The 140,490-nt window shown below is 52.2% G+C and overlaps 2 protein-coding genes across 9 annotated transcripts; one reads left to right on the top strand and one right to left on the bottom strand.

The window, feature by feature from the left end:
* The first annotated feature begins 5,216 nt into the window (after positions 1-5,216).
* On the top strand, positions 5,217-14,642 carry RCOR2 (REST corepressor 2). The gene is made up of 12 exons (XM_077821811.1): positions 5,217-5,343; positions 7,578-7,634; positions 8,412-8,492; positions 9,957-10,009; positions 10,448-10,609; positions 11,969-12,093; positions 12,314-12,383; positions 12,680-13,015; positions 13,183-13,260; positions 13,456-13,513; positions 13,725-13,951; positions 14,304-14,642. The coding sequence occupies exons 1-12, from the start codon at positions 5,217-5,219 to the stop codon at positions 14,640-14,642; spliced, it is 1,713 nt and encodes a 570-aa protein (XP_077677937.1).
* A 2,327-nt stretch (positions 14,643-16,969) lies between these two features.
* On the bottom strand, positions 16,970-121,692 carry MARK2 (microtubule affinity regulating kinase 2). 8 transcript variants are annotated; one of them, XM_077820984.1, is made up of 19 exons: positions 121,218-121,692; positions 44,821-45,000; positions 40,710-40,763; positions 34,477-34,525; positions 33,918-33,983; positions 33,737-33,807; positions 33,257-33,313; positions 32,778-33,014; positions 32,144-32,263; positions 30,971-31,070; positions 30,155-30,267; positions 29,725-29,857; positions 28,774-28,949; positions 28,423-28,520; positions 26,608-26,766; positions 25,144-25,395; positions 23,491-23,517; positions 20,468-20,512; positions 16,970-20,132 (listed from the first exon to the last, which is right to left on the bottom strand). In XM_077820984.1, exons 1-19 carry the CDS (start codon positions 121,272-121,274, stop codon positions 19,781-19,783), a joined length of 2,346 nt encoding a protein of 781 aa, XP_077677110.1. In that variant the 5' UTR covers positions 121,275-121,692; the 3' UTR covers positions 16,970-19,780. The 8 variants fall into 8 exon arrangements, with proteins under 8 accessions (XP_077677110.1, XP_077677113.1, XP_077677115.1 ...); XM_077820987.1 differs by lacking the exon at positions 121,218-121,692 and adding an exon at positions 89,244-89,436; XM_077820989.1 differs by lacking the exon at positions 121,218-121,692 and adding an exon at positions 80,937-81,015.
* Positions 121,693-140,490: the final 18,798 nt, after the last annotated feature.

Raw genomic sequence — 140,490 nt, forward strand, 5'->3', positions numbered from 1 at the left:
AGCAGGGATTTTGCAGCAGGAACTTCATTCTCCCCAGCCTATGGGTGCCTCATCCCACAACTGCAGCTGGAGGGCGGGTGGATGAAGCAAGCGCTCCTGCTGACGGTGGCAGGCAGGCCCCAGTGGCCTCATGCTCGGCAGGCGGGCGGGGGGGCCAGGCTGCCCTCATTGGTGGCTGCTAAATTTAGGAGCCTGATTATAGTTTGGGGTTTGGAAAGGAGAGAGGAAAATTCCCATCGAATAGACACAGGGCGTGAGTGCACGTGCGAGACAGAGACACATGCAGTGTGAGTGTGTGAGACACATGCACACAGTGTCACACTCAGAGTCACATACACAGGCAGTTACACAGGCAGCCGCACACACACAATCATACACAAAATCTCTGTCAGTCTCTCTCTCTTATACACAATTTCAGTCTCATATACACAGCATCTCTCTCCCACCCACACACACAGTCCCTCTCTGTCAAGGGCCAGCTGGCTCAGCAACCCTGCAGAGGGAATCCACCCCCAACTCTGGTGACCCTGCCCATCCCCCCTGTGCTCCTGCTGACTCCCTGTGACAGGTGCTGTGTGTTAAGTGGGTTGGGAGCAAGGGAACCAGACTTCCAGCGCAGGGGAGGTCCTGGGGGGGATCCCCATGGATGGTCCTCTGGGAGGGGCAGTATAGTGCTTGAGCTTCCCAAAAAAGCCCAGGGGGCACTAACTCAGGGGCTGGTGTGAGGGGGATATCTCAGCCCATCCCACCGCTGCCATGGGAACAAAGTGTGGGCCTGTATCTCACACTCAGACTCCCCAGCAGCATCTCCTTGGCACACCCCCCATTTCTCCTCTGCAAAAAGAGTGGGCGGCCAGAGCTCCCAGCTGCTGCATTCTCCATCCTGCCCTGACATTGAGCATCTGAAAATAACTCCTTCCATCTTTGGAACATCCCCCAGGGGAGAGGGGGTCTGAGCCCTGTGCTACCAGATGGGGAGGGGAAAGGGGCCCTGATTCTGGTCTCCTGGCAAGAGAAGAATTGGGCTCAATGCCAACCTGATGTCTCTGCTGAGACATTTAGCCTCCTACTCCCACTCCTGGAGCATCATTCAAAGTGTGTGTGTGTGTGTGGGGGGGAGTAGCAGCACACATCTAGCAAGGAGTCAGCGGTTACCCCACACATGGAAAGAGGACAGGGTGGCCTTTCACTCATGTTTGCTGCTGCTGTTCTGCCTATATTAGCACTGGGGTTCCCCACCACTCCTGCACAGTGCCAGTAGCACCGGCTGCGTGGGGGGAGCTCCCCCATACCCATGCTCCCCTGGAGTTCCCCACCATCCCTGTACCAGCTTCCCCCCAGCCTACTGCTCCCATTGTGTCTCTTCCCACCCCCCACCTCCTGCCACCCACCAGTGGTGTGTTTACAGACTCCCTCCCACAGCCCAGCCGTTTCTCCAGGCCTGTCTCAGTGGTGGAGAGGGAGGGCCAGGCGAGCAGGTGTCTGCTCAGACAATGGCGCCGCTTTGTTGGGCTGCAGGGGGAGGGGGTGGGGAAAGGAGAAGGAGAAAGAGAAAAAAAAAAAGGTCAGCAGAGAGCTTCCCTTACACTGGGGGATGGAGCCTGGGCTGCATCTTCCAGCTGACAACAGTGTGGAGGCTGCCAGGGGTTGTGGGGGCATGTAATGGGGGGAGTTTGTGGCACTGGGGCAGTGATTAGAATACTGCCAGGATGGGAGCATTTGAGATGTAGGGGTGTCTGTGGGGAAAGAGGGAGGAGTAGATGGATGGGACAGGGAGATGGATGGATAAAGGACGTGTATGGGGAGATGGGGGGGGGTGTATGGAGATGGAGGAATTCAGAGGCATGTGCATGGGGATGCAGAGGCAGACAGACACTTGTACATGTGGTGGTGGCCAGGGGCAGGGGGTTGCCAAAGCTGTAAGCAACTAGAAACAGGGTCTCATAGTGGGAAGTATTGGGTAAACTTCTCTACCAGCTCTGCCTGTACTACTTAGCTAGATAGATGGATGGATAGTTTAGAGGGGTATATATGGGAATGGATAGTGTTCGCTCCACTGTTGCTGTTGTCTCTAAACACAATACTAGCTGGGCGGGCCAGGGTCCCTACAACATCAGGGGGAACCAAGGACTGGGATCCCCTTCTGCTCACCCCACCCGGCCAGGGCCTGGAGATGGCTGCTACAGTGGAAGCTATGCAGTCTGCCAAATCCCTGGGCATTGTGTATGTTCCTGTTCCCATCCCCAACCCGTTCTGTGCCGCTTGAGCCAGGTGGTTTGTTGGTGGTCTGCAGAAATCAACCCCCCACTTCCTCCCTCAATCACATCCAACATCGTTAGCCCTTGAACAGACCCATCAATACAACACAAGCTAGTTGGACCTAAACATCCTATGGCCTGGTTCTCAGCCACAGCCCAGAGAGACATGCTCAGGGCACAGTGGATATGAAACACCAGCAGCACAGAATGGCAGTGCTGGGCACTTGCTTTGCACAAGATGAAGTGGGCCCACTGTATTTGTGTTTGTGTGTGCTAGTTGTGTGTGATATATGTGAGCTGATTGAACTGGTTTTGTGCACGTGTTGATTGTGTTTGCTGCTTGTGTGAGTTGGTTGTGTGCACACGAGTGTTGGTGGGTTTTGTGCACTGATTGCATGTATTCAGCATAGTCCTATTCCTGATCTGAGGTTCTGCTATGTGGTGTAAATCTGGAGTAACCAATTTACATCAAAGTAACCCAAATAAATACCTGACTCCTGCATTCCAATCCAGCTAATCAGCTGGGAAACAAGCAAATCTCCAGTCAGCTCCCAGAGGGCCTCCCCCCATACCTACCCAACCCCCAGCAATACCAGCACTGTGAAGGGACAAACAGCCTATGCTAGAGAGTAGCTCAGCACCCAACCTACTAGATGATCACAGAGTCTAGGGATAAACAGCTTCTTCTCTCACCCCCTGCTACTTTCCCTCGTACTGGAGAGGGATCTGGTCTGCTTTTTTGCACCTCAGAACTTTATGCAAAAGTGGGGGAAGGTTTAAAACCAGCTGGCAAAATCCAGCTATTAGCAAAAATGTGCCTTAAAATCTCCATTGGATTATTAACCCCTTTGATCCCTTCCTGAGGTTGGGGGTGTGAGTAGGATGTGAGTTTATTCTTAATATTGTTAGCATGGGCCAAACAATGTATTTTTCCCTAATCTCATTCTCAGGAATGGCTGAACTGTTTTTGCTGAGATTTGCCAAAAAAGTTCTTCCTGAGGCAGACACCCAGCATGGAAAATTTCAGGCTGAATGGTTAAAGTTTGGCAAAGTTATAAGCAACTGAAAACAGGCTCTAATAATGGGAAGTGTTGGGTAAGTATGAGCTCTGCGTATACTACTTAGATAGATTTGAGTTTTACTTGAGGATGTCCACTTCTCCTTTATTTAAAGTGCCATTGAACAGCTGCTAGGGTATATTTTACACCCCCCCACCCCCATGTGTTCCCTGGGGTGGCTATCCAGTGACAGGAGGGCTAGAAAGGTAAAAAGAAAAAAAAATTGAAGGAAGCATTAATTTACTTGACATAAACATAAGAAAACAATGGTAATACTGTGCTAATAAATATATTACAAGGGATTCTCCTAGAAGTGATAGGCTGAGAGAATAGATGTTATAGACCTATATCTAGCTATCCATCTGTTCCTATACACACCCCTCTATCTACCTACCTGCCATCCATCCCCATACATACACCTCTATCTATTGATCCATCTATCCATAAATATCCATCTATCACCCCACATACCTCTCCATTTATCCATCTCTGTCTCTCCCCATATATACTCCTTTATCTAATCTATCTCTCTATATACATATTTAAATCTATGTATGCATATCTATTCTATTCATCTATCCATTTATCTATATTCATTCACATATGCTAAGCACATCTGGTCCAAGAAGGTATACAGTGCAATAGGCAGAAAGGGGAGGGTGTGTACTGGGTGGGGAGAAATATACCCATTGAAAAAGCTCCTGGGGTGGGGGCTGTCTCCATAGGTGCTGGAATTAGGGGTGCTGGGGATGCTGCACCCCTTGACTTGAAGTGGCTTCCATTCTATTCAGGGTTTACAGTTTGGTTCAGTGGCTCTTAGGACCCCTACTATAGAAATGATTCCAGCACCCCTGGGTGTCTCTGTCTCTGAACAGCCCTCCATTTCTCTCATTTTCTCTCTTTCATCCCTTCTGCAGGGAGAGTGGCATTTTAAAAGACAACATAAAGACCCACCCAGCAGCTCTTCTCATTCAGTACATCCCCCTCCTTACATACACATCTGGGCTCAACTCTCTCTCCCCCTCCTTCTGCCTGCCTCTTGCCCCTGCCTGCCCCCCTCTGGCCAGATGTGCATCCAGGCGGAGGGGTTCAGCTGGGAGGTGCTGAGGCCAGGGGAGCTGGAACTACTTTTCCCCAGCAGCAGCAAGCAGCAGGAGCCGACCGAGGAAGCTCCAGTCTGACTCTCATTGTGTGTGTGTGTGTGAGGAGAGACGGAGGCAGGCACCGGAGCTCCTGTAAAACCTCCTGCCCACGCAACTTTCCCACCAGGGTTCCCCCCTCCACCACACACACTGAGTCAACCCCCCTCTTCTTGCAGCATCCCCAGCCCCTGGAATCAGGACCCCCTACCCCATTTCCACCCCTTACTCCTGGAGGTCACTTTTATTTTTGTGCACAAGTTGCTACATCTTTGGAGGAAGAAAGAAGCCATAGAAGGAAACTGGGGTCAGATCGTCCCCAGGGGAGAGTTGGGGGGAAATCCCTAATTTTTAACCCAACTCCCTCCCCGTTTTTTGCATTTGGTAGGTTATTTTTTGCGGGGGGAGAAGCATCTGGAATTTCAGGTGTTGGGAGCAAAGGGGTTTGTTGGAAAGTCGTCCCCCCCCCTCATTTCAGGGGAGTTTGGGAAACTTTTGAATGGGAGGAAAGATTTCAATCTGGGAAAAGAAACCCTGAAATCCTCCCCCCTTTGCAGGGAATTTTGGGGATCCCTCCACCCTGGGATCCGCCCCCCATGGATTTTTCTGGGGTTGTAAGTTTCGCCCCTTCGCTGTTTTAATTTTGGATTGTTTCAAGTCGCCACCGACCAGCGCGCGCGTGTCCTCCACCCTGAACCAGAGCTAAAGGGGGGGATTCCTGTGGTGGAGGGGGCCGCAAAGCAGAGGGAGCTGGGGGGGCAATGCCTTCCGTGATGGAAAAATCCGGCCCAGCCTCCGGGATCCTGTCGAGGAGCCGGGCGAAATCGGCCACCAATGGCAATCATCAGACCTCGGAGGATGAGAGCAGCGAAGAAGAGCATTCGCATGGTAAGTGCCAGACTGGGGGCACAGCTATTGTGCAAGGGGCAGGGAGCCAGCTACGGTCCACTCCACACACGGATCACGCGTGCGTGTCCCGGAACGGGAGCCGAGGATGATTCACTTGCTACACGCATGTGGACTGGGGGGTCGTGACACGCCACGAGCGTGGACTTGGTGGGGGCTCACGCCACGCGTGCGGTCGAGGGGGGGTCGTGGTGCGCCACGCGTGTGGACGGGGAGGTCACGCCACGCTTGCAGACCGCATCTTCCCGTGGAGGAGAAAAACTCCGCTGGAGTGAGAGGCCCTAAGGGTCAGGGATAGGGAGCTGGCGACAACTTCCCAGGTCTGGGGAAGTGACAGCGTGTGGCCCGGTTCCCCCAGAATCGGGAAGCGCGCGGGGAGGGAGGATGCTATCTCCCTAGTGACTTGAATTAACCCCACTTTCTAAGGCGTCTCAGGATCCCCTCCTCACCTGGCGTCCAACAGGGAGACGTGGTGACCGCCATGGCTCCTGGGGTTAGCCGGGGCGGCCCGGGACTAGAATACAGTGTAGAATACAACAATGCTGGAATATTATTTCTCCTGCAATCCTAGCTGGGGCCCGATCCCTGGGAGCGGCGGGGGGGACGACGACACACAGAACAACACTGGGGTGTTGGGGGGGCAACCCCTTCCCAAACTTAGCCCCAGGGTGCGCAAAGGGGCGCTCCCGGCTGAACAAAGAGCTGGGGCATCACTGGAAGGTTGCTTTTCCTAACAGATTCGACCCCATTGTCCCCTGGCGCCCTCGTGTGTGCCTGCTGCCTCCCAGCGTCAGTCGGCTTTGTTAGCCCCCCTCCCCCCGCCGCACACCAGCGCCAGCAAGGGATGTGCTGGGGGGCTCCGAGGAGATTAGAGCGGCCGATTCCTCCCACCGGCCATGTGGAATCCGTTCGGGGAATGTGTGTGGGGGGACAGTTACGCCCCTTTGCTGCTGGCTCTGGGGAGGCACAAGCAACCCAGGAGTACGGGGTGGGGAGTCAACAGGGTGGAGTGCTAGTCTGCTGTTTGAACACCCTCCCTTGCCAGCCCTGTTAGCCCATCACTAAGGAAAGGGGGGGGGGTGTCTCACCTCCGAGACCTCTCATGTTCTTCCTCCAAGTGTGCAGGGGGGGTGGTGTCCCACCGCCCCCAGCTGGTCAAGATACTGGGAAATTCTGCCAAAGACACCCCCCTCCTCCCCAGCGAGAGCGCCTGTCACAACTGCGCTGCAGCCAGCCACCACCCCCTGCCGGGGGTGGGGTGCATCCTGGAGGGTGGGGGTTATATAGTGTTCAGGAAGGGGGTAACTACCTGGGTGGTACCCATCAACAGCTGGGAGCCCTTCCCATTCTAGCTTGCCTGTGGGTGTGGGATCCTCCTAGGAGCAGACCTCCCCCCACCACGTCCTCTCCCCATTCCCCCCTCCCTTGCGTGTGTTTCTTGGGCCCCGTGCCGGAAAGTGAAAGCAGGGCAGCTCCTTGGCAGGCGCTGGCTAAATGCTTCCAGATCAGGCTGCAGCTGTGACAAGTCAGGCTTCCTGGGAAAGAGAGCCAGGGGTGGGGTGGGAAGTAGAGAGGGGAATGGGATAGTGTAGCCCCCCACCCCCCGTGGACCAGTGCGTCTAGGGCTAGATTGCTTGTCCAACTCTGATATGCAGCTGCGCGCGGGGGGGGGGGGGCATGGGCCGCGAGGGCTGTTTATATACAGGGATCCCTGGCCTGGTGCTGGGATGCAGCCATCTCTGGGGAGGGCTGTCTGGGCTGATTAACAGCTAAACAAAGCTACACTGTAGTTTGGGAAGTGAAGGAGAAGCTGTACTTATTTGACCGAGTATTTAGGAAGAATGGTATTACCAGAGCTAGGAATTAATACTGCATTAGGGCCAGCACTGACTGGGAGGGTAGAGACCCCTAATGAGCCCCATCTCACTTCATGCAGCACAGCGCCCCCTAGTGCTTAACTGGGGCACTGGGGTCAGCACTGACTGAAGGGGAGAGCACCCCCTACTGAGCCATCACTTCCTGCAGCATCTTGGGGGGGCCTCCCAACTAATCCATGTCACATCTCAGCCCTGTTCTATGGGCGCTTGGAACTCACAGGAAAGTCCAAGATTTCCCTCCCTTAGGGGAGGGCAGCTAGGGGTTGAGGGACTAACGCCTGGGTTCTCTCCTTCAACTGCAGCTGCTCCCTCACACCTGCCCCTCTCCTTCCCTTGTAGACAGCATGATTCGGGTGGGGGCTGATTACCAAGCTGTGATCCCTGAGTGCAAGCCAGGTAAGGGTACTGATGCTGTCTGGATTCCTGGGGAGGGGCAGAGACAGCAGGGGGCACCACTCTTTAGAAATCCTAACTCCAGTCTCCCAGGATCAATGGCTGTACCCACCCAGCCTCACTCAGTGAGGGCTTGATGGGGGGAGCAGAGAGAGGAGTGGGGGGTTGGTTTGTCTGCAGGCAGCCTTCCCCCCCCTCACATGTTGAGGGAGCCCCCTCCCCCAAGACAGTGCCTGGGTGGGGTTGAGTGGGATTGAATGGGGGTGCTGGGCTTTATTAAGGTTCAAAAGGGCGGAGGAGCAGAGGGGAAAAGTGTACTCGCTTCCTCCATGCATGGTGCCTGCCCTCCCAATGCCCCACCTCCCCCATTACCAGGAGCAGAGCAACATACTCTGGGCCTGACTGTGCCCATAGTCTCTCCTCCCCACACTTGTGCATTGGCACAGCAAGAAGCTTTTCCTGGCATAGAGCTACAGCTGCCTCCGCTGCCAGCTGGGCTGCTGGGGGGCTCAGTACAGTTGCTTTTCTCTCACTGTGGCTGTCGGTTGGGGTTGAGGGGCATCATCAGAGCTGTGCGGTGGGCGGAGCATAACGGGGCTGTGGGTCAGGATTGAGGGGCACTGGCAGAGCTGTGGGGTCTTGGTTCCTGCTGCCCTCTTCATTTTGTGGGGTGAATCCTAGAGTGGAGCAGGGGCTTGGGGGCTGTGATGTGTGGGGCCCAGGAGTGTCTGGCAGGGGGAGCTCTGTGCTGACCCTTTGTCTCCTGTCTGTCTGATGCAGAAAGCCCCGCTCGCTACAGCAACAAGGAGCTGAAGGGGATGCTGGTCTGGTCGCCCAACCACTGCGTGTCAGATGCCAAATGTGAGCAGCCCCTAGCCCCTATCATTAGCACATGGGCACCACAGCCAAGGCACCTGCTGGCTGTGGCTGTTCCCCCCTCCCGCTGCCCTGACTGGGCAAGGCACCAGCCCAGCAACCCCTCTCTCCCTCCTCTGGCACAGCAATGCCCCCTTCCCCTGCCAATCAATGCCCCAATCCAGCTCAGCACATGGCCCTCTCTTCCTCCCTGCCCAAGCGTAGCTCACTGCCTCTTTCCCCTGGCCCAGTGCACTGCCCATCTCCCACAGCCCCCTCGTTTGCCAGCCCAGCATGCTACCTCCTCCCCTCCCCAACCTCTATCCCCCCGGGCCCACCCAGCAACCTCCACAGCCCAGAGGGCTGCGCCCTCCCCCACCCAGCAATCCCCTTTGTCCCCCAAGCCCAGAATGCCTTTCCTAGCCCAGTGCACAGCTGCCCCCAGCAAACCCCTCCCCCCACGCCCAGTGTGCTGCCCCCCTTTCCCATGGGCAGCAAATCTCTCTCCCCCTTTCCTTGGCCTAGCAATCCCCTCTGCCCCACCCAGCATACTGCCCCCTTACTCCTCCCCTGGCCCCCACATGCTGCTCCTCCCCTCTGCTTTCCCCCACAGATGCTCTAGATGAGTCATTTCTAACTCTTCGGCTCTTGCTCCAGTGGGGTTTAGGACCTGGGGGAGATGGCCATGGCTTGCCCCCCTCCTTCTAGAGATATTCACTGCCCAGGGCCCTGCTTCCCCATCCTGCAGGGCAGGGCAGGGTTGGGATCAGAGAAATGGAGTGGGGAGGGTCCACTCTGGGGATCAACTTCTTGCACTGCAGGAGTACAGGGGGAGTGTGGGCTTAGACAGAATGTCCCTTGGGTGAGACGGGGCAGGGGGGCTGGATGGTTCTCACACTTGCTGATCTCAGACCCCAACACAGAGAGACAAATATCCAGCCCCACAGCATCAGACACCCCCCTTGCATGCACACCCCTCAGGTTCCAGAGACGCCACCCTGCGTGCACCCCTCGTGTATCACAGGTGCACCCCGCATGCATAACCGCACATCAGACATCCCATTCGTGCACACCCCTGTGTATCAGACACTCACCCGACATGCATGCCCCCACATCAGACACACCCACCGTGCATGCACATCCCTTCCAGGCATGTCCCCACATGCACGCACCCTCCCCCCCCGGCCCTCTCTGGCACAGCTGTGCACACATGACTGGTATCAGACCCCTCCCACACATAGACTCAGTGTTAGACACTTGCCCTCCCCGCACATACACATTCAGTATCACACCAACCCCTGCCCAATACACACTTGGCATCAGACACCCCCTGCCATGCATGTGCTGTGCTGTCTCAGGCCAATCTGCACAGTGGATGTGATACGTCTGGTGGTGGGAATTGGGAGGGAAGGGAAGGGTCCTGCAGGAAGTTGTCCTGATGACTTGTCTCATCTCTTCTCTCCTGCCCAGTGGACAAATACATTGCAATGGCCAAGGACAAGCATGGCTACAACATTGAGCAGGTAGATTGCCCCCACCCCGCACACTGCATGGGGCAGCCGTGTGGGGGTAGATCCCACAGAATTTGGGCCTTTTGATTCTTGTGTCCCCCAGGTCCCAGGGATACAACCCCATCTTACCTCACCATGCCCCGGGATGCCTGACCTGGCCTCCCCCCAACAACCCCCCCAGGATTCTACCCCATCCTTGGGATACTTAACCCTCTTGCCCCCATCTCACCCACCCTCCATTGCCCTGGGGACGCTGACCACTCCTGCCCTGTCTCATCATCTTCCCCCACCTTAGGGACACATCTCCCCTACCCTACCTCCAGGACACAGCAAACCTCACCCTAGCTCATCTCCCTCATTCCATCCTGGGGATCCCCATCATCCCCATCTCATCGTCCCCTCCCCACCCTGCGGATGCTGCTGCCCCTCTCACCCCCCATATCACCCCAGGCCCTGGGGATGCTGCTGTGGCACAAGCATGATGTGGAGAAGTCTCTGGCTGACCTGGCCAACTTCACGCCCTTTCCAGACGAGTGGACGGTGGAGGACAAGGTGCTATTCGAGCAGGCGTTCAGCTTCCATGGCAAGAGCTTCGCGCGCATCCAGCAGATGGTATGTGCCTATTACGCCCCCTCAGCCAGCAGATGGTGCTTGCAACTCACCCCTTGCAAACAAGCAGATGGTACATTCCACTGCACTCCTCTCCCCCATACAACCAGCACATGGTACCTACAATCTCCTTGCAGCTGGCACATGGTACCTGCCCCCTGTCGCACAACCAGCAGATGGCACCTGACATGACTGCTCCCCCCAGCCAACAGATGGTACCTGCCATCCCTCCTGTAGCCAACAGAATTGGCATATGCTACAATTGCCTCCCCAGCCATCACATAGTATGTTCCATGCATCCCCACCCAGCAGCCAGCAAAGATGGTACATGCCACCAACCACCACCTGGCAGCTAGCAAAGATAGCTTGTGCCACCCCCTATCCCATAGCCAGTGGATGGTATGTGCCCCGCTCCCTCCGCTGCAGCTAATAGATAGTATATGGCACCCTCTCTTTCCTCTACAGTGACCAAATGGCATTTGCCACTGTCTCTCCCCCTGCAGCCAGCAGGTGGTATGTGCTAATGACTGCACTGCCCCCCCACCCCACACCCAGCTGATGGTATATGCCACCATGTCCCCATCTCCCCCTGCAGCCAACATATGTGATATATGCCAACCACCCTACCTTGTGTGATGGTGCTACCTCACCCCAAAGGGACCTGGCATGGGGGTGGGGACTTCCTGTACCCTCCATAGCTGGGAGCCCACCTTCCTTCCCATGGGGATCCTGGCAGGCTTCTCCTTCCTCTCCCCCTCCTACTTTTTCCCCATGCATCCCATCTCTCCTTCCCCCTGCATCTCCTCCCCTGCCCCCCCCATCCCCTCTCTCCCTCCAGTCTCTTCCCCCCACCAGCATCTGCTCTCCCCCTCATACCTCTGGCATCCCATCCCTCACCCCATCACTCCCCCGCAGCATCTCTTCCCACCCCTCGCCCACGCCCACTGCATCCCATCCCTCCCTCCTCCTGCATCTCCTCCCACCCCTGCCCCCCGGCATCCCATCTCTGCCTCCAGTCTCTGCCCCTCATACCCCTGGTATCCCATCTCTTCCTCCCCATGCATCTCCCCCTTCCCCACATTCCCATCCCTCCCTCTAGTCTCCCCTGCAGCAGGCATCTCCTTCCACCCCTCCCACACCCAGCATCCCATCCCTCTCTTGAGTCTGTCCCCTCAACAAGCATCTCCTCCTGCTCTCTCCCCTTCCTTGTCATCCCATCCCTCCCTGGACCATTCAATCTCCCCAAGCACCTCACCACTCCATTCCCAGATATCGTATTCTCCCCACTCACCCCCCTGCCAAGCGCCTCAACCTCCCCACTCCCCCCAACGCATCTGATCCCCCTCCCTTATCTGTCCCCAGCTCCCCGACAAGCTGATCCCCAGCCTGGTGAAGTATTACTACTCCTGGAAGAAGACAAGGAGCCGCACGAGTGTCATGGACCGACAGGCCCGCCGGCTGCTCAGCAAGAAGGAGAGAGATGACAGGTGAGGTATGGGAGTGGGGAGGTACAGGGGTGGGCAGGGTGGGGATTCTGGGTGAGGGAAGCAGGGCAGGCTAGATGGCCATGGAGGGGGTGGAGGGCAGATGGTGGGGACAGGGGGTTTGTGGTGAGGTTGTGGAGGGTAGGGGCTGGGGAGTCTGGTTGGGGGGCAGCCTGGGGTTCTTGGTACCATCCCCTCTAACCCATGCCATGCTCCCCCCCAGTAACGACGAGATGGAGGAGGGACGGGCAGCCAGCGAGGGGGAGTTTGATGCCATGGACCCCAAGAAGGAGGTGAGGGGTTGGGGGTGGGATGGCTCACAGGCAGGTGGGTGGGGGAGGGCACATCCCCACTTGCTTGGGCTCTGTGCTTTGAGGGGTGGGAGAGGGGACCCTGGGCTGCAGTGGATCATTAGAGGGCACTGTGCTCCAGGGGTCAGCAGGAGGTCAGTAGGGGCACTGTGCCATGGGATGGTGTGGGGGGTGCTGTGCTGTAGGGGGTGTTGTGGGAGGAGCCAGTCCATGGCACTGTGCTGCAGCAGGGATCCCTAGGGGGCGCTGTACTCAGACCAGCTCCATTCCCTGCCCAGCCAAGCTACCAGAAGCTGCCGAGCAGCCGGCCGGGCCCAGGATCGGGCTCAGGGCCTGTGAGGAAGGAGGCGCAGCTGTCGCAGTATCGGCACCACCCACTGCGCTCGCGCCGTCGCCCCCCCAAGGGCATGTACCTGAGCCAGGATGACATCGCTGGTATATCGGCCAGCCCTGACGTGGGCACCCTGGCACTGCGCCACCTCGACTCACAGCTCGTCTCCCTCAAGCGCCAGGTAACCCCGACCCCCCATCACACCTGCCAACCCCCCAGCCCTGCCATGGGCACCCTGGTGCTGCGCCACCTCGACTCACAGCTCGTCTCCCTCAAGTGCCAGGTAACCCTGACCCCCACATCAGCCTATCAACCCCCCAGCCCTGATCTGGGCACCCTGGTGCTGCACCACCTCGAACTGCAGTTTGTCTTCATCAAGCACCAGGTAACCCCTGACCCCCTTTGCCCCCAGCTCTCGCTGACAGGCCCCTTCTCTCCCAATCCACCCAGGTCCAGTGCATCAAGCAGATCAACAGCAGCATGAAGCAGGCCCTGGAGGGTGGGATCGACAAGCTGCGGCCCCCCGAGGTGAGATGAGGGACACCGACCCCCATGTAGGGGGAGGTGAGGTGCTGGGCCCAGCTCCCATGGGGCACAAGGGTTGGGGAGAGGAAGTGCGAGCCCAGTACCAGCCCCATGGGAGGGTGAGGGAAGGGGTGGGACCAGCCACAAGGGGAAGGGCAGGTCTGAGTCCTAGCCTGATGCTCTCCACTCTCCCGCCAGGGGAACGGCAAGTTCAACTCACGCTGGACAACAGATGAGCAGCTGCTGGCTGTGCAGGGTGAGCTGGGGCTGGGGGAGGAGGCTCCAGGGAGGGGGCGGGGGTCGGGGTGTAGACACCCCTCCCATCACGGCTGCCCCCTGGGTATCTAAGTGACCTCAGCCTGGGGATGTAGCTGGTGCCCCCTCATGTGGGTAGCTGCCCCTGGACTCCTCCCAGCATGCTGGGGCCCTGCCTCCCCTGGGTAGCTGATCCCCTCCCCTCTCTCCAGCCATCCGCAGGTATGGTAAGGATTTCCAGGCCGTGGCTGGGGTGATCGGCAACAAGACGCTGGCCCAGGTGAAAACCTTCTTCGTCAGCTACCGGCGCCGCTTCAACCTGGAGGAGGTGCTGCAGGAGTGGGAGGCTGAGCAGGGGGGATCCCCAAGGGGCCGCTCCCCGCCCCATGACACCAAGAGCTCCAGTGTCTCACTGGCCAGCAGTGAGGACGACGATGAGGTGAGGAAGGGGTGAGACCCCTGACTTGTACCCACAGACCCCTCCAATCCCAGCCTAGCTGGTGCCCCTCAATCTAAACAGCAACCCCCTGCCATCCCAGCCATTCATTCTACCACACGCAGCCCCCACCTCTGCCATTTCCCTCAGTCTGACCAACGGCCCTCTGCCCTGCCAGCCCCGGGCACCCCACACACTCAGCTGAGCCCCGGCAGTCTGACCCACAGCCCCCTGCCCTGCCAGCCCTGGGTGCCCCACATCCAGCCAAGGCCCATCAGTCCGACCCACAGCCCCCTCCCCTGCCAGTCCCAGGCACCCTGCATGGCTCCCCACTCACTCTGCTCTCTCCTTGCAGGTGCAGATCACAGCCGTGTCCCGCTCTGCCCAGCAGCAGCCACAGCCCCCAGCGTCCAGTGCAGCAGCTCTGCCCTCTGCCTCCCCCCGGCTGCCACCCACCACGCTGTCGCAGCCTCCCCCCTTGCTGCGGCCCACGCTGCCCACAGCACCCACGCTGCACCGCCAGCCACCCCCCCTCCAGCAGGGTCGCTTCCTGCAGCCCAGACTGTCGCCCAACCAGCCACCCCCGCCACTCATCCGGCCTGCTGCCTCCCGCAACCATGGGCGGGGGCCCCAGCACTCCTCACTGGTGGGCGTGGCTCTGGAGCCCCCTCCCCCGTCCTCCAGCTCCCTCTGAGTTGGGGGGGGAGGAGGACAGCTGAAGTCCCCTGCTTCCTTAGTGCCCTGGATCCTGCTTGGTTAAGGGGTCAGGGCCTTCATCTACCCGATAGTGACACACTAGGGGTCGCTCTAGGACCCCCCCCCCAGGGGAGGGGAGAGACTGAAGAACTTGCATTGGCTGAACCCAACCCCTCTGGGGAGCAGAGGACCCCCCAGGGTGGTCCAGTTGGTCTCTAGGCAAAATCGAGGAAGGGGCATGGGTACCAATGCCAGCTGTGGGGGTAGTGGGGGGGGAGGGGGTTTTTTTTACTTGTAGAGGGATCAGTTCAATGGAGTGGCAGCCCCCTGCTGGTGAGCCGTGCCCCGTGCAGGACAGGGACCCCTCCTCACCCCCAGGAACCTCAGCAAGGGGTGGGGAGGGGCTCCCTCCCGTGGCTGAATGAGCTGGGGGATGTATCTCCTGAGGGGGGGATGGGCATGGGAATGTTCTCCTGGCACTGGGGTGGGGGGAGCTGACACTGGCCCTCGGCTGGCAGAGCAGTTGCTGGGGGGGGGTTGTGTGTTGAAGGGCAGGAGTAGCACAAAGCCCCCCCCCAAATGGGGCACAGCTCCCTCACTTTGAGGGGCAGCACGGGCTCCCAGGGGGGACCTGAGTGCCGGGTTCCAGGTAAGGGGGTAATCAGCGATAACACTGGGTGAGGCCGCTGCGGGAGAGCTGGGGGGAGCAGCATTGAAGGGGCCTTGGAAGAAGCACAGAGCTGGGGAGTGGGGATCAGGCATTCCCCCTCCCCCATCTAGAGGAGAGCAGCTCAGTAGGCACCTGCACAGCTATGGAGACCCCCCCTTGCTTGGTGCATGCTGCTCTGCTGGGGGAAGGGGGGCTTTGGGCAATGGGGCATTTGTAGGCAGGGCTAGTAGCTGCAGCCCCGGGGTGGGGTGGGGGAAGGTAGGAGCTGGGGGCAGGGAAGGCGGTTACGTTGATGTTGCATTTTGAATAAAAGTATTTTACTAGATGTGTCCCGAGTCCATCCAAGTGCTGCCCCCCCATCTCCCTCAGCCACCCTCCTGGCCCCCCCATTCCACCCCAGGCCGCCAAACATCAGCTGCCCCAATTCCTGCCCTGTGGAGGCGTCATGGACTCCCTGGAGCCTCCCACCCCCCATTGCCTGGGGCAGGAAGGGCCTGTGCTTGGCCAATGGGCACACCTGGCTCTTGGGCTAGAGGTGAGCTGAGCCCACAACTCAGCAGGGGCACTTTCCCCCAGTGCCCAGGGCCAATGTCCTGCCCAAGCCTGGCCAAGGCAGAGACTGATGTGGGAGCCCCAGCAAGGATTTAGCCCCAAGCTTAGACAAAGCTCTGGGAATAGCAGCCAGCTCCTCGGCCCTGGGCGGGCTGGGTCTGGCCCCTCCCTGCTGGATGCAGCAGGGGCCCAGACTAGCAGAGAAGGCAGGTGAGGAACCAGCTGTTACTGGACCAGCTTCTGCTGGGGGAGATACAAGCTCTGCTCTTCCCATCTGGAGCTCGGAAGGCTTGGCTGGCTCCCCCAACCCCCAGAGCTGGTCCAATACGAGCTATTGCCTCACCCACCTTGCCACTGGGCTGGGGCATGAGAGTGGCTGCCCCTTGCAGCAGCCAGGCAGGTGGGGCCAAGGGCAGGATGGGAACCCATCAGCAGTTAGGGCCAAGAAAGGTGCATTCACGGTGGTGGGGACAGTCCAAGGGGCCAACACCCCTGGAGCTGCTAGGCTAGAACCTGCTGCCGTGGATTCCTGGTGCTGGGATGGGCCTGTACAACCAGCCCCTTGAGCCTGGGTGCCCAGGACAGGGGCCCTGCCAGTGCTAGGACACAGCCCAGGGTGAGGCTTGTGGCTCTAGGATCGTCCAGCTGGGGGCCTCCGCTGGGCTGGGCTGGCCTGGCCTGCAGCACCAAGGAGCCTGTGACTCCTGCACCTCTACAGCTCACTGTCAGGGTGCCTGGAAGAGGGGCAGTGTTGAGGCCCAACCCAACGTGTTTGGCTAAGCAAACCCTGGGCCCTCCACTAGCTGCAGAGCTCGGAGCAGGGCTGATGAACCCAGAACAGCCACATGAGGGGAGCCAAGACTCCCCCTAAAACCAGTATTGCTACAGCACCTTCCAGCCCAAGCTCAGGCCAAACCTCCACCCCCAGTGCTGGGGGGCTGTTTATATAGAGGATCCCTCACCTGCTGCTGCATTGCAGTTGCCTCTGGGGTAGTGTCCAGAGAGCCCCAGTTGTGCAGCTCCTTTGGGGTTGGGGAGCGCCAGCAGGAGCTGAAGGAGGGACATGGGGGGCAGAGGAATACAAAACAGGAGGCCGCAGTGGCTCTTTCTAGAAAGTTTTAATCTAGAACCTGGAAAACTACATCGAATCACAGCTCCGCTCCAGGGCCCCAGCGGGGCCAAAGCCCTCCAGGAGGGGACAGTGGCAGGGCCCACCCCACCCCACCTGCAAGAAGGGGGCAGCATAGAGCCCATTCCCTGACCCACCAGCAGGGGGCAGCGTCGGGGCCAGAGCAGATTTTTTTTTTGTTTTTTATTTAAAAAAAAAAAAAAGGCATTTTCTGATCAGAATAAAACAAAACAAAACAAAAAAAAACCACTCACAAAACCGAGGTATCAGTACAGATATATACAGGCTGGGAGGGGGCAGAGATCAGGGGAGGGGAAGGGGGAGGAACAGCCCTCGGGGCAGGGAAGTACATTATTTAGCATCACAAGTGTGGCTATGATGGATGGAGAAGCCTGGCGGGGGGGTGGTGTTAGTGCAGCCAGTGTAAAGGGGGGTGGGCGGGGGGAAGCATGGGAAATCCTACAGCCAGTGTTGCAGAGCGGGTAATGGAGCCAGTGCTAGGCCCTGAAACACTGGCTGACGGGGCCCTGCTAAGCCAGGGCCAGCTGTGATTGGAGGGGGATGTTAGACCCTCTTCCCCCCCCTCCCCAGCACACAGCTGCTGCCTTCCCCCTGCCTATTCTTGGCTTCAAGTACCTGTGGGGGCACCCCCCGCCATATAATGCCTAACAAGAAAACAGGGGAGCAGCTCTGCGCTCAACCAGGACCGCAGCCAGGTGGGCAAGGCCTCCCCTTCCCCCACCACTACTGGGGCAGAGGGGGAGCCAGAGCCAATGGCTGGAGAGTGGGAGGAGCCCCTGTTCCCAGGCCAGGTAACAGCCCTGCCCCCCCAGGGAATCATGTGGCATTTCCAAACAGCCCCCCCCACTGACAGGATCATCCAAAGTCCAGCATGGGGGGGCCCTGCAGCTCCGTGGCTCCCACAACTCCTTGTCCCTGGCACAGGGAACAGGACAGGGGCCAGGGCCAGGCACATGGGCTGGGGGAAGGTGTCACTCTAGCTCCCCATTGCTAGATAGAACCCAGGAGTCCTGACTCTCCCCCTCCCCGGAACTTTAGGCCCCTTCCACTGCACAGGGTAGGCCCCCAGCAGTGCCCACTGCTGCTAGGGAACAAAGTGGGGGAGTCCCACCCCCATCACTCAGCCAGTCCCAGGGGGCAGAGGGCACAGCGAAAGCCCTGGTGGGCACAGAGGGGGAAGCTGAGCTGCAGCTGGCAGATCCAGAGAAGGGCCCTCGCTGAGAGCTCAGGGCTCCCTCCTGACACCTGACAGCCCCTCCAATGCCCCCCGGGGACCCAGCTGTGCCCAATGCGGGCCGGGGCACCCTGCTCCAGGGCTGGCGGGGGGAGGGGGGTGGAGCCAGCCCTAGAGCTGGGGGGAAGAACACCAAAGCTGCAGTGCAGGTTAAAAACATTCTCTTTATTGTGTCTAAGACAGGGACTCAGCTCAGGGCACAGCCCCCCGGGGGAAGAGGCCTCAGACCCCTCCAGCCTGACGCCCCCACCCCTGTCCTGGGGGACATCACCCTGGGACCAGGGAGATTCGGTATGAACTATCCCCAATTGCAAGATGCACATGGTGTGTGTGTGTGTGTGGGGGGGGAATGCATCCATCTGCACCCTCCATCCAAGCAAGGGATAGGCAGTGGGGGAGAGGAGGCTGCAGCTAAGAACCTCCCCACCCCGATCGGGTCTCTGACATGGCACAGCTGGGGTCCCATTTGAAGGCTGGGGGAGCTACTGTCAGACCGAGGGGGATGGGGTGAGCTGGCGGAGGGAGCCTGTCAACCAAGTGCTCCAGGCTGGGGGGGAAGGGGAACTCACAGCGCAGCCGCAGCACCCCTCCCGTATTGCCCCCTCAGTGTGAGCAGATCTGGGGAGGGGCTTGTCCGCCTGGGCCCAATCACCCCCACTCAGGGCAGGGGCTCAGCCTGGGAGCTCTCATGCTACAGCCGGCTGCGGGAGAGGCTGCCAACAACCCCACCCCCATATTAATGCCCAATGGGGACACCCGCAGGAAGGTGGGGCCTGGCTTTCCCAGCTTCCTGCTGCTGCCCCAGCCTGTGGGAGCTGCCCTCAGTGCCCAGCACAGCAGGCCCAGCCCCAAGCAACCTGCCCCGTGGGGAAAGGGCAAGTCAGCGTGTGCAGGAGGCTGGGTGAAAGGCATTGTGGGAAAGGGGGAGAGGTGAGGGGTGAAAGGCATTGTGGGAAAGGGGGGGGCAGACTTCTCTGGCTTTTGAAGCACTTCTCTTTTTGGTAAGAGCTCCCGGCCAGCATGGCAGGCATATGAGGGGCAGTACCACGATTTGCTGGAGCCTGCATGCTGGCAGCAGCGGGGGGCAATGCTGCCCCCCAGCCCTCCCCCCGCTACCGTCTCTGCTGCCGCCCCCACCAGGGTATCAAAAAATAAACATTTCTCCAATTAATTACAATCCTGCGAGGGGAGGAGTGTGCGGCTCTGGCCCCCCCCCCCCATGCGCTCTGGGGGGCGCATGTCTGCACGGGAGGCAGCTGTGCCCCCCTCCGCTGGTGCACGGCCAGGGGGCATCTCGGCACAGCAGTGGGGGAGAGAAGGCATGTTTCTGCACCCCCTGTCCTGGTGCACGGCTGTGGGTCCTTGCAAGGTGGGCAGAAGCGTCTCCAATGCCCCTCCCAGGCACACAGCTCGAGAGAGGAGGGTCTGCGTCTCAGTGCCCCCTGGCACACCGCCATGGGGAGATCCTGCAGCTCAGGATCTCCTCGTCCCAGCCCAGGGCACGTGGGGTGCAGCACAGCAGGGGGCTGGTTAAAGCTTGAGCTCGTTGGCCACCTTGGAGGCAATGTTCTTGAAGGCCATGGACGTGCCCGTTATCCGTTTGAAGCGCACGCCGTTGAGCGACAGCCGCGGCAGCTTGCACACCTCCATCTCCCACTGCACAAAGGAGTCGTGGCCGGGTGCCCCGTGCATGCACAGCAGCATGTACTTCTCCTGCAGCTCGCACTGGCAGCTGTTGGCGTCCAGCACCTTGCGGATCTCCTTCATCATCTCGTTGGGCTCCATGGAGCTCGTTGTCTTCATGCTCCAGGTGAAGCGCAGCGAGCGAGGCTTGGCTTCTCGGTTCTCATCCCGCTCCTTGTCCCCGCTCACCATGTGAGGTCTGCAAAGGGGAGACAGCGTCAGTGCGGCAAGGGCACTCCACCCCGACTGCCCAACCCCCAACCTGACAGCTGGAGGAGACAGAGGCGGCATTAAGGACAGATGGACAGACAGGAGCAAGGGCTAAGACAGAGGGTGCACTCCAGCCAGGGGCCCCCAGAGAACATCCAGCCAGCCGGGGACCCTAGAAGAAAGTGGGCCCCAAGCCATGGTTCCCCCCAATGAGAACCAGACAGGCAAAGCGAGGCTGAGCCGTGCACCCCCGCCCCCGGGTTGCCCACTCCAGATCCCATGGCTGGGGGGTCCCAGGGAGCAGGGAGGCGGCTCCGTTCTCACCTGAGGGTCTCCACTCGGTCTTTGCTCTCTGGCTCATGCGGGTTCCTCAAAAAACAGAGCGGGAGAGTTTAGTTTGGAGAGGGACGGGGAGCGAGAAAGCTGATGGCCGCACCCCACAGCTGGGGAGCGAAAATGCTGATGGCCCCACCCCTGGGGGCAGCCCCCCTCAATTGCAGGGGGACAGGAGGGGAGTCCCCCTGCCTCAGCATGGGCATTGGCATGAGACAGCTCCCTGCATGCCCTGCTCCAGTGGCCTCACATTTGGCAGAGGGGGAGCAGTGCATGCTGGGAAAGGGTGCTGTGGAGAAAGGGTTGCTGGGAGCCCTGCTGCACTGGGAGGACTCCCAACACTAGAGCACAAGGGAGACCCCAAAGCCAGGGGAGGCTGCAGCAGACAGGGTATGACTTCGAACGCCATTGCCTCCTCTCCCCTTCAGGGAAGAAAGGAGCTAGGGCCATGCTGGGGGTGAGCCTGGTGCAGGGTGTTGTATTATTGCTGGGCATCATTCAGCAGCCCCAGGACAAGCTGTCACTTGGCAGCAGTGCTCACCTCCTGTCCCCAGGCAGGGACTGGGCCAGGCTGGCATGAGTACCAGGCATTCACTGGCAGCGCCCACCCTCTGCACCACAGAGCTTGGGCCAGTGTGAGAATGGCACAGTGAGTTATGGACCTGAGAAAAGAGCTCAGGAGGAGTCTTGGAACCAGCCCCCGCATGCTCCTCCCAGAGCTGGGGACAGAACCCAGGAGTCCTGGCTCCCAGGCCTCCCATGCTCCTGCTGGAGTTAGGGACAGAACCCAGGAGTCCTGGCTTTCAGCCCCCCAATCCCGCCCTGAGCCGAGGATAGAACCAATGAGTCCTGGCTCCAAGCCCAACCAAAGCCCTCCTGGAGCTGGGGATAAAACCCAGGAGTCCTGGCTCCCAGCCCCTCCTGCTCTAATGCACTAGGCCCCACTCACCCCCCAGAGCCAGAGTCCATTCAGAAGCAGATCCGGGGGCAGGGACAGGTTTGCCATCTGCTCTTCTCAATAATGAAGGGACAGAACCGGCTCAGAGCCAGGACACTACCAACCCCCCGCTCCTTTCCCCCCAGATGTGCTTGGAGGAGAGCCGACTAGAGACCCCCTTCTCCATGGCCTTTTGGGGTGCCCCCCTCTGTCACATGATGCTGCTGATCACTGTCCTCTGAGTCCACCTGCTGCGCAGCCCCTGGGCCAAGGACACAGCCTCCCAGAAGCAGGGAGAGGGGCAGGCTCCAGCTAGCAGCCAGGCAGGGGTGGGGGTGGAGGGGGGCTGGGTTGGGGGAACCCCCCCACTTTCCATCCAACTCCCACCCTGCATGCAGGAACCAGAACCCCGGAGCCCTGATCTGCGGCAAGCCCTGGCTTGGCTAAGGCAGCCTGAGTCCTGCCTTGCACCAACCACCCTGCCCCACTAAGGGCATCAGCGCTGCTCCCCCTTTCACCACTGCCCCACCCTTGCTTTCCCTAGGGACGGCCCCCAGCCCACACAGCCTCATGCCCACTCTCACCCAGGGCACGACGGCCCAGCCCAAGCCCAGCCCCTGTCACCCAGGGACCAGCAGACAGCAGCACAAGTCCCAGGGGATGGGCGCCCCCGCATGGCCAGGGTCAGAGGTCAGAGCAGCCACCTAATCCCTGTATCAGCCATCTCCTGCTGGAGACCTGCTGCTCAACTCCTCGGGGGAGGGATCCCTAGGATGACACCCAGCCTGGGGCACAAACAATGCCAGGGCCCTGATCCCAGCTCTGATAGCTAGAGAGGAAATGGCACAGAAGGGGGCACAGGAGTGGGGGCAGACAGACAACATAAATCCACAGCCAAATCCCAACTCTTCCCCCCTGCACAGCAGCCTGAAGCCCAGCTGCTTGGCACAGCCTGCGCTGCCTGGCTGGCTCCCTTTGCTGGTTACAGGGCGGTTACGGGCGCAGTCATGCAGGGAGCCATGCAGCACAGCGCAGCCGCCTCCTCCCCACAGACTCTCGGCCAAGAGCAGCTAGAGTCCAGGGCTCTGCCCCAGCCCTGCCTAGGCCCCTCCATCCCAACCCCCATTCCCCCAGCCTGCTTGTGCCCCTCCATCCCAACCCACAGCCTCAGCCCTGCCCCCAAATCCTGACCCACAGCTCTCTGCTATTCAGCCCTGCCCCCACAGCTCTGCCAGGAGTCCTGACTCCTAGCTCCCTCTGCTCTGCCCACTGTCCTGAAGCTGCCGCCAGGGCACAGGGCCTATCCTTTCTATTTTCTCATGGGAGCGACCACTGTGAGGGAGGAAAGGTCCTTGTGGAGCTCGTTTCCTGGTGGGGCCAAGGCGGAGGCCCCACGCCTGGCTCTCCTCATAGGGAGTGGTGACAGTCCAGGCCATAGGTGGGTGGCTTGGCTGGTGAAGAGCCTGGCCATGTTTGCCAGCTGCTGTAGGGGGCACACTGCCAACCCTCTGGATCAGAGAATGAAGCATGGAGGGGGTGCTGCTTCAAGAGCAGCCAAGCGCCCCTTGAAGCAGCCCCTTACCCTGGCAGCCCCCCTAGACCATATTCCCAGCAGGTTAGCAGCCATGGCGAGCACCCCACGAAGCCCCACTCCTAGTGCCACATGCACGGGGAGAGGGTTAGTCTGGGGGGTGGGTCCAGTTAGAGATCAGAGCCTCAGCACTGCTCACCAGGGAGAGGCAGGGCCCCCTTAAAGGGACAGTGCAGCCTATCAGGCCCCATGCCACCCATGCTAGGCTATGACTGAGATGGCAGGGACTCTTCCCCCAGCCTCATGGATGCAGGGGGAATTGGAAGACTCAGAGCCAGGTGTAGGGGGGGGAATGCCCACAGTGGTGACCCCTCCTGAGCAGGCTGCCCTCAGGGGAGGGGATTCTAGCCAGCTCACTAGGCAAGAGGGGGCCAATAAGCCCATTGTCCCTTTAAGTTGCTGTCGGGGCGCCAGCCCTGACCCCAGCAGACGGGGTGGGACGGGGTTAGTATGGGATGGATAGGACAAATCCAGAGAGATGCCTACCTTCTGGCAAACCTGAAAGACACATTTCTACAAAAACACAAACAGAGAAGAGAAGGGAGAATGTTGGGTGCATCACTGCAAGACCCCAGCCCATAGGGAAAGGAGAGACATGGGGATGAGAGGGTGCCACGCCATGGGGCAGGGCAGCACTGCCCCTACACACCCACCCACAGCACAAGACTTTCAGCCACACCTAACCACTAGGCCCCACTCCCCGCAGAGCTGGGAATAGAATCCAGGAACCCTGTCCCACAACCCACTGAACCCCACTCCCCTCCCAGAGCGAGGAACAGAAGCAAGCAGCTTGTGCTGGGTGGAGTGGGGGTTAGTACCTAAGCAGAAGGAGGGGGGAGCTGCCACCATGAAGGGGAATGTTGGTTTCCGGGGACTCATGGCTCCTCTCCCAGGTTCCTGGAAGCAGCCAACCCTCACCCCAGCAAGCGACAGCAGGAGGGATCAGGGCAGAGGCTGGGCCTGAGGACAGGCCTGTCCAGCTGTGAAGCTCAGAGCATTTGACTAAACTCCCCCCCAGAAATCAGCCCCATTTTACTGGGGGGAATCTGCCACTCAGACACAGCAGAAGAGTCACCCAAGGCGTCACTGGAGACAGAGCTGGGAACAGAACCCCGGAGTTTTGGCTCCCAGCCCCCTCCCCCCACTCTAAGCCCATAAATGCCACCCCCTCCCCGAGCTGGGAATAGAACCCCAGAGTCCTGGCTCCCAGTCCCCTCCCCCCATGCTCTAACCCACTAGAACATACCAACTCCATGCATTTCACAAGCCCCCAGCCTTTGTGGTCTCCATTGACCCCCGGGGGCCCAGCAGCAGTCTTACAGCTGCCCTGTGAGTTCTGGAGGAGACCCTGGCAGCCCTGGGGCAGGGGTTAGAAGACACTCCCCTGTACGAACAGGCCCTGGGCCACCCCAGCCCAATCCTCAGCATGGTCCTGTGCTCAGGGGCAGCTTGCCTGGCTGCTGGCCTTAGAGAGACATTTCTTCCCTTCACTTGGCATCTACTCAAAGTGCCCCCTTGTACTGGCAACGTGCCCCCACTTTGTGCTCACTGCCCGAAAAGGCTCGTTTCCCACTTCTGTATCCCCTGCTTTTTGCCCTGCCCTCCAGTTCTGCTGGTGCCCCTCAAACCTGATCTACAGCCCCCTGCTGTTCAAGCCCAGGACTCCCCCCACAGCTCTGCAAGTGCCCCTCAACCCCAACCAGCAGCCCCCATTATCCCAGCCCTGCCCCCGCAAACACAGCTCTGCAGTGCCCCCCAGTCACACCCTGGAGCTCCCTGCCATGGGCACACGGTGGTTTTGCGATACAGGACTTTACACAGATGTCAAGGGCCACCCAAGCCAGATCAGAGCTGCACAACACAGACAGCAGCAGACGACAGCGCAGAGGGGCTATGAGCCAGCTGGGAGCCCAGGGGTGCCAACCCCAGTACCTGGCACAGCACAATACACAGCTTGCTCTCAAGTGCCCTTGCCAGGGATGCGCACAGGGCTCACTGCTGCCTGCCAGCCCAGGATGCTCTATGCCTCTCCCTGGCCTGGGGATGCAGGTATTCCAAGAGCAGGCGAGCCAACAACAGCAAAACACCTTCCTCTCCCCCCGGCATAGCACAGACAAACGCAGGCCCCCCCGCTCTTACCTGCGCGAAAACTTGGAGGTGAACTTGCTGAAGATGCTGCCGGAGGCGCCCCTGCGCCCCTGGCTGTTCCCAGAGGGTGAGGCAGGTGGTACGTTGTAGGGGAGGTTCTGCTGGTCCCGGACCTGCCGGAGCTGCCCGGCATGGAAGGTACTGCGGCTGGAGATGCCCCGCGGGAAGTTGGTGCGTTCTGGGATGGCACTGCTGATGTTGTGGGCAGAGGGTGAAGCCACCGGGACCCTCTGGGGGGCAGTGCTGTTGTGGGGGCAGAGATCCAGTCAGGGGGCAATGCTGGGAGACATGCCCAGCCCCCTGAGGCTTCCAGTCTTCAGGGGGCACTGATTGCCAGCATCTACTCACTTCCTGACACAGGTGCTACCCTGGTGCCAACCATACACTGGGCACCTACTCCTCTGGGGACCAGATGAATCCAAGAGACTGATGGTGGGGTAACCTGGGGCCAGATCAGAGCTGGCGCCCACTGGAGAGGAATGGACCTGTACCCCACTCCCCACGCCCCTAAGCAAGCCAGTTCCCCCCACCCTGGGTCAGATCAGAGCTGGTGCCCACTGGAGAGGAATGACCACATATCCCATTCCCTGGCCTCCATGCCAGACAGTCCCTCAGCCAATCTACACAGCACTTAAACACCCGTGGCTGGCCTGTGTCTGCCGACTCAGGCTTGCAGGGCTCTGGAACTTGAGCCTGGACGTCTGCGCTGCTGTTTTACAGCCCTGCAGCCTGAGTCAGCGGACACAGGCCAGCCGCAGGTGTTTAATTACAGTGTAGACATACCCTTAGTAACAATATTAAGTGAAGCAGACACAGGCAGCTACAAAAGCCAGGTCAGTCAAGATCCTGCCCCCCACCTCGGCCTCTCCCTGCGCAGCGTCGCTCCTTAGTGCCTGGGAGGAGAGGGGAAACAGGGCACTATTGCATGCATGCAGGAGTGGAGGTGCCAAGGAGGCCAGTTGTCCCAGGGTCTCCATCTCTGGTTGCACAAGGCCTCAGTGGGGACCATTCCCCGCCAGCTAGATGTGCAGCAGATGGTTATCTCCAGCAGCTGACCCCTGAGGCTCCCCTTGTGGCTGGAGACCACAGATCAGCTGGGACACAGAGAGCTAGTGCGTGTGGGGACCCTAGGGAACGGCTAGCAGGGGCTATGTGGAGGGAACGTTAACCCAGGGCTGAGACTCCAGCCCTGCACAGGCTTCCCCCAGTTCTGGCCTCGGGATCATGGGATTAGCCATCGCCTCCCTGAGTGGCTGGGTGGGTCCCTGGGCAGCACTGGCTGCAGGGATCACCCGGGCCACCCACCATGGACAAAGATGGGGGTTGCCACCTCTGCTGGGCCCCATGGCCCAGCACCCTCTTGCTCACTCACTTGCAGGCCCAGTGGCCCAGGGAGGGCTGAGCAGGAAGTGAGCGAGGAGCGGACACTAGGGGGCACCCTGCCTGCCTACTTGCCTGGGTCTCTGGGCCTCACAGTTATTTTCAGTGGGGGGCAGCGTGGGCTTGTTGGGGTGCACCGAGGCAGACATGGATTTCTGGTGCTGGCGCGGGCGCGCGGAGCCCACGGCGGCGGAAGCGGAAGCCGTGGAAGCCCTGGACCCCGGAGTGGTTAAACTAGGAAACAAAAGCAGGGGAGAAGCACAGATTTAAAGGGAGGGGAGGGGAAGGGGACGTGAGGCTGTATCCAGAGCTGCACCTGCTCTCAGAGTCTATAGGACTCTCCCACCTACCCTCCTCCACAGTGCTGGGACCTGAGGGGTGACTGGGTTGTTCTCCGGGTCCCAGGTCTGGCACTGCCATGTGGCCAAGCAGCATCAACTGCATTTGGCCCACTAGCCACCAGCCCGAGAACCAAGCTTAGCTGGCCCCAGGATCAGGGAACGACTCTCGCTCTGTGCACCCTAAAAGGAAAGCCCCACCCCATGAGCCAGCCAGCAACTCCTGCCCTGGGGCCTGAGTGGAGCCAGTGCCCCCTTGAAGGGAAAGGCACCAGATCCCATTCCCCACCACTCTGAATGAGCCAGTCCCCTGCCCTGCGGCCGGACTGGAGCCAATGCCCTCTAGAAAAGAAAGGCCTCAATATCTCAGTCCCCTAGACCTGCTATGGCCCCCTTGCCACATTCCCTACAGAGATTTGGGGGTGGGGGCACCCCAGTTTAGAATCTTACAACTTTTCAGGAAGACGTAAGCCCACTCAGGAAGGGAAATACCCAGCCCCCCTGTGCTGCCCTAGAGATACAGCCCCATGTTGGCAGAGACAGATCAGGGAGCAAGATATACAATATACAGCCCAGTATATGTGTATATGGGGAGGGAGGGACACACACTCAGATGCAGAATGGGCAAGGGGCGGGTGCTGATGAAGGTGAGGGGTAAAATAAACGAGATGGGCAGTGGGGTGCAGGTGGGCATGGAGCCTCTCCCCCCACTGGGGCCCTGCAGCAGTGAGGGATGCTGGGTGCACAATGAACAGGAGCGGAGATGGAGCATCAGCAATGGGAAGGGATGGGGGTGTCCTTCTCCAGATGGGGAACCTTTTGCCGCTCCTCAGTCTGAGCTCAGTAGGGTCTAGAAGCAGCCGGGCACCCAAAGCCCAGTCACCTGGCACTGGAGGGGAACAGCGGGATGTGCAGAGCCCAGTCACCAGGCACTGTGGGGCGGGGGACAGCAGGGTGCATAGAGCCCAGTCCCCAGGCACTGCAGGGGAGGGGACAGGGGATGCACAGAGCCCAGTCAGCAGGTATGGGGAAGGGAGAGGGGAACTGGGCATGGGGAACCAGGCACGTGGAGCCCAGAGGCTGTGGGAGTGGGCAGGGTACTGGCCTAGGACTTCCACAGCTGAACGCACAGAGGGCAGCATGGTATGAGCCAAACCCTGGGGTGGGGGTCTGGCATGACCCCCTTGCCTACTGCCCCTCCCACGCTTGCTACATCTATGAGGGTGGCAAAATGAGCAGCAGTCCCCAGGGAACAGCGAGTTAGCTCCCTTGGGCACTGGAAGGGGAGAGCTGCCAGCTCCCGCATTGCCGTGCCAGGGTCCCTGCTGCCCAGGCAGGAAGCCCCCTCCACTCCTCCTCAGCGCTGGATGCAGTGCGCTCTCTGAAGTGGGGCACTGTGCAGAGATTGTGGTGTTGCCGAGCCCCAGGGCCCCAGTGTGGCACAGATGGGAGACAGATGCCCTGGCGGACTCCCAGCATGGCACTCCAAGGCCCCCAGGGATGGGATGTCCCCCATCTAGCCTCCTATCCGGGACTGCCCGGGGAGCCCTACCTGTCCTTGCCATTCTGTATGGAGTTCTGGCCCAGGCTGGTCCGCTCCAGCATGGGGGAATTCCGGCTCCGGTTGGTGCTGGTGGAGAGGACACTGTTCTGTTGGGGGGGACAGACATGGAGTGAATGGGAGGGCGCCTGACACTTGCTACCCCTCACCTCATCCCAGGCCCATCCTGCACAGGGGGAAACTGAGGCACAGAGGTGAAGTGACTCACTCAACTTCCCAGAGCAAGTCTGCAATCAAGCCAGGAATAGAACCCAGGAGTCCTGGCTCCCAGCTCCCCCTGCCCCCAACCCATTAGGCCCCCCTCCCTTCCCAGAGCCAGGAACACGACCCAGGAGTCCTGACCGTGGATGGGGTGGGCGTGCTCTTCTTCCTCTCGAGCCCGGTCAGTGGGCTGGCGGGCACTTTGACGGTGCTGCTGGCCTTGCGCCCAGCCTCACGCTCCTCCTCGGGGCGCTTGTTCTCTGCGTTGTTGCTCTGGGTCTTCTTGGAGTATGAAGTGGAGGTGGGGATGGCAGGGACTGCAATGACAGCGACGGGCCTGCGGGCTGAGCATGGGCAGCACCAGATGGACCCCCAGCCCCTGCTGTCTGGCCAGCCAGGGACCATGGGTCCCCCATGTCCCCACCACCACCCAGGCTGGCCAGGAACCATCCCATTTCAGTACTGTCTCCTGTCTCCCTACCATTGCCACCCAGCCAGGGGCCCCAAGCTCTGCTTCAGTGCCCCCACCCAGCACCACTACCTGGCTGGGAACCATTCCACTCCACTGCCACCTGCCCCACTTGGCTCTGGCTCTTCCCCATCACCACAGGTGCCAGGCTGGCTGCCCTGGACACCCCTGTGCCAGGAGACCAGAGTAGCTTGGTGTTCCTGCTTGCTGATGGATTCCAGCTCCTGCTGCTGAAAGGGGGCTGTGCTGTCACGCGGCCCTGGGACCATGGCCTCAGGGAGGAGGCCAGGGAGAAAGACTGCAGACACAAGGGGGAGTGGCACCCCAGTGGGGAAACCGCTGCCAGCCATGGCTGAGAGCAGGGCCCCCTTTATCTAGCCCTTCCTACTAGCAGAGCTCACAGCATCAGCCTCACTGTTTGTTATCAAAAGGGCTGCCCTGGGTCACATTGCTAGTCCACAGCAGAGCTGTGGACAGAACCCAGGAGACTCCCAGCCCTCCTCGCTGTAACCACTAGACCCATCCCGTAGAGCTAACTGCCAGACTAGCCAGCAGCTTTGTTGTTTTCCCCGGCTCTGAGAGGCTCCAGGTGGCCAGTGGGGCGCTACCTGGGGGGTACTCACCCTGGTCGCTGAAGCGTCGCTGCTTGGGGTTGGCCGAGACGCTGCGCTGTACCTTGTGTGAGGGGGAGGGGGCGCTACTGTTGGCCAGCTCGGCCTGAGGCCTCGGCTTCAGCGTGATGCTGTCATTGTCCAGCTGGAAGTACAGGAGACAGGCCGGGGTTTCCAGAGAGCTCCAGGGAACGGCAGGGAGCTGGGCAGGGCACGGGTACTGCACCAGCCTTCACTGCCAAAAGCCTGCATTGGCAACAGGCTGGCACCACGGGGATGGCCAGTTCCAGGGCCTCAACCCAATCACTACCCAGAAAGATCACTGTGGAATCACAAGGGTGTTAGAAAACAGCCCCTACCAGAGTCCAGGGCTGGGACGGCCGGGGAGCAGCTGACAGAGCTGTGTGATTTTTACTGGAGCCCACCTCCCCACAGTACCCACCTCTGAGTTCTTGTATCCCAGCAGCAGGTATGTGGCCATGACCTCGTTATACTTCTGCCCGACCAGCGAGTCCTGGATCTCCTCCCGTGTGTACCCCATGGAGATCATCAGCTCTGTGGAGAGAGAAACATGCTGTGGTGGGGAGTCCCCCAAGCACAGCCCCACACCCTGCCTGGCACAGGTCGGGCACAGGGGGCACCGCTGCTGAGCACAGGGAGAGGGGTGCCCTGGGGCCGAGACAGCCCACAGCCCCAGTCCAACTGTGCACAGCACTGGGTGACTGACTGTGTAGGTCCCCACTAAGGTGCCTGGGTGATGGGCAGCTGGGGAGGGAGCAGGTCCAGGTGTTTGGCTTGGCTTGTTCTAGCTCCCAGGTGCCACTGAGTAGCTCAGTGCTTTCCATGGCAAAGCTCAAAGCACCTGCTGGCATCAACTGCCCCCTAGCAGCAGGTACTGGGGGGATGACGACACTTTGCAGGGGTCAAACAGGCACAGTAGTTTGATCCAGTGGGGAACAGCCCCTGTGACAGAGCTGGGATTGAACCCATGTGTCCTGGCTCTCAGCCCCCACTCTCCTCCCAGAGCTCGGAACGGAACACAGGCATCCTGATTCTCAGCTCCCTCTAGTCACGAGAACCCACTGCCTCTTCAGCAGAGCTCCTTGCACCCCGTAGTTATCTCCCACCCCACTGTGGAGGGGGGAGCTGTGTACACGGGGCAGGGATGGAGAGCACCAAGGGGCCGAGGCACCGGCAGCACCACTGGCTTGTCTGCTCTCTCCAAGCTGCCATGCCCCCAGGCACTCTGGTGCCGTACCTGTCCGCCGTGGGTCCTTGTAGTCAGGGAGGGGCTCCATGTAGGGCTTTAGCTCATCGTCCTCATGCCCCACATTCATCCAGCGGTCTTTCATGATTTGCTGTAGTGGAGAGGGGGAGTCAGCAGAGGGATGGGCAGGGGGCACCCAGGGATGCAACACTCACCTCGACCCCCACTGTGCAGCCATTGAAGGAGCCTGCCTCCCCCCAGGTGAGTCAGCACTCAGTGGGCCCAGTACTGAGAGGGATTTGGGCCTTCCTCAGGAGCATCAAGGTGCAGGCCACTGCTGGAGAGAGGATCCTAGCCCAGAGAGGCCAGTGGGTCTGATGGGGGGGGGGGGAAGGGAGGGATACTGGACTGCACAGGCCCATGGGTCTGACCCAGAGTGGCAGGAACTGGGAGGATGCCAGGCTGGCTGGGCCCATGTGTCTGATCTACGGTGGGTAGGGTGGGCAGCTATACTGAGCTGGCTGGGCCCATCGGGAGGAGAGGGAGGGATATATTGAGCTGGCTGGGCCCCATGGACCTGACCCAGAGTGGCAGGGACTGGGGGGATACCAGGCTATCTGGGTCCCATTGGCCTGGTGACAGAGGTGAATGCTGGGTTGGCTGGGCCCATTGGTTTGATGGAGTGAATGCTGGGCTAGATGGGCCCACTGGCCTGACTGAGGGGCAGCTGCCGTTGAAGATGAGCACTGAGGGAGGCAGGCAGGCTCCTAGGCTATTGCTCCAGCCCCATTCTGCCTCAGTGGGCTGCCTGGGGAGCCGGGAGCCTTCCCCGGAACAAGATAGGGCAGTGGGCCCCGAGTGCAGCCTTCGGAGGGGTCTTCGCCCCGTGCTAGCTCCAGGCTGGGGAAGGGGCACAGCAGAAAGATGAGAGTGCCCTGCTCTAGAGGGGGGTGGGGTAGGCCTGGCAGCAGACACTCCCTCCTCGTACCAGAGTGCCAGGCCCTCCCACCCTCTCCATAGACTGTTCCCCACAGAGCAGGCCCCACAACACTGAGGACACACAACTCCCAGCTCCGGTACCAAGCCAGACCCACTCCTCTGGATGCCACGGCAGGGCCTGTGCCTGGTCTGAGAACAGTCCAACTAGCGCAGTGAGAACAGCCAGCTGTGGCAGAGGAGACTCTGCTGGGATGCACTGGCAGGACCCTCCTGCCCCCAAATCACCTCTAAAGTGCCTCTCTTGCTAGGGTTGAGAATGAGGAATTTCTTCAGCAGGTTCTCACAGTCCGTGGACATGTAGAAGGGGATCCGGTACTTGCCCCGCAAGACCCGTTCCCGCAGTTCCTGGGGGGAAAGGAAGGGTTAGCAGGAGGGCCGGAGGTGGGTGCACGGAGACACACGTGAGCACACACAGATGATGTCCACACACACAAACCCCAAGTCTGTTATGCAAGGAGAGGTGCGGGATGTGATTATCCTCATTAGGCAGATGGGGAAAAAAAACAACAACTTACCAGGGTCAGACAAGTCAGAGAACCAAGAACAGAACCCAGGACTCCTAGCTCTGAGCCCCCCCGACTCTAACCACCAGACACTTCGCCCCTACCAGAACAGGGAACAGAACCCAGAAATCGCAGCCCCCTGCTCTACCCACTCCTGTCGTAGATCTAGGAACGGAACCAGGAGTCCTGGCTCCCACCCCTACTCGGGGTGCGCACGATGTGTATGCAGGCTCCCAGCATGCCCAGCGCTCCCTCAGTGCATGTCGGGGGGACAGGTGCCAGGGGCTGAATAGGCCTGTCCCATGCACCATGGGGGAACTGCCAGTGGCAGAGGTGGGGGTGCCGTGCCCACTCACCTTGAGGTTCTGCCCATCGAAGGGCAATGAGCCGCTGACCAGAGTGTACAGGATGACGCCCAGGCTCCAAACGTCCACCTCGGGGCCGTCGTACTTTTTACCCTGGAAGAGCTCGGGCGCAGCATAGGGAGGGCTCCCACAGAACGTGTCCAGCTTGTTCCCAAACGTGAACTCATTGCTGAAGCCAAAGTCGGCGATTTTAATGTTCATGTCGGCATCGAGCAACAGATTCTCGGCCTGCAGGGTACGAGCAACATGGCAGGGGGGTCACTGCTGCCTGGGCATCCCTCGCAGGGTAGGGAGGAAGGACAGCCAATGGGGCTTTGAGTTGGGATGCAAAGGCATTGACAAAACTGAGGGCGAGTCCAACAGCCAGTTGAGGGGAAGGGATCAATGGAGTGGGATTGGCACCTTGAGGGGCAGGAGCAATCTGAACAGGGGCTCTAGCAGCACCATGCCCTGCTGAGGGTGTCTCTTACCTTCAAGTCTCTATGTACAATGAACTTCTGGTGACAGTACTGCACAGCAGACACTATCTGGAAGGGAAGAGAAGGACAAGATGCAGGGGGGTCTTCACGACAGAGCTGCCCGTGCAGGGAAGGGGATGCAATCATGCTTCACTATCCACCTATGTCCCCCTCAGCCTCACTGTACAGCTCAAAAGGACAGCTGAGCCCAGCTCCCGCACCTCATGGTATCTGAGCACACTGGCACCACTACAGACTGAGATGTGAGCGCCCCCTACACAGCCGCCAAAATTTCCTGTCGCATCCCAGAGCTTCACAAGGCTAAAGCCAGCTTTGGTCAGACTCTCCTCGGCAGCCTTGGGCATAGCTGGGGATGGCAGGATTGTTGTCTCAGGTGGCCTTTAGCTCAGAGGCCTGTGTGCTAACGCCCACACCATGCCCAGCACCCCTACACCAGGGGTCAGGGCCCGTGTCACCGGGAGCAGAACTAACCTGTCGAAATTTTGCCCTGGCTTCTTTCTCTTTCATTCTTCCATGGGCTACTAAGTAGTCGAACACCTCACCTGCAGGGAGTGACAGACACATTACACGGAGAAGGGTGTGGGCCTGAGCCCCCCAGAAGCCTTTGCTCTGGCTGAGGGCAGAAGGGTGTTATGGGTCCCCCCCCACCTACCCCCGCTGGCGTACTCCATGACGAGGTACAGCGTCTTCTCCGTCTCTATGACTTCAAATAATTTAACTGCAAGACACAAAGCAGGGGGAAGTGGGCACCCTGTGTAGCTCCAGGCTCTGAGCCCCGCCTGTGCTGGCCCGAGCTGGGGGCTGTGGCAGGCCAGCTGCATCATTGGTGCTCCCCCTGCTGGTGATGGCAGGAGGCTCTCGGGGCCAAACCTGGTGCAGGCACCAACCCACTCACATTAACTGGAGTTGTGCCCACTTGAGCATCCAGTGCTGGCATTAGCAGTCGTGCCCGGATCAGCGCTGGGAGTTCTCCATGTGCCCGCGAACTGCAACCCAGAACTGCCAAGAGCATGAAATCCAGCTCACCAGGGCTTGGGTATGTGGCTCTCCAGCCCTGAGGGTATAAGCTGTCTGGGGGATTTCACCCTCACCAGCTAGAGCCTGCATTCCCCACTGGGGTGGGCGGGAGCTTGCCCCTGGACGTCCCAGCCATCCCTCTCCCAGCACACGAGTGAGCGTGGGATGGGGACAAGCTGTGTGCACAGTCTCACCTATGTTGGGATGATTCAAAACCTTCATTATTCGCACTTCTCGGAAGAGCTGGAATAAAGCAGAGACAAGAGCGTGCAGCTGGGGTTAAACAGCAAGGGGGGCCCAATAGTACGAGGCCAGTGTATCCCAAAGGCCCAGACCCCTACTCCAGGGATCACTGCACAGAACCAGGACCCTTGAGACCAGGCTGGAGTGGGGTGGCCAGCCCATATAGCCACCAACCCCATAGACCCATCTGCCTGTCAAAAGCTGAGGATCTTGCAGCACTGTCATAGGAAGCAAAACTGATTTGCCCAAGGCCACACAGACAGAGCAGGAACTGGAACCCAGGAGTCCTGCCTCCCTTCCCCAGTCCCAGGTTTCAGCTCCCAGAGGAGGCTGCTGCACTGCAGAAGGGTCTGAAAGCTATCTTGGAAACGGGAAGCAGAGGGACAATGCCCCCCAACAGGGCTGCTGAGCGGCTTAGCGTGTGTTTGGACAACACAGCAATTTCATTAAGTGGGAGAGCGTTACCCCTCCCCTGGGGTCAGGTCCGAATCCCCACCAGATTACAGATCTTGTTACTGTAATCCATTAATTAACAAAGCAATCCACTTGTGTGTAACCAGCCGGGGTAATTGGACACTGAGACTGATCATCCTGCCACCTTGACTGGGCTAGGTGGATGCACCCACAAGAGAAGAGACACCAGAGCACCTCACACAATTATGCTAATAATCCCTGGCTCTTCTATAGCGCTGCCCAGCCGTAGAGCTCAAAGCGCTTTACAAAGACGGTCAGTATCACTATCCCTATTTTACAGATGGGGAAACTGAGGCACAGAGGTCACAGCAGAGCTGGGACTAGAACCCAGAAGTTCTGAGTTACAGGTTAGTGATGTAGCCACTAGGCCACCCTGCCTCAAAGTTAGTCTGACACAGGAGGGTCTCAGCTGCTTAATTCAGAGAATTAAGTTCACATTACCTCCTGCCATGCAGAGCAGAGGTACACTAACTCTCTCACCTTCAGGTGGCTGGTCGGGGCATAAAAGATAAAGAGAGAACCCAGCACAAGCAATTAACCACCAGGAGATTGAGCTTGGACTGGAAATGCAGTCATCTTAGGGGATGTCACTTCATCCAGCACCTTCTGCCACAGAGGAGCCCAGAGCTGCCCTAGGGCAATGATGATGAAATGCAGCCACCTCTGGTGTGGACTGAATCAGCTGCCGGTACAGGATTTTGGGGCCTGATCTCCTTTGTGATGGGAAGTGCGGTGCACAGTAGACAGGGCCTTTGTGTGTGATGCCCCTGAACAGAGGTGGCTGCATGTCAGCATGTGAACTGGCTCCCTGAAGCATCTGGCTCTGTGGGTGAGCACCAGCTCAAACTGAGCTGCTGCTCGGTGTACCATCAAGGGTTCAAGGGGAAACCGGTTGGGCAATGCTCCAGGGACTGAGAGTTGGAGCACGCGTGGGTCTGAAGGGTTGGCTCCTCTGTATCATGTCTTGAGCCAGGGCATTGCTACCTTTTGCTGATGGTGGGGTGGGGCTTGAGGAGTTGTGTCTGTCTGGGAGCCCCACGGCAGATATCCCTTGGAGGGAAGGGGCTGGAGTTGCCCCCTTGCCTTGCGCAACCCACAGGGACAGCACTGCCATGCTGGCATCTGCCCGTCTCCTGATCCAGGTGGGTGGGGCCACAGAGGAAGCACTGGCACAGGCCCCAAGCTGAGGCCAGACAGTGAGGCCCCCTGGGTGCTGGGATTTGCCTGGATGTCTCAGGGTTTGGAGGGGACTATGCTTTAGATGCTGCCAGACCATGGGGTATGCTTGGGCTGAATGCCCAGCCTGGCAGGCGAGCGGGAATGGTTGGGATGTGGGGCTGTGTCCCCCCTTCCACACACAGCTTCCCACCACCTCCTCAGCTCTGTCTTGGGCTGACCCGCCTTCTCCACTTAGCTATCCCCACCCCGTAGCTCTGCCCGTGGGCTGAGCCCTCGTCCACACATGGGCCCCAGCGCTGTTCTCCCAGCTATCTCTCGGGTAACGATGCCAAGTGTCTGACTAACACTTGCCTCGTTACCAAGGCAACGAGCCACAGACAACCCAGAGCTTTCTCCTCCTTCCCTTCACCTCACGTCTTGGCTTGCAGGGACGCCCACTCGGCATCTTCCATGCCCCTGCTCGCTCAGCCTCCGTGTGTGGGGGGAAGGAAGGGGGGGGGGGAATCTTTTCCTTTCCAGGAGGGTCTGTGAGTTGGGCTAATTTGAGGTCAGTCTCTGGATTCTCAGCCCTTTGCTCAACTTCCTGCGTGACACAGCTGAGTGGATGCGGCCCACTTGCAGCCCATGGGAAAGCAGACACAGTCGCCCCTTCCTCCCCCGCCTCAGGGGGCCTGCTGCCAGCTACAAACCCTCCCGAACAGGGGAGCTGCTTCCCAGCACACAGCATGTGGTCCTACATGGCGCAGGAGAACACTGCGCTGGCGCCTCCGACATCAGCAAGGAGGGCCCAGGGCAGGGCTCTAGGCACACTGGCCGTGGGTCAGTGACAGCTACTGCAGGGACTGTGCTCTGGCCACTGGAGCAGTCAGGGCGCCTGTGAACAGCTTCAGGCTCTGGAAAGGAAGTAGAAGCCAGAGGAGAGAGCAGGGGACTGATGAATTTTGTGTATGTACCTCAGTTTCCCTATCGAGAAGGGGATGGGGGGGGGAAGATACCTACCTGCCAGGGAAGATCCCTGAGGGTTTCGGGATGCCATGCTGAGTGCTACCCTGCTCCTGGGCACAAGCCTGGCCGCATTTACCCAGGTCCTGCTACTGTGGGCACGTGCCTTGGGGCCTGGGCACAAAGTGGGGCCCCATCCCAGGCACGGTTTCCGCATCGCGGCTTCCCTTTGGGAATTGGCGGGAACGTGACAGCGTGATTTCCAGGAGAAGCCTCCCCCCCACAGCTGGCAGCGCAGACGCAGCCCACCCCCTTTTCTGCGTCCCAAAACCACAGCAATTAAATGGTCTATGGGCTCACTAATGACCGTACATGGGAGAGAGCTATAAATACCTCCCCAGCAAACATCTGGAGACTGAGCCAAACTGAAAACTGGCAGCCAGATGTTCAGACGCCATGGCTGCTTGCACAGAGCCAGTCACTCTGGATGCCGGACTAATGTTAGCTCAGGATTCACCTGATCCACAAATGCCCCACACTGGCGGGAGCTTGGCCAGGTGTGAAACCCAGGAGCTGTCCACTTGGGTTCTTGCCTGGCCAGGATGCAGTGACATGTATCTCCCACCTTGCCCTGAGGAATCCTCAACAGCTTCCCAGATGGTCCACTGAGCAGAGAACACACTGCTCCCAGAGACTGGAGCTTGCTCCCTGCTAGCCCGGGACACAGGTGAGCTAGAACACACTGCTCCCAGAGATCGGTGCTTGCTCCCGGCTAGCCCAGGACACAGGTGGGCTAGAACACACTGCTCCCTGCTCCCCAGAGAGCTGCGCTCGCTCCCGCCTAATCTGGGCCACAAGTGAGCCAGTGCTCACTAGATCTTGGTCACCCACTGTGCTACAGTCTAAGACAGCAGCAAGCCTCTCTGTAGGCATTATTCCCCAACTTCCTGCTCTAGGAAGGGGCTCTATTGAGGCTTTACAGCAAAAGGCTTTTCCTCCAGCAACCATCTGTCAGCCCCATCTCCATCTGGGGCTGGGGTACAGCCAAGGACTTAGGGATAGCTTGGGCCAAACAGCACAGAGAGAAACAGGAGGGGATCAGCTCTGCTCTCCACTCATGGCTACAGGGATGCCTCCACCAGCCACTTCAGAGACTCTCAGTGGATGCAGTGGTGCAAACCCCATCGGGACTAGTCAGCGAGGGCACCCCTTCTGTGCTGGCTCACAAGCCTGGACAGAGCCTTCCAGCAGGACAAGGCACGTCTCTCTTCAGAGCTCCAGAGAAAAGCAGTCAGGCCACCAAAAGCCACATGCACACACCCAGGTGCATGCCCTGATACTGCACCAGAAGCCCGATGCTTTACCCACTATGCTACACGCCCTTCCCACAGGAGAGTTCCCCTCTGTCCTCGGCACATCCCATAAGCCACTGCTCAACACACAGCTGCTCCCCAGGGTCAGGCATTAGGGCTTTGTGCTTAGATTGTAACCTCTCTGGGGTAGGGAACTGTGTCCATCATGCGTTTGTACGGTGCCTGGCGCAGCAGGGCTCTGATCTACCAGAGTCCTCTACAGGACACCATAGTAAACAATAAGGCAGTGAGCAGCTGGGCTGGTGAGAAACCCCCAGGAAAGAGAGCTTCAGCATCCCCTCCAGCCTCAGCTCCGCCTCAACATGGCCACAGCTGGGCCCAGTGCACTAAACTGCCTTGTGACTTGGAAGCTCACAGGGCAGGGAGGGGCTAAACGCAGCGCTGGTGCCCATGCAGGAGGCCCAGGGCTGAGCTCATCCTCACCCACTAGACACCCCCTTCCAGGATGTGCCAAAAGCAGAGCCCAAAGCCTATGAGCTGGAGAGGCTGATTCTGGAGGTGGACAGAGCTCTGTGCTGGTTGCCGGGGATGCGACGGTTGCTATGGCTGGCTTTAGAATTGGGGGGAGGGATTCCTCTGCAGGCTGCTCTGGCTTCCTGGGGGAAGGCGCAACATGCTTATGCCTTGAGCTGGAGAAGCTAGGGACCAACATTCATAGGGGCAGGAGCTGGCAGCTGGCAGGGATCACTCCTCCACAGATGGCCAGGTGCATTATAGGGCAGCACACAGATCACCAGGGCCACAGGCCCTGGTCTCACATGGCAGGAGGGCGGCTGGAAAGCTCCTGAGCACACATCTCCCAGCTCCCTTTATTCAAGTCTGGCTGGAGGGGAAGCCTCTGTTGTACCTAGGGCTGGCATTCCTCTGGCAACAGTGCCCATCCAGTGAGGGGCTCCACATCCTCCACTCCAGCGGGACCCAGCCCATTGTAGGGGGCTTGGTATAACCAGAGGTGGTGCTGGGAAGTGGAATGAAGGCCTGATGAAGATATGGGAGACCTACATCTCGGCAGGGAGGGACACACCAGGGGGTAGTGAGGACCACTGAGGCAAGGTCGCTCCAAGAGATGCATCCTGACATGGGGAGAATGGGATACAAGAGGCCACATGGTCCAGGCCCTGCGCCTGTCCCTCCCTGGGTGCTAACATGACCTGCAAGCTACAGCAGCTGCCAGCTCAGCCGCTTTGCTCAGGTTCTGTTGACAAGGCTGCGTCAACAGCTGCCAAGCCATGCAGGGCAGCTGGTGTCAGGCTCTGAGTCAAACAGGACCCGGAGTAGTCTGGGCACAGAGTGCTGCACCTCCTGCATGGCCTTCTGGTGACCCATGCGGACGGAGGATTGGTGACAGCCTTGGCCATTCTGAGACCGACTCCTGCAGGAGCTGGGGGTTATCTGCCGAGCGGTCAAGAGGAGCAGTCGCACCCCAGAGCATGCTGAAGGGATCAGCTGGCGTGGGCTCCCTGCCCCACTTGCTTCCCACAAGCAGAACTGTATTCCTTTTTTTTCTTTTTTTTTTGGCGGGGGGGGGGGAGGGAGAATGGGCACAAGGTCAAGCTCCCAGGGAGGGATATTCTGTGCCCATGGGCATTCACACACCCCCACACTACTCTAGGGACCCCACTTATGACTCATCATGACCCCCTGGTGCCAGGCCAAGGCTGACTGACCTCCAGCCCTCAGCAGGATGGAGCATTGGGCACCCCATTGCTTAGCTTTGACCTCATGGGGCACAGCTCTGTAGTGTCACTCAGCCAGTACTTCAGGAAGGTAGGCAACATGTAGTCTCTCCCATTCTACTTAGGCAGAGCTGGGAGTAAAACCCAGGAGTCCTGGCTCCCAGCCACCTCCCTGTAACCCACTAGAACCCACTCCCCTCCCAGAGCTGGGGACAGAACCCAGAGCCCTAGCTCCCAAATCCAATAGCTAGAGCAGAAGTACAACACGCCTTGCCAGTTATGCTGGCAAACTGAATCCTTGGAACTCGGTTTTGCTATCCCAGAGGCCCCCACGCTCCCAATCCCCTATACAGGCAGGTGGTTGGACAGTGCAGGGCTCAGAACACAGCACGAGCAGCTGGGCAGAGATGTTACTCTGTTTAATTGCGGAGCATCACCATGACAGTGAAGGGGGTACTAGGGGGGAGGCAATACTTAGAGCACCTCCTGCTGTCAGGGTGCTATGCCCACAGTCTGAACACCCAGAGGCAGGGCCCTTACCTTCTGCAGGCTTGATGAGTTGAGCTGCGTCTTATCAATGATTTTCACAGCCACCTGGATGGGGAGAGAGGGGAGCTCAGTTATCTCTCCCGTAGCGTTGGACAAGCTGGAGCAGAACATGCCCGAGGGAGAATCCTAGGCAGGCGCAAACAAGGATGGAGGCCCCGACAACCCTCAGGCTGGCTGTTTGCTGCTGCCTCTGCTGCCCCGGTTAACGACAATGCGTCTCTGTTCCATCAAGCCCCCCAGCAGGCCCAGCACAGGCATGGCAGCAGGCCAGCAGGCAATTTACAGCCTTGGGAAAACTCAGATTTTAGGGCAGTGTGTGTCAGACAGACTGTGGGGGCCGTTCTTCATCCTGGCTCAAGGACTTGGACCAATCGGGTATGAAGCAGTGACTCTGTGTCACACAAACACGTGGCAGGTTCCTGGAGTCGGGTAGGGAACCTGCAGTAAATTGTGTTCAACTTCGATCCCTTTGAGAGAGCCTGCTGGCTAATCTCAGAGGTGGCAGACAGCGAGCACATCAGCAGGTTCCGGGAGCAGCATGCGGCAGAGCACTCCAGAGAGGCCAACGATCTGGGCTGGGATTAGCCGGCTTAACCCAGTAACCCACAACAGGGGGATGGCACTCAGTGATGACGGTGGGGAAGGTATTTCCACCTTCCCTCAGGCACCCAAGCTTGGCTCTCACTGCTTGACAAGCCCTTGCTACCCCACCTGACACTCCTGTCAAGGCTTTATCCACATACACACTCCCCAGTTTGTACTCATCCCCTGCGTGAAGCCTTAGATCCATTTGGAAATGGCTGAAGCTAGATCAATCTAAAGCAACCTGGTGCATACATAAGCACTGAGACAGGACCCCTCCAAGACCAGGTAGGACCAGGAAAGGCAAGACACACAGCAGAGTTTCAGCAGGTATCACCCTCGGTCATGATGCTAATCTGGAGCCCACCGGGCCTTGGCAGAGGACAGATGTTGCTCAAACACTTCCTCACGGGCATTAAGCCCTAGGCTGAAAAAGCCTTTACAGCAAACACACCACTGGTTACGAGCTGGCCTGCGCGAGCCACTGGCTATAGCAGCCCCACTGGAAGCCAGCATGTCAGGTAAATACAAGTCTCGCAAAGGAGAGCTATAGCTCCCTGAGCCCCATTGAACCACGATCCAGGGAAAGGATGGCCAGCTGCCACTTCAGCCAACCAGGACCCCCTGGGTAATGCAATTCCCCTTTCCCTCCAGAGGCTCAGTCAGCAATGGGAGGCCAGCAAACCTGCCCCAACACCAACACTTCATCCTCCCTTGGATCCTAAACCCTCTGCTGCATGCACAGCAGGGAGGAATAGCTTGCTGCCTCCTCTCCCCATTCCCCTCAGAGCCAGGGACACACACAATAGCAGAGCCCCAGTGCAGCTATAAAAGCCTGGCTAGCCTAGCAGCACCACAGCCCGCAACCCTGCCAGGCCCCTTTAACTCTTCCCCAAGGTCAGAGTTCAGTGGAGACACTGAAAGGGCTGGAGGGGTTAGGTGGAGAGCCAACAGGCTAAGCCAGGGCTGGACCGGGACAACAGGTGTTTGATCATGGGTGTTGAAGGCCATTATGGCAAAGGAAGAGATGGTCAAATGATGGGTTGGATGTGAGAGAGTTAAAACAGACCAAAGAAGAAGCTAAGACCTATTGGGAACCCGATCTGTTGGGCTGTGGAACTTTCCCAGGGGATGTAGCGGGAGCCCCATGAGTCAGGACACTTAGACAAGGCACTGGGGACGATCCTGCACTGACCCCCAGGGATGGATGTGGCTCACTAGGGGGATCCCAGCTAGGTCTCACAGCACTGACCTGTGCTGACCTGGATCAATCCCTCCCACCTGTCTGGACAGGGGTTAATGCTGGGGGGGCAGCATGTGCTGAAGTAGGACAGAGGGAGGACTCTTCAGAGCCTGGGGAGTTGCCATGAACGTATTCAGCCCCACATCTTCCTGGCTTCTGTGCTTGCACTTGGGCCCATCCATCAGGATGAGAAAACCCCTCCTCTTCCTGCAGCCCCCTCCTTCAGGGTATTTCTCCTCCCCCCCTCAGTGGAAGCCCCTTACTGCCCCTCACACAGACCCTACTGCAGTAGCTGGAGGGGGCGGGTAAGTTAGGCTGGTGCTAACTGAGCTCCAAATCCAGTGCTCTGGGCTGCAGCATAGGCAGGGGCAGGCTGCAAACACAGATGCGCTCCAAGAGCAGCCGGGGTGTTTCAGCAGTGACAATGCTACAAGAGCTGTTGGGAAACAGGCGCTGGCTTCAGGCTGGAGATAACCGGCTTCTTCAGCCTGTGTAAACAGCAGGACCCATGTGAACAAACCGGTATTTCCACACTGCCACCAAGGCTTATTTACAGCCTACAGAGCTGGGAGGCGGGGAAAAAGACACTCACCCAACGGACTCTGAGCCCATGGGAAACTGAATAGAGCTGTACCACTTCTCTGGTATTTCGCGGGGGGTGGGGTGGGTGGAGGGGGGTGTCTGAAAGGGAAAATGCCCCCATCTGACTGGCTGCCCTTCCCCCTTCCCGCCATCCCGAAGAGACAGCCCAGTAGAGCTGCTGTATGAGGGGCGGGGGGAAGCAGAACCACCCATGAGCTGCTGGGTTCTGTTTGCTCCCTATCCTGGGAAAAACATGGTGGGATGGGGCCTGCTCTGTTCCTGTGAAAAATACATGTGTGCCCCACGAACGAACACCCACATGCCTCCCCAAAGAAGAGGGAACAATGGCACCTGCCCTGGCTCCTGGTGTGGAGCGCTGCCTGGCTGAGCTGCCCATAGGGGCGGGGCCCCAGCCTCTAAAGGAGCCAAGAGAAGGTCTCGATCACTCCCCAGTTTGTTCGCCCCACTCTGCCCCCAGGGCCCTTCCCGAGACTAGGCAGCCCCTTGAGAGGTGCAGCTGGGGGTGGTGGTGGGGGAATGCTGCAGGAGAAGCAGGGCTTAGTCACCCCCCACCCAGCCTGTATGGCCTGTCCTGGAGGGGTGGGATAGGAAAGCCAGGCAGACACAAGGCTGGTTTCTTCCACCCACCTGCAGAGCAGAGCAGGGTTCTAGCACATTCCCACAAGCACACAAGGCTCTAAGGCAGTGGCATAAACCTGCCTGGCCCCTGGCTAGGATTCAGGGCTGCCTCTGTAACGGCCCAAGTGGCTGCAGCAGAGCCACGTGCTGGGGTGCATCTGTTGCCATCTGCTCCGGAGAGTGGGAGCCTGGGCCGGGTGCCTGGCAGCTTGGCAACGAATGGTACTTGGCATTTCTGAGCACACACGCTTGCTCCGGGTTGGAGGCCTCACAGGCTCGCAAAGCGCTCCAAGCAGGAGAGAGCACAACATGGTGGTTCAAGTGCAGGGCTGAGAGGGTATGTCTACACTGCCGTGAGCCACCCTTGGCTGGCCTATGCCAGCTGACTTAGCTCGGGCTAACGAGCTGATTAAAAGCAGTGTAGATGTTCAGCCTCCAAGCTCTGGTACCCTCCCATTCCATAGAGAGCCCAGCCTGAGACTGAATGTCTACACCGCAATTAAACAGCCCCTTAGCCTGAGCCCTGCAAGGGCCAGCTGCAGGTTTTTAACTGCAGTGTAGACATACCAGAGAGTCAGGAGACCCGGGTTCTGCCTCCCCTGGTGCTTCAGCTTACCCATTTGTCAGAGGGGGCAACCCCCCCCGCGCCTGCCCAGATGTGGTGCAGACTCTGCTCGGCAGCACATCAGACCCTGAAGAAAGGCCAAAGAGGCTTTTACATAGAAGGAAATGGAAGCAGAGATGGAAGGGATTTGCCCAGGGTCACACAGTAGCAAGACCAGATACTGAGATTCCCCTTGGCTCTAGCCACTAGGCTTGGGGTCACAACAAAATAGTCAGCAGAAGGGATCAAGTCTTAGAGAGATTGTCACATGGACACTCCATCGTCGCAAGGTACATCCCTCTCCCCATCAAGCCCCAGCCCCTGGCAGCAACGCCGCCCCAGCCTAGGAACATCTGCCCTGGCCTCTATCCTGTATCCCAGCCTATGGGCTTGGCCCCACACCCTTTCCATTCACATGCTGCTCCCCCTCCTTCCTGCCAGATAGGTCTCACCTCTTTCCCCGTCAGGACATGGCGTGCCAACTTGACCTTGGCGAAGTTGCCCTTGCCGATGGTCTTGAGCAAGCGGTAGTTCCCTATGTGCGGCTGCTCATCGGTGGAGGTGGCAGAGTTGCGGCCCCGCAGCATGTTGGACTTGCTGCTGGGCTTGGACTCCGTGTGGCCCAGCGCCGGCTGTGGAGATAAACACACAACAACTTAGGCTGAGGGAAGCCACCGAAGGGTCGTGCCCTTCCCCAGTGTCGAACTGAGGCTCAGTGTCCCCACCCGGCGTGCCCTGCGGGGCCCACTCTGGTATCTAGCTTCTCACCCTGACTGGCAGGATAGAGCCCTCAGGAGACGGGTTAAACCTTTTTGGGCCCTGTCTATGCTCCAGCGAGCATTGCCCAGCCCCTTCTTCAGTGCAGGGGTGGGGATCAGCCACCACTGCCCAGCCTCCCTGGGTCTGAACCCCAATTCCACTGGCCTCGTCTCCACTCCATGCACATGTCAGGCTATGCCATGATGCATTGGGAGGGGGTTCCCTTCCTGATCTCTACCGGGAAGCCAGTGCCCTGAAGCATGAGATAGGAAAACCCTCGCCCCAGCATGCGTTAACTAGGAAGTGCCCTGAAATTCATTCAGGCCCTTTTAAATGGGATATGCTGTGGGATTCAGCATAGGAGGGGCTGAAAGCCAAGCCCAAATGCAAGGTCACCAGGGATCATGAGGAACAACATGCTACTAACCCCTCACCCACTTGCACACACAGAGACCACAGAAAACACACCAGTTAATCTGGTTGGCTGGCAGTAGCCCCAACATGCCTGGAGCGCAGGCTCAGCCCACACTTGCCCGAGAGGAAAGGAATCAACAGATTTCATTGCCACTACAGCCCACCGAGGATTTGGCTGGGGCTGGTGTATGCAACAGCCCCACTGCTGCCCTCTATGTAGCCCCTTGCGGGAAAGCATTTCACGCTGCTTTGTAGAGGAGCAGGAGCCAGATGGAAAGACCAGCGTTCTCCTGCAGTCATGGGACACAGATGGGGCAGGGACACCCCTCCACTACCTAGAACAACCCTGCAAACCCACAAGTGCAGTCCTCCACCCCATAATGAGGGAGGCGCCAGAGTCCCACCACCCATACTGCTGTGCTATTTGAGGAGGGCTCAATCTTGGGTGAAGTGGGAGGGATTCTCTGGTCTGTGTAATACAGGAGGTCAGACCACTTAATCTAACAGGCCCTTCCAACTTTAAGAGCTCTGCATCGCCGCAAACTCTTTACACTCGGGATCCTGGCACCAGCCCCATATCAGTAAGGCACAATGCTGAGTGTGGATTCCTGGGTAACGCTCTACCCAGGAAGGAAAAACAAACCCAACCCACAGTGGGCTACCTTCCTTCCTTACACCAGGGGAGGAGACAGCTTAACCCAGCACATTTAAGACTCACCACAGATCAGTGGCTAAAGATATCAAGTGTATATCTCGGTGGGATAGATTCTGCCACTACCCTCCTAGACAAATGATCCAGTAATAGCTTCTGCCTCCATTAAGCCTCAGAGCCCCCCCAGGGTATTTCCATTTTGCAGGTCGGGGATACTGAGGCACAAATACATCTGTGCAATAACCAGCATTGTGTGTGAAATTTTAGCTCCAGCACCTGTCTCAGAGTTGGTATGAACATTGTCTCCACTTTACAAAGGGGAATGGAGGCAGAAAAGGGTCAGGTGATTTGCCCAAGGTCACACAGCAGGACAGTGACTGAGCTAGGAACGGAACCTAGGAGTCTGGACTTCCAGCTTTCCTTGCTCTAACCCAATCAGCCCCACTTCCCTCCCAGAGCTGGGTATAGAACCCAGGAGTCCGGACTCCCAGTCCTCCACTCTAATGAGGAGGGCCTAGGTTCCATCTCGGGCTCTGACTCCCACCCTCCACAATCCAGACACATTTCAGAGTAATAGCCGTGTTAGTCTGTATTCGCAAAAAGAAAAGGAGTACTTGTGGCACCTTAGAGACTAACCAATTTATTTGAGCATGAGCTTTCGTGAGCTACAGCTCACTGCATCACGAAAGCTCATGCTCAAATAAATTGGTTAGTCTCTAAGGTGCCACAAGTACTCCTTTTCTTTTTGCGAATCCAGACACAGGAATCATTAAATTGCACCCTCTGTGTTTCCAGGGAAAATAGAGAAGGGAACAGAGCTGGGGAGATGAATGTGAGAAGAGGTTCAAGTCCAGCACTGCTCCCATCCACTCCCCAAGCCAACAGCCACACCTGTTCCCTTACTGCGGGTGTCTAGCCAGGCACTCATGTAACATAAGTACAAAGGAGGAAGAGATCAGAGGAAGTTGCCAAGAAAGCTGAAGTTAAAGGCATGCCTGTGCCAAAAGTTAACTTAACCCTTTGGAGGTCAGGCAGGTGCAGTGCCTGGCAGGGCTGCCCTTGCTCTCTATAAATCAATTATAGGGTTCCCCTGAGAGTTCATTTCCTCTCCACATTCATGGCAATAGGATCCCCCCTAGACAACTCAGGAGGGGAGTGGCAAAGCCTGACACTTCCACAAGCTCTTTATGACACAATCTGGGAGCTACCAGCTCAGACACAGGCAACCTGGCTAGCACTTCCCAAAGCAATGAGCATGTTTTGGGGTTACACAATGAAGTGTTTTCCAGTAAAGGCCGCCAAAGGTTTCCCAGACACTGGAATTGCAGGCCACACAGTACTGGACTCCCTCCCCCTTCACTAGAAACCAGCCTCATAGAGGATTAGGCACATGCACTGCTAGGAGTTCAGACATGACCTCCCCCAGCATCACACAGAGTCAGATACATGGCTGGATTATGGCGGCTAGGGGCACTGGATAGAAAATGAAGACACTAGGTTGTCTATTCTTGGCTCTCCCACTGACCTGATGTACTAGTCCCATCCGTTCTGTGCCTCAGTTCCCCTTCCCATCCTTTGTCTATTCTGACAGTGAGCTCTCTGGGACAGGGACTGCCAGTACTGTGTTGAACGTAACATAAGAAAACATAAGAACGGCCATATTGGATCAGACCAATGGCCCACCTAGCCCAGTACCCTGTCTTCTGACAGTGGCCAATGCCAGGTGCTTCAGAAGGAACAAACAGAACAGTGTAATCATCAGCTGATCCATTCCCTGTTGTCCACTTCCAGCTTCTGGTAGTTAGAGGCTTAGGACACCCAGAGTGTGGAGTTGCATCCCCGACCATCTTGGCTAATAGTGAATGATGGACTGGTCCTGCATGAGCTTACCTAATTATTTTTTGAATCCTGTTTTTGTTTTGGCCTCCACAACATCCCCTGGCAATGAGTTCCACTGATGGACTGTGCATTGTGTGAAGAAGTACTTCCTTTTGTTTGTTTTTAATTTGCTGCCTATTAATTTCATGTGCTGACCCCTGGTTCTTGTGTTATGGGAAGGGGTAAACAACACTTCCTTATTTACTTGCTCCACACCAGTCATGATTTTATAGACCTCGATCATATTCCCCTTTAGTTGTCTTTTCCAAGCTGAACAGACCTAGTCTTTTTAATCTCTCCTCAAACTGAAGTGGTTCCGTCACCCCAATCATTTTTGCCTTTCTCTGTAACTTCTCCAATTCCGATATATCTTTTTTGAGATGGGGCAACCAGAGCTGCACGCAGTATTCAAGGTGTGGGCGTACCATGGATTTATATAGCGGCATTCCTTTCTTAATGGTTCTTTACATTCTGGTAGCTTTTTTGATTGCTGCTGCACATTGAGCAGATGTTTTCAGAGAACTCGCTACAATGACTCCAGGATCTTTCTTGAGTGGTAACAGCTAATTTAGACCCCATCATTTTGTATGTACAGTTGGATTATGTTTTCCAATGTATATTACTTTGCATTTATCAACATTGAATTTCATCTGTCATTTTGCTGCCCAGTCACTCAGTTTCCTGAGATCCCTTTGTAACTCTCTGCAGTCTGCTTTAGACTTAACTATCTGGAGAAATTTTGTATGATCTGCAAATTTTGCCACTTCGCTGTTTACCCCTTTTTCCAGATCATTTATGAATATGTTGAATAGGACTGGTTCCACTACAGATCCCTGGGGGACACCGCTATTTATCTCTCTCCATTGTGAAAATTGACCATTTATTCCTTCATTTCCTGTCTTTTAACCAATTACCGATCCAGAAGAGGACCTTCCCTCTTATCCCATGACTGTTTACTTTGCTTAAGAGTTTTGGTAACGGACCTTGTCAAAGGCTTTCTGAAAGTCCAAGTTCACTGTATCCACTGGATCACCCGTGTCCACATGCTTGTTGACCCCTTCTAAGAATTCTGATAGATTGGTAAGGCATGATTTTCCTTTACAAAAGCTGTGTTGACTCTGTTGTATTTGTGCAGGCGCCGAGGCATTGCTGTAATGCAAATTCAAAGCAAAGCCCTGCTAAGGATAAGTGGGGGCCATTGCGATTCAGGAATACTGGCCTGAGGTGGGGGAGTTTCAGGCTACATTTTGAGAAAGTCTGAAGTAAGGCTGTGAATCCAGTCACCACAATTCTGAAGGGTCAGTTCAGTAGAAGCAGTTTCTATCTAGGGATATCCCAGTGTTTAGAGCTCTAGCCAGCAAAGCACTCCTTGTGTGAACCCCATTTATACCAACAGAGTTGCACTTTCATCAGTCTATCTAGCTTATTCCAGTCCCCCTCCCCACCCTGTGAAACAGTTCTGGTTAAGCCCTATTTGCCAGCACAGCTCTGTGGTTGGGACTTGCACCTCTTCACACCCCTGACCAACAGAGCTATGCCAGCAGCAGCTCCTAGTGTAGTTTTGGCCTCAGGAGACCCAGGTTCAAGTTCCTGCTCTGCCACAGACTCCCGGGATGACTCTGGGCAAGTCACTTAGAGTGAAGATTTCAGAAGCACCTGAAGTCCCGTTTCCAAGTGGCCCCTAAGTGCCTGAGTCCAAGGCCTATTCTACACACAGGTTTTGTGCTGATGTAACAGTGTCAGTTGGGGCGTGTGTGATTAGCAATATAATTCTACCAGTACAAGCCCTGGTGTGGATGCAGTTACATAGATATAAAGGCGCCTTTACACCAGGGTAGATTATTTCTCTTCCTGTATGGAAACAGCTGCACTGGTATAAAGCACCTTTATAGTGCTAGAACTGTCTCTATGTAATGTATTTATATGGCCTCCATCACCACAGTACTGGGTGCCTCACGATCGAACGCATTTCCCTCCCAATCCTCCTGTGAGGCAGGACAGTGCTGTTATCTCCACGGTACAGATGGGGAACTGAGGCACAGAGAGACGTAGCGACCTGCCCAAAGGTCACCCAGGAAGTTTGTGGCAGAGCAGGGAACTGAACCCAGGTGTCAAGTCCTATGCCAGTGCCCTATTCATTGGGCCATCCTGCCTCCCGAAGTGCAGAGCAGTCACAAAGGGAACCACCCTGTCGACCTTCCGATTCACCTTATCCAACAGGCCTCGTGATTCCATCACCTCCACCAGCAGGGCTGTTCAGCTCTAACAAGAGCGGGATAGTTAAACCACTTCAAGTTGTGTATAGAAAAAGCCTTTTGGGCAAAAATATTCACAAGCACCTAAATCCCATTTTCAAAAGTAACTGGCACAGGTAGGAGCCTAACACTGTGTCTACACTGTGTCACAGTGAGGGCTATAGGGTGTGAATCGCAGAACACACCAGAGCATCTCACAGTAACGGCCCTGCATGGATGCAGGTGGTGTGAATTAAAAGGTATCCAGTTCATGTTAAGGTTGACCTCTTTCAGACAGGACTACATTACCGTGAACTAGACACCTTTTCATTCGCGCCAGCAGTGTCCACACAGGGCAGTTAGTACGAGAGGCTCGGGTACGCTCTGCGATTCACACCCTGCAGCCCAGTGCAGACAAGCCCTAAGTCTATCTGGAAGTCAATAAGTTTTAGGAGCCAGTGTTCCTGAGACCATCTTGAAAAGGGAAGTAAGCACTTTTGAACACTTTACCTATGGGCTTTGTGCCCCGATTCACCACCTGTAAAATGGGATAAGAGCACTGGCCTGCCCAGCAAGAGTATTGGGAAGAGCTTGGATCCTATGGTGATGGGGGCCAGGTAAGTGCCTTAGACAGACAGATCTATGTTGTTATAAGCTCCTGTCTTAGGGGAACTTACTGGCAACTGCATCGACATGACTTGATCTTGCATCCTAGTTGGGACATGCAAGGGTGTTGTTTGTATTTCAGTAGGACCTACAGACAACAAGGAATTGGCACTTCTAGCAGTCACCTGGATTTTGGGAAGGGGAAGAAGGCACTGTAGTGTCTCAAGTGTCAGACTGGCATCTGTTGTAGAAAAGGCAATGGTAGGAGAAGCCTTTGCCTGGAGCAGCACAGAGAACCCTGGCAGGGAAGGGAGGGGGTATGTGGGCAATGTGCTGGAGCCGATGCTGCCACGATACGCTTTCATTGTGCTGCCTATAGGATTGCTAGCTATGAGCCCAGACGAAACCCTCCCGGAATCCCCTCAATCAGCAGGGCTAAGGGTATTCCTCCAGCTGGTCCATCTGGAATAGCTCAGCTACTCAACCCCACAGAGCAGATCGCAAACAAGCACTACTGCTAGCGGCAATCCCCAGCCAGCCCCAAGATCAGGCTCCTGCAAGAGACAGAACTCATCTAAACCAGGAAGCAGCTGCTGTTTAATTAGCCAGGCAAAGGTTTGCAAACAGACACACACAGGGCCCACCAGCTGCAGAGTTCCCTCCAACCTTCCCTCACCTGAGGTGCAGAAGGAGGCTGCTCCAGACACCCCCGTGGCAGGGAACGGATCCTGCTCCGGGGGGAAGAGCACAGTTTGTTGAGTAGCTTGGAAGAAACACTGCAAGCCCAAAGGGGTTGGCAATACCATCTGAAGTCCTCAGCACTAACAAGTGGGCCCAAGGGGCCCACCCACAGAGCCGCCCCACTGCAGGGGGGAGGAGCACAGTCAGCAGGAGTAACCTCTACGCACACTCTCCACAGTTATTGATATTGCAGGCGTGCCTAGGAGCCCCAGTCATGGACAGGATCCCACTGTGCATTGTGCTATACAGACACAGCACAAAGACACAGTCCCTGCCCCACACGGCTTTCAGACTCAGTATAAGGGGCAATTACTTTAATTTCATCATTCAGGCCTGTATCTCTGTAGTATGTGAGTGCCTCACAATCATTTATGGACTCACTCCTCCGGTGGGATAGGGAAGGGTTACCCCCATTTTACCTGTGGGGAAAACTGAGGCAACAAGGCACCGTAGCTCTTTGGTGCAGGGACCATCTTTCTGTTGTGTGTTTGTACAGCACCTAAGATAATGGGGGTCCCAGTCTGCGACAGGAGCTCCTTGGCCACTATGGTAATACAAAGAAATAGAGGGAGTCTGTGGCTGAACCAAGAATGGAATGCAGCTGTCCTGAGCTTTAGTCCAGCCCCCTGCCCACTAGACTACCGTTCCTACCCCACAGTGGGGAGGAGGGGAGTGAGATTCTTCTCAAGTTCAGAAGAATCAGCTGAGGTGAAGTTTGCTTTGTGTATAGAGTTGCTTCTGGACTTAAAAAAATTACCACGTTAGGCCTCCTCCAAATGGTACGCAAGGGCAGTCAGGCTTGTTTCAGCTCTGCATCTGCTGGGGATGTTTTCCTCAGCTGCCACTCCCCAGAACAAATCACCAGCCAGCAACACCAAGCTCAACGCAGCAGGGTCAGGCTAGGATACAAGCCCCCAAAACACCTCTTTGGCCACACAATACTGCCCACTAGCGATCTAGCGCTCAAAGTTTTCGGAGAGAGCAGAAATGCAGCTGTTTGTCTAGAGGGACACCCAAATCAGGGGAGGTAAGATACAGATGGAAATGAGGTTCCCCTTTGCCCCCAAGGTGTTTGGAAGCCAGGTACCACTCTGTGCCCCCATTCGACCCAGGGATGCTGGCTCCACAGTGTGAAAACATAGGCTGAGAACATTTGTTTAGACAGCACACACACCCTTCCCTCTGGGTTCCTGCACTGTTCGGGTCTGGCTCTTCAAGGACATTGTGGGCCTTGGCTCTCCAGGCTCCGCCTCGGCAGGTGAGCCACTATGCTAACAAGGAGCTGCTGCATTGCTCATCTATAATTCATGCCCTGACAGGGAAGGAGGGAGGGGGAATACCAAGCAGAGGGAAAGCCAAAGAGAACCTTAACCCCTCTGTGCCAGGCGAGGATGTGCTTTCACTAGGCATGGACAGCGGGTGCTCAACCATCACCTGCACAGGCTGTAGGGTCTCAAGATTGACCACACCAGGTCAGTTATTTGGGTGGACAAATGCAGGGGGCTGTGGGTGACTTTCCCCATCCCATTACTCGGCACAAGGCATCAGCACAGTGTTCAGGAACAAAGCCCTGCCTGAGATGCTGTCTTCCCAAAGAGGCGTAAGATTGTGAGCAGATCAGGACTGCCAATCGTGGAAGACTGTATGCCACTTTCTACGAGGACAGGGGTGTTAAGTCAACCTGAACCCAGCTCTACCTCCTGAACTCCCCTGCAGTTTGCTGGGAACAGTGTCCCTCTTCCCCATCATGAATCTGTTGTACAGCACTGCTGGGAACCGTTACAACAGCTGCTGCATTACACCTCAGAGGTTGGCACACAGTTAAAACGGCCTGAGGAATGACGATGAGTGTCCAGAATTTAAAATACAATGAAAGCGTCCCTACTGCCTCACGGGCTCTACCCTGCTAGCCTCAGCCACCCTTCATTGTCCTTATTAGTTCCCCTCTAGCACACACAGACAAACACCCCTCATCGTGACATGACATCTACTATCATGGATCACTTTGCTTATATGCTGCATCCCTTTCCCCCCAACTCTTTGGCTTGTCTTCAGGCCGCATGCTCTTTGGGACAGAAACCATCGCAGCTGTGTGTACAATGCCTAGCACAATGGGGCTACGCCAAGCATGGGGAAAAGACTGCCTGCCAATCTGAAAAATCAAGGAAGAGAGAGTCACCTCTCTTCCTACAGATTCAGAGATTTTCAGGCCTGAATGCACCACTGTGATCATCCAGTCCGACCTCCTGCATAGCTTAGGGAAGAGATGTTCAGTTGATACTTCCTGCATGGAGCCCATTATCTTCTTGCTTGAGCTGAGCATGCCTGGGTGTGATGCACAGGGGAGTGGCCTTTGGATCTATTTATAAGAAATGTTCCAACTCCTGTCTATGAGCACTCAGATACACACAGTTCCCCAAAGCCAGTGAGCTTGGATATTCGAGCACCGAAGTGAAATGGAGCCAAGGAGAGGTCAGCCGGGATCAGACCCAAACCTGGTCCCAAGCTCTGTTGAACGTTTCAGCCAATGGCGCAAGAACCTAATAGTAGGTGTTAGGGGAAGACCTGGCCCCTGGAAAAGTCCCCAATGGTTAGAGGTTAGCTTAAGCCCTGAAGCACGAGAAGGTTCATCTCTGTTCTAAAACTTTTCCCTTTTCAGCATTTGCTACTATAACCCAGGATATTCCTATTCTCCAGGATAAATGGGAATCGTGGCAGAAGCAAGAGCCACATCTCTTCCATCTCCAAATCCAACAAACAGAAGGATCTATCTTTCTCCACTCCACGCAGATTCCAGCTTCCCAAGGTCAGGCCAGCCGCAGGAGCCCTTGGCATCAGAGCCCCATGTGACAAACTAAAAGCAAAGCATGCCATGAACCCATGCCTCACAGAGGTGACTCCGCAGAGGCTGCTTGTTCTAGCTATTCCATGAAGCTGGCCTTTTAGGAAAAACAGAGGTACTGTGCTCCTTGCTTGCCTACCCTCTGCTCTGCAAGGGCGTTCTTTAAGCCTCCATGCGTTCATCACAGCCTTTAGCGTGGGAAGCTAATGGGAAGGAGAGACCAGTTTAATACAAGGCACAGCAAAAATAATCCACCCAGCAGGCCTCTAGGTCTGAGCAGGAGGTTTGAGCTGTCCGCATTACAAGTTCAAGAGCAAAACAGCTCTATGTTTAAACTGGGGCCCATGACAAACAAGATTCTCCTGCCTGCTGCAGCCTTGAGAACTGCACCCCAACCATGGCAAGATTCCCCTGTCCACTGTCTAACGCTTCCCCTCTGGCATATGGGATCATTTCCTGCGCTGGGACAGATTGTAACAAGGAGAGAACTACCCCACTCCCACCTCCAAACCCAGGCTATGTGCTCCCAATTCTGGGCAGTAGCTGAATTCATGTTCTCTTTGCTGGGATGTCCCTGCCTCACAAGTCTCCTCCTATCTGACATGACCCCAGAGCCAAGGTGTTTCATGCCTGGAGTAACATTGCCTGGGTAAGGAGCCATGCTGGGTTTGGAGTTGCTCGAGTGCTGTTACTGATCCCCAGATCAGCCCCTGTCTGCAAACAGTCTAAATCTAAGCTGCTCTTCTGGGAGCTTGCTGGGAAGCTGTTTGCCAAGAACAGCTTAACATTCTCGCTATGACTCCCCTTGGCCCCCAGGTCTCTCTGCAGGAGGCGAGCACCATTTACTTCTTCAAACAGGCTCACAGCAGTGCTCCTTCCCTGAGTCTCCATTTTACCTTCCAGCTGACCCTGTGCTGCACTCTAAGAAACACACCAAGCTCCTGTTGTAACTCCAGACACATCTAATTAAACTACTGGCTGTGGAAAAGCTCCCATTTCAGCAAGCTTGTTTTACAGTGAAATGAGTGCTGGTCTATTTGATTTCCTTGTAGGTAAGAGGAAGTCCTGGCCCCTCTGCCCTGATTCTGAAAGGGCCTATTCTACCCCCTCTGCAGAAGGGTCAGCAGCAGAGCCAGTTCTCCTGGAGCATCTGGGACATAGAATCCCCTCCCATAAGGATCAAGGGCTTGATTCATTTTCCATGGGGCAAACAGTCAAACAGTAACCTGCTGCAGCTGCTGAGCAGAGCTTGAACTATCAACACCTTTGCTGCTTTCGTTGCTCCATGAGGAAGAAGTTGTGGGAGGCAGTGTTACCTAATGGATAGAACACCACTCTGGGACTCAGGAGGTCTATTCCTGGCTTAGCCGCTGGCCTGCTGGATGATTCTGGGGCAAGTCACTGCCCCTCCCTATCCCTCAGCTTCCCATCAGTCAGTAATGACCCTGATGTCCTTTGTAAAGCGCTTTGAGATCTACTGATGAAAAAGAACTATAGAAGAGCTAGGGATGATTATTTTTAAAGATCTCAGAGGAGCTGCCCATCTCTTTGAGATCCCCTTCCCTCTTCATAGGGATGTATGTAGATTCCATTAGCCAATCAGGTTGCCTATAGCAGCCTCCAGTGAGAGGTTTCACTGGGGTCATCTAGCTAGAGGATGCTCAGTCAGGAAAGTTCTCACACTCAGTCATGGCACTGACTAGTGACAGATCCCTTGAAATGCCACATGCTGGAGCAGCTGAGATCCTGCAGGATGTATGTGCTACTATTTGCAGAGCGTGTTAAAAACATCCCAAGTTCAGCTATGGAACCAAGCACAGAAGGGAGAGGAAACAGGAGTCGTCATAACGAATGATAAAAATTTGGGGAGGGATATTAAACCTCATGCTTCAGGGCTTGAGCTGATCTCTGTTGATCTATTATAGACCAGGCTGAGCCATACATATATGGGGGAAGATTACCCCACATCTCCCCATGGTGGATTTCTTACACCATCCTCTGAAGCAGCTGGTGTTGGCCGCTGTTAGTCAGGATAATGGGCTAGATGGACTTTGGGTCTGATCCAGACTGGCAATTCCCAATTCCTGTGCCTTAGTGCTCTGGTATTTGTTCTTCTAGCAGGTGGCCCAATAGACAGCTGCTAGCAATATCATCTTAGATTTCAATAATAAAAAAAAAAAAAATCACAAACCACTGAAACACAGCCACCTCTGAGATGAGGCATGGTAGCTGTTTATTACGAAGCAGTTTTGGACAAAAAGATATTGAGTTACAATTAGATATCAGCTAGAGAGGCAGATTAAAATAACGCAAACTGGGGATTGGCCAGGATACTGGGATTACCACCCAAACTCCTTGCAATACAGATCATGGATGTCTGTGGTCAGCACCTCAGTTTTAGGCCTTATTTGAAAGGTGGCATCACTAGCAACACAGCCTCTCCAGCACTGGGCTGGATCCTCATTGGATGGGAGGCCAATCCCTATGGAAGAGCTAATACGACTTCCTTCATTGGACACCTCCCAGAAATAGAAGTGAGATATGAGAGCCACAAAGGGCCATTACCTCAATAGTCCATGTGCCCATAAAGAATTTTCCACAAAAAGTCTGGTTAAAGCTTAGTATTTGGGGGAAGCATGGACAAAGTGACTTTGGAAGGCAGAGGGGATTCATAGATTCCATAGCTCCATCCACTGTATGTTGTGACCCTTAGTAGTTACCGATCACTAGCTGGCTAAAAAATACTGTCTCATCATTTCCTTGTACTCCCCCATTGGCCTCCCTGTATCCCCTTGTCACCTTTCCTCTTCTGCTTAGATTGGAAGCTCTTTGGAGCACGGACCGTCCCTTTGTTCTGTGTTTGTACAGTGCCTAGCACAATGGTACATAACTGGAGCTCCTGGTGCTACTGCAGTACACATAATTATCCAACCTAATCTGCACTGTTGCAGCAATCAGTTTGCAGTGGGATCACTCGGGGAGCTGAACTAACTCAATTATACAGGATCAAAGATGTCATATAGAGTAGCAGCCAGTAACCAGCCAACCAACTTCCATCTCCTCGAAGCCCACCAGGCAGGCCCCTTTGGAAGTGGTTCAGAGAGCTAGTTTCCACAGCAACAGCTCCCTTCTTAGGGAGGCACATGGCATGTCAGCAAGCGCAGGGCAGGGAGAGCACAACAGGGTGTTTGGAAGGAGGGGAGCCTGGCCGCTGAACCAGTGGCAGACACACTGCAAAGTGGCTCATCATCAGGGTTGAGATTCTGATGCCGCCCACATGAGATGAAAGGCTCTAAAGCAGTGGTGGGCAAACTACGGCCCATGGGCTGGATCCGGCCTATTTTAAGCTGGCCGCGCTCAGGGGCACTGGGTCAGGGGCTGCACCATGCGGCTCGGCTCTGCTCCAGCACTCCAGCTGGGGCACTGGGTCAGGGGCCGCACCGTGCGGCTTGGCCCTGCTCTGGCGCTTCAGCAAAACAGGGGCACAGGGTTGGGGCCACACCACGTGGCATGTCCCCACTCCGGCTCCTCCGTGCTCCAATGGCCCCCTCCGGTGCTCCAATGGGAGCTTCAGGGGCAGTGCCTGAAGATGGGGCAGCATGCAGAGCCACCTGGCTGTACTTCCGCGTAGGAGCTGGAGACGGGATATGACACTGCTTCCGGGAGCCGCTTCAGGTAAGCACCGCTCGGAGCCTTCACCCCTGAGCCTCTCCCCATGTCCCAACCCCCTGCCCCAGCCCTGATCCCCCTCCCGCTCTCCCAACCCCTTAATCCCAGCCCAGAGCACCCTCCTACACCCCAAACTCCTCATCCCCATCCCCACTCCCCCTCACACGCCCCAACCCCAATTTTGTGAGCATTCATGGCCCGCCATACAATCTCTATTCCCCAATGTGGCCCTCGGGCCAAAAAGTTTGCCCACTCCTGTCCTAAAGCAAGTTACCTGACACGACACCACATCCACAAAGCAGGAGGACATGCAAGCCTCTGCCCCCAGCATGTAATGGAGAGAAGCAGTGAGCTACAGAGAGCACGGAAGAGCTTCCCCTAAAAAGTAACCTCAGATATAGAAAGGTGTGCACCTAACTGGTAAAGCAGGAGGGATACAGCCAGGATTCCTGGATTCTGTTTTCAACTCTGGGAGAAGAGTTGGGTCCGGTAGTTGGCGCTAGGGAGGCTGGGACCCAGGACTAGGAACGCTCATTCCCAGCTTTCCTCTACAACCTGCAGTTTGACTTGCACAAGGACACTTCATCTTCCTATGGCTGAATCTCCACCACCACACCTCCCGCACTGGGGCAGAGGCTGCTTAAGGGACCCCTTTGCCTTTCTATAGTGCTTTTCCCCTGAGAATCTCCAAGTATAAGACTGCTACCATTTCTGAAGGAGATTCTAGGCTGTGGCTGTCTGGGAGCAAGGAAAGCAAACATCCCTTATCTCCACGTAGCTTTCATTCCCCTGCCCTACCCCAGTTTATCGGAGCTATACAGTCAGAGGTGCTTGCTCTCCATTTCACAGCAAGAAGAGTTTACCATCAGTCTCTGTGAGAGGTGTACGTTTTAAAATCAAGGTCTTCAATGGCTCTATGCACTCTTGGAGTCTGACACTAGAGCTGCCAGGAAGTAGTTGCTGACTGGAAATGCATGCTGGGTAACTGTATGCAAATCATAATCCTGAACTTCCAGGGTTTCTGCACAGCTTTTATTACCAGAGCTGCAGGCCCTGGGCAAGCATCCGCCCCAGGGTGTGGCAGCGTGGAACGCTGGGCACTGAATGGGGAAAGCTGTGCTGTTATTCTGGCTGGACGAGCAGAGCATGAGAAAGGCCACCAGGGCACCCCGGTCCACAAGCTCAGCCACTAGGGGATTGGGGCTATCTCCAAGTCCTTGCTAAGATGTTAAGGAAAAGCTTGTTTGTTAAGTCTCATTGTTCCTTGATGCACAGAGGTCTGGGAAATACCCTCCCACATAAATTCCCTATCTGGGGTCATTTCCCAAAAGCCAGAGGCTGAAATCCCGGTGCCTGGCACAGCACTGCTCTGGCTTCGGTGAGCCACTACCTGTGACCTGGGGCTGCAGAGGAAGTGCAACTCCCAACACTCCTGGGAGGCGGGCACACCTAATTAAGCGCTGACTTGGCCTGGGAGGGAGGCAGATAGCTGTGTGGCCGCTGAACAAGCTCAGACCCGACTGAGACGACACACGCAGGGGTAGGTATCGCATGTATGGCCTGTTTCAGAGGAAGGCAACGTACCAACCTACTGCACGGGCTATAGAGAGAGGACACCCGTGATTCTTCAGCAGGCTTCGGCTCCGAATCCAACGGCTGAACTCTAAGGCTCCCAACAAATCCAACCCCCCTGCCTCCCCAAACCCAAGACCCAGCTCTTTGATCATCTCTCTCCCGTTCGTCTCAGGATCACGTCCTGAACACTTACTCCAGCCATGGGCCTTGTGTACGCGCTCCCTCTGCTCATCAAAAGCAGTCTTCTCCCCCTCCCTTCACACAATCTCAGCAACGCTGGCGTAAGCGCCTTCTCTGTAGCGTCTGTAGTCTGGAAGGGCAGACGCTGTATCTCATTGGCTCTCCATTCCGGACCCCAAATGGAAATGTCTCTCCCCCCTCATTTATATCACTTCAGCCAGCTGGGAAAAGAGGGGAAATAACTCCAACTTATTCCTAGTGTGTCTGTGGGAAGAGGCACCCCACGGAACAGACCTGTCTCATCTCTCCTCGTTAGCCTCTGCAATCCCTCTTCTGAAGTGGTGAAGCAATGTAGTAACAAACAGCAGCAGCCGAAGTGAAACTCTTCAGAAGGAGCAAAGTACAGGAACAGCCCAGGCAAGCCACTTCCCCCACCAACCGGCAATGGGACTCCGCCTTCGATACCTGAGCAAGCCACACCTTTCGCAATCTCCCTGATTGCTAACCTAGAGCCCAGCCTGTTTTGCAATTCATCAGTTTCAGGCTAACTCCACAACTTCCCTAAGCAGCACCACAGGTAGCAGAAGCACTGGGATTACCGAGAGCTTCAGGGTGTTGTCTGGATCGGAGTCCCAAGATCCATTAAGGGAGGAAGGCAAACTTCCACCATAACCCACTAGCACTTCTTCCCATTGGGCCAAGTGGGAGGAGAACTGTCCTTAGGCTGGGGGAAGGACAGAGTTACAGCAACGCACGATTCTTCCCCCACAGGAAGCTGCCTGCCCCACCCTTGGTTGCAATGGGCAGGGCTCTTCAGTCAGTGAGTGTGAGAAGGAAATGCTCAGCCTGAAAAAGAGAGTATGAAGTTAATGCTCTACCTGCACCAGGTGGCCTGCAAGCCCCTAAGCAAGATGAACAGATCAGGGGCAGCTCTTACTACAGAGTTCAAAAGGGAACCAAATGCTGCCAAATGAGAGCAGTGTGGGGGCAGGGGGAGATTAGGGCAGAATGCAGCGATGTGCCACCTCCACCTCCCTTAGTGGGTGGCTCCTAGCCCATCACATCCGTGTGCACACGCCCTTTTTGTGCAATCCTTGTACAGCAGCCAAGCCACAGGCTGGGGAACACAGAGGCAAGATGGTTAAGTCAACACAATGCACCCGGGCTGCCACAGAATCTGAGGGGAGTGGGGAGGAGCGCTCCTCACTGGCCACAAGGAAGTCAAGAGCTATGTTACAGCATTACTCAGTTACGGCTCTCAGCTCACAACCAACAGCCCCAAGCCCTTGGCACAGCAGCCCCATCCCATCAACAACCTGATGTTACAAGGAAGGCGGCTCAAAATTCAGTAATTCCTTAGCTTGGTGGGTTTATTTTCTGGTGAAGCATGCAGTATGTAAGGGCTGTGGGAGAACAGTTAGAGCAAGGGGCTGGGAGCCAGAACTCCTGGGTTCCTTCTCCAGCTCCAGGAGGGGGAGAGGGACCTACCAGTTAAAGCAAGGGGCTGAAAGCCAGGACTCCCAGGTTCTTTCCCCAGCTCTGGGAGCAGGGTCTAGTGGGTTAGAGCAGGAGAGCTGGGAGCCAGGACTCCAGGAGTCCTGGATTTATTATCACAAGCCTTAGCCTAGGGCAGAGGTGGGCAAACTACAGCCCGAGGGACCCTCCTGCCCAGCCCCTGAGCTCCTGACCCAGGAGGCTAGCCACAGGCCCCTCCCCTGCTGTTCCCTCTCCCCTGCAGCCTCAGCGCACCACGCCGCAATGCTCTAGGTGGCTGGGCAGAGCATTTGTCGAGCCGTGGCCTGAGCTGGTGCTCTGGGCAGCGTGGCTGTAGTGCCGCCAGCCACCGGTGCTCCAGGCAGGGCGGTAAGGGGGCAGGGAGCAGGGGGCGTTGGATAGAGGGCAGGGGAGTTGGGGGAGGGGAGTGGTGGTCAGGGATGTGGATAGGGGTCGGGGTGGTCAGAATGCAGTGATGGGGCAGAGATCCCAGGGGGCAAGTTAGGAATGGGGGGGGGTTGGATTGGGTGGCAGGAGGGGGGTCAGGGAGTGGGCGATGGGGTAGGTGTCCCAGGGGAGCCGTCGTGGGCGAGAAGCCGGGGGGTGGGAGGGGGGGGGGGGTCGGGCCACGCCTGGCTGTTTGGGGAAACACAACCTCCCCTAACCAGCCCTCCATACAATTTTGGAAACCCGATGTGGCCGTCAAGCCAAAAAGTTTGGGTTTTTTGTACAGTGCCTACCACAAAGGGATTCTGGTCCATGACTGGGGTTGCTACAGTACAAACCATCACCATCAACAGCCTCTAACAATGTCAGTTAAACAATATTCTCCTCATTAAAGCCCTTAAAGAATTGGGGAGAATAAACTCCCACCCTGTCCCACACAATCTTAACTTTAACCTTCCAGCACTCCACAGTTAAGTGATTTAACAGACAACAGGATAAAGCTACAGGACCAGCCTTTGCTCATTCACACTGGTGCAATTAGGAGTCACTCCAACTTCAATAGTTAAAACTGTAATCAGGTTTCTAGAGACCAAATGGAGGAGACAGCCTAGAATCTTCACCTGTCCATACCTCAGACACATATGAATACAAGCGTGTCCTCAGAAAACTTCTTAGCAAGAACACAGGCATCTGACTAACAGTAGCAGGATGGTGGGAGCCCCAAGAAGCCCCAGTCATGGATGGGACCCCAACGTGCCAGGCGCTGTACAGACACAACAAGAAGATGCTCCTTGCTCTGAAGAGCTTCTAACAGTTACAGTCAGACTTTGGTGGGGGAATCAGAACTACAACAAACAGCACTGAATACGCACATCAGAGTTAAGACTGTACCAACACTACAGTGTGTGGAGTAAATCGCATTCCTTTCCCTGGATGGCAGCCATGAGGGAAAGACACCAAGTATCATTCCCAGCACAGGGAAAGACGCACAGAATGTTTTAATGTCCACTCTTTTTGCAATTAAACACTGAGAAAAGTCAAAGACAATTTCAGAGACAACAAGACACAAAAGTTCCTTTCCACCCCCAAACAGGCACAGAATCCCCGTGGCACAGTCTCACCACTGCACATACGTGACTCACAAGCCCTCTTGAAACCTGCCTCTCATACCTGCTGCCAACTTAACTTCTCCAGCAGCGCCCTCTCAGTTCCTTGCATTTACGCATGAGAGACTTTGATAGAAGAGCTGATTCAAGCTGCCAAGGGGTTAACCTTTGAACATGACAGATAGCAGATGCGGCATCTATACACAGCACTAATGCGAGAGGGTGACACTGATGGCAGGAGCCATGGAGCCAGAGGCACTGTCGGAATTACTTGCATCTTCAAGTATATTATGTTCCTTCAGTCGCCTTTCTGCTTCACCAATAGGTGATTTCAACAGGGAGTTGTTGAATAGCAGGAGAGTATGGGCTCTATACTGTCCTAGATCCATACACAGCACTTAGGCTAATAGGAAGCCTGCATGCAATATGCAGAACCTCCCGTCCTGGTGTGGAGAGAAACCTAGACAAAAGCCTTCTGGGGAATGGGAGGGTGACTGAAGAAATACTGGAGAATCTAATCGAGTAGTGCAGCTGGGATTCAGGGCTCCTGGGCTCTAACCCCTGCTCTGGAAGGAGAGTGGGATCCAGTGGGTTAGAAGAAGGGAGGCTGGGATTCAGGGCTCCTGGGCTCTAACCCCAGCTTAGGGAGACCTAGCAGTTCTAGTAAGGCACTGGAAGCACCAGGACTCCTAGGTTCTTTTCTCAACTGCTTGTGAGACTTTAGGCAAGTCTCTTCATCTTTTTGTTCTTATTTCTCCATACAAGGCTAAAGCTTTAGAGTTTGAGGTTTGGAGATGGGGCCGTCCCGCCCTCCCTCCCTCCCCACCCTTCTATTAGATCAAGGACTGCTTCATACAGCAGCAGCACTGGCTGTCACTGAGGCACTACCTCCCACGGTGTGGTGCGCACGTGTGCACAACAGTGAGGCAGACATCGAACCCAGTGCATTCCTGGCAGGTCAACGCTGACACAACTGCTTGTAGCTGAAGGAAGCGGCTCCCTTGCATCACAACTGTCTGCACCACACCTCAGCTGGGGATACATACAGCCCTTCAGTCATCTGCAATTGATGCATCATGATAGTAGCAGCAGGGTTAGGAGGGGTGGGAAGGGTTGTCTGTAAAGACCTCCTCCGCTTACCCCTACCCCTTGATGTAGGAATCCATTTCTTCCCAGACAAGGCCCTTCCTAATGTGTAGTTTGGGAAATGCAGGCATTGCCCCTTCCCTCTACCTCTGCATTCCATTCACACACCCTTTGAATGCCAAGCCTGAAATTTCCACATGCAATCAGCTTCCTAGGTCCCTTGAAGTAAAGTAGGTAATTCATCTCCGACAGACATTTTGTGCTACAGGTGGTGTCAGGGAAATAAAAGCACAAAGCTCACCAGAAGCCGCCAGCCCAATGCCTTCCAAGGGTACCTTCCACTCACTTGACCCATGTGAGAAAGCAAGACAAATTTGCTTCCATGTTGAGAATATGGAGGGTGGGAACTGCAAGTGGGGGTGGGGGAAAGATTCCTCTTCCCCATCCCCTACCACAGTCATCTCCTGCTCCTCCAAGGCCACCACTAAATTAGCAGCAGCTGGAGATAACAAAAGGCTGTTGTTTAAGCCCTAACGGAAGCTCTGCCAACTGGGTAGAGGCTAGATAGACAGAGGACTCCAAGCCAAGGGCACTTCTGAGGCAAACACTGAACAGCCTCTATTGTGATGTTTTATTTTGGACACCTTGCACCAAGGACAGATGGTGGGCCCACCCCCCCTTACAAACCTAAGACTCCTTGCAAAGACCTAACAAACCCTGTTCTATAGCCCCTTCCAGCCAAGAAAAGCCACTTCTGGTGGCTGGCACACAACTGGTCCATGTTGTGTAGCTGGGGAGGGAGCACTGCAATGAGTCCCACTAATGTGGCAGCCCAGAGGATCTGGTGTCCATAAAGACCAGCCAGCAGCTCTGTCCAGAAGCCTCATGCTGGAACTCTTGTCCCGGAAGGAGAGAGGGTTGATATTTGAACCTGTGGAGGTGGGCAGGGCTCATACATAAGGCTACGTTTTAGTCATGGGTATTTTTAGTAAAAGTCACGGACAGGTCATGGGCAGTAAACAAAAATTCATGGCCCGTGACCTGTCCACGACTTTTACTAAAAACACTGGTGACTAAACTGGGGGGGGGTGAGGGGGGGCTGCCTGGGGGCCCCTCGGGTCCTGGGGGAGGGCAGCCTGGGTGCTGGAAGAGCAGGTAGCGGTGCGCAGCCTGGGACCTCTGCTGGTGCTGGAGTGGGGGTGGCACTTACTTGGGGGCAGTTCCCACTGGCAGTGCTTGCAGGCGGAGGCAGCGCACAGAGCTGCCTGGCCACGGCTCTGCCTAGCAGCTGAGCGAGGGGGATGTCCCCGCTTCCAGGGAGACCCCCAAGAAAGCGCTGCCCAGAGCCCGCCTCACCCTGTCCCAAGCCCCAATCCTCTGCCCCCTCCCACACCCAACTCTGCTGCTGGGGGGTGGAGGTGGGCACGGTGGCCTGAGACTACCGCAGCAGCAGCCGGTGTACCTGGCACAGGGGCTGCCTGAGCTGCCCCAGAGACAGGCGCACCAGCCGCTGGAAAAAAATCAGAGGTCACAGAATCCGTGACTTCCATGACAAACTCGCAGCCCAACTCACGCACAGAATCCTCCCAGCCCTGCTGCTTTTTCCTGGAGCCTGGACCTTCACTACAAGGAGGTTTCCACTGCAATATGTACAGACCTATTTAATTCTACAATCTTTGGGTGGCACAAGCCATTCCCAGGACTACTGTGGAATAGCACAGGGCAGGGATTCTCAACCTTCACTGCACTGCGACCCCCTTCTGACAATAAAAATTACTACACAACCCCAGATGGGCGGACTGAAGCCTAAGCACACCCGAGCCCACTGACCTAGGCAGGGTGGGGGGCAAAGCTGAAGCCCAAGGGCTTCTACCACGGAGGGAACGGGGAAAGGAATGGGAATGGGGCGTCTGTAGCCTGAGTCCCAACACTCAGGGCTGAAGCCATCAGGCTTCGGCCTCGGTTGGTGGGACTCGGGCTTCGGCCCCAGCAAATCTAAGCCAGCCCTGGCAACCCCATGTTGTGACCCACTTTGGGGTCTTGACCCAGTTTGAGAACCGCTAGCATAGGGTGTTAAACTACTCAGCAGCACAGCCTGGTAACAAATGTAGCAAAACTATCACACAGACTACAATTGGCTATTCGCCCCCTCCATGCCCACCTGGCATACCCTCTCCTCCAGCCCATTAGACTTTCCCATAGCTTCCCAGAGAGATTAACAAAGAGCAATCTTCCCCAAGGTAAGGCCATGTTTTCCACCCCCCCATGTGGACTTCAGAATGTTTAGTGAGCGCTGTCCCCCTGAGGAACAGCAGCATGGCCACCTCCAATTAATACGCTCAATCAGTGCTCCATTAGACTTGCAAATGTGCCCAATAAAACTAATATGTTGCTCCTTGGGCTTTAATTATAGTAACCAGGGATTTGCAGCCACTGAAAGTCTCTTAGCATCATTTGCTCAACCACCACCTTTTATCTTCTTCTGCCCCTCCTCCAAACTCTTCCACCTGGTACTTGGAGCAGAAAAACTCAGTCCTCTTGCACACGCTTTGAGTCAAACAGGTGGCAGCTCCGATTAGGGTGGGATTTAAGAGCCAAACAGGCCAGCCTGACTGTCCCTGCGCTCTTAAGCCAAAGGAGCAGCCAAGGCATCTGGTCAGACAGAGAACAGCTGCTCGCAACACTACCCCAGCCATGGCTAGGATGTCAAGCACAACCTCCCAAGGAGACGCACATCAATCTGATTTCAAGTAAATCCTGCATGCCATGAAGAAGGTGAACCACAAAGCAAGCAGGCCTGGGTCATTCTGGTTTGTAGACAAGGGACCTTCACCGAGGAAGATTTCTTGGCACAGCTTACTAATTGTTTGACCACTGCTTTTGGGGTCGTCAAGACAAGACGTGAGACGCAAACAACAGTGTACAACTGAATTCAGTCCAGCCTCACAACAGGCTGGTGCTAGGAGGCAGTATAGCTTAGTGGGTAGGGCACTGGGCTGGGACTTGGAGACCTGGGTTCAATCCCTGTCTCTGGGAACTGAACCCAGGCCCGGTGTCTCCGGCCTGCTGGGTGACCTTGGGCACATCCCCTCACTGTAACTCCGTTTGCCCCCCTGTAAAATGGGGATAATTATACCTCTCTCCTTTGTAAAGTGCTTTGAGATCTACGAATGAAAAGCACTATGTAAAAATTAGGTACTACTACAAAAATTTGGAACACCCCATCAAATATCAGGACTTCAGATGTCCTAGACTTCAGTTCTTGGAAGCAAAGTACACAGTGTATCTGTTAGAATCCCAGTTTCCACACAAATGAATATTCACAAAAAGGTATTGTATGCAGGTTTGGCAGAATTCAATTTTTTAAAATAGTTTTAACAGATAACATGGATGTTTTAAACATTTTTTAAATTTTTATCAATTTACATTTTCACAATTGCAGGAAATTATGTGGGGGCACAATTATTTAATGACAATTGAAGTTGAGATTAAAAAACAAACTTTTACTGCCATTAAAACAAACTGTCAACATCACATGTCAAAATATACAAAGTAAATATCCTTAAATCAAACTCTAGTAAGTTCTCAAGCAGCATCTTTCTTACTCTGTCTACCTGTAACTTTCTATTATCATGGATGGAAATATTTTTGCATCGGTTTGTGTACACATGGCAAAATTAATATTTACAGGTAAAAACCTCATCCTTCCAAGCCAACTTACCTGCACTTCTCCTTCCCTCTGACCTCCCCGTTCCCATAGGCTCTGAGCACCTCAAGCTTCAATGTATTCATCTTCCCATCACCCCTGCTTGGAAGCCCTATGATCCCCATTTTACACATGGACAACTGAGGCACAGACATTAAGGACAAAATTTTCTAAACCACCAAAGAGAGATGCAGGAGCCCAACTCCCATTTTCAGAAGTGACTCAAAACACTAGAAGTCTCCGGCTGACTGAAGCTCCTAAGTGCTTGAGTCACTTTTGATAATGGCACTTAGTGAAAATTTCAAAAGTACACAAATTATTTAGGCGCTTGAGTGACTTGCCCAAGGTCACACAATGAATCTGTGGCAGAGCAGGGACTTGAACCAGGATTTCCCAAATTCCAGGCCAGTGCCCTAAACACTGGGCAATCCTTCCTGCTGCAATCCTTGGAAGTGATATCCAAAATGTACGCTTTGCCAACACTCCAATTTCCACCATCCTAGCTATTCATCCCTCTAGGAATGCACTGGAAGTCTGTGCACAACCTACCTACAGCAGGTTTCAGAGTAACAGCTGTCTAAGTCTGTATTTGCAAAAAGAAAAGGAGTACTTGTGGCACCTTAGAGACTAACCAATTTATTTGAGCATGAGCTTTCGTGAGCTACAGCTCACTTCATCGGATGCATACTGTGGAAAATACAGAAGACGTAATCTTCTGTATTTTCCACAGTATGCATCCGATGAAGTGAGCTGATGAAGTGAGCTGTAGCTCACGAAAGCTCATGCTCAAATAAATTGGTTAGTCTCTAAGGTGCCACAAGTACTCCTTTTCTTTCTACCTACAGCAAACACTCTAATGTAACTTCATCAATAGCCGAGGGAGAGCAAACAAGGCTCAGACAACAGAGAACAAACAATTCCAGTTGAGTTTGAGGGGACAGGAGAGAGCTAAGGAAACAAAGAAATTGGGAAAGGTCATTCCAGGTGACCAGAACTGCAGAGGAGGCTCTCGCACTGACAGCCAAGAAAGCATTGGAAAGGGTAAAAGAACCAAATACTAGAAAATCCAATGTGAGAAGGGTGGCCTTTGAATGGTCTTATCCTGACCGGGGTCCTACAGCATTACTTTGTTTATTCTTCTATTTGAAGCTATTACTGCCAAACAGGCGATAAGAGAATTTTCCCTCTGCCAGGCCAAAGTGCAGGCTGGACCACAGACAGGTTGGAAAACACTGAGTTTAGTCATATCAGCTGTTTTGCAGGATCTACTGAAGAGCCAAGTGCAAACCAGCTGGCTGGCACCCACTGCCCTTGGATGAGACTCTCAGGCCCCATCTAGTCCACAACTGCTCCTTCAGTGCAGCTCGAAGTCTCTACACAGCCTAGCTTTAAATGTCCCAAGCAATGGGGCTTCAGCCTCTTCCTCAGGAGATACGTCAGTGCCTAGACTTGAGACTCCCAGGGGAAGCCCCAACAGCCATTGCAATCTACACTTATGATCTCCTCCACTTCCAGGATTCTTCACAACTATGGATTCTTGCTCCCAGGAGCGGGTGTTTAAAGCAGAGACAGAACCCAAGTGTCACCATAGAACAAGGCACCAGACGCCACATTTCTCCAGATGTCGCTTTACTGCGGACTGACATAAACAGGCCAAGGGCTCTGATTCATTCAAGGTCTGAATCTCTGACATTAAAATCTACTCAACAGCGTCTTCTCTCAGAACACTCAATGACAGCTCGCAATGTGATGCTGTGGAAAAGAGCTAGTGAGAGTCTTGGATATATGAAGTGGGGAGCAGCAAGTAGGAGCAGAGAGGCAATTTCATCTCTGTATACGTCATTGGCAAGACTGTATCCAGTTCTAGTGTCCAAATTTTAGAATGGGTGTTGAAAAATTGGAGAGGGTGCAGAAAAAGAATCAAAAAATGATGTGAAGGTGGGAGAAAATGCCTTACAGTGAGATGCCTAAGCTAAGACTGAGCTCTTTATCCAAAAGATTGAGAAGTGACTTGATCACAGTGTACAAGTACCTCCGCAGGGAGAAAAATACTAAGTACAAAAGGGCAGAAAAAGGCATAACAAGAACCAAAGGGCTGGAAGCTGAAGCCAGATCCATTCAGATTAGAAATAAAGCACCTTTTAACACTGCAGGTAATTGACCATTGAAAAGACTCCCAAGGGAAGTGGTGGATTCTCCATCTCAAATCAAGTCTGGATGTCTTTTTGAAAGATGCTTCAGCTTAACTCAAGCTGCTGGGCTCAATACAGGGACTGGGGGGGGAACTCTTCAGCCTGTGAAAAACAGGAGGTCAGAATGGATGATTTAATGGTCCCTATTGGCCTTAAACTCTGTGGATCTGTTAAGTTTATCTGAGGCTTTGTTTACCTCCAAGACACCTGGGCTAACATCCTTTTAGTGAAGGGCTACCAAAGAATACCCGGGGGGGGGGGGGGGGGGGGGGATGTCTACACTGGCACTTCCTCAGCAAAACTTTTGTCGTTCAGGGGTGTTAAAAAACACACACACACACACCCCCGAACAACAAAAGTTTTACCGACAAAAAGCGCCGGTTTGAACAGCACTTTGTCGGCAGGAGCGCTCTCCTACCGAAAAACAGCAGCTACACTGCGTGACTTTTAGCAGCATGTCTGTAGTGGGACAGCCGTGTCACTAAAAGCCTCGTAGTGTAGCCATAAACTTCGTCTCATTAGTTAACTTTGGTTCATTGACCACTGGTAGCCTGATGGAAAGCTGGATAGGTGGCGGGTCATACAGGATATATTTCCACATTCAAGAAAGCTAAAAACACATTCCTAACGTTGCTTTTCCAAATCAGGAACCGCTGTAACTACCACAGGGATGTTCTTTGAACCCCTCCCACTGGTGAAGGGGACCAGGCACTCCTGAGCAGGAGGGGAAGCATCTATTACGATGTGGCCCACATCCTGACAAAGTTAACTCATTCTTATTTGGATTGAGCACCAGACGCCGGCAATAATGAGCACAGAGAGGTTTGTAAATCATTCTGTTCCAGCTGCCATCCAAGATGATGCATGCAGACTCTCCAACAACCTGCCTTACCCTGTTTTCACCTTGAAGCCCAACCCACAATAGGAATACACTGCCCATGCTAGATGTACAAGACAAGGAAGACACCTGGATCACTGGACGGCAGCATTTGGTGAGAAGCTTTAAAAATACAGCTGCCCATGATCAGCTTATTCTGAGGTAGCAGTCACACATACATCATGCTTTAAGGGACTCTATCAACTTAATGATGCTACTGCTTGGAAATGTTTACCCTTCTTTTAGCTGGAACTGAGATGACTGACTGACTACTTTTGTTTACTTTGTGAATTTCACAGCCCTTGGCATATGGTCTGCTTCACCATTAGCTGGAGGTAGCCATTTCCTTTAGGGTGGGTCTTTCAAAAGGTAGTGAGAGAATTGGGGGTGGGGGTTCGAGTAGGAAAAAGTAACTGCAAAAAAAAAAAATCACAAACATTGGGAAGAAGATTCAAGGGCGAGTATTGCAACTGGAACCATCTTAAACTGCCTGGATTTCAAGTTAATGCCCCTTTTATGTGCACATATGCCTTAGATTAGTTCCTAAACCTCAAAAAAGGATTAGATATTTAATGGATAATGAAAAACTATAGTCATGAGAGACAAAGTAAGAAACATTTGTAGAGTGATATAAATCCTCATGCTTCAGAGTAGAAACCAACTGCTGACTGACAGGGGTTCAGGAGAAAAGTTCTGTTTGGAGCAGCTTATTTCATAACTGTCCACTGCAGGGTTTCTTGTTCATACCTCCAAATTTCATCCATGGATCTCAACACTTTACAGAAGTCAGTATTGTTATCCCCATTTTACAGATGGGGTAACTGAGGCACAGAGAGGCAAAGTGATTGCCCAGAGTACCCCTGTCAGGCCTGTGGTAGATCTGGGAATAGAACTCAGGTCACAGTCCAGCACTCTCTCCGCTAGACATAGACAGAACCACTGTCTGGAATGTTGTACATTCCTCCACTAGTCAGACAAACTAAACGTCAACTCAGTGCTGGTCTATACGAGAAAGTGTAACCCAAGGTGATAATTTAAACAGATTGCATTAAACCAGTGAAAATTTCTTGTGGATATTTCAATTTAGGTTTAAAAGGTGGCTTTTTGGAGGTTTAGCTTCAGATGACTGGGAACAGATTTAGGAGAAACATTTCCAAAAACATGGAAGTGACCTAAGAGCCTCCATCCTGTCAAGAGCCAGGACCCCCCAAAGAACTCCACTGCAGTTTTGAGACTGGAACTTGGGCACTTTGAAAACCTGACCCTCAAGCTAACCCAAAAGAAGCCACTTTTAAATCAAATTCAGCAGGTCCACACAGAGGCCTGCACCAGATTGAAAACAAATTTAGCGAAATGCAGCTTACCCCTTAAGTTTCACTCCTATTCCAGGACAAGGAGACAGTTGTAGGGGATAACAATTCAGCATAGCAAACTAATGTTTAAACATATTGTAAGCTGTTTGGGGTATGAGTTCTCTCTTATCTGTATAAAGCCTAGCACAGTGGAGTCCTGGTTCACAACTGGGCTCAAGGGTGCTACCGTAATATAAATAAAGACATAAACAAGGCAAAGATTGGGACCAGAGAATCATGGCATGAAGCCAACACTCCTCTTCCTGGGTTCAGTTTTGGGTTGGAGGGAAGACATTTCCAAGAGTCAGGTTACCACCTCCTGCATTAAAGTGATCAGGTTATGCCACCTGCTTCAGGCTCCTCACAGTAGGACAAGTGTGACTAGCCCTGACTAGCATCCCTGGGAAGATTACACACAGTGACAGCAATGAGTGCAAAGCTTAGGACTGTCAAACTGAAATACCTCTCTCGCTTGACTGGTTGCTCTCAGAGCTGTTCCCTCACTGACTCAGCACGAGGAGGAGGCCAGGCCACGACATGGCTTCCCTGGAGGCTGAATTAGACACCACTGCTCCAAGGCAAGATTCAGAGCACTCTCAACGGGGTGTTGCTCGCACATTATCTTCTTCGCTCTTTTCCAGGAAGTCTGGATCTGATGCTTGAACAGTCAGTGGAACAGCCCAGGCTAACTTGCCATAGAGGTCTCTGTTACCACAGTAATGCAATACGCAGTCAGTCACTCCGGCAGAGAGATCAGCTCAGGATACCTCTTCATTAAAGTGTTACCTTGGGCTCTCACCCAAGGATTCCTCCCACTCCCACCACCGGTCTACACATAAATCCCTCACACCCAAGCTTAGTGTGCTTTCAAATGGGGCTGGCTGGCCCATCCTGGTCTATAGGCTAAAACCCAAGTGAGGCTTCCACTCAGGCTGGTAAACTGTCCACGTTGCAATGAGGATGCAGACTAACTCACTTAAGTGCTGATCACTGTACAGTGTCTTTCCCACAATTCCCCCCACATGGCCAGGACAGACTTCTCCCACAATTCACTGAGGAAGAATCAGAGTGGCTCAAGCTCATCACAGCACAAAGAAACATGGCATATGCCCCCAGAAGTCCTAGTCACATATGGAGAAGTGCAGCACCACTGTGGACTGAATAAGTTGGGTTGGGCTCTGCAGGGGTGGCTGCTCGCACCCAGGCTAGGTTAACATGGGTGCTCAGACTCTAGTGCCCATCACCCATGTTAACTCGGCAGTGAAGTTATACCCCTCAGGGAGATTAGAGGTGAGGCTTCCTGTCTCATTATAGTTCAAATCCAGCTAGTGACGAACCACAAGTGAAGCTAGTTGGGTGGCCTGCAGAAAAGGCTCTACTGGTCTCATCCAGTTCCTATCATGACAAGTGAGTGTGTGTGTGTGAGAGCAAGAGAAAGACACACACAGAGTCCACTGGTATAACTGGTCCTTCTCTAACAGAGGCTGCCAGTAAATGCCAAGGAGCCTCATGACACCACCACAAGGAACGCATTAACCTCTCCAAACCTCAGGGTACAATGGGGACTTGCTTGAGGTCAGTCAGCCAGCCGGAGAACCCTGCCACTAAGTAACAACCCCCCAGGATTAAGCTTCCAACCCCCTTGTGCTGCTGTTCCCTTCCCCTGCCAACCTGGTTACTGCAATAAGTATCCATCTCCTTATTACACCACCTTCCCTTGCATCCCTTGCTCCATGCACACGTCCAAAGAGAGTTATTAAAAGAGATAAAGACATTACTTCTGGCAGGAGAGGGGCACAAATAGAGTTTATGCCTCAGTTAAAAAATCACACGCTACAATAAAAGGAGAAAATAGTCTGAGAGCGAAGAGTAACTGAATTTAGAAGAAACCTCAAGCCAGCTTTTCTGGGACAGCAACCACTCTTGCAGACCAGCTGTATTATGCAGAAATAATCAAAAGTGAGGAATAGCCTTGCATGTTGTACGATAGGTTCTAGGAATTCTAATGTAATTACTTCCAGGAGAATGGCCTGAAAAATCATCTACTGGGACAGCTGCAATTGTCTCTATTCCCAACGTGACTCTGCTACATATAGGCTGGTGCTTTGAAACATGTGAAGCACCATATTCTAGGTACAATTTCATTTGTTCCGGAGCAGTGCAGGAGGGAATGGGCTTTAACGGAAACCTCATTCGAAATCCCAATATACCCTTCAGTTATAAGAACCTACCACTGCCAACTTCCAATTATTAGCATGTATATTGCAGTAGCACCTAGAAACTTCTGTCAGGATGGGTCCCATTGTGCCAGGTGCTGCACAAACAAAGAAACTGACAGGCCCTGCCCAAAGCTCAGTGGTTTGACCATTGGCCTGCTAAACCCAGGGTTGTGAGTTCAATCCTTGAGGGGGCAAACCTAACTGGGGACTAGTCCTGCTTTGAGCAGGGGGTTGGACTAGATGACCTCCTGAGGTCCCTTCCAACCCTGATATTCTATGAAAGATGGATCCTGTTATCTATGAAAGATCTTAAAGTCTAGGAGACAAAACATACTAAGTGGATGAGACAAATGAACAGGATGGGGTAGGGGAGACTAATGAAAACAGGAGGCACATAACTTTCAGCCAATTGGGAGCCGGGATCACCATTCAGTTACTGGTAAAACCAAGTGGGCAGAGTTTTCATAGTTGCGTGGGAATGTGTAAGCAGTGCATGGGTCCAATTTGTGCCATGCATGTTTCAGATTAAATGCCAACCCCAGCTTGCAAAGAAAGAAAGGAACAAACATCTATTATGGTATTTGTATGGCCTCCGTTGCCGTAGCACCTGACAATCGTCAGGGCATTCATCCTGACACCACAGGGAGACAGGGAAGTGCTAGTTCAGTGGCTCTCAAACTTTTAAACTGGTGACCCTTTCAAAGAGCAAACCTCTGAGTGTGACCCCCAGCCGTATAAATTAAAAACACTTTTTAATATATTTAACACTATTATAAATGCTGGATGCAAAGTGGGGTTTGGGGTGGAGGCTGACAGCTCGTGACCCCCCATGTAATAACCTCACAACCCCCTGAGGGGTCCTGACCCCCAATTTGAGAACCCCAGTACTACTGCTTGCTAAGATTCTAGGCACTACTACAATATAATAATCCATTCAGTGTTACAGGAGGAAACTGAGGCACAGAGATTAAGTGACTGCCCAAGGGTCGGCAGCGGAGCAGGGAACTGAATCCAGGTCTCCCAACCCCCTAGCCATTGGGCCATCCTTCCATTCCATCATTGTACAAAGTACAGAGTGTTGACTGTGCAGCTGGCACATAAGGCAGTTAGCCTATCAAAGATCTCCACGTGAGCTTACCTGACTGTTGATGGTAAGTATTTCATAGAGTTTAAATCCAGAAGAGACCATTAAAACCATATAATGTGACTTCTTGATTACCACAAGCCAAAGAATTTCACCCAGTTATTCCTGTGTTGAGCCCTAGTAACCATAAGTGGTGGGTATAATATGCCAGGCAGCCATCGCCACCAGATGCTGGTTTTGGCGGTTTGCACGGGCGATTTTGGGGGAAGTTTTTGTTTATTATTATGCCCCATTATGGTTCCCGGGCGGCTGAGGCGGCGGTATGTGCTATTCAGATTCCCGGGTTCATCAATAATCTCCCTGGACTCCAGGGAAATTACTGATGAACCCAGGAAGCTGAGTAACACATACCGCCTCCTCAGCTGTCCTGGAATCTGCATGGCTCATATAAAAAGCTCAGGTTCTCCAGGAACAGACAAGAGCTTTTCCTGCAGGGTGCCTTGGGGTCTCAGGACGGGAGGCGCAGGGCGGCTGGGGCTCTTCTGGCTATTGGGGGAGAAGTGGGGGCGGCCTGGGACTCTGGGCTCCAGCCACAGAAGAGGGAGGCCTTGGGTGGTAGGGACAGGGCTGGGGGGCTAGCCTCCCCAACGGTGGGATGGGGGGTTCCACCCATTGCCCAGGCAAGTAACGGGTTAGACTAAAGCATTTCAGTTCTCAGGAGATTAAACTGTTATGTGCCAAAGGCATGAACAGGGGACCTCAAGGGGTCACCAATATCTGAGCCCCCTGCAATGGCAGGGAATCGATTAGGTGAGACATGCCCAGATGATCCTAGCAGGTCTGAAGAGGCCAGGGAGCATCTCTCATATTGTCTCCATTGCTATGAAAACGGCCGGCCTGACCCAGCAGCGTCCAGGACAGATCTGAAGGGGAGGATGCCGGTCATGTTAAGGGTAAGCAGGTTCCAGGTGCACCATTGAAGATGGCATGGAGAAGTGAGTGCAACAAGGATGAAGAGTGAGTGGTTAGGTGTCAGAAGCTAGGAAAACTGTGGGAAAATAAAAGATCAGATGGAGACTGGAGGAAAATCATGTAGCACCACCAGGACTAGGAACTGACACTTGCTGTGGAAGGCAAAAAGCAGTTAGTGGAGACATTCCGAACACCATGCTACTATCATTATTGGTAATACAGGAGCACCTAGGAGCCCTATTGTCTTCGGCACTCTACAAAAAGATCAGAAAGACATTCCCTGGGCAAAAGAGTTTATAATCCAAGTACACCTGATTCAACATCAGCTCTGAGGGCAGGAAAGGAAGAAATCTACACTATCCAAAAGCACCCAAACTCTTGGGTTCCCTTGGAGAGAGACATGGCCTAAACACAGGCCTAGAAGACAGGAATTCCTATATTCCTATCCCAGGTCAAACACCAACTGTTTCCCCAGACCCATGGGTGAGTCATGAAGGCTGCATGCCTTAGCATTACCATCCGAACAATGGGGATAATGGTAGGCACGCCAAGGATTAGATCATGTTTACACAAGGTGGAAGAGGAGGAATGTTGGATGAGAGCTAAGCAGCACAAGACTTGCCTTTGAAAACTCCTGACGCCAATTCTCTCCTTTTAAAACTAACAGCTGGCACCATACCTCTGCAGAACACACAGCTTGACATCTCAGTGAGATGAACAGACACCCTCCCTCCAAGCGGCAGGGGGCAGTCAGTCAAGCCCAGAGGAGGTTACACATGAGAGTTTATGCTGCTAGCTTAGCACTGTGCTGCAGTGACATTTCAGACTCTGATGCAAGAGCTACTTTTGGATAGCAGCAAGCGTTCTCGCCATTGTTTACAGTACTATTGCAAGGGACACATCTCTATATTTTTATTCAATGTTTGCCATAAGGGCTTATCAGATGCCTCAATTCAATGAAATGATAAATAACTTCTTCCAGACAAGCACATTCCACCCAGCAAGCCAGTGGGCTGGTTAGCAGCCTAGAACTGCTGATAACAGCACTGTGGAAGAACCAACCTTAGCAACAGTGCCCTGGATGCAAGTGCTCAGCTCTTAACATCAGGGAGAGTGGCTAGTGATCAGAACACAGGGACTATGGATAGGACTTCTGGGTCTAAAGACTCCCTGTGTGATCTCGAGCAAGGTACCCCCCCTTCCCCTTTGTGTCTCTGGTGCTCAATCTGTAAGGTGGAGGGAGATGATCACCCCACCGCACAATATGGGGAATCCTCAGGTAAAAGGCACTACAGATGTTTAGCATTACTAGGCTGGGTTAGCTGCAGGCTGTGTCTGTTACAGTGTAGACCCTGGTCATTACCCTACTGCCAAGTTGAGACATTTTCGCAGGTGACTCCATTTCATTCTGAAGAGCTGTCACATGAAACTTTGCAATGACAACATAACTAACACTTTGGCCTTCTCCATAAAGGATCACACAGTGCCTTATGACAGACGTCCCTCTGAGGAACAGAGGTATCCTGCCCATTTTACAAACAAGGAAACAACGAGAAAGAAAGGAGAATTCACATAGGAACAGAACCCAAGTATCCTAACTTCCAGAGCCTTCCTCTAACCATTAGACATGCTCATTCCCCACGCCACATGGAAACCCAGAAAATAACCCTGAAAGCAAAAAGAAATGGAGTTGGGGGATATTCAAAACAGACACTGGGGTGAGCTTTGCTTCTACTGCCTTGAATGGGCAGCTGCAGCAAAATGCCTGCAGCACTGAGCCATCGAGACGGTGGGAAACCTCTTGTTGTGAGCATGTCAAGCAACAAAACTGCCCATTGTTACTATGTGCTGTGGCAGATTTGATTTATTGTGACAGGCGTGTCCAAGAATAACCCATTATCCCCATAGCTGGCTACTGCATCTATATGGACCAGGCACTTCCTACACAAAGGGGGTTTTCAGCCTGCTCCTTGAGGTGCACAGACAGGTAAGCAGCAGAACAGTAACACAGCTGCATTAACACCATTTCCTCGCCTACCTTAAAATCAGTGTCTGCCAAGGTAAAGAGACAAACCTAAGGAAGGCCTAGAGCCAGGTTTGTGAGAAAACCTCAGGGGAGGCAGAGAGGAAGGCACAGACTTGAAATACTACAGCAGGCCACAGGTCTGCAATGGGGCCGGGCGGGGGGCAGCCTCCATCAAGAATGGAGGCCTGAAGGAGGGGGAAGACAAAGCTAAAATGTGAAGTTAACACCAACTACAGCTCATCCTTTTCCAAACTGAAGTGCATTATTCATCTGAGAAATAGCTAAATACAGAAAACTAAAAATTAATTTTATACAGCATTCCTCACAGCATTTGGAGTATGTTCTGCTGCAGCACGTATATCTCTTGCTCTCTTACTATGGGAAGGCTTCAAGCTTCCTCCAGTAAAGCTACCTTCCACCTCTCTTGTTCTTTTCTCCCCCTTCTACTCCAGGCTTATTCTCCGTTAAAGTTAAGCCACAATTCTCTGCTGTGCCCACAGACTGTTTGTAATCCAAGTATATTTTGCTTCACTCTTAGTCTCTATCTAGGTGAGAGAGACCAACAAGGGGTGAGGGGGTGGGGGAGAGACAGAGAGAGAAGTGAGGGAACACACTGGGCCCTGCCTGCTGGCACTCTGAGGGGCCTGAGTCTAGTCAGGTTTGCTTGCTGACAGCTGGCGCTGCCTCAAAACACATGCACTCTTCTAAAGCCTTTGTGCCACATTTTTTTATATAATTTTATTTCTTCCTCTCATTCCATCAGCAAGGGATTAACAAGGTTCAGGGATGATTCCAGTGGCCTGGAAATGGTAAGAGAGTTATATATGGGCCTATAAAATAAATCCTCCGTACTTGAGCATTCCATTTAAAAAAACCCACCTTTTACCTAAAAAAGAATCTGTACGAATACAAGGTTAATTAAACCCATCTCAGGGCTCGCAGCCCTAGACTCACAGCTTGAAAAACCTGAGGGTGCGGGGAAGAGAATATGTAGAAGGCACCTTAATTGGGAATATCCTGCCCTAAATTGTTTGCAGTGGTGTTGTAGCTGCGTTGGTCACAGGATATTAGAGAGACAAGGTGGGTGAGGCAATATGTTTTATTGGACCAACTTCTGCCGGTTCTTCTTCAGGTCTGTGTAGCTCAAAGGCTTGTCTCTCTCACCAGCAGAAGTTGTTCCAACAAAAGATATTACCTCACCCACCATGTCTATCACAAGTACCCAGATATGCAAATCTGAGGTTGATGAACTCAGGAACAACTGCCTCTAATCTGAAGGCATGACCAGAGGAATAGTCCCACCGATACACAGGACCCTAACCTCTACACCTTTTAAAGCCAAAACAAGGGCACCAGATCAGTGTGTGAGCCCAGGAAGATCAGTTACCATTTTACAGGCAATAACTGGGGAGCACTTAAGAGTAACAGTCAGGAGATAACTGCAATGATTTGCAGTTTTGGGGGAGGGGACAGAGGTGTGAAGTGAACGGTTAATATGGGAAATCTTCAAATATTTCCCTGAAACCATAGACAAGTGGAATCATAGCTGGAGCCATGTCTACACTACAGACTCTGCCAGCAAGCTCTGTTGGTCAGGGGCATGATCTCTGACTGACATAGCTGTGCCAGCAGAAGACCCTAGTGTAGGCATTGCTATATTGGCAAAATTGTGCTTTTATTGGTCTAGCTTGTTTCACACAGGAGGGATGGAATAAGCTACACCAGAAAAAGCTTTAAGGGTCAAGTGCTTCTATTACAGATAAGGCCTTAGATTTTACAGAGTTGTAACACTGGAGCCTAACTCATTATGGTAATGGGAGGGAGTGCTGCCTGGTGGTTAGAGTGAAGAACTAGGAATGAGCTCCTGGATTCTATTACTGACACCACCACTAACTCTCAGCATCCCTTTGCCCTGCTATACAATGGCAATAGTGCCCTGCAGGCGAGCTATGGGACCTCATTTGTCAATGTTTGCCAAGTGGTCCACGGTCTGACAAAAGGACTAGAAAATGGATTCCCCCCTTCAGAACTGAGAACTCAGACTCGCAGTTCTTTAAATCCAAATATTCCAGTTTGTGTCCAATGCTGAGCTCTCCCTAGGGAAGTATGAGTAAACCTGCGCTTGGAGATCTATTTGGTCCCTGGTGCAGTAATACTGTTGCTGCTTTCTATTTGCATTTGCAGCCTCTTGCTTGTGTGTTCACTGCAACAACAGCTTCAAAGGGATTTTTCCAGTACCTCCAAAATATCACCCGTGGGGGCTGGTAACTGTGCAACCAACCATTCACTATCATATACACTGTTTCAGGTTGTTGGGCCCAGACCAGTTCAGAACTGGAGTTAAGTTCTCCATGGTCCATCCCTGTGGTTTTATTGTTGCTTAATATATCTCACACTTTGAGATCACACACCATACACATGAGAAATATCAAAATAAAGGGCAATTTTGGCACTTACGTATCTCTGAAGACGGGCGCTCAGGCAGTTCCTCTGACAGACTTTCCAGCTGAAGAGTTTAAACTACTGACACTCTTTTCTGGTAAAACAGATTTACAGACAATCAATGCTTAAGCCTCACGACTAGTGCTGCACCACAACAGCAACTTCCACACTGTACCATTGTTACAAGGAGCTCTTGATTAATATTAATTCAGCCTCAACGTCCCTGAGGAATGTTATGCCCATTTTACAAACGTTTCAACTGGGTCAGAGAGAGAGAGAGAATATATAGAACAGACTTGCCTGATATCACATAGTGAGGCAACAGCACAGCTGGGAATAAAATCCAGGAGATCTGATTCTCAGTCTTCTTTCCCCCACCCCTGGTTCTAATCCACTATCCCACACTCCTCTTACAGAATTGGAAATAGAACCCAGAAGTCCTGACTCCCAGCACAACCCTCTTACTCTAACTGGCTGGAAGTCAAAGCCAGACAAATTCAAATTAGAAACAAGGCAGAAGAATTCAGCCATGAGAGTCATTCATTGGAACAAACTCCCAAGGGAACTGATGCATTCTCCATCTCTTGACGTCTTTAATCCAGACTAGATGCCTCTCTGGAACATGCTTTAGTCAAACAGAAGTTACTAGGCTCCATACAGGAGTAACTGGGTGAAATTCTCTGACCTGTGGTGCACAGGAGATCAGACTACATGATGTAATGAACCCTTCTGGCCTTAAACTTGAGGAATCTAACCAGTAGAGTCCACTTCCTTCCTAGGGCAGGAATGGAGCACAGGAGCCTTGACTCTCAGTCCTCCCTATTTAACCACTAGCCCACATTCCTTCAGTGAGAAATTTCACACAGGTTCAAGAGGTTTTAAAGGAACCTTAGGATACTATGGGGAATCCAGGCAGAACCCTTCCACTGTGGTAAAGAGCAGAGAAAAAGCTGCCATTGAAGCAGACTGTTAGTGAGATTTTAGAGCCAATGAGATATGCATAGGAATAATAGAATCCACTTAGAAACCCAATGGGAATGTTTTGTGATATGTGATTTAGTACAGCCCTAATCCACCTGCTGGTCTGGGACAGATACCTAACAGTGACAGCATAACTTCCCTGTGGAGCAACAATGGCCATACTAAGTATAAGCTAAACTTATTTCAACCAGAACTGAGAACTGTAACCAATCCACTGATTTTTCACAGTAGGGACTCTGGATATAGACGAGTGACATTTGCAGAGGGGAGCAAAGCTAGTAAACATGTCAACACTGAGGTGGCTAAACAAGGATTTAGCCATTAATCTGGCTCAGGCCAAAGTGAGTTCAACTCTAGCTGGGAGTGTGTTGGGTTTGTCAGTTTCTGGTGTGAGAAGCTTCAGCATTGAGGGGGGTGGGGGAGAGAAGCTATTCCACAGTTGCTATTATTTGGCTAGGCAGCAATATGGACGCACACTGGACATCTCTAGCCATTAGAGAACATGGCTGTAGCTAACAGTTGTTCTCTCAACGTGAGCAAGTCCAGAATTTTACAGCCATACCAGGTTCTAAATCCAAAAGACCCTTGTTTAAACCCTCCGCACCTCATTTCAAACCTCGCCCAAGGACTCCTATTTGTATAATCCCCAAAGGAGCGTGTCTCATCTGTACTAGTGTATGTCACCCAGAATTACTTTAGAATCCTATATGAGTACTGCCCCAGGCACTGCACAGAAACAGTGAGACACAATCCCTGCCCTGAAGTGCTTACAATCCAAATAGACAATGCAGTCAAAGGGCGGGGAAGGGAAACAGAGGCACAGAGAAGCAAAATTACTTGTCCCTGGTCACATGGCAATTCAATGGTAGAACTTGGAATAAAAGACAGGTCTCCATCTCCTAGTCCAGTGCTCTTGCCTCTGGACCAAACTGCCTCCCCACTCTATATCATGACTGCTGTGACACTTGTCTGACATGCACCATCTTACACAAATCTTGTCAATTCTCCACGTTACTGGGCTCTCTGCAGGAGTAACTGGATGATATCAGGCCTGTGTTATATAGGAGAGTGCTTCTCAAGCTATCTGATGGGGGGGGACCGGCAATTTTTTTTTTCCCCCAATTTGCACGCAGACTGGTAGCCGATGGCTCGCAGACCATCACCGGTCCGCAGACCATCACTTTGAGTAGCACTGATATAGGAGATCAGACTAGATAATCTCCTGGTCCCTTCTAGCCTTAGCATCTAAACATGGATTCCTAGATTTTCTGGCACAGTGGTCACCAACCCGTCAATCGTGATTGACTGGTCAATCCTGGAGCCTCTGCCAGTCGATCGCGATCTCCAGGCCACTAAAAGTCCAGCGGCGCAGCCAGGCTGCCTGCCTGCCATGGCCCCACATCGCTCCCGGAAGCAGTTGGCTGCTGGCACGTCTCTGTGGCCCCTGGGGGTGAAGGGGAGGTGATTCCCGGACAATGGGAGCTGCAGGGGTGGCGCTTGAGGGCACGCGGAGACCCACTGCCCCCCTCCCCGCCACGGGCTGCTGAGATGTGCTAGCAGCCAGCCGCTTCTGTAGCAGTGTGGGGCCATGGCAGGCAGCCTGCTTGAGCCCAACTGCGCCGCTGGCCAGAAGCTGCCTGTGGTAAGCGCCTCCTGGTTGGAGCCTACACCTCACACCCCCTCCTACACCCCAACCCCCTGCCCCAGCCTGGAGCCCCCTCCAACACCCAAACTCCGTCCCAGACCCCTCACCTCCTCCTGCAGCCCAATTCCCTGCACCAGCCCCCCTTCCAGAGCCCACATCCCTCACTTCTGCACCCCAACCTCCTGCCCCAGGCTCAGCCAATGCACATCCCACAGTTGAGAATGTTACACTGATTTGTGACAATCCCTGAAGGGTTTTGGATCTAAACACCACAAATGACACTAATAAAAAGTAAAATTCATGAAATGTCCAGTGGATTCTATGAGATTAAGTGCAGTGTGACCATATGACCCCTGCATCCAAACTCCCTCCCAGAGCTTGCACCCCCCACACTTCTGCACCCCAACCCCCTGCCCCAGGCTCAGCCCAGAGCCCCCCCCACTCTCCGAACCCCTCAGCCCCAGCCAAGAGCCTGCACCCCCTCCCACCCCTCAACCCCCTCCTCCAGCCCAGTGAAAGTGAGTGTGGGTGGAGGAGAGCGAGCGACGGACGGAGGGGGAATAGAGTGAGCAGGGCAGGGCCTCGGGGAAGGGGTGGGGTAGATCCTGGGTTGATCTTAAATTGAGAAAGTGATCTTGTACATAAAAAGGTTGAAGAACATTGCTTTGGCATACAGTCTCTAGATGGTCCATGGTTCCTGCTCTAGAATTAGCAACATGAGACAGGCACCTGCCCATGATCCAGCTGCGGGGTACAGAATGCTCCTCAGAGTAGAGTTTACCTGCAGGAGGGACAGATTAAGTGGAGACAACAGTCTGAAATCTTTGTTGACTCACCCCACATGCTCAGCTCCTCTCTTGATGGAGCTTTGGCTGTGTTTGTCTTCCACGGTGTGGGCAAAGCGAAAAATCCCCATTTATGCAACACCCTCTTCCCAACCTTTGCACTTACTTAACCTTCCCTCCCACTTGGATCAAAAGGGAAATGAAGGCTTTGAGGAAGACTGCATTATAGCATTTCCATGACAGACAAACTCTCACCCAATATTGTCTGGAATGAATTGACAAGACAAGACTTAAGATGCAACTACTAGAACCACACAGTTTTTATATGACCAGCCTGGAAATATTTTATCCATGTCCTATCATAGGCTATGTAAAAAACACCATCCTTGGAACTACCTAAGCCCCTTACTTGTAAAATTCAGCTCTTATTTCATCCAGAGAACTCCAAGCACTTTACAAAGGAAAGTATGTATGATGGCCCTCAGTTTACAGACAGGGAAATTGAGGTATAAAGAAGAAAGGGAGTCCCATATGTCTTCCCTATTCACTGTACTGAGCCAGCTCTGCACTCATTCACCTAAACACATGGTTAAATGCTAAAGAAAATGCAGAGCTACACCATGGAGTGCCCAGCATAACGGACTCTGGTTGGTCCCTAGGCACTATAATAAACATGGTTACTAATAGCTAGCTACCATGTGGTATTAACTGGAAGAGATACTCTTGGTAAATCCCCAGCTGATCCAATCCAAGATATACACGGAGTATGATTTAGTGGTCAGCACACCACAGTAATGGAAGTCTGGACACCTGGGTTCCACCCTCAGCTCTGCCACCAATTCACTGCAATACCTTGAGACTTCTCTCTGTGCCTATAAATCTGTGAGGGAGGTCAGTGAAGTTGCTATGCTGGACCATAGGGAGCACTGTAAATTGCTTGTTCAAGGGCGCTACAGATGTGTTGAGTATTACTTATGGGGTGCTGTTCAGTATACATGGTGCTTTATGGACACAGGTCTCTGCCCCTCGTTAATAAGAGATGCTATCTGGCAACCATGTAAAGGCCAGAAGTATTTGGGCATAGGCACATGCTGATTAGTTAGAGCCACGGTGATAATTAGAACTGTGTACATTGGTACTCTAGGGCTAGCCCAGTTCCTTTGTTAATCTGGGGAGATACCAGTTGTAGTCAACAACTAACTGGTGAGGAGGCCAGGGAATGAAGGACAACTGCATATGCACCACTTAGTTGGCTGCAGACTGTGTGCCAGCAATATGGGAACAGGCAGCCTGCCAAGCCTGCAGCTCTCACTCTTGGATATTCACAAACAGACGCGGCAGAGGCATGGCAGCAAGAGAGAAATGTCAGTGTCACTTCTCACATAAGTCCACCTGAACATGGAGTCCCCAGTAGGCTGGGTGGGCAGCAAGTAAGAATCAGACATACCCTTGGTTCAAGATTACCCATTCCTCCACAGGCTAGAGAGAGGCAAGTATATCCTACTCTTGATGTGTAGGTTCAGTTTGTGCCAATAGCATTTCTCTTCTTGACGGCAACTTGTAAGATACCCAACGTGGTGGCCCCTGGAAATAAAACTTCCCACTGCTGCTTATGTATATAGCACCTGCTCTCCTGGAGGAAGGAAGTTTTGTGGCCTTACGAGGTGTGAACTCTGTGTAACCATCCGAAACTGCTTTGCTGCAGACGCTACTGTTGCACACATATTAAGACCAAGGAGTGTGTAGTCTTTTACAAACTTTAATGAAGCTTCTCGGCACTCTGGAAAGCCCAGAGCCTAGTAACCATATTGCCAATGGGTAAGCTAAGGCAGAGACGTGAAGCGACTCATTCAGCCTTACTCAGCAATGCAATGGAAGAGCTGGGGTTGGACTCTGCTGTCACCTCAGCACAAGAGTCCCAGAGCTGAGGCTAGAACCCAGGCACCCTGAGTCCCAGTCCCACCTTCTTCTAAGCTCTAGACCTTGTTCCCTCCCTTCAGAGTTGGGGATAGAACCCAGGCATCCTGACTCCCAGCTTCAACCACTAAGCTGTGCAGCCTCTGTTTGATGCAAGAACAAATCCATTTAAAAAACCAATGAAGTGATAACTGAAGTAAAAATGCAGAGCCAGCACTGCTCTCCTTAGATTGCAGCTCCTTGCTGTTTCCCTGGAAGGGATTCTGCATGAGTGTCTTTGGTGCACTGCAGACCAGACACCTAGAACAGTTTCTTAAGCATTACACTTGTCCTTAATGTGAAGTCAAGCAGAGGGCCAGAAGACAGACGGGTAGGATCACAGCACACAGATAACTATGAAGTGGCAGGAAGGGAATTTGGACTTTTTAAAAAACAACCTGAAATCTCAGTTCATGTTCCCCATTGTCAATGGCTCGGAAAAAAGGCATTCCACCTTGTAGCGCAGTGTAGCACTCCTAATCACGCAACCAGAACAACTGCACCTGCATCTCCTGCTGCCCTAATAACCAACCATTTGGGGAAACGTCCAGTGTTTTCCCATATACCAGTCACCTATTAGCTGAGGCACGCACCTGCTCACAGAAAACCAGTGCTGCAGCATAAGCAGTGCTAGAAAGAATGTGGAGCCTAGGAGGAGAAAGGGGAGCACAGAGTTGATCGAAGACAGCTCCAACCATACTGAAGTGTCCATGATCCCCTCCACACTTTCTCTTGGTACATTTTCCACATATAACCCCTCACCCCCTACTTCTCCCCCACAAAAGCCGTCAATGGATCTTCCAGCCTCATCACTTCAGCTACACTCTGCAACACTCCTACTAAGATAGCTTAACTCACCAGCTGATTGTTGTATCTCAAACTCCAACACCAACCGCATGGCTGGGAGATAACAGCGCTCACATGAACCCACGCAGGCACATTGTACTCAACTTGTTTACAGGCAAAAGGATTAAAAACCTTGGGGGGGGGGGGGAGGGAGAAGAGTGTTGGGAGGAGGGGAGACAAAGGAAAGTCAAATCCCACCATACAAGCCATTGGAAGCTTTAGCAAGAAAATACCAAGAGGGCCCCCTACTAAGAGATCTTTCCAAAGCATAAAGCAGATACCTATCACCAGCACTTACTAGTATGCCAGATGCTGCTTAAGACCAAGTGACCTTGGAGTTATTGCTAAGTTTTCACAGCTCCTTGTGCTAACAAAGCAAGGTTACTGGGAAGCAAAACATTCTTCAGCGATAACTTGAGTGAAAAAAGCAGCACTGGCCAAGCGTCAAAGGAAACAAAGCAGATATTTGTGCTGGCTAAAGTGACAAAGCCTGAGCTCCCTCAACTCCCATGGAAGGCAGAGGGACCTGCTGGTGCTCAGCACCTCTGCAAACCCAGGTCAGCATGCGTACCGAATGCCAGGAACGGCTTCCAATCACTATGGGGCATGGAGGCTGATACTACGCCAAAAGGGCCCCTGAGCAGTTAGAGCTTGATATTTAGACTGCAAGCTCTCCAGAACAGGGGCTGTCTCTCCTTACGTGTCTCGATGGCACCTGGTAAAATAGGGCTCAATCTTAGTACTAGGGTAGCATCTGCAAGCCCCAACTGAGATCAGGGTCCCATATTAGGATGTGCACTTTATTAATATTATGGCAGCATCTAAAGGCCCCAACTACTGTGAATGCAGACACCTTAATGGGTATCTGCAATCAAGGCCCTCAGGGCACTACTGCAGTACACAATAATTGGGGCCCCTAACCTCTGTTGAAGCTTCTAGGGAATATCATAGAACTATTACTACTAATGTGCACACCATAATGGGGGCCCTGATCTCAGTTGGGGCCTCTAGTCTCTACCAAAATAAACATAAGGAACAAACATAAAAATGCTGTGTTGTTGTAGCTGAGCTGGTCCCAGAATACAGGAGAGAAGGCGCGCGCGCACACACCCCTCTCTGGAACATGTTTACTGAGTCTCCTTTCAGAAGCAACATGGCCTAACACAGGAGTGAGCAAACTACGGCCTGCGGGCTGGATCTAGCCTGTCAGGGCTTTGGATCTGGCCCACAGGATTGCCAGCCCTGTGGTGCCGCGGGCCCCGCACTGCTGCTGGAAGCGGCCAGCACCACGTCTCTGTGGCAAGGGGGTCATCCTACAGAATGAGCATTCAAGGCGATATAGAAGGCCAAACCAGCCTTCCTAGGATCCTACCTTTTGACTCAAACATAACATTCACAGCATTAAGCCATCTCCCAAGTTTTGCACTATTGCAAGTGTGTGGATTATTCAACACCACCAAAATAACAAGGGGCCACACTCAGTTCTGCTCGTCAGACTACGGCATATATATCATCAATAAAAACAGCTAGAGATATAAAAAGCACCATTACTGTTGAGACTGCACATGCTCCTTGCTCAAAGACTCCCATTTGGCACCCTAATTCCAATACCCCTGAAGCTTTTCCCCTTGCAGCTCCTTTTATTATATCGTGATTTGAAGATTTCTTGGCTCCTAAGAACAAAAGGAGAGATGAGGGTGTGCTGTTTGTACTGGGCTAATTAGAGTCTTTAATGTCATTCTGGTCAATTAGATCCCCGAGCAAAGGGGGGTGGCAGGGAGATGGAGCTGGAATGAACAAAGACAACTGAAAAATGCTTACGCCAGGAAAGAAATAACTGGTTTAAAGAAACTCAGTGTCTCATCAGGGGTTCTAAGAATAATTCTGACACACCCAGCCTACACAAAAGCTAGGGTGTTAGTTACAGTCTTGTTACTGAGAAATCCCAGCTTATTTCAGAGACAAAAAGGCAACACACCTTGCTGCTCCTATCACTTCTCAGGAGGAGCTAGAATAGGTGCAACAGCTGCAGTCTGCAAACACCCAGCTAGATCCAAAAAAGCACTACAACCCTGAGATGGCAATTAACTACTAATCCCACATACTCACTAGCCCATTAATCTTCTTCCATATCGAGGCAGTCATCAGGAGCTGTTAGACAAGCTACCTCCCGATTCTCATGGCTGGTAACTCTGGTTCGTCCTAACTCCGGTTTGTCCCAACTCCATACGAGAACTGAAAGCTACTTCCCTATGCTGAGGCACCGCCCCTTCCTCCCCACCATGACATGGAGGAGAGGCAGGTTTACCCTTTAAAAAAAAAAAAAAAAGGAACTTCCTGCAGCTGGGCAGCACAGACCAAAAGCAGCTGCACCGTGAGAAACCTGGAAGCTGTGAAAATTAAACACACAGGGGAAAAACACACCCCATGATGGTGCTCTCTCCCCACCAGAAGAGGGCTGGCATCCTTCCATGAACTTAAGATACTACTACCGCCACAAAAATTATCAAGGAGGCGCTGTGATCAGGGCTGGGGCAGAACAGGAGGAAAGGGGGGACTTTGATCACAGGAGTGGGACTCAAAGATGGGTTGAGGAAGCACTGCAACTTAAGTGGTGCGAGAAAGTATTCCATGGTATCCTTGAGCAGCTAATGACCTAGCCTTCTAGAAGTGAAGAGCAATAAAAAGGGTGGACGCTCAGCACTTCTCTGAAAATTAGGCCACTCTAAAGCATCTTAAATTGGACACCCAAAATCACTAGTCACTTTGGCAAAATGTCAGCCAACAAATTCTGACAGCTGAAAACCAAACAAGGTCACAGTTGGAATGGTTATTTGGTAAGTGTTGGCAGTGTTCCCAGGGTTGTACACCACAGTTCCAGCCCCAAACAACTTAATCTCTAATTCTGTATTTCTTTGGGTCCCCTTGGTTAACACCAGCCTCCCCCATCACCCCTTTAGTTCACATGATCTTAGGTCTTATCCTCAGCAACTGCCATCAGCATAATTTCTTCCCATTTCATTCTCCCTCTTAGCTGAGAGTTCTGCCTAAAGTGCTTTCCCCACTTCTGCCTTTAGTTCTAACCTTCAAAGGATTTTGAGGAAGACAGTTTATCTGGGAGACATCACAGAAAGAAGCTTTTACAATATCAATCCCCAACCTGGAACAGTCATTTTAAGACTTCAAAAGCAGTTCTGGTCTTTGTTTTCAGACACAGGGAATTTCAAGAGAAGTGGCAATGGTTTCATTACAGGCTCCTCCAACCCATCCGCAATGACTGAGTGAGTGGCTCCCAAATACTTGCCCCTGCACATTCTTATCTGGGGCAGGCATTACCCAGAAAGGATGTGTGTGTGCAGAGTTTGCTTTCTCTCCCCAGCCACGCCCCTTTACTGAGCCAAAGGCCGTAATCTGAACAGAGATTATCTCGTCTGGTTCTAGACAGTGTTCCCCGGAGATCTGCCAAAACAGCTGGTTGCAAACTAATATCCTGCTCATTTGACCTCTTGGTTTAATTCCACAAGCTGCTGTTAAAAGCCAAACATTTGCAAGTGGCTCCAAATTCACCCTCCCTGAAGGCCGTGACACTAGCATTCTATACAGGATGCTACACTTCTCAACGATAGGGCACTAGGCTCAAAAGCAACACTGAATCATGGTGCTCCACGGAGTCCGCTTGATTTGTTCGAAAGCAGTAAACTATCCCCTTCCACCCCCATCACAGAGTCTTGGGCTGGGCCAATACAGCTCCCTTACACATGCTAGTACAAGATAGTCTAGATAGGTCTTTTCCATTCCTATGGTAGCCTCCTTTATACACACCCTACAGCCCATTAATACTCAAAGAAACTTGCCAACCCCTTTGACTGCTATGTCCTGTCTCATAACACTATGTTCTAAAGTGACTTTCACCAGAACATCTCAAATCACCTTTAGTCATTAAGCAAACCTCACCCACACCCCAAGAAGTAGGAATTAGCTCCATTTATAACATAAATTGATTCATGAACAGATTAAGTGGCTTGTTCCTATGGCTGATGGAAGGATGGCGCAGTGGTTAGGGACTTGAGACCCGGCTTCAATTCAATGTGCACCACAGATTTCCTGTGGAATTGTCAGCAGACAAGTCACTTAGTTTCTCTGCGCCTCACTTCCCCATTTGCACAATGGGGATAATAGCACTGTCATGCCTCACACAAAGGTTATGAAGATAAATACACAGTAATGGGGGCCATGTAAGTACCCAAAATAGAGTGAAAGATACATGAGGCCAGTGGTAGGACAGGGAATAGAACCCAGGAATCCTGATTCATTCATTGCTTGCTCCAGTTACCAGGTTCCAGCTATATGACAACCCCCTTGGAACATGCCTCAGTCTCAGCCATGAGATCTGACCAGCCCCTTGGTGAGTCAAAGAGGGCACAGCACATTTCAAATGAAAACCCTCTTGGAGACTGTGCATGCCCAGAGCCATATAGACTTAGTTTTATTGGCTGATCTTCAAAGCTACCATGTAACCGGAGACTGAACTTTGTGTTCTCCTCCCCTCTTCATCTCCTTTACAAAAACATGCTGAGGACACTTCTGCAGAGGGCTTAGCCTTCCTATTCTATTTCTGCCTCTCAGCAGGGAATGGCAATTTTAAAAGGTGTTCAGAAGGGCTGAACATCCGACACCTTTATGACAATGTGTCATCCCCCTACAATGGGATCCTGAATCAATTGTTCCTTCCCCTCCCCCTCCCCCCTGGAGCTTGGGAACAGGAATAGGGAGGTAAAGTACATTCAGTATTTTAAAGATAGGTTTTAAATTGAATCGTCACAAGAAACATTTGATTTGTGCCACTCTTTATGAAGAAGGTCTAGATGGTTTTGTCCCTTTAAAGAAAAAAAAGCCTGTAAAATTGTTATTTACATTGTGGTAGTGCCAAGAGGCCCCAGCCAAGACTGGGGGTCCTCCCGATCATGCCAAGCACTGCACAGACCCCCCCAAATAAGAATGACCCCATCATCATGCTGAGCACTGCCCAAGCACATAGAAAGAGACAGCTCCTGCCCCCAAGAGCTTACCATCTAAACAAAAGGAAGGATTATTTTTCCTCCATTTGACAGATGGGGAAACAGAGGTGCAGAGTGATGCGACTTTCTCAAGATCACACCAGGAATCTGTGGCACAGCAAGGAATTAAACCCAGATCTCCAGTGCTATTAATTATTAATATCTGTCTGGCAGTAGTGCTTAGGAGCCCCACTCATGGACCAGGATGACATGTGTCGATGGCTGTGCAGGGCCTAGCCCAATGCTTTCCGCAAGGCCATCCTTCTGGAAGTATCAAGTCTGATGTTTTCATTTAAAGACTCAGTGAGCGGAAGGGGCTGTCTCATGCATTTAGGGTGCTCTTTCAGTCTTTAAGGGGTAAAGAGAAGAAGGATGGTCCTGTGGTTAGGCCCTAGTCTAGCACTTGGAGGTCTCCATGGGTGACTGTCAGCAAGTCATATATATTATAGTCTGTGTGCCTTCCTATTCTATTTCTATATAACGGGGATAACAGTGCACTGCTCTACCTTACTGGGGAGGCTATGAGGATAAATACAGTAAAGATGGTGAGGTACTCAGCTGCTACAGTTTACACTTGAAGCAAGAGGAATAGAATTCATGTATCTTTTCTACCAAGTGTTTTAATGAATCACTCTCAAAAAACCCCAACACAAACAGGAGTTCTAAAAATTAAAGAAACATTTTCTTCTCAACGGTAGTAGGGTTGATGCTTCCCCAGGATTACAGCCTCACAATATGATGAGTTCTATAGCCAGCCATGGAGTCTTTTAGGCCAGAGATTTCAATATCAAAAGCAAATGGAAATTAGACCTTTCAGGCTATTTTTGTAAACCATGAAGGAACAAATAAAGGACACAAATATAATTCCTTCACCCAGCCCTCCTTCTAGGTTACTTTTCAAACTGATTTTTGTGTCAACTCTTACGCCTGCCCTCCTTAGGGCGTCGGTGTTCACTGCACTTTGTCCAGGTGAGAGGCAACGGGTCACAGATGAACTAGGATGGGTGCAAGCAATCACGCTGCAGCACCATACCGCAGCTACTCTGTGCTACTGGTGCTTCATTTCCTTGTGTGTTGCCAGGACTTCTGGGGGTATATCCCATAGTTCTCTATGCTGCAGCAAGCTGAGCTGCTCTGATTCTTTACCAGTGAATCAACAGAGTATCTGTCTGTCCTTCTGGGCAGACACGAGGAACTCTGGGAAGGCATGGGATGACTATGTGAATTAGCAGGTTACCAGCCCAAGTGAAAGCGGAACCTGGGCTCTAACCTGGATTATAACCACAGCCAGGAGTAGCCCAGGCTGAAAGCTCCACTGGGGTGCTTGTCTAAACTGAAGCAAGAGGAATGAGTGTGGATGGCAGGGGGCTTGGGGCAACCCCTGGAAAAGAGCCCAGTAATTGCAGCAAAGATAAACCCAAGGAGAGGATCACAAAGCACTTTACAAATGTTGGTTAATTAAATCTCTCAACATCCTGGGAGTGGCTAAATAGGATAAGCATATTTAAAACAAGTAAACAAGCAGCACTGGGAGGTTTGGTGAGTAACCACTTGTCCACATTCCCATCCACACAGCAATTTAGCCCAGCTCAAGTAGCTACAAGATTACTAACCCAAATGCCCCTCCCCCAAAAGTCATACAGCAGAAGTTTAACTCTGTACAGCTGCAGATGAAAATGGTGAAGAAAGGAAGGAACTGACTAAGCACTCAATAACGTGGGAAGTTTCAACCTACTTGCCCAAGGTGGTAAATGAGACCAGGCTTAAAACGTGAGCAGACCAGCCAGACAGGTACTTTCAAAACACAAAAAGGACAGGAGTACTTGTGGCACCTTAGAGACTAACAAATTTATTAGAGCATAAGCTTTCGTGGGCTACAGCCCACTTCATCGGATGCATAGAATGGAACATATAGTAATATATATATATACACACACACACACACACACTTACAGAGAAGGTGGAAGTTGCTATTCAAACTGTAAGAGGCTAATTAATTAAGATGAGCTATTATCAGCAGGAGAAAAAAACTTTTGTAGTGATAATCAAGATGGCCCATTTAGACAGTTGACAAGAAGGTGTGAGGATACTTAACTTAGGGAAATAGATTCAAAACACAGGCAATCAGAACAAATCTCAGCTGACTGGGGAAACAAAAACTGTTCTGGAAACAGATGGGACCTAGCAACATTACGTTCAGCTCCTTGGGAGAATCGATTGAGGGGGCATTTGGATTTCTGAACAATTCTTCCTCTCCTCAGCAGACAGCCTATGGAGGTGGCTTCCGGAAACTCATAATGATCGTTTTGGTTTCATAACTTGTGATTGAGTAACCAAACTGACAAGATGTTCAAAAGGAGAGTTTTATAAGATCCCAGTATACTAGTGCATCTGTTTGAGGGTCTCATTGAATTATACAAGGGAGCAGCTCATTCATTTTATTTTAGACCTAGTCTACACTACACAGTTAGGTCGACATAAGGTAGCTTACGTCAACCTAATTATGTCAGTGTACACACTACAGCCTTGTCCTGCCAATGTCAGTGCCCTAATACACAGCCATAACTCCACCTCCATGGGAGAGGCGTAGCATTTATGTTGGTGTAGTTAGGGTGATGCAATGTCTATGTAGAATCGGCTGTTGGCTGTCTTGTCCCCACTCCCAGCCAGGCTGTTACCCGGAGACTCCCCGCACAGGGAGGCAAGAAGCCTGGGCAGCTGTTTCACTCACACACACACACACACACCCCCACACCCACTCCCAGAGTGGGGAGCATCCTGGCTCTTAGTAGCCCCCACCCCCCTTCAGTCAGTGGAAGCGCTCCTGGTGAGGATGCGCACCACCAACAGAAGGAGGGTGGTGTGGACATCAGCCACTGCAGTGGCTGTAACTCAACCTAATATAGGTTGACTTAGGGCTGTAGTGCAGACATGCCCATAGATACTTATCTGGCATCCATCACAGTAGTAGCTGAGAGCCTCAAAATCTTTAAAGCATTTATCATCCTCAAACTGCCGTGAGGTAAGGTAGTGCTATAATCCCCATTTTACAGATGGGAAACGAAGGCACAGAGAGACTATGCAATGTTGCCCAAGGTCACACAGGAAATCTGGGCTGGGAGCACTCTACCTCTCATTTGCCCTTGGTGCAATGGTCTGCTGCAATACAGACTCTCTCCAAGACATGCAAGGAGGGAGGACTTAGCTCAAAAATTATTTTGGGCAGCACATCTAGAGACTAGATCTGCACTCACAGTGGGGGAGTTGTACCAGTATAACTAGACCAGTACAGTTAAGCGATGCAACTTGTGTTGAGACAAGACCTAAATGCAGTAACTCCATAACCCCAACTTTGCCATTTCCTTCACCTTTTTTTTTTTTTTTTTTTGCTTTATCTCAACCATTTCCAGCTTTATACTAGGAACTCTCTCTTCCCTAGTCTCTATAGTCTAGGGCTTATTTAAGGATTTTTAAAGTTATTCCTCCAGAGTTATCCAGAATTCCCTATGGGATGCTGGCCTCAGGATGTATTCCTTTCAAAAGATTTATCCTCCGGGGTGTTTGTAACTGTGCCCATGGTGGCTCCTCCACTCACCTCCAGTCTAAATGAAGGCCAAAATAATCTGGACCCATCGCCTTCCTCCCCTTAAAAAACAAACAAAAAAAAAAAAACAATACTCAAGAGAAAGCCTGAGGAGCAAAGTGAGGTTTCCATGTGATCATTCCAGTACTGGCCAAGGGGCTGCCTCAGTGGAAGACTGGAAACCCTTCTTTCCCCTCCCCCCTCCACATTTCCATAAGGCACCTGCTCAACTAAGCAGTATTACAGGGAGCGGGGGAGAGGAGGACAGTTTCCTGCCTCTCCCAAGAGGACAGAGTGCAAACCCTCTTAAAACACACTTGTATGTAAATTAAGAGCCTTTTGACTGTAGTGCCCTGGGCCTCCCTCCATCCCTCCTGGGTCTGGGCAAGCTGCATAATCCTTTTGTAAATACTCTTTCAATTTGCTTTTGACCCTACAATTCTTTCAGGCATCTGCCTTTTTGTTGTTGTTGGTCAATCAATTCCAACACAATATCCCACTGTCCTAACAAACAATTGATTCCATCCAGTGCAGCAACTAAAAGCAGTTTGCTCTCCATTTAGATGAGCCCTGGGCCGGCTGTTTCCAACCCAGGATATCCCCATCGGGAAATCTGGACTGGGGGACCCAAAATATTAATTGCTTAAATTCTGGAGGTACAATCCACTCCAATCTCAATTTGCTACAGTGTTTGCTTCCTCCTCTGAACATTCTACATTGTTGTTGCATGCTGTTCCATCATCACTCTCTCTCACTCTGGAAATGGCTGCATTGTATGGGGTTAGTGGCGAGGAATTGTGAAGTGAAATACTACACAAATACACACACACACCCCCTTTATTTCATCTGGTTGTGGTGAAGTTTAGTATATTAGCAAGATCCCTTTTAATCCAAGCATCTCAAGTAGTATTACCAGCACGGGATGAAGACTGGACCAGAACCCCAAAATACCTGTGTTTTAATCCCAACTGTGACACAGGCTCCATCAGTGGAGTAGGCAAATCATGCCACCTCTAAGCCGCAGTTTCCCCATCTGTAAAACAGGGTGTCTACCTACTACATTACAAGAAGTAGGAGGACATTTGAAAAGCTAAGTGCATGGCGTAGGGCTGACCCATTGGAAACATTCTAAGATATTTTGACAAAAAAGTTTTCTGCAAAACGTGTGTTCTTTCAATGGAAAATTTTTATTTTTGGGGGGGAGGCGGGGTCAAAAACTGAACTGCCTAAACACTGAAATATTTTATTCTGAAATGCTACTGTGATGCCTTCTGGGAGTCATAGTTCAGATGCCTCATTCCCCCATTCTCCTCTATGGGCCAGGCTCCCTATCTGGGCTACATCTTCATGTTGCCCTACAGCCACGACTCCCATGATGCACCCCTTCCTCTCACCAAAAAGGGAAGGTAATGCATCATGAGAGATCTATAGAGGAGCATGAGGAATTCAAACTATAACTCTGACAAGGCAACATGATGACATTACAGAATCAAAATATGTAGTTTTTATTTCTTGCCAAAATCTTGAAATTTTCAGAAGAACAAAATTTTCCAACCAGCCCTGATATGAAGTATTATGCCCTGGATTTGTCTCAGCCTCCATGATTTTTTTGCAAGCACCATATGTTCGCTCCAATTACATCAGACACAAAAAAAATCAGGAAATCAGGTATCCTTCCATCTGTGCTAAGCAGTAATAAATCCTCACTCTCTTCAGCGGCTCCTCTGTCCCCAGGTGCTTTGAGAGCAAATGATTTGTTCTAATCTTGCAACTGTAATTCTCAAAACAACAGACAATTCTGGAAATGAGACTAGTTTCTCTACAAGGCTTTTTGGATTTTGAGAACATAGCTCCAACCAATGGAGGTTTTCAGCAGCTCATTTTCCATGAGACAAGAGACACAGTGAGGACTGATTTTTATATTCTGCCTTCTCTCCCCAAAATCCCCAAAGCACTCAACAACTTTTTAAAGAAGTGGATGAGAAGGTACATACACAGGAAGCACTTCACCAAGGAGCATGAAAGGTGTTGTTCAAAGAGCAAAGATTGTCACTCACTGTGTGTCTGTACAATGGCTAGCACTGGGCCTGTATCTTTCTTGGGGCACCCAGGTGCTACTGTCCTATAAATTAATAATAAAGCTGTCAATTAAATGTACCCACCTTTGGTGTGTCATGCTGCAGCTGTTTACAGCAATGCTACCAACCATTTAGGACTGGAAAGGAGGATAACCATACCATTCCAAGGGGAGTCTATCTGTGGGTTTTTATACTGCTGCCTATCACCATATTATCTGAGCACCTTCCATGAATTTAAGGTAATAAATTATAATTATCCAACCAAAACAATTGCCAAGTCACTGGGACTATAGGCTCCTCCTTTGGGAGAAAGCCATGAGATTCCAAGAGTCATACAGTGTGCCTATCCAAGTACTAGCCACATGGAACACATTCATAGAAACATCTTGAATTAAAATCAAGTTGACATTGGGTCAGCAAAAAACATCAAAAATTTGAGGGCACAAGTGCTCCAGACCTCACATTTTTAAAGTGTCACAAGAAGAGCATCAATGAGTTAACACAACATGGAGTCCTAAGCAACTAAGAAATGCACAGACTGCGGTTTGTTTTTTCAAATGAGCCATGCAGCATTGAAACCATACAAGCATTGTTTTTCTACTAGGCTAACTGCACAGAAAGCTGATAAATATTATCTGGACAAAATTACAAGCAAAGGGGGGTATTCCATAATTTAAATATCTACAAGAACAGAGGAATCTATTCAGAGCCTAAATGGTTTATTTAAAAAAAATGCCTAATGAAACTTTAACATCTAGTATTTGACACTTCATCATTAAGGGATTGGTTTTACAGCTTGTATTCAGTTGGATATTGGCAGAATGCCTTATCTGCTGTAATTCACAAGCATTTTTTTCAATGTTTCAAATGGGGTGGGTTTAAAAAACATGTTTAACAGTATTTCTTATTTTTAAGGATTATTCAAAGAGGTGAAAAAAAGAGGCTTTTATGCCAAAAAACTACTGTGGTAACAAGGCAAAGGCACAGCTTACCATATGGTTTAAACTACATGGGACTGAACTTAATTTAGAATGTAATTGCTTTCTGCAATAAATGAAATATGAATTATTGGGACACGAGTTCACTGAAGCATGTGTCCAAAACAGTCTTACCCCAATCTACTTGTCAAACACCGAGTCAGACCAAAACAAAGGGCTGTCACCTAATCAATTAGCATCCATCCCTTTCCAAGGGCAAGATCAGAGTAATTAAGTCAAAGATTTTCCTCCCAAGAAATTCATGCAGTACTGAAGTGCTAAACCACCAAAGGCAACCCATTAAAGATGTTGTTTTCATTAGCAAGAATAGCACAGCAACCTGCATTCTACAGATAATACAGCAAAATGAGCTAGTCTTTCCCAAGAACTACCTTGCCTTAGAGAAACATCTGAATTTAGCAGCTGGTTCCCTCACTGGTGTCTCAAGGGGCATCTTAGAAATTAGAAAATCCACTTCAAAGATGAAGAAAACAAAACATATGAAGAAATAATTCTTAAGGAATCGCTGATTGCCAAGTTCTGAAATCAGCCAGAGACCTGCTTCTGTCAGAGGCTGATTTCTAAAGGCCTAGCCATGCTACAAAGCAACTAAGCCAGGGCCTCCTGTATCAACTAACCCCTTAACCATGCTCCATAACTGGGCTAAAGCCTAAGAGAGAGATGAAACCCCGTCTTCACTGTGAAATCCAACTGTGTCAGAATCAAGTTCCATGACTCAATTATTATTACAGAAGTGCCCAGAAGCCTCTATCAGGACCACATTGCGCTAGGAGCAGTACAAACATGTAGCTAAGCTCTTTAAACAAAGGGTGTGTCTACACTGCCCATGTTACAGCGCAGCCGCAGCAGCGCTGTGACATGGGCAGCATAGTCACGCTTTATCGCCGGGGGGGAGCTTTCCCGGCAATAAAAAAAAACACCCGAACAAGTGGTGGTAGCTTTATCTCCCAGCGATAAAGCGCTGTCTATACTGGCACTTTTCAGTGCTAAAACTTGTGTCGCTCAGGGTGTGTTTTTTCACACCCCTGAACAACTAAAGGTTTAGCACTGAAAGTGGCACTGTAGACACAGCCAAGGACTATTTCAGTGTAAGGGCTTGTCTACACCACGCAGCTTTTAGCGACAAGGCTGTGTTGACATAGCCTTGTCACTAAAAGTCAACATGTGTAAAGGTTCTGTTGGCACTTTCTAGGCACTTTTGCCGACAAAATACTTCCAGTCCCACGAGTGGCATTGGCTTTGGTCGGCAGGATAGCACTTCTGCCGACAAAGCCACATTCACACTGCCACTTTTGTCAGCAAAACTTTTGTCTTTCATGGGTACCTTAAAAAGTCCCGTCCCCCCCTCGCAAAAGACAAAAGTTAAATACCCATGAAAGACAAAAGTTTTGTCGACAACCTCACAGTGTAGACAAGCCCTAAGTGTACTTTAGTGTGGACTGGCCCCTGCAGGTAACTTACAAGCCCCAAAATATTCTAGAAAGCCCAAGTGCTTACTTGTGCTGTTAGGGAAGAAGCCCAAAATCGACACAGTAAAAACACAGAGCTAAAGGCCTGGTCTACACTGGGAAATTAGGTCGGTATAACTAAGTCACTCAGGGATGTCAAAAAGCCACACCCCTAAGTCACACAGTTAAACCAACCTAACCCCCGGTGTAGATAATGCTAGATGGACAACAGAATACTGCTGTCAACCGAGGTACCACCTCTTGATGAGGTGGATTACCTACGCCAATGGGAGAACCCCTCCCATCAGCATGGGTAGCATCTTCACTGAAGTGCTGCAGTGGCCTCGTTGTAGACAAGCCCTAACACTGCAAGGACATTATCTTTTAAGCAGTATGTACAATACAATATGTAATTTGAAGCGAAAGCTAAGAAACATCCTCTTTCAACATAGTATTTCTTCTTCCGCACACAGTAGCTTGACAAATCTAGTATTTTGACCATAAGAAATTATACTAAAACCCCAAATGCCTTTTTCTTCAGCTTTCTGAAAGCAGCCTACACAGACTTTTTTTACCCAGAGCTGACACTACACTACATAAGGACTCTACTATACTATACAAGGTCACCTCAACTAAATAAAATTGGATTACAAGGCAAGATGTCACACGCTCTTACATTCACATTTTCCGTGTAGTGGCCAAATGTAGCCAGATAATGCACTGGCACACCTCATCTCTTCTCCATATTACGGTTTTGTCATCACTATAAAAAGGGTTTGTCCTTAACTCGTGTAAGTAAAATACATGTGAAGACAAGATAGTCTGTAGTTTTAATATGAGTTAGCAGGTTAGGGTAAAGATATGGGGGACACCAGGATGACCCCAACCTGCTCACTCATGTTAAAAACCACGAACTGTCTTGAAGTCACTAGAATTTTACCCCATGTTAGCTAATACAAGTTAAGGACAAATCCTTTGGGGGAAGGAGGGGCCTAAAGAAGATACACCCTAGAGGGGAACTTAGTTTAGGTTAGTCGTAAAATTTACATTTTTATTTTAAAAAGTTTTTAAAATAGTTCTACTCTTAAAGCAATTCAGTTAACACAGGTGCCTTCCCACCAGCATCACAAACCCAATCACAGCATTCTCATACTGTACCAGAGCCAGAAAGTGAAAACTGGCAGTAAGAAGTGAAAATGACTCATCTGTTTTAATTGTCCAACATGTGTTAAGTGCAAAAAGTAAACAGCATGGATGGTAAAAAAAGTAAATTAGCTTAACAGTGAAATAATTTTTTTAAAAAAAATTTAAGTAGAGCAGGAAACAATTTTGTAAACATCGATTCTGATTAAAAACAGGTCACTCAAAGTGCGTGTTCAGAACTGCTAAAGTTTCTGTCACAAACCAGAACTCTGATCCTACAACCAGATCCATGGGCCCATAGGCACTCCCTGCAGGATTGGGGCCACTGATTTGGTTTTCATTCCAATAGGAATCTGCACTAATTCCTGTTTGTTCTAACTCTGTCAACTGTTGAGTTTAATGAACACTGCAGAATCCTAAGAAACATAAGCTAGATGGAGCATGTTTAGCAGCTAATGAATAAAGGATACACTCCCCAAAACTCTCCAGTCTAATGAGGCACCGTCTACATAGTGTTTGTATCCCTCTAGGGTGAGATTTTTACCCCAATCTAATTACACCAGTACAAGCCCTAGTGTGGATGCATCCCTTCCAGCATGGGAATAGCGACACCAAAATAAAGGCAACTCATACTGGTATAACGACATACATACTGCAGGGAAGGGGTTGTTGTATTGATTTAACTATCCCAGTGTAGTTCAGGTAGTACAGCTTGTATACAGACAAGCCGTTAGTAAGCACAGCTCCAAGCCCACTTCACAAAAGCCACAAGCCAAAGCACCAGAAGTTCTCTGAACCTGAACTCCAGTGGGTGTTTGTCATTCAGAGCAGAGTCAAATGCAAGCACTCAGAGTTTTAAAAAGAGAACAAAAGACAGATGGGAATAAAAATGGGCAGCTTCCAAAGGAGGCCTCTGGAATCCAGATAAACCATGTCATGTGCGACCAAGCACAGATCAGACAGAAGTCAGGGTACTGGATTTGTCATGCAGAAAAAACAGCTAGAGGGCCAACAGACATTTCTAACTTGGGCCCCAGTCGCCATTTATCTCAAGTGCACAGAGTGCCAGGGAGAGGTTTCATGCACCATGGACATTTTCAGCATTAGGTGGTGATAGGAAAAGTCTCTCATGATTCCTAGTTTGTAGTGTACTTACAGGAACTGGGGCAGGGGTGCGTGTGTCAATTCCCTTTACTGTTTCCAGATTAAAGGAATATTTGACATTTCTATAGCACCTTTTATCTGAGAATTTCAAGTGCTTTACAAACATTAACCAATTCTCAACTGCACCAAGAGGAAGCCAAGGATAGGTCCCACTTTAAGGGCAGAGAATGGAGAGAGGGGTGAAGCATCTTCCAAGGTCAGACAGCAAGATGGAAATAGAACCTAGGAGTCCTGGCTCCGCCCCTTCTTCTAGCCTTGGGAAAACACTCATTTTCCAAGACCATTTAGGAACAGTCTGCAAAACAGCAAACACTCAAAAGGATCAGCCCAGAATATTGCTGACAGAGCAGCATTTGGACTCTGTATCATTAGTGGCACTTAGAAACCCCAACCAAAAACTGGAGCATCCTCTCCCGACTGTGCCAGGCACCACATGTACAGAGAGACAGTCTCTACCCCAAAGAGATTACAACCCAAATAGACAATGGACAAGAGGAACAGAGGCACCCTGCAAGTCAATAGCCGAGCTGGGTAAAGAACCCAAGCTCTCCTGATTGTCAGTCCAGTATCCTATACATTATTATTATTAATAATATCTGGTTCTTATACAGCATTGTTCATCAGCAGATCTTAGTGAGCTTCACAAAGGAGGCAAGTATCACTTTCCATCTGTAAAGTGGGAATAAACAGGGAAGTGAGCTGCCCAGTGTCATCCAGCAGGATAATGGCAGAGCTAGGAATAGAACCCAGGTCTCCTGAGTCCCAGTCTAGTGCTCTATCTACTAGGTCACGCTGTCTTCCAAGCTGTGTAACCTGAAGCTTCAGCCCTAGTTGGGTTCTCTGCCTCCTGCTCTTAATACAGTGATTAAAACAAGGGACTAGGAGCAAATTTCTATTCCCAGCTTGGTCAATGATTTGCCCATGGTTACAGTGCAAGTCATTTGCTCTGTGCCCCATTTGGGAAGTAGGACTAATACTGATCTACCACGTGTGAGAAAGCTGAGACGGTTAATGCTTGGAAAGTGCTTTTCAGTTCTCAGATAGAAAGTGCTTGACTATGTCCACCTTGCATTTCTAAACACAGCCCACCCCCCAGCTCTTCACTTCATTGCTTGGGCACTGGCAGCACAGCTCTGAGAATGAACTTTGTAAGCAAACTAAGAATGAACACAAAACATTACTTGTACATGGATCCAACATAGCTCATTCGCATGATTATGTCTCATGCTTCATTTTCCAACAACAGTGGTAGATTGGTTAAGGCAACAGATATTTAGAATCCAGAGGACTCTCCACAACACACTGTTACAGTATTTAAGCTCAGATGAATAGTACCTGTGAAATACTCAGGTGCTGCTGTTATGAACGGATTGGATTGTGGGGCAGAAATAGGTTGTTAAACAGCAGTTTTAAAAACTAAGGGCAGGTCTATACTACAGCCAGAATCCACGCCCTGAGATCGATCCGCTGGCGGTCGATTTAGTGGGTCTAGTGAAGACCCGCCAAATTGACCACAGATCGCTCTCCAGTCGACCCTTGTACTCTACCCCCAAAGAGAAGAGTAAGGTAAGTCAACGGGAGAGTGTCTCCCATCGACCCCCCGCGGTGCAGACCCCACAGTAACTCGACCTAAGGTATGCCGACTATAGCTACATTATTCACGTAGCTGGAGTTGTGTAGCGTAGGTCAACTTACCACGCAAGCGTAGACATAGCCTAAGTACTCCCTATCACAGGTGTGAACATTCATCTACGATTAGCATTGTGGTAGGGCCTAAGGGTCCCAGTTATGGACCAGGACCCATTGTGCCAGGCGCTGTGCAAACACAGGAGAGAGATGGTTCCTGCCCCAAACAGCTTACCATCTCTATTGACCAGCAGGACACAGAAATATGAATCCTCGACATACCAGCCAAGAAAGGAATCAGAAAAGTTAATACAGCCAAACCTCGCAATAACGCGCCCCGTGATAACACGAATTCAGATATAACGCGATCATAAATTGGCTCCCCTTTAAGGCTGTAATACTGTTCACCTTTTGCCAGAATACTTTTTTTTTTTTACGAGATTTATAAATAAACCGTGTTCTTCCGGTCTTATAGAATAAAGTGATTCGTGGCCATCGCACTTAGTTCTCGGGTTGTACATGAGCATGGTGTTTGCCTATGAACTTGTTATTCATTTCCTATATTTTTAAAAATATTTTACTGTTATGGATACGCCAATTTGCAAACAAGTCATTTTCTGCCCAAGAGAAATTGTACATCCTGGATCAACTAAAGAAGGGCAAACAACAAACTCAGCTTGCTAGAGATCTAGGAATTAGTGAGTCCATTCTGCAAGAGTGGAAAAAAGAAGAAAAGCTCCGTAGCCAACCCTGCATTCTTGAAGGGGAAACTGGTTTACAGCGTAAAAAGGTCAAGTTTGCTAATGACAAAAGCCTAGATTCAACCTTGTACAAATGGTTTGTCCAGGCTCGCTCAAAAGGAGTTCCCATTTCTGGCCCTATTCTGAACGCTCAAGCAGAGAAATTTGATCGCCTTATCAATGGAAATGAATCCAAATTTAAGGAGAGTAATGGCTGGCTGGACAGATTCAAGAAAAGGCACACTATAAACCAAGTTCTTGTGCCTGGGGAAAATCTGCTCTGCTGATAAAGAGGCTCCCGACTCCTACCCAACTGACCTTAAAAAGTTGCTGGAGGAAGGTTGCTACACAGCCGATCAAGTTTACAACTGCGACGAAACTGGTTTATGCTTTAAAATGTTACCCAATCGTAACCTCGCAACCAGGGCTGATAGTCACAAACGAGAAGGTTTTAAGCAGAGGAAGCACCGAGTCACTCTCTTGTTTTGCGTCAACAAGTCTGGCAGTCACAAAGTCAGACCTCTGATCGGAAAAGCAAGGTCTCCCAGATGTTTTCATCATGTTAATATGAAGGCCCTTCCCTTTGAATACACCAACAGCAAGAATGCATGGATGAATAGTTCCATATTTGAAGACCAGTTCCATAAAACTTTCGTACCAGCCGTTCAGGCTCATTTGCGAAAACTCAAGCAGGAGCAAAAAGCTCTCTTCTTGCTGATAACTGCCCGGCCCATCCCGCAGTGGAAAATCTTGTCAGTTGTGACGGCAAGATTAAAGTCTCTTATCTCCCAAAGAACAATGTGTCAGAAATCCTGCCACTGGACCAAGGCATCATATTGGTATTTAAGCAAAACTATCATCGTGAAACGATCAAGCGGATGGTAGCAGATAACAACTTCTCCATCGACACATCACCAGCGTCACTCAACTTGAAAGAAGTCTTTCACCTTGGCGGGAAAGCCTGGGATGCTATCTCTGCACTTTGCATTGAACAATGCTGGATAAAGGGTCTTCGTCCAGCTTTTCCATCATCTACACACGATGATGGTAACAATGACAAGCCTGAATTTACAAGATTCACTGAAGATGACGTACGTTTAGCCGAAGAAGCACTCAGAGAATATGAGCACAGTCATCATGATATCCTCAACTGGTTTTCAGCAGATGACATCTGCCCCATATAGGAACACATCTCAGATGACGAAATTGTTGCAAATGTCAGCAAGAAGAATGAAGCTGCACCACCAGAGCCCGAAACCAGTGGCGCTAATGACGACGATGATGATGGCACCTCAACTCCCCCACCAAAAGTGTCCAAGGCAGTAAAGCACCTAGAAGCCAGTTTGAGGTGGCTGGAAACTCAAGATGTGGACAGCGTCAAAATCCTCCAACTCAGAAGCATTCTTGACTTTGCTAGAACAGTCCGCAGCAAATAAGCAGACCACACTAGATAGCTTTTTTAAGAAGTGATGAAATTTAAAATTATGGAGTCATGCAACCAGATTGACTTTGCACTCTGCACAATGATTAGTAGAGTCAATTTCACATGTTTCTTTCATGTACATGTAATTAAATTACTACTTTTGGGTTTAAAACACACTGGGATAACTGTTGGGGTTTTTTTTACAAAACAAACTGACCAGCTTGAAATAGTAAATTTTCTTAACCCTGCTATAAAGTGACCCTGCATTTATCACGAACGAATTTTTTGGACTCCAATTATCGTGTTATAGAGGGGTTTCACTGTATTTGTATCAAAATAGCATCTACCTGTCCCAATCTAGATCAAGACTCCAAAGTGATAGGTGCTGTATGTACAGAGAGTATGGGGCAGCAAGGGCTAAGCTTATATCTAAATCAACAAGACAAAAGAATTACTACTCACATTTTACAGATGGGGAATGGAGACACCCAGAGATAGATGAACTCAAAAACATGCAGGGGGCCTGGGACAGAGGCAGGAATTGAACCCAGATCCCCTGAGTCTCAGTGCCATGCCTTAACCACAGTCCCATTCTTCTCTCTATGGCTTAGTTTAGACCAGTGGCTCTCAAACTTTTGTACAGGTGACCCCTTTCACATAGCAAGCCTCTGAGTGCAATCCCCCCTTATAAATTAAACACACTTTTTAATATATTTAACACCATTACAAATGCTGGAGGTAAAGCAGGGTTTGGGGTTGAGGCTGACAACTCGCAACCCCCCACATAATAACGTCCCGACCCCCAGTTTGAGAACCCCTCCAGCAAAGGTCTAACTTCACACCAAGCTCTGAAAACTAACAAATTTAGGCTCTGATCAAATAATGCCATAGCCAAGAAGGTAACAAATGCATGCCTAGGGACTTGCCAATGGAAGGATCTCAGCTGAACCATGATGGTAGGTGGCAAGACCTGCCCAAATAAAAAGGAAGACACCTAATATTTAGCTGGAATTAGCTCATGTAACTTAGATCTAACCTGGCAAAGTCTGTTACCTTGCATGCCTTCAAACACCCATCTCCTGGTGAGACATGAAGCCCACTAGTGTCCCCCTCAGCTGGCAACAAAGCAACAAAGAGCCATTATGACAAGCTACTAGAAAGCATCACACACTGAAGAGGGGACAGCGATGCCAGGGTCTTGTCTATAATGGGGTAGTGTCCAGCCCTTCCCTTTGGAAGGCCTGCCGCCACCACTTCTGTTCCACCAGCCAGAAACCCAGTGACTGGGAAAATAGAATCCAACAGTACCTGCAGTCACTGCACTATTTCTACTAATCTCCCAAAGTTCAAAAGTGCCCCCTTCACTGGGATGGGAATTATCACCAGAAATAAGTTAAAGGGACAACACCACATACTGAAGGCCTGAGCATAGAAAAGTGTCTTACCTACATCCGAAAGTCTTAACCATACAATCTTTGTGTAGATGTTCTTATTCCCGCATCAGAGCGTCTTTTATTGTTTTAGCTTATGTTACTTGGGAAGGGGTTTAAGATGTACTGAAAAAAGCCATTCTTCCACCAAAATAAGGGGAAGGGAAAAGTTATACCACTTTAACCGGTGTAACTTTCCCAACCAGACATGGCTAGAGAGAACTCTCTCCCCTCTGTGATTTTCTGGATAAATTCCATCCCATTATTCTTACTAACACCCTCTTGTACCACCTATGATATGCTTTGGTCAAATATAAGTTATTCAGCTCAAAACAGGGGTAACAGAATGAGCTTTTCTGATCTATTTTAAGTAGAAGGTCAGCCTAGCTAATCCCTTTTGACCTTTAAGGGTATGGCTTGAGACTTAATATAGGCTCTTCTCTGGAAGTCACCCCAATCATCCCGCATACACAAAACCCTCTCTCTTGACATTAGTGGTGCTTTCAGCCTGGACTAGCTGGCCCAGCTACAGATGTTGGTTAAAGCCCAGGTTCCCTTTTCATTCAGACTGGTAACTTGCCCACTTTGCAGCGAGGACACAAGCTAAGTCACTCAAGTGCTGGTAATCCAATGCCTTCCCTCAGTTGGCCCATGTGCCCAGGAGGACAGACTAGTTCTCCCATAATTCACTGGGAAAGAATCATAGAGCGACTCAGCTCACTGCAGCACAAAGAACCATGGGATACGCCCCCAGAAGTCCTAATGACAAATACAAGAAAGTGTAGCACCAGTGAGAACACAGTGAGGAGGATAGGGCTTTGCAGTGGCTGATCACACCATGGCTAGTCTAATGCAGGTGTTCAGAGCTAGATGCCAATCACCCATGCTAACTGCAGTGAAGATATACTCTGATCTATGAATCTCAAGTAACTCCTCCCTCCCTTTTGGCATTTACACCTAATACATATACTCCTCATCAGCTCCAAGATCCATCCTTCCATCCCCACAACTGGATCTCTTGGTCAAGCCCTTATGTCCTATCTCAACTACTGCAGAAACTGACACACTCATCGTCCCTTAATACAGCCAATACAAAGAGGCAGCTGCTAAAGTTATCTCCCTTGTCTGTCAATTTGGTCACATCACTCCCCTCGCTGAATCCCTCCACTGGCTTTTGTTACAGTAACCCCAGCACATAGCTCATACATAGCACTTATCAGCACATCTCAAAGCATTTTACAAAAGAGGCAAGAATCATTATCCCCATTTTACAGATGAGAGGAGAAGTAACTTGCTCAAGGTCACCAAGCAGGCCAGTGGCAGAGCCAGGAACAGAAGTCATGTTTCCTGAGTTCCAGACCAGCGCTCTATCCACTAGGCCACACTGGATCCCTTGGTACTTGGTCACCTCCTTTAAGGTTTATGCAACTTAGCCCTTCCCTAGTTGAGATTCACATCCCCCTCCACCTGCGAACATTCCTACTCTTATGTGCCCCCAGAGTCATCTCAGTGGCCCCTAAGCATGGCTTAACATTCCAGAACATATCCACGGGAGCTAAACCCCCTTCACTTCCAAGTTCCTCTTAAAAGACTTAAGTCTATTATGCTGACTATAACGGATCTTGATGATGCATATATAAAATTCCCTTCTTTTGTTCTCCTTCCCAAACCTTTATCAGCCCTTAGACTCTGAGTGACTCTAATAGGGACTGACCACTCTTGTATGTCTGAAAGTACTTAAACCAGTGGTAGTCAATAGGCCAGGGGTCGGCAGCCTTTCAGAAGTGGTGTGCCGAATCTTCATTTATTTACACTAATTTAAGGTTTCGAGTGCCAGTAATACATTTTAACATTTTTAGAAGGTCTCTTTCTATAAGACTGTAATATATAACTAAGTTATTATTGTATGTTAAGTAAATAAGGTTTTTAAAATGTTTAAGAAGCTTCATATAAAATTAAATTAAAATGCAGAGCCCCCCAGACCGTTGGCCAGGACCCGGGCAGCGTGAGTGCCGCTGAAAATCAGCTCATGTGCTGCCTTTGGCACGCATGCCATAGGTTGCCTACCCCTGCAATAGTGCCGCGAGCCAAATCCAGACCACCAGATGCTTTTGAATGGACCCCAAAATCTTTTTATTTACCTTTTTTTTTTTTTTTTTTTTTTTTAAATTATTTCCTCCAGAATCTGGACCTTGACAAAAAATAATTGACTACTCTTTACTTAGAGATGCCATGGAATCTCCATTACTTGAAGTCTTTAAACAGGATTGGCTGTCTTTCTAAAAGCTATGCTCTAACTCAAACAAAAGTTATGGGCTGGATGCAAGAATCACTGGGTATGGTTCTATGGCCTGTGTTATGCAGGACATCATATTAGGTTATCATAGCGATCCCTTCCGGCCTTTAAATCTATGACTTACTAGGGAAGCTGAAATTCACAAGACTCTAGGCCTTTAAATTTTGATTTGGGACTTCAACCATCTGAAGTCTGGTCACTCAAAAGAACAAGTGCTCTTGAGAGCCTTCTATTCCTCTTCAGACTCTCAGACGATGCCAGACGGTGGATAGTATCACAAAGAATGAGAATTTTATACCCTCACTATCACTTCTCCAAACTATACACACTAATGTTAAGCATTACTGAGCAAAGATTTAATTGGTTCTACAGCCAGAAACGCACGAGTCCCATTCAAACTAGCATCATACAGGACAGCACATTTCCCAACAGAAAAGAACAGTGAGAGCTTAGGTAGCAGTCTAATCTTCAAAGTGCTTTACAATCATTAACTAATTAAGAATGTAAGACTCCACAGCAAGACAGGTATATATAATCGCCCTTTTACAGGTGGGGAGGCAAGGAATCGACTTGCTCAAGGCCACAGAGTGAATAAATCTGTGATGGAGCTGGGATTAGAATTCAGACCACTGGAGCAAAATCATGCGGGCAGATGATGAATAAAGAATACAAGGAGGAATCTAGAACACTTTCTAATTCTACAGTACTTCCCAAGAGGATCTCCAAATTGCTTAAGAGTTCCTCCGTTTTTAGGTTAGTTTACCACCATTTTACAGAGTGGTGGACTGAAATTGACTTAGGTTTCTTCTTTTCTCTTCTCAAACCAAAGACCAAACAGCCAATCCTTGATAGAGCCAGGAACATGACCCAGGAGTCCTGACTCCCAGTCCCCAGCCTGGACCACTTGATAACACTCACAAGCAGCCAGAAAAGACAGCACAAGGTTTGGATGTAGAGCAATGGTTCTCAAACTTTTGTACTGGTGACTCCATTCACATAGCAAGCCTCTGAATGCGACCCCCCCCTTATAAATTAAAAAGTGTTTTTAATATATTTAACACCATTATAAATGCTGGAGGCAAAGTGGAGTTTAGGGTGGAGACTGGCAGCTTGTGACCCGCCCTGTAATAACCTCACAACCCCCTGAGAGGTCCCAAACCCCAGTTTGAGAACCCCTGATGTACACTTTCCTGAAAAATGCATTCCCAGCAAATCTGTAAAACTTGCGGTTAATTTACTTAGAGACGCCGTGGAATCTCCATTACTTGAAGTCTTTAAATCAGGATTGGCTGTCTTTCTAAAAGCTATGCTCTAGCTCAAACAAAAGTTATGGGCTGGATGCAAGAATCACAGGGTACAGTTCTATGGCCTGTGTTGTGCAGGACATCATATTAGGTTATCATAGTGACCCCTTCCGGCCTTTAAATCCATGACTTACTAGGGAAGCTAAAATTCACAAGACTCTAGGCCTTTAAATTTTGATTTGGGACTTCAACCATCTGAGGTCTGGGTCACTCAAAAGAACAAGTGCTCTTGAGGGTCTTCTATTCCTCTTCAGACCCTCAGACAGTGCCAGGCAGGGTAAAGAGACAGGCTACAGAGAAGCTGTTGAGATAATCTCTGCCAGCTAGAACAGTTCCTCTGAAGGGAAGGGAGCTACTGAAAACATTTAGCAAACAAACCCACCTGGCTATGGGGAAGAGACTGGCAATGTGCTTTTAGACCTTAAAATAGCAACAGTGTTCATTCTCAGACTTCCACTGGGGACTACAGCAGTAGCTGCTCAGAGCAGCAGTTGTTCCCGAGACAGGAAGGGAGTTATTTCTATCAGAACACAAGTCTTTAGCCTAGCTAGTTTAACAAGTCAATTCAAAAATCTCTTCTTTAAAGACACTGAACTTTAGCCAACTACCTGGGTGAAAGCAGCTCTTGTGGACATGGAGGTTCACAGCAGTCACCCTGCTCCATAGCAAGTACAGAACTGTGGAATGGGCACACAAGGAAAGCAACTGAATCTCCAGTGGTTGGAAACTAGGACAGGGCAGAGCACTGGAGTATATATTTCAGAGATCGATCCCGTCACTCGTATCTCAAGGTGGTGGAGGAGGGATATGGTCCATGTACTCTAATAGGGCTTTTCTGTCTCAAAATGGAATGGATGTATTGCTTCATACTCGGTGGAACTGGCTTTTTATTGCTAACAATCTGCAGAACAAACCCTTCCTACTCAATGCAAAGTTTCACTAATATGATCAGCAAGAACTCCATGGCCACAAGGATGAAGCTGCAGCAAGTATGAGTACAAGGGCCAGTTGCAGAAAGGACCAGCACAATGGGGAAATATGGGCCAGTGACTGAGGTACCAGCCTAGGACTTGTGAGACCTCAGTTCAAGTATTCTGCTCTACCACAAACTTCCTGTGTGACCCTGGGCAAATCAGTTAGTGTCCGTGCTTCAGTTTCCCCATTTGTACTGCAGGGATAATAGCACTATCTTCACAATAGCAGGACAAATACAGTAAAGATGGTGAAGCACTCAAATATTAGGGGGCCAGGTAAGTACTCGAGAGTGATTTTGGAGTTTCTTGGTTCAGTGGTTGTTTGCAAGGCAAGTTGCTTTAGTTTGAATTCCTGCTAGTGCAGCCTCTTTTAGACACAGCCAGTCACAGACTGCAGAGCTCTGAAGCCAATGAGGCAAACCTTAACAGAAAGCTTCATAATGGTACCACACCATAAGGCACACCACACTAGCCCAATTGTCTATATTGCCCAAGCTAGAAACCCAGACTCTTATTTCCACATGAGCCCCAGTCAATTGCAATTGCTCCAGCAATTTACAACTACAGAGTTGTTGCATCTTCCGAGAATAGCCTTATGACACAGATAATACCCAGCTCTTATCTAATGCTTTTCATCAGCAGATCTCAAAGCACTTCACAAAGTTGGGATGTATCATCATCCTCATTTTACAGCTGGGGAAACCGAGGCACAGAAAGGGCAAGGGACTTGCCTGAGGTCACCCCGCAGGCCAGGGGAAGAACCAGGAAGAGGAGCCAGGTCTCCTGAGTCCTAGTCCAGTGCTCTACCCAAACTACCTAATAAGACAGGAGGGATGACATTTTCCATTACATCACAGCTACGCCAGGAACAGTACTCCTCTTCTGTGTCCCTGTGCTTGCACCTCAAGCAGACTACCAACTGAAGCTGTGCCTGTGTTTTGATAGATTTATGAAGGCCAAAGAAATTGCCAGACCAGATCATACCCAAGGTCCATCTATCCCAGTATCCCATCTTCAACAGCAGCTAGCACCAGATGCTTCAGAGAAAGGTATGAGAACCAGACAGTGGACAGATGTAGGTTAACCTGTCCCCCACATAGGTTTCATCCTAGTCTATGTCAAAGATTGAAACGTAAGGTTTAATATTCCTTAAACCAGAATTTTTTCCAATTAACTGTTACACCCTGGATATTCTTGAGATCCATTTAAATATCCAGTCTCTTTTGGTAGTGGCCGCAATGACTTCTTGTGACAGCAGAGACCAAGGCTCAAACAAATACTAAAGCCAAAAGAAGCAGGTGCTGATGGAAGCTTAAATCCATTTTGTTAGTGTTCAGGTTATTTCATTTCATAATTGCAGAAACTACTGTATGTTTGATCTTTTTCCTAGACATACAATTCAGAGGGCACACATGCACACACACACAGAGCAGCCACTGGAAAACAAACTGGGAAAGTAACAGAACGTCCCATACAAATGACAGCCCCATTCTCAGAGCAAAGGAAGTTTAAGATGGATAATGTACAGGAGAGGCTTACTAAACAAAAAGAGCACATGTAAACAGAATAGCCAGCCAGCCAATTCAGGTAGATCAATTCAAAGTACATTTAGACATGACAGTTCCTTCCCTCAATACGATTCAGCTATTGCACAACCTGCTGCTGTTTGCAAGTGTTTGGCTTTCTGATAAATATGAAATGCAGCACTCCAGAAACAAGCTACTAATGCTTGGAAGTTTGGTTGCTTCGAAGACTGAGCTTTTGACCAAAAGCATCTCATACCAAGCCAGTAGTTTTGGCTCTCTCTCAACTGTTAAAGTTACCCAGGGAAGAAGGCAGAATTAAAGGAAACACAGAGCTAAGCATCAGCCATGGGGGAACTTCATGAAAACACAATGCCATTAGAGAGATGCTTTCCACGGGAATATCAGAATGACTAGCTTAATTTGCTATTCAAGGCACTTACATTTAAGAAACACCTAGCCTTTTTTAGCTTCCATAAAGCCAAACATGTACAACCCACCACCCCCACCTAACAAATGTATCCAGATATTTTGAGTTTCATTTTAGATTGAGAAATAAAAAAGGACTACCAATGTGCTTATCTGACATTAATCAGAATCTGAGTCACAGATGAGGCGATATAGAGCAACTTTCTCAGCTTAGTGTAACCAGAAGGTTAACAGAAAGGATTGGGACTCATGGGTTCTATTCCCAGCTTTTCCACTCACTTGCTACAATGATCTGTCTTCCCGTGTGAGGCTGTGGTAATTAGAGGGTTTGGGTGGTATTTCTGGTATGTTTGCTCCCTATACTTGGAATATGTTACTGCTCTTAATCTAAATCAAACGGTCTCAAACTTATTTTTAAAGGGGGGAGGGAATGGACCATACCATTTTTGTCTCATGGGCATCACACAGCTCTCCTTCCCAGTCTCAAATATCCCTGCAACTCTACAGCAACTGTGGACATGGAAGAGTCATGTTAGGGAAATATTTAACATGCTCTTATCTTCTTTCAGCAAGAAGAGGGAGCTCCGTGCAACGCACTGATTCTCACAGACTGCTAGTGAGCATGCCATGGGACACAGCTGAGGAACCAGTGTTCTGAGCCAAGTCAAATAGAACTTGATATTACAGAGATAGACAACTTATAAATGCTTGTCAGAATATTGTACAAGCCAGATAACATCTTTACGCTTTATCGTTTCATTATAGTAGCACACAGAGGCCATGACTGAGATCAGAGGGTATTGTCCTTAGTGTTGTGCAGACAGTGGGGAAACTGAGGCACAGAAATGATGTGACTTGCCCAGTGTCAGAGAGCTGGCAGAAAGGAAGGATGGTCCAGTGTTTATGGGACCCAAGAGACCTGGGTTCAACTCCCTGCTCTGTTACTGACATGCCCAAGGTCACACAGGGACTTCTCAGTCTCTGTGCCTCATCTTTCCATCTGTCAAATGAGGATACCTCCCTCCCTTAAAGGAGTGTTGTGAGAATAAGTACAGTCAAGACTGTGAGGTGCTCAGATACTATAGTAACAGGTTTCAGAGTAGCAGCCGTGTTAGTCTGTATTCGCAAAAAGAAAAGGAGTTCTTGTGGCACCTTAGAGACTAACCAATTTATTTGAGCATAAGTTTTCGTGAGCTACAGCTGAAGTGAGCTGTAGCTCACAAAAGCTTATGCTCAAATAAATTGGTTAGTCTCTAAGGTGCCACAAGTACTCCTTTTCTTTATAGTAACAGGGGCCATATAAGCATCTTACACAGCCTGTGGCAGAACCAGCAATCAAACCCAGATCTCTAGAGTCCCAGCCCACAAAGCAATCCTGTCTCTGCTTCAGTTCAGCCATCTGCAAAAGACTATAGTGGTACATCCCTTCCTCACAGGCATGTCACATGGCTTAACTAACTAGTGTCTGTAAAACAGAGACATGGCACTGGGAAAAGGCAGGGTATTTGTTAGGTGCTGCTCCCACGTTCTTCACCATTGGCTTTATTTGTAGTCATTGCTGTTACAGGAAGTTCCCATCTACCAAGCAAAAATCACCATTGAGCACTAACTGGTACAGGGACATCAGACCTTACCAAGACCAGCCTAACCAGTTTGGCAAGCATTACCCTATCTCTAGCCTCCAAGTAGGGAAGAAAGGGTGATTTAATAGCCCAGAATAAAGCTCTGCAGCTGGGACTCCCCCATCATGTGACTGTTAAGCCACAGGATGATATTTTACCCATTACACTTCTTCATAAAACAAGGAAACAGAACAGACAGTTTGGGTTCATAAGGAAGTTTCATTTGTTTCTGTCCCCAGGAATTTATCACATGAAATGTCAGGGATAATAAGGGGAGAGAAAAAATAGCAATACTGTATTAGAAAAATGCCAGCAGAAAAAGACATCTGCAGATATAGCTCCCAGCAGGAATTAAGAAACTCAGGACTGGAAAACACAGTAGGAAAAATATCAGTTTTGTTTGACACATGTGCTAGACATACTGCCTACTACAAAGACTCCTGGGTTCTATGCCTTACTCGGCTACTGACTCTTTGGCTGCCTCTTAGGCTGTGTCTACACTAAAATGAAGTGAGCTGTAACTCACGAAAGCTTATGCTCAATAAATTGGTTAGTCTCTAAGGTGCCACAAGTCCTCTTTTTCTTTTTGCAGATACAGACTAACACGGCTGCTACTCTGAAAACTAAAATACTGGTATAGTTTAGTGTGGGTACAGTTATATCACCATAAAGATGCCTTATTCCCCTTCCAGTATAGGAAGAGCTATATCAGTATCAGACATCTTTATAGTATTATAACCCACATTAGCATTTGCACCAGTTTAACTGTCAGAAAAAAGTTACACCACTAAGGATACGTCTACACTGCCCACGTTACAGTGCAGCCATGCTGCCGTGGCAGCATTGTGACGTGGGCATTGTGGACACTTTATCGCCAGGGCGGAGCTCTCCCGGCAATAAAAAAACCACCCCAAGCTCCGCTCCCGGCAATAAAGCGCTGTCTATACTGGCACTTTTCAGAGCTAAAACTTTTGTCACTCGGGGGGGGGGGGGTTTTCACACCCCTGAAGGACTACACTTTTAGCGCTGAAAGTGACAGTGTAGACACAACCTAACTAACAGTAAGTGAAAACTCTTTGGAGTAGAGCCCTGTGCGGATACAAAATGTGTGTCCGCATCGATCCACAAACATGGTCTGCAGAAAGCCCCAGATATAAAGCGGATATCCGCAGATTTGCAGGGCTCTACTTTGGCGTAAGAGCCTGTCTTCCTCCATGACTGTGAAACACCTAGCATGCTTTGGGGCCATACATCAACAGGAGTCTGGGCTGCAGTTAACTTCACAATTTATGCTCACCTCACACCATGGGAAATCACCATAGCTTGGACCTCCTAACAAAGAAAAAAAAACAACAACTACACACAGAGCATCAGCATGCCTTAAAACCCATACACTGCCTCCTTTGCTGGAAAGTAGCAGTTAGGCTTTCCCACTCATAAGAACCAGGCAGTACCAATCTCAATATTTCCACTTAGCTCATCGTCAGCCTCACACTGGCATTTTTAATACCTCCTTGCAGCTAATATAATCCTGAAAGCTGAACTTCCCCAGTTGGGAAGCCAACCTGAAGAATAAATCTTAAGGCAGAGAGAAGTGGGAAGTACATCACATAGGGAGGTTGCTCTGGGTCTCAGAAGCTGGACTTCTGCTCCAGTTGAGAACTCTGCTCTCAGCTATGCTGCACCATTAGCATGTGGCAAAAGGCACAGAAGGAACATGTTTAAGCAGTAAAACATCACGGATAGGACCAGAGTGCTCATTCAAGTAACAGGCAATAAAGCCAAAGACTTCACAATTTTCTGCATCCACCACACTATGCAGCTACATATTTAAAAATATCATTAATTTCCAACTGATGTAGGTATACGTGTAAAATGCACTTCCTGGGAGATTACTGAAATCCCTGCAATAGGGCGGCATCCTCTGCCAGTGGGTGCATTTGGGAGGGTTAAGAGATGTATATGATTTCACCAAGTAGGATGTGAAAACAGCCTTGTCAAACAACCCCTGTTTATCTGAAATGTTTCTGGGACAGCAAAAGCATTTGGATAATTGAGAGAATTAGCCAATTCCCATGGGGGGTGAGGGTGGACAGAGACCCTGAGAAAAGGGAGTTTTATGTTAGAGGAAACAGTGTAATACTGAGCTGTACACGTAGAAGTTTTTACTTCGAGGATGAAATAGACGTGAGTTTTGATGGTCCAGATGCCTGAAATATTTATCCACAATGTTCTAGATAACAGAAATTACAACACTTCCTGTTTTTAACCTCAAAATAGTTGACTCTACCTTGAAAGCAAGAGGTGCTCAAGCTAAATTTTCCACCTAAAACAGTTTTTCAGACAAGGCCCACCTCAGTTTTGATCATGAAAAGACACCACAACAAAACAAAGTAAACTTTGGTGAAGCGTTGCTTTTCAGTTTAGATGATCAGAGAACTAAGGGTGTAAATGGTACATGTAAGTCTTGCAGGTCAGGACTTAGCTGAGTTGGAAGAGTTGCATGGAAAAGGATTCTATACAAACCCCCTACCCTGCCTTTGATGCTGTTATCTTAAAAGCACAAGATGACTCCAACGTTAAAAAAGCAGCAAGAGATGGAGATGCACTATAGTTTGCTTTCCTTGGTTTCAGTTCTCTGACACTTCTCCACAACTCCCTCTTAACACTGCCACAGAGATAAATTCTTATTTTATTGATAATTCAGATTCCTGCCAACTCTCCAGTCCTCCAGTTTTAACGGAAGCAGATGACTGAAATCTTGGCTCTGAATTATGTTCTGCTTTTGCCTTTCTTTATTATGCACCACAATCGTCTACTTGCAAACCCACCCACCCCCCAAGAAAACAGGGAAGGACATAGCTAAAGAAGCCTAGATAATTAAGAGACAGTTCAAAGTGTCAGAGTCAGAGATCTGCATTCTCATTATCCAACCATACACACAGGGATAAGGGAAGCAGAAGCTTTATTTTTGTGCTTCAGCAATTTAAAGTTGAGGCAGCTGAAGAGAGATCATGGAAACAGCTTTAGATCAATCATGCTTAAATGTCAGCCAAATTTAGTTATTTTGAATAAATTGTTAAGCACACAAGATGAAATGAATGTTATGAGACCAGTTAATAGAAACAGAGGGAGCCTCTCCCCATTTTGCAGTCGCATTCCTGCTCATTTAAAGGCACCTACGAAAAAAAGTCTAAATCTAAGGAGCACCAGGGCACGCAGTGAGACCACATCCAACTTCATCCCTGTTGTAACTCCACTGACATAAGGCATGGATTAGCGATCAAATGGTCCAGCTAGGGCCCTCTTGGCCACACAATGCACAAGTGTATGTACAGTACACAAATCCACACCTCCCTGCGCTTTATTAGCGGAGGGGACACAACCACATAGCGGTCTCTGGACTGGGAGGGAAGCCCGCTTTTGAAATACCTTTTCTTTGGACAAGGGGAAGGGGAAGATTAAGTAGCACATGGCTGCTACAGAGCATCAACCACTGAGAATGAATCAGACTTCATGGAGTGAAGGCTGTTATTAGGATAGAAGTCCAAGATCTTTCAGACTGCAAGGTCCACCCCTTGCCAGGCTTATCTAATGCAGAATGTGTGTGCAGGTAGTTATCCTACCCATTAAACCAGTTAGCAAGTCACACAGGATCTTGTCCTGCAATGATTCTCAGCACCTCACGGGAACCAGCCCAGAAGAACAACAGCACCCCACCTCTCCCTTAATGGATCACGTTCAAACAGATCCTCTTCTTGTTTAAAAAAAAAAGTCAGGTATAACACAAAGCAATGAATAAATTACCTTCTGCTATTACACAACCTGCCTCAACTGTACTCTTGAAAGAGTGTTCACTCTGCCCAAGAATACTCTTTACAAATAAGGTCCAAAAACACCTTTTGATTTCCCTTATGCAGTTAAACAGAACACTTGGAGGGATCCTGGCTGCACAGCCAGCCCCTTCTTCTCTCCACAAATCAACTCCAAAAAAATCACTGATTGTGAGAAGCTCCCATCTACAGCAGGTCTCAACTCACAAAGGCCAGGGGAAAAAAAAGAGGTTAGATTGTGTATTTCCTAGGAGCTGTTTCCTAAATTCATCCTGGGGAGGCAATTTGCTCACTAGTTGTCACTTATCTCGCACACACCCATGAAAGAGCAAACCACCACCACCTCCCAAAGCATCTTGAGCTGCATCAAATGAATGAGGCACTGGAGATAGAGGTAACCCCTTGGGTCTGAGACCTAATAAGGGCATAGGGAGATACTGAGTGAGCGTGAGAAACCCAAGGAAGGACTAGATGTGATACTGAACAGCAGAGAAGGCAAGGAGATTCAGAGCAGGGGGCCATTTCCCTTGCCCAGTCAAAGCCCACATCATTCATCATAGATCAATGAGGCAATTAATATGTGGGAGAGGAAGAAGAGATGGAAATGCTCCCTGCTCCAAACTGCTCATGCACCCCATAGGGGATAGATCAATCCACTGCCCTCTCCTTCCCATTTCAGGGAGATTGTGTTGAGGGTGGAACATTAAGGGGGCACAGAGCCACTCCTACATCATCACTCATTGGCCTTTGGGTATAAGAACTAGAGAGAGCGCTCTCTCATTCCTGCAGCATGCCTCTCTTTCGCCATGGGAGTGTTACAGGGTTCTACAAGTGTCCCTGCACCCACTCTACGGTGGGGGGGGATTAGGAAGATACACAGAGGTCTATAGATCTGTGCACAGTCTCTCCCTTACCTGTCTCCATATCTCATTCACCAAGGAGCAGTTAGTGATGAAGTACTGGGGGGCATGGGTACACATACAGGGGTTATCTCTGACCTGCACCACCTCCCTTCCGTTCACCATGGAACGGTAGAGTATGGGAGGCATAAAGGGAGCTACTGGGTGGGGGTATGTATGCACATATAGGGGATTCTGTAGGAGTCTCCTGTCTTCCTGTTCCACATCCCCCAGCACAGAGAGGACCAGGTGGATACGTAAGCACCCAAGAAGGGTGCATAGCGATCTATGGAGAAGAGGCAGGCTCCCACCCCTCACTTTACCATAGAAAACATGAGGTAGGGATCTATAGGGGATGGGGTATTACCCACTCCATAGCCCCACAGTCACTGCGTGCTCGATGTACCCCATACGGTGCAAGGAACCCCTCTCCTGCCCTCCCCAGCATGCCCTCCCCTCAGCAAAACATGGAATCCCGCCCGCCCGTGGGGTAGGAACCCCCCAGCCCCCTACCTGCTCCGTGTCTCTCTCATTCACGGTGGGGAGGGGGCTTCGGCCGCTGCTCGACATCTTGCCCCCCCCTTGGCCAGCGGCTCCTGGGGCTCCGGCAGTTCCTGGGGCTCAGGCCGGGGCTCTCCTCACACCGCTGGGGGGCGGCCAGGCCACCACCATGGGGGAGCCCCAGGGGGAAGGGGGGACTCAGGGAGCAGGAGGGCGCCGAAGCTCGGACATGGGTTTCCGCGGGGCCGCGGTGAGGGAAGCCCGGCCCGACAGCTCAGGCGAACCCGGGGACGAGGCGCGGGGACCAGGCCGCGCCGCCGGCAACCAGGCTTGCGCGTAGGCGAAGGCTGCGCGGAGCCGGGGCTAAGGAGATCCGGAGGCCGAATGCCCCCGGCCAAGCCGCCTTCTCCGCCCCGAGATCCGGCTCCCCTCAGCGCATCTCACACTCACACAGCAGCAGCTCCCAACATGGCCGCCGCCGCCGGCCTTCGGCCATTTCCGCCCCCTTCCGGAAACATCCGAGCCGCCCGCCAGAGTCAGTTTCCGCCGGTTCCGGAAACACCAGCCCCCCACCACCACCTGCGGTCGCCTCACGAAAACACTCGACTCGCCCTCCCTCACTATCGCCTGCTCCCGCCTCCTTCCGGAAATATCCGAGACAGCGGGCAACGCCCCTTTCACGGTCGGTCATTTCCGCCTCCTTCCGGAGAAACCCGAAGTTCACCTTCAGGGCAGCGATCGGACATTTCCGGACGATTGCCCGAGAGTTCCCGAAGGCTGAAGAGTAGCAGTTTCCGGAAAACTCCCCGCCCCCGCTGACGCACCGCTCGGCAATTTCCGGAAATTAACGAAAATAGCCGAAGAGGCTCGGTTCTTTCCGCCTTCCCTAGGCGAGCTGGGGGACGAAAGCTGGCGGAGCCGCCCAGCTTCGGCTATTCCCGCCACTTTCTGTAAATAGGGTCTGAGTTTGCATCTGAAGGGGTTCATTCTCCGGTGAGGAGGAGGGTAGCAGGGCTGGGGGGGGAGAGAATAAATCACCCATCCGGATACCTGGATGTGAAAATTTGCACACATAGATGCACACCTGATTGTGCAAATATGTATGCATGTACACACCTGGTTGTGCAAACATCCACAAGTGTGCGTGTACACCTGGGCACATCTACATAGGCACACATGGTAGGGCTGCAACAACTCCAAACGCCAGCGCTCAGCCATCAATGTGCGTGCACGTCATTGTATCATAGGACTGGAAGGGACCTTGAGAGGTCATCTAGTCCAGTCCCCCACACTCAGAGCAGGACTAAGAATTATCTAGACCATCCCTGACAGGTGTTTGTCCAACCTCCTCTTAAAAATCCCCAATGATGGCGATTCCACTAGGTAGGCAACTTATTCCAGCGCTTTGCACCCACACCCACACCTGCGCCCCCTGGAGACACAAGGCTCACCTGCACACACTCCCTCCCGGCCCCACGCACACCCGTGCGTCTCTTCCTTCATACACCTACAAGCAGCTCTGGTGGAAACACAGGGTCCCCTTCCCCTCCCAGGGTCCTCCTCCGTGCATGGGGTTGCTGGTGCTAACCCCCTCCCCCCCCCCCCCCCAGCGCACAGGGCCGATCGGAAGCCTTATTTTTTTCATATGACCAGATTCCGCCTTCTCTGCTGCTGGTACTGCTGCCAGAGTCTCATTACCCAGCTACCTGGGCTGGTACAACTACAGCTTGGGACTGAAGTGCGCCAGCAGCGGCACCTGCTGGTCAGAGGTAGACCTGCAGTTGGTGGGCCCGCAGCTCAGGGCCAGGGGCAAAGGCTGGTGCACTCGGGACGCCGCTGGCGCTTGGGGGCGCTCAGAACCCCACTCAGCGTCCTCGAGATGCTATGGGAGCACGCTGCTGTCGACGACGTCCAGCGCCCCCGTTAGCCCAAGCTGGAGTGTGCGAGCACCTGGAATTAGTTGGGGGGGGGAGACACAACTGCACATGCATATATCCCCAGCTGTATGCATCAAACCACAGCTACATCCACATAGTCATGTGCAAACACACATCTGCTTGCACAGCCATGTGCACACACTCAGGCACTCCTACCCGGAGTCACAGCTGCCTACACGCACCTGTGCGTCTCGACATGCAAGCACATCCACAGGATTTCCCAGAGTCCCAGGCGCATGCACATACCCACACCTGCACGCGCACACGTGTGCAACAGCCCTTCACCCCCACACACACACATGATCTCTCTTCAGCTGCCTCAACTCTCAAACTGTAGGTTGCGACTCCATTTTAATGGGGTCACCAGAGCTGGCTTAGACTTGCTGGGGCCCAGGTCCAAAGCCAAAACCCAAGCGCCACCGCCCGAGGCTGAAGCCAAAGCCTGAGGGTTTTAGCCCTGTGTGATGAGACTCAGGTTACAGGCCCCCTCCCTGGGGCATCCGTTTTGTGTCCTCCCCCACCCCTTGCCCAGGTCAGTGGGGCTCGGGTGTGCTCAGGCTTCGGTTCCCCCTCCTGGGGTCAAGTAGTAATTTTTATTGTCAGAAGGGGGTCACAATGCAATGAAGTTTGAGAAACCCTGCACTAGAGGATGCTCATTTATTGCGTGGCCAACATTAACACAACCAACATGGACTGGCTGATGCTTGCATTTGTGGATCATTCCAAAATCTGGGTCTCTGTTGGTCTCCCTCCCACACAAACTAAATACCCTGTAAAGAGGGTAGATTTCAACCAGAGTAGTAGTGCATAGGGAGCTAACAAGGAAGCAAGTCGAGCCCTTAGTGGGGTGCAGCACCAGGTGGATTATCAAAACTGTTGTGTTCAAAACACGCCATGACACATTCCACACCACAGCAAAGCTACATGCTGCCTGTACGCTTAGCAGCTTGGCACACAGCACCTAATCAGCAATGGGGGACTGCTGTTTGGGGCCCGCTCCCCGGGGATCCCTACCCAGATGTAATGGGTAACACACCAAGCATCCAATGAAGTGAGCTGTAGCTCACGAAAGCTTATGCTCAAATAAATGTGTTAGTCTCTAAGGTGCCACAAGTCCTCCTTTTCTTTTTTACACCAAGCAAAGTTTTCAACTGCCAGTTGAGGGTCCCAGGCATGAACAGAGCTTCATGCCACATCTGAATGTCAGCCCAGAATCATACAGAGTGGGGAACTATTCTATGCAGCTTTATTGTTGTTCTGTGTATCTCAGGATCATGTCGACCAAAATCAGGGACCTCATTGTCCCAGAGGCTGCACAGACCCCAACTGAAATCACAGTTCCATAGTAAAGGCAGCCTGGGCTTAAAATCTAAACAGACAAAGGTTGGGAGGAGATATGTAGGCCCAAAGAGGGGAGGATTCTTGCCCAAGGTTAGTGTCAGAGCTGGGAAAAGCACCCTGAGTCCCAGCCCAGTGCTCTACCCACTGGGACGCACTATTCTCCATGGCTGTGGTTTGCAAGCCTATAGGCAAAGGGACACAGGCACAGCCAGGGCTTGGACCCAAGAGTCCTGGCTCCCAGCAGCCAGTCTTTAATTGCAGCTAGGGCTCGTTGAGCCAGACTGACCTATTGGAAGGCGGTTACATTCTTTCTTTCCTCCCAAAACTCCTGAGTCCTGGGGCTGGTGCCAGGGACAAGGAATGCCTGACAGCAGCCAGCTTGGTGCATGGGGTGGTGCAGAAAATTACCTCCCCCCACCCCCTGCAGCTTCCAAGGCAGCAGGGAATATGCAATATGGGGGCAGGAGACCAATCCACTCACCCTGCCAGCAGGGGGCAGTGTTACTCTCCAATAGCAGCGCCTAGCAAGATTTTAAGGGAACTGAGGAAATGCAGGTTACAAAGGCACCAGCCCCCGTTTACTGGGGGGTCAGTTGCAGGGTGGCCAGCCCGTGGCAAGCAGTGCCCACTGGCTCTATGGCCACCTGACAGGTTGGGGCTTGCTCAGGAACAAGGGGCAGGGCCCAGGAGTGACTGGAGTGGGTGATTTATGGCAGGGCAGCAGAGAGAATTGTCCCTGTGCAGAGATGCTGCCCCGATCTGTGCCCCACTGCTGCTGCAAGGCATGGAGCACACAGCCTCCTGACATCCCTGCTCACATGGGCGGGGTGCCCCACATAGCTGGGGGCACACAGTTTCCCAGGCACCCTCTAACCAGTCAGTTGGCAATGGCAGTTCTTACTGGCAACTGGAGCCTGGAGTTGGGGACAGGGGACAGGTTAGGGGAGAAAAGAGGCATGGGTTGCCTTGGAGGGGGCACATTGGTGCCCGGGTCCATGGCAGTGCCTGGAGGAGGGGACGCAGCATGCTCCAGTGGCTCCAATGCTGGCCCGGGAATCCGGGCTGTGGGAGGGGTGTGGAGTCTAGTGAGTTTGAGCAGGGAGGCTGCAGGGCCTGGCACAAAGGGCCTTGGGGTGGGGGGTCTGTGTGGCATTACGGTAACACAGGTGCCAAGTAGCAGAACCATGGCTGATTGGGGAAGGTGGGAAGATTTCTGTGCCAGAGACCGGAGGGTGGAACTTAAAACCCAGTCGGTTGTCAGCAAACAGCATGTGTGTGACTGGCAAGCTGGTCCCAGTAAGGCTGGACTGGAAATGCAAGAGGAGGATAATGGGGGCGGGGGAAGCTGACCACAGGCGAGGGGTGCAGCAGAAGGCAGCCTAAAGGCTGGGGGGCAGCAGAAAGCTGCCCACTTGATGGGGGAGACAGCCCACAGGGGGAGGGGAGAGGACCTAGAGGGGAGTGCAAGGCATTTCACAGGCTAGGGGCCAATTGGGGGGGAGCAGAAGGCAGCACATAGCCTTGGGGGCAGCAGAAGGCAGCCCGCAGACTGGGGGGAGGAGAGGGGAGTGGAAGGATCCTGTAGGGTGGGGTGAGGAGGGGGGATTGTAAGGAAGCCTGTAGGCTGTGGGGAGAAGGGGGACTGTGCGTCAGGATTCCCTCCCCCAGCTCTGCCTTAAAATAGTAGTTTCTACCTATAAAGCCCCATGGAGGACAGGAGGAAGGTGCTGGGGGGGGCAGACACATGATCAGGTGGTGAAGGCAGGGAGCTACTTTGCCATTAACCCTTCACTGTCTTGTCCCCACCACCCAGCAACCCTGACTGCTGGACTGAGTGCCTGGGTTGCGGGGGCAGGGACTCAGCTCTTCCAGCTGCAGAGGGGAGTCCTGAGTACCAGCAGTGGAGAGGGGGTTCTGGGCACCGAGGGGTGGGGGGCTCTGCAGGGACGATGTGGAGGAGCCCTGCCCACAGTGGAGAACCAGAACAAATCAATGGCTAAAGCCAAGGGAGGAACAAGACACCCCACCACCAGCTGGCATGGCCCTGGGGGTCATTGGAGGCACCCCACACACTGCCCCCCAGCAAAAGGGGCCCTGCCTGGGGTTGGGAGGGCCCTAAGGCCTGTTCCATCCCTTGGCATCTCTGCTGGGGCTACCATGGGCTCCTCCATAGCCCCCAGCCCTCCGAGTCTTCCAGTCCTGTGCCCCCCAGACCCCTTCCCCTCCAACCCCCTCTGAGCCCCTCAGTCCTGTATCCCCTGGACCCCTTACTCTCAACTGCATCTGAGCCCTCCAGTCGTGTGCCCCCCAGATTCTGCACAATCCTGTGCTCCCAGACCACTTTCCTCTGAGCCTCTTACCCTCACAGTGCCTCTGCATCCCAAGCCCCTCCCCTCCCAAGGAGGTGGGGGATGCAGCCCCTGTGGCCAAGGCGAGCTTTGGCCAAGGGCACGATGCCCATCATACACATAGCTGTTTGGATATACGGGGTGGGTCAGGCTGAGGAACCCTTGTAGCACCCACAAGGGGGGCTGCTTCCAACAACAGGACTTGTTTAACAGCAGGGGGAAGCTGCATGGGCCGGGGGGGGGGGGTGTTGATGGGTGGGACCATGTATAGGATGGGTGGGGCATGCTGAGATACGTGACAACATGCCTGTGATCGAATATGCATGGAGGATGTTGACATACACTGGGATGTGCAACAGACATGAGCACATACATGGGGTTTCTAACATATATGACAACATGCATGGGTATTAACACACTTGGGTGATGCTAACATGCATGTCAACAGAAATGAATTACGCTCACATGAATGGTGGGTGCTAATACATGTGACAACATATATGAATATGCTATCATGGAGGGAGGGTGCTAACATATGTGACAATATCCATGGGAACTAATATACCCGGAGGATGTTAATATGCATGACAACATACATGAAGTATAACATGTATGGGAGACTAACTTGCATGGAGCTGCTACCATCATAACCCAGTGCTAATGTGCATGGGTGCTAACATGAATGACTACATATATGGAATGCTAGCATGCATGACCATGTGCATGGGGGATACTAACATATCCGAGATTGCTAGTAGCCACGGCAACATGCATGGAGACAGTAATACACATGGTGTTCTTCACATGCATGACAGTAGGCGTGGGGGTGATAAGTCAGACACTATGCAAGTATAGTCTTTCCCCCTTAGCTTCATACCTATGCCATGGCTGAGATGCAGCCACCACTGGGGAGGCATAGCACAGGATTCAGGTCAGGGACAGCACGCTAGAATCTTTTCCTGCAAAGCATTCTGGATAATGACATATGTAAATGGTTAACCCTGCTGTACTCAGGGGGAGCTTTGGGCAGGTGGTCTCTGGGGCCAGGTGGGTATGCCCTAGTCAAATGAATAGGGTTATGGGATGGCAGGGGTTAAGCCCTGTGTACTGGCCTGACTCCAGCTTGGATCTTTCTATTGCCACCCACCTCCGCAGTTCTTCCTCACCGTGTACCCTTAGGTGTTAAGCAGTCTCTGTGACCCACCCCAGAGGTGGCTGCATCTCAGCTCCAGGCGAGGGATTCATCTACAAACAGCCTTCGTGCCCCACTCCAGAGGCAGCTGCATCTCAGCACTAGGCGAGGTGTCCCTGTATCAAAAGCCCTCAGCTCTGCCCCAGAGGTGGCTGCATTTAAATGCCTCCCCTTGTGTTGTTACTCTGAATCCCATCCCCCCCGCCATGTTGCCTGCTTTAAATCCTGCAGCTGGCACATCCCAGGCTAATGGGTCTTCACAGGGAGCGGTGCTGATGGGTCCCCCGGAGGCAGTTCAGCTGATCACCACCAACACGGTGTCTGTCGATACCCATTAGAGGGCAGGGTGGCAATAGCACTGTGTCCCAGCTGCAAAGCAGCACCTGACTCAAGGCTGGCGTGGGGAGAGCTATCCAGCTGCATGCACCCTCTTCCTTGCATTGCAACCTCTGCAGACACCAACTACTGTACGATAAGCCTCCTGCCCCACCCTGTGCCAGCCTGTGTGCACATGCCCTGTCCGTGTGCTTCAGAAGCAAAGATGCAAGGTAAGAAAGGGCGTTAGCACCCACTGTGAGCTGGTGTGTGCCTTAGCACCTGACATGCCAGCTCCCTGCCCCCCCTGCAGGCACCCACCCTGCTATCTCCTCAGACTCCCCATGTGTACTTGGTGCCAGCTGGATCATTCCCCCTAAGGGTCTTGAAGGAAACTCCCACCAGCACACCTGCAGCACTGGCCCGTCAAACAGGTGCATTATGGGGTTTGAGGGACCCTAGGTGGGCCCAGTGGTCTGTTCCAGGGTGGAGGAGAGGGAGGGATACCAGCTGGATGGGCCCATTGGTCTGATCTGGGGTGGCAGAGAAAGCGAAGGATACCAGGCTGGGCCCATAAATCTAATTGGGAGTAGATGGGTCACCAATCTAGCTGTATCTACGCCCAGGGCAGGAGTGGATTAGAACCAGGGAAGGGCTGACTGGAAGGGAAGGATATGAGAGCAGCACATCAGAGGTTGGGAGACAGCAGTGCCTTGGGGGGGTGGGATGCTGTCATAGATGGGGAGGCAGCACTATCATGGGTAGGGTGCTGTGGGTGAGGGGGCAGTTGTGCCATGGGGAGGCAGTGCTGTGATGTAGGGAGCCAGTGGTGTCACATAGGGAGGGGGACAATGCTCATGCTCTCGGCCTAGCACAGGGGACAGTATTGATTTTTCTGCTGGGCCTGTTCTGCCTGCAGGGAGATCTGTGGCGTCAGAGATCGACCGGGTAGCGCGTGGGTGGGGCAAGTTGCTTGTCTCAGCAATCTCCGTCCATGCTTGGGGCAAGATGCGGGGGGGGAGGGGGGCGCTCCAACAGATACCTGCAGGGCTGACCCGTCCCCCTATCCTCCTCCCCAGGATTCTCTAAAGTAGCACAACCCCTGCAGCATCCCAGTGGGCGCCTCCCAGAAAATGCTGCCCCCCGTCCGTCCGTCTAAGTTGATCCCCTGCATCCCATTCCCTGACCCTGAGCCAGCCAATTCCCTCATCCTTTGGCTGGATCAGAGCCAGCACCCACTAGAAGGAAAAGACCCCAGATCCCAGTACCCACCCTACTGGGTCATTAAAAATAAGCTTAGACAACCACTGCTGGCCCCAGTAACAAAGCAGAGCTTACAAGCAAGTTACACAGTGCATGTGAGAAAATAAGTGGGGAGAGAAGGGGGTTGAGAGTCAGGACTCCTGGGTTCTGTTTTCAGCTGTGGGAGGGAATTGGGGTCTCATGGTTAGGAGAGGGGGAATTGTGTCTGTATGTTACTCTGCTCCAGCCTTGGGAATAGAACCAGAAGTCTTGACTCTCAACCTCCCCCTCCCCCACTTTAACCCACTTAGACCCCACTCTCTGCTGAATAGAAATCCCAGAGTGCTGACTCCCAGCCACCCACTCTAACCCACTCAACCCAAATCCCCCCTGGAGATAGAACCCAGGAGTCCTGATTCCCAGTGGCAGGAGAGACAATCTGATAGAAAGAGAGACAGAGACCCCAGACATGTGTTATAATGGTTAGTTCCATTCTCCCCCCGCCTTTCCTGTTTAGCTGTGACAATGGAACAGTCTCAAGAGAATCCCCCTCACACCCCCCCCCCCGCCCACTGCAAAATTATGAAAGAGATTTACAACTCAGCACAGAGTGACCCATTCTGATTGGCTGCTGATGACATAATTCCTGGGACCCCAGGAGTGGGATCTCTGTGGATGAACCCAGCTGGGTAGTGCACAGTGGGTCTGGCCCAGCATCTCTAGGGAGCACCCCCACCACCTGCACACTGCTGGGGCAGCCCCAGACACACAACCACACAGACCCAGCACTGGGCTATAGGGTTGGGGGATCAGCCTGGCCCAGGGTGAGACTGCGTGTCTGATTGTACATATACACTCATGTTTACATGCACACCCACCCAGCACACACACACACAACTCATGCCCACACACCCACGTGCTTAAATGCGCGCATACCCTATACACGCATATTAGGGAATATACACGCATATTAGGGAAATCTTTCTAACGCTAGGTCTAGCTCTGGAATAGGCTTCCAGGGGTAAGGTCAGCGGCATGGATTCCACCCCTTTACCCTCCCCGTCCAAGCAATAGGCCCCATTCTGCTCTCCCTCCACCCAGGGGCATGATTCTGGAGTCCTTGAGGCACTTCCGGATTTGCACCTAACCATAGGATCTGGTCCTGGCTCTTTGAACCCAGCAAGGCGTCCCAGAGGGCATATATAGTGCCTGGTTCACTGCTTTCCTCCTTGAAATCCCCAAGGAGCCAGAGCTAGGAAAGCCCATTTAGCTCATGGGCATGACCGGACTGTGCTCAACCCTGGTGACTCATAGCTTTGGAAAGGCCCCATGGGAGGGTGCACCGGCTCCCACGCCAGCGGCAGTGGCAGGGGGAAAGAGGATGCAAGGCAAGCAGTCCTGCAGCGTGACTGCTCCTGAATGAGGGATTCAAAGAGCCAGAGCCCCCAAATGCTGCCGCATGCCAGCTCTACCAACAGGGCTAGTCCAGATGGGCCAGACTGTGGGGTTCAGTATGGGAGTAGCTCAAGGTCCACCCTAGGGATTTGTGGGATGGGTCCAGAAAAGGGTTCTGTCTACTACGCACACACGTACGTATAAATAAAGGAACACTGTCTCACGTTCTAGTTCCCATTGACTCCAGTGGAGCTGTGCCTAATTTACACCAGCTGGGGATCTGGCCTCTGATGTTGTGGTACCTGAGTCACCCCCACCCCATTACCTCACCAATAAATGGGCAGGGACCTGGAGCTGTTGGCTCCAGCTCAAGAAGTTTCTCATTGAGCCAGTTGGGCATGTCTCTTCCCATGCTGTGTGTGTTACCCATGATTAACATGCTATGTGGTCCCCCCCGCCCTCCCGAGATGCTGGTGAAAGGGAACCCACAGCATTCAAAACAAAGGCACTGAGATGCAAAGGCAAAGCTGCCTCTACCAACCCTCCGGAGCATGCTATGGTGTTGGCGTGAGAGGCAGAGTGGCCTGCGGGGCTTGGGATCTGTTGGACGTGTACAGTGGGTGTGGCTTGCATGGATTTGGGATTCAGTGGATGTGGAAAATGAGCATGATGTATTATCACGTGTTAATTAATTAATACATCTGTCACACATCTGCGCTCTTACATGCTTAACACATGCAGACAAATATGCACACATACATATCCCGAGCATGCATGCATGACCCTGTGCTTGCCCTGTGCACATGTGCAGACACTGAATTCCCCAGGCATATACATGTCTGTTGACACGACACCACATGCACACACACCCTCTTGACATTTCTCTGCACTTCTCACCACATGTACATTGAATACCTCCACTTGTCCAAACACACAGATTCCTCCCATTCCTGTGCCTGGATTCACCTTCCCCCTACACCTTTGCCTGTCCACACACACAGAAACATGCTCTCACACACCAGGTTCAGATGTGGGCAAAGCACAGAGAGCTCTTCTGGCAGAAGGCATCACACGTGTGAGCATTGGAGACACATACCAGGGCTCGCCCACGAGGCCCACTGCACCCCACCCTCCCACTCAGCACCTCAGGGTGGCGAGGGAGATTTGTTTTGAACCAATGGCTGCAAAGGGTTCAATACTGGAGCCAGGTCCAAAGCTGGGGTGGGTTTCAGGGGACATGACCCTGTTCTGTTTAATTTCTTGCTCACCTGATTCCTACCGTTCTTGGGAATCCCAGACATAAACAGCACCTCCTGCTGCACTAATGAGTAGAGGGGATGAACAGACAGAAGGCTCCTAGCAGTGGAGGGACAGACATTATGCTAATTTAGTGACTCCCCCCAGGATCTCAAAGCACTTTGCAAAATTCATGTAAGCCACCCTTCCCCCACACACTTTGTAATGCAGTGTTTATAGCACAGGACTCCTGAGTTCTCCTCCCAGTCCTGCTGCAGACATACAGTATGACACTGAGTGCAAGGCCTTTCCCTCCCACACTGCCTAAGTTTCCCCAACTGTAAATCAGAGGGAGGGAGGGAGAGTGATAGTTATAATATTGCAAAAAGAAAAGGAGTACTTGTGGCACCTTAGAGACTAACCAATTTATTTGAGCATGAGCTTTCGTGAGCTACAGCTCACTTCATTGGATGCATACCGAACTGCATCCAATGAAGTGAGCTGTAGCTCACGAAAGCTCATGCTCAAATAAATTGGTTAGTCTCTAAGGTGCCACAAGTACTCCTTTTCTTTTTGCAAAGACAGACTAACACGGCTGTTACTCTGAAACCAGTTATAATATTGAAACAAAATGTGTTGCAATGGGAAGTGCTGCAGTAAGGAAAAGTTGGTGGTGAGGTAGGTGGACAGATGGATGGACAGACAGATACCAGGATAGATGTGTATGGGGATGGATGGATAACTAGATGTGTGCAGGAATGGATGGGTAGCTGGATAATAGGATGTGTATGGGCACTGATAGGTAGATAAATAGATGTGGGGGGTTGGATGAACGGAGATCTGGTTAGATGGATCTGCATGGGGATGAATGGATAAATAGACTTGGATGGATGGATGGATCTAGGGTCCTATGGGGTTAGGTAGATTGGTTGCTTCTATGGGGGTCAATGGATGGATGGATGGATCCAAATCTCTGTGGGGTTAGGGAGAGTGGTCGCTCTCTATGGGGGTGGATGGATCTGGGTCTCTATGGGGTTAGGTAGATCAGTCGGTCTCTATGGAGTTAGGTAGAGCGGTCCGTGTGTTTCTCCAGCGCCCTCCCCCGTGGACAGACAAACACACAGACAGACAGACAGATCCAAGGGGGGCTCCTTCCTTCCTTTCACAATGAATCCAAGCTTGGGTCACGTGCCCCTGTGCCTCACCATCCCGGAGATCCGGGCTCGCTCTCATTGGCTACAGATGATGTCACCCCCCTTAGCCCCTCCTCCTCTCCCTGCTCCCTCCTCCCATCAAAGCAAAGCTTCAGCACCAGATAGTGGTGGGGGTGGGGGGAGTAAATAGACAACCCGGGAGGTGGAACCTGCCTGGCCATTGGGGGGACGCAGGGGCTGGCTTCCAAGGACCCCCCTAACCTCTACGCACATGGGCATGAGCCACAGCATAGGGATCTGATGCAGGTAAGAGGGTGGCTGGGTATCCTGTACCCCCTCACCCCTGGGGACTTGGGGGGCTCTGATTGGCACTCAGTGGTGCTAGGGGCTTGGCATGGGGGCTGCCTCTCCCCGGGGGATTTGTTTTGGGAAGGGGAACATTCTGGGCAAAGTGGGGGCCAACATCTGGCTGGCTCAAGGGGGCCGGGGTGCGAACATGTGGGGGGAAGGGCGCAGCGCTTTGTGGGCAAGGGTGCAAAGATTTGGAGGTAGGGATAAAGGCGAGCGCGCGCGCGCGTGTGTGTGGGGGGGGGAACATCCCCGAAAGTGGTGACCCCGCAGCGTAGGGGTTCCTAGCATGGTAGCAGCTTGGGGGTGTATTGTAAAACAGCTGGTGGGGGGGCACACATCTGGAGCGGGGGCGCCGGGCGCTAATGAAGGAAGCTGGGGCCGGGGACCGGTCGGCACCAGGGAAAGGTTAAGCTGTCAAAGGTGGTGACTGGCAGGCGGGGGGTGAGGGGGATCCTGCTGTCTGAACCGAGGGGACACGGGAGGCAGGGGTGCGGGGAGCGGGGATACCCAGCAGAGCTTGTGGTGGCTGGCAGCACGGCTTGTTACGGCAGAGCTTTGGGGCGCGTAGGAGGGGAAGGCTGGAGCCGCGATCATGGGTGACAGACGGGCTCCCACTCCAGGCAGGGAATGCCAGGCAAGGGGGAAGATATAGAACCGTGATGCCAGGCTGGAGGGGGTGATGCCAGGCTGGAGGGGGTGATGCCATGTTGGGGAGACGGGGCAATGCCAGGCTGGAGGGTACCGGGGCAAAGCAAGATTGCAGGGGTGGGTGGGTGCAATGTCAGACTGCGGGGGGGGGCGGTGAATGGATGTGGGGTGATGCCAGGCTGTGGGGGCCATGGCAGACTGGGGAGATGGGGAGTGATGCCAGGCTGGGGGGATGGGTGGCAATGCCAGGCTGGGGGTGCAGGACAAGTGTGATGTCAGGCCTTGGAGGGGGCTGAGTGGGATCCTGCAGCTGCAGGTGGTAACTGGGTTCATGGCTCAGCACCATGGTGGGAGTGGGGGTATTGTCAGTCTGGCCAGCTGTGACCTTACCTTACAGGGAGCTGGGAGGCCTGTGGGACCTTGTGCCCACTCTGTGGTCAGCGTTGCAGTGACACAAGGGGTTATTTTTGGGTTGTGATACCATATTCAGGGGCTCAGGGGGGAAGTTACTGGTGGCACTCCTGGGGCTGGCCAATGAGCTCCTGGGCTTTACACCCCCACCCCCACATGCATGTGCATAACCATGAAAATGACTGCTAGAGGAACATGCATAATTGCACTCACCTATGCTGTGACACACACACATGCAGACGCACACGCCCATGCTCAGGTATTCAAAAATAGACACCCACCATAACCTGCAAAGCTTGCACAGACACACACAAAAACAGACACACAACATGCAAAGCTTGCACACACCCCCTCACCAACCACAACACATCCTTACCACAATACACCCTCCACAACATGCCAAAGCTTGCAAAGTGCATGCACCCACCAGAATACACATTCACCACAACATGCACAAGTGCACAAACACAGACTTGCATAACCCATCATGCCAAAGCTTGCACACAAATGCACACTCGCATTGGTGCGTGCTCGCACCACAGCACACAGAAAAAGTGCACACACAACATACAAAAGCTTTCATAGGTACATATCCCACAGTGCACACTCCCTCTCCCCCATGATGTGCCCATGCAACCCGCTCAGCATATGTATACACACATGGCTGTCCTGACACACACAGGTACCCAATCACCTCATGCTCCTGTTAATTACCTCTCCATCAGAGACAGACAGCTGCCCACCAAAGAGCCACTTGTTCCCAGCACTGGGATTATTTCTCAGCTTGGAATGGGGCAAAATGTGAGAGAGGGTACTCCAGCCCTGGGATGGGGGCTGCAGCTCTGCTATGGGTGTGTGTGCAGGGAGATGGGAGGGCAGGGCTGGGAGTAAGGGAGCAGGAGGAGTGGCATGGGGACAGGAGCTGGGGGGGGTGGTGTCTAGGGACAGGAGGAGACTGTAGCAGGAAGGTGGGGTGGGGGGCATAGGGGCAGGAGCAGCCGCACAGCATTGCCCTTGTCCCTTCCACCACCCCCCAGCTAGAAAAGCAGTCTGGACCCTAGCCAATCAGAATTTCTGCAGATGGAAGAACAGCCCTCTCCCCAATCAGTCAGAATCCACGGGGAATCTTTACTGCTGATTGGCTGGCAATGGGTATCACATACTGGGAGATGGGGTGGCCAAGGATACAGCCCCCTGTCTCCACGAGCTGGGGGTGCTTTGGTTCATGGGGCTAGGGCTGCCCCCTGCTGTCAGAGATGGGGATAGCTGTCTAAACAGTCCTCTGCCCTCCCACCTCCCACTTCTGGGGCCAGCTGGTGAGCTCACCCCTGGATGGTAACCTGAGGAAGCACAACAGCCCCTGTCGGGTGCTGCCAGCCCCTGAGCTCAGCTGGGTATTTTTAGAGGTGCCGTGATTTTGCTTTTCAGGGAGGGACTAAACATGTTGCCCCAGGGACCTGGACTCGCCAGCTAAAGAGCAGAGCGTGTGGGCATGCATTGGGGTGAGTGTGCACCAGTTCGTGTGCTCTGATGTAGGTGTGCCTATGCATGCACTGAGGTGGGTGTGCACCAGTATGAGTGTGTGCACGGATGAAGTGTGCCCTGGTGTGAGCAGGCACTAATGTGAGCATGCATATGTCCATGAGTACAAATGTGAGTGTGCATGGGGGCAACTGCTGGGGATGCATGTGAGTTTGACTTCACATAGGCATGTGCATGCATGGAGATGAGTGTGCATAGAAATGTGCATCTGTGCATGTGTGTGTCTGAGTGCATTTGCCAGAAAGCGTGTGTGAGCGTGCGTCTGTGCACACATGTGGCTGAGTGTGCAGGAGTGTGTGAGCCCATAGGCCTATGTATAGCTGCGACTGTGCATGGCTTTCCCCTTATGTGGATGCACGTGGATGTCCTTAAGAGTAGCTGAGCCCAGGCCCTGAAGCCCTCGTTAGCCCCTGATCTGCCGGGGAAGGATCCCAGGCTAGAGGGGCACAGACACTTCTCTCTAGTGAGGGGGAATCCCCCGCCCTAGTTCTGCAGTTCTGTCCCTCACATTCCCCCTGCTGCCAGAGGTGCTGATGGGAGTAGCCAGCCCCCCCGTCACCTCGCTTTAGAGCAGAGCTGCTGTCTTGGGGGAGCATGGGGAGCGAGTGCTCCGGGGCTGGCCAGATGGGGACAGGGGAATGTGACAGAAGGTGGGGGTTGTGCGGAAAGCAGAGACCATCACAGGTGTGGGGGGGCTAGGGGGATGGGGCATGGACCCTCACTGGGAGACAGAGAGAGGAGTGGGGGGAGGTCAAAGAGTCGCTATGGGGGCAGGAAATGGGGGGAGGGGCTGGGTGAAGATGGGGGGATGGAGTGCTGGTGTGGGGGTAGGCTGGGTTGAGGGACACAGTGTGTAATTTCCCACATGATCCCTTCATGGCCCCAGCCAGATATGCTTCGCAGAGGAGCCCTGCACCCTGGCCATGTGGGTGATGTGGGGCTGCTGGTAGCCGGAGCCCCCCCAAGGCATGTAGGGGGTGTTAATCTCTGCCAGAGCCGAGAACAGAGATGAATTGGCCTCTTTGAATCTGACTCAGCCTCAGGGGAGCAGGGGGTGCTTGGAACTGATAAGGCACCAAAATGTGGAAGGGGGGAATCTGCAACTAGGAGCTTGGATCAGGCGGGCCTGCCCAGCTGCTCCCCTGCCCCATTGCTATGTTTTCCCACTCCCAGCACTGGGATGCAGGCACCTCTGGGGGGAGGGGGACTATTTAACAGCAAAGCCAATAGGGAACCAGGACTCTAGGGCTCCACCCCCTGACCCCTGGCTGCAGTGACTGGACCTCACCTGAAATATCAGAGCCAGAGTGTGAAGGGTTAAAAAGCTTTTGGGAGGGTGTGAAATGAGTTTGCTGGGTCTCAGCCCTGGTGCCCATAGCATGGGGGTGTGTGCAGGGAGGCACAGCTTGGCTGGCATGTGGGGAGGATCGCTAATGTGGGGACCACCCCTCTGTGCCCCCTTAGTATCCCACACCCCCCTGACCCTCTCTCCCTCCTCTCTGCAGGTCACCCTTCCCAATGCCTCCCTCACCGCTGGAAGACCGCCTCTCCCTCCTCCAGCGCCCCAAGACCTTGGCTTTGCGCCTCAATCACAGCTTCCCTGCCGACAAGCAGCTCCTGTCACCCCGGACACGGAGACCCCCGAGCCACCCACCCCCTAAGGACCGAACCGGGGCTGCCCCACCCTATCAGGAGCCCCAGGCCTGTCTCCCGCTCCCCCACTCCCACACCATCGACATCAAGCTGACGGTGGGGGCTGGGCAGAGCCGGGCGCGCGAGCGCAATCTCTCCCTGCAGCTCGACCTCCAGCAGGGCGGCAGCAGGTCCTGCGGGGGGCCGGAGCTCCAGGTGCTGCTGCCTCAAGCCAAGCTCAAGAAGCGCTGCTTTAAGGAAAACTCGCGGCCGGCCAGGGGGGAGACCCCGTCACCTGCTTCCTCCCGCCTCTCCAGCCCTGGTGCGGGCACCATGCACCCCTTGAAAGGCAGCTGCCGGGGCTGCTGGCGCTTGATGCGCTGCGACGACGCCAGCCCCAAGCCGGGGCTGCGCTCCCTGGGGTGCCTGTCGTGCCGCTCCAGCCTGGCCTCCCTCAGCTGCTCCCCGCCCTCGGTCAAGAAGCTGGGGTGCTTGCCCTGCACCCCGTCAGCCCTCAAGTCCCTGGCCTGCCTGGCATGCAACCCCTCGGTCAAGTCGGTCAGCTCCTCCTGCAGCTTTTGCAGCAGCGACCCCATCGTGGCCTACGACCCCACAGCCCAGGGCTCACCCCCCTCCAGCTATGACGAGGACGACTACAGCGTGCGAACCATCTGGCCCGAGGAGCTGGCCAAGAAGATGAGCCGTTCCCGCACCCAGCAGCAGGGGGCGCCCCTGATCCTGGATTGCCGTAACCTGGTGCAGTACACCAAGAGCCAGCTGCAGGGCGCCATGCACTTCAGTGTTTCGGACGCGGCCGGCAGGCGGCGCCTCCAGCAGGGCAAACTGGCCGTGCTGGACTTCATGGCCTCCAAAGACCCCCACGACTCCCTGCAGCGCCTCTGGCCCAAGGAGCAGCAGAACGGCTGCTGTGCCACAGCGGGGGAGACCCCGGCCCCTCCCGAGCCCCCCAAAACCCTGCCCGCCCAGAACCTCCACCTGGTGCTGGACTCGCTCAACAAGGAGGTGCAGGGCAGGAGAGGTAGGTGGGCATGAGGGCGACGGTGCTACCAAGAGGGCGGGAGGTGGTAGGCTGTGGTGGGCAGGCCACAGGTGGCTGGATGGGGGGGGGAGGATGGACAGAGGGTGGGTGCACAGAGGGGAGAAGAGAGAACCTGTCTTCTCAAGGACACCTGTCCTGGCTGAGACCTGACAGGGTTTCTCTCAGAGATTCCTAGGGCTGAGGAGAGATTTCTACCCCCCCCCAGCCAAGACCCCCTGCAGTGCACCCCTCACCCCCAGGACTCACCCCTCCCAGTGCACCCTCCCCTCTCCCAGGCTTGAGCCCCAGACCCCTTGCAGTCCCAGACCCTCCAGCTCCTGCACAGCGCACCCAGCCTTCCCTTCCCGCCCCCCAGCCTTGTACTGCCCCTCCTATGCCCTCCCCTCATCCCCCAGCGCAGGACCCTCTGACCTCATCCCAGCAGGATCCATAGGGAACAGATGGCGGAGTTAAGGGGTGTTGGGGGGGGTCAGTGCAGCTGGCCCAGGCTCCCCCCCTCCCCCACCTGCTCTGAGCCTGTTGAGCGGGATTGATCTCAGCCCAGCTGGTGACATGACATCACTCCTCCCTGCCCCTCCCCCATTCGCTGCAGGGGCACTGACAGCCATTGGATAAAACTGTGACCCCCATTTGTGATGGGAGCCAGGCATTGGGCTGCTACCATCCCCCCAGCTCCTCTAGTTCCATTGGCCCTGCCTTCCCCCAGAGATCCCCCTTCCCCCCAGATCCTCCCGCTCCTTGCCTCAAGCCCCACCCCATACATCTCTCCCCCCAGCATCTCCCTTCCCCCCAAATTTCCCCCCTCCCTCCACCCCAGCTTGGGCCCACGGAGAGACTCCACCACATTTAATCCAGCTGGCCTTATGGCGCTGGCTGCAGCCCCCCCAGCCCAGCAGCGCCCGCAGGCTGCAGAGTCGGGGTGGGCGTGGGGGGTGCTGGCCCTGCGGGGAGGGCAGTCAGCAGAACAGGGAAATGGCGACATTTTCTCTGCCCCCCCTTGTGCAGCTCGGAGTTTGGAGTGAAGGGTTGTGGGGAGAAGGTCAGAGATTGGGTGTTAGTCTGGGTGGGGGTAGTTCAGGGCTTGAAGGTCAGTGTTGTGGGTGTTTGGGGTCAACGGTCAGGGACTACGGTGCTTGGGGTGAGGGTTCAGGGCTTGGGGGACTGAGGCGCTGAAGGTCAGGGGTGGAGGAGGTTTGCAATCCGGCTGGGTTGAAGGTGCTAGGGCTGTGATTTGAGGTGAGTTATGGGGCAGGGCTGGACTTTGGAGGCTCAGGTCAATGGGGCCCCCCTGAGTTTGGGGGATTCATAAACCAGGAGGCTGTCGGGCTGGAAGGGTCTGAGCTTGAGGGTCTGGGGTGAGTTTCTAGTTTCAGGGGTTCTCAAAGGATGGTTTCAGCTGGGGAAGGCTGAGTGTGGATGGTCCGACTGGGGAGTCAGGCGGAGAGAATCTGGATTTGGGTCCTCAGGCCAGAGGGGTTCTG

This window comes from Eretmochelys imbricata, chromosome 7 (assembly GCF_965152235.1).
Source record: "Eretmochelys imbricata isolate rEreImb1 chromosome 7, rEreImb1.hap1, whole genome shotgun sequence".
Classification (NCBI taxonomy): Eukaryota; Metazoa; Chordata; order Testudines; family Cheloniidae; genus Eretmochelys; species Eretmochelys imbricata.

Coding starts and splice junctions, on each gene's coding strand:
- MARK2 (XM_077820984.1), bottom strand. CDS start 121,274: ATGTCGAGCAGCGGCCGAAGCCCCCTCCCCACCGTGAATGAGAGAGAC. Junction 33,314..33,736: donor CCAGGGCAAAATTTCGACAG/GTTAGTTCTGCT, acceptor CTTCCCTTCCAG/ATAGTGTCTGCTGTGCAGTA. Junction 20,513..23,490: donor TCTTTCAGGTTTGCCAGAAG/GTAGGCATCTCT, acceptor CTGTTTTTTGAG/GAACCCGCATGAGCCAGAGA.
- RCOR2 (XM_077821811.1), top strand. CDS start 5,217: ATGCCTTCCGTGATGGAAAAATCCGGCCCAGCCTCCGGGATCCTGTCG. Junction 13,261..13,455: donor ACAAGCTGCGGCCCCCCGAG/GTGAGATGAGGG, acceptor CTCTCCCGCCAG/GGGAACGGCAAGTTCAACTC. Junction 13,514..13,724: donor GCAGCTGCTGGCTGTGCAGG/GTGAGCTGGGGC, acceptor CCCTCTCTCCAG/CCATCCGCAGGTATGGTAAG.